Source organism: Ranitomeya variabilis, chromosome 8 (genome assembly GCF_051348905.1).
Source record: "Ranitomeya variabilis isolate aRanVar5 chromosome 8, aRanVar5.hap1, whole genome shotgun sequence".
Lineage (NCBI taxonomy): Eukaryota > Metazoa > Chordata > Amphibia > Anura > Dendrobatidae > Ranitomeya > Ranitomeya variabilis.
In genome coordinates this window covers 134,116,590-134,260,768 of record NC_135239.1, presented here as the reverse complement: position 1 = coordinate 134,260,768, position 144,179 = coordinate 134,116,590, and the positions used below count along the sequence as shown (strand labels likewise).

At 52.6% G+C, this 144,179-nt stretch overlaps 1 protein-coding gene across 1 annotated transcript; it reads left to right on the top strand.

Moving 5' to 3' along the window:
* Positions 1-37,175: 37,175 nt before the first annotated feature.
* LOC143788826 (uncharacterized) lies at positions 37,176-111,862 on the top strand. The gene is made up of 10 exons (XM_077278732.1): positions 37,176-37,230; positions 37,325-37,576; positions 37,700-37,846; positions 37,933-38,049; positions 38,235-38,771; positions 64,960-65,211; positions 65,335-65,481; positions 65,568-65,684; positions 65,870-66,425; positions 111,832-111,862. Exons 1-10 carry the CDS (start codon positions 37,176-37,178, stop codon positions 111,860-111,862), a joined length of 2,211 nt encoding a protein of 736 aa, XP_077134847.1.
* Positions 111,863-144,179: the final 32,317 nt, after the last annotated feature.

The window sequence follows — 144,179 nt, the reverse complement described above, 5'->3', positions numbered from 1 at the left end:
CCCCGCCCACCAAATCGGACCCAGAGTGACCCCGCCCACCAAATCAGACCCAGAGTGACCCCGCCCACCAAATCGGACCCTGAGGTGCCCCGCCCACCAAATCGGACCCCAATAGACCCCGCCCACCAAATCGGACCCCGAGTGACCCCGCCCACCAAATCGGGCCCCGAGTGACCCCATCCACCAAATCGGGCCCCGAGTGACCCCACCCACCAAATCGGACCCCGAGTGACCCCGCCCACCAAATAAGACCCAGAGTGACCCGGCCCACCAAATCGGACCCAGAGTGACCCGGCCCACCAAATCGGACCCAGAGTGACCCCGCCCACCAAATCGGACCCAGAGTGACCCGGAACACCAAATCGGACCCAGAGTGACCCGGCCCACCAAATCGGACCCTGAGTGACCCAACCCACCAAATCAGACCCCCGCCCACCAAATCGGACCCTAAGTGACCCCGCCCACCAAATCGGACCCAGAGATGCCCCGCCCACCAAATCGGTCCCCGATAGACCCCACCCACCAAATCGGACCCCGAGTGACCCCGCCCACCAAATCGGGCCCCGAGTGACCCCGCCCACCAAATCGGGCCCCGAGTGACCCCGCCCACCAAATCGGACCCCGAGTGACCCCGCCCACCAAATCGGACCCAGTGACCCGGCCAATTAAATCGAACCCAGAGTGACCCCGCCCACCAAATCGGTCCCTGAGGTGCCCCGCCCACCAAATCGGACCCAGAGTGACCCCGCCCACCAAATCGGACCCTGAGTGACCCCGCCCACCAAATCAGACCCAGAGTGACCCGGCCCACCAAATCGGACCCAGAGTGACCCGGCCCACCAAATCGGACCCTGAGTGACCCCGCCCACCAAATCGGACCCAGAGTGACCCGGAACACCAAATCAGGCCCAGAGTGACCCGGCCCACCAAATCGGACCCTGAGTGACCCCGCCCACCAAATCGGACCCTGAGTGACCCCGCACACCAAACCTGACCCAGAGTGACACCGCCCACCAAATCGGACCCTCAGGTGCCCCGCCCACCAAATCGGACATAGAGTGGCTCCGCCACCAAATCAGACCCAGAGTGACCCCACCCACCAAATCGGACCCTGAGGTGCCCCGCCCACCAAATCGGACCCTGAGGTGCCCCGCCCACCAAATCGGACCCTGAGGTGCCCCGCCCATCAAATCAGACCCTGAGGTGTCCCGCCCACCAAATCGGTCCCTGAGGTGTCCCGCCCACCAAATCGGACCCAGAGTGGCTCCACGCACCAAATTGGTCCCAGAGTGACCCTGCCCACCAAATCGGACCCTGAGTTGCCCCGCCCACAAAATCGGACCCAGAGTGACCCCGCCCACCAAATCGGACCCAGAGTGACCCCGCCCACCAAATCGGACCCAGAGTCACCTCGCCCATCAAATCGGTCCCAGAGTGACCCCGCCCACCAAATCGGACCCAGAGTGACCCCACCCACCAAATCGGACCGAGTGACCCCGCCCACCAAATCGGACCCAGAGTGACCCGGCCCACCAAATCGAACCCAGAAAGAACCCGCCCACCAAATCGGACCCAGAGTGACCCCGCCCACCAAATCGGACCCAGAGTGACCCCGCCCACCAAATCGGTTCCAGAGTGACCCCGCCCACCAAATCAGACCCCCGCCCACCAAATCGGACCCAGAGTGGCTCCGCCCACCAAATCGGGCCCAGAGTGACCCCGCCCACCAGATCGGACCCTGAGGTGCCCCACCCACCAAATCGGACCCAGAGTGGCTCCGCCCACCAAATCGGACCCAGAGTGACCCCGCCTACCTAATCGGTCCATGAAGTGCCCCGCCCACCAAATCAGACCCAGAGTGACTCCGCCCACCAAATCGGACCCAGAGTGACTCCGCCCACCAAATCGGACCCAGAGTGACCCCGCCCACCATATCGGACCCAAAGGTGCCCCGCCCAACAAATCGGACCCCGAGTGACCCACCCACCAAATCGGACCCCGAGTGACCCGCCCACCAAATCAGACCCCGAGTGACCCCGCCCACCAAATCGGACCCCATGTAACCCCGCCCACCAAATCGGACCCAGAGTGACCCGGCCCACCAAATCGGACCCAGAGTGACCCGGCCCACCAAATCGGACCCAGAGTGACCCGGAACACCAAATCAGGCCCAGAGTGACCCGGCCCACCAAATCGGACCCTGAGTGACCCCGCCCACCAAATCGGACCCTGAGTGACCCCGCACACAAACCTGAGCCAGAGTGACACCGCCCACCAAATCGGACCCTCAGGTGCCCCGCCCACCAAATCGGACATAGAGTGGCTCCGCCCACCAAATCAGACCCAGAGTGACCCCACCCACCAAATCGGACCCTGAGGTGCCCCGCCCACCAAATCGGACCCTGAGGTGCCCCGCCCACCAAATCGGACCCTGAGGTGCCCCGCCCATCAAATCAGACCCTGAGGTGCCCCGCCCACCAAATCGGACCCAGAGTGACCCCGCCCACCTAATCGTACCCTGAGGTGCCCCGCCCACCAAATCGGTCCCTGAGGTGTCCCGCCCACAAAATCGGACCCAGAGTGACCCCGCCCACCAAATCGGACCAGAGTGACCCCGCCCACCAAATCGGACCCAGAGTGACCCCACCCACCAAATCGGACCGAGTGACCCCGCCCACCAAATCGGACCCAGAGTGACCCGGCCCACCAAATCGAACCCAGAAAGAACCCGCCCACCAAATTGGACCCTCAGTGACCCCATCCACCAAATCGGACCCTGAGTGACCCCGCCTACCTAATCGGTCCCTGAGGTGCCCCGCCCACCAAATCAGACCCAGAGTGACTCCGCCCACCAAATCGGACCCCGAGTGACCCGCCCACCAAATCGGATCCCGAGTGACCCCGCCCACCAAATCGGACCCAGAGTGACCCGGCCCACCAAATCGAACCCAGAAAGAACCCGCCCACCAAATTGGACCCTGAGTGACCCCATCCACCAAATCAGACCCTGAGTGACCCCGCCTACCTAATCGGTCCCTGAGGTGCCCCGCCCACCAAATCAGACCCAGAGTGACTCCGCCCACCAAATCGGACCCCGAGTGACCCGCCCACCAAATCGGATCCCGAGTGACCCCGCCCACCAAATCGGACCCCGTGTGACCCCGCCCACCAAATCGGACCCCGAGTGACCCCGCCCACCAAATCGGACCCCGAGTGACCCCGCCCGCCAAATCGGACCCAGAGTGACCCTGCCCACCAAATCGGACCCAGAGTGACCCCGCCCACCAAATCGAACCCAGAGTGACCCCGCCCACCAAATCGGACCCTGAGTGACCCCGCCCACCAAATCGGACCCTGAGTGACCCCGCCCACCAAATCGGACCCTGAGTGACCCCGCCCACCAAATCGGTCCCAGAGTGACCCCGCCCACCAAATCGGACCCAGAGTGACCCCGACCACCAAATCGGACCCAGAGTGACCCCGCCCACCAAATCGGACCCAGAGTGACCCCGCCCACCAAATCGGACCCTGAGTGACCCCGCCCACCAAATCGGACCCTGAGTGACCCCGCCCACCAAATCGGTCCCAGAGTGACCCCGCCCACCAAATCGGACCCAGAGTGACCCCGCCCACCAAATCGGACCCAGAGTGACCCCGCCCACCAAATCAGACCCAGAGTGACCCCACCCACCAAATCGGACCCTGAGGTGCCCCGCCCACCAAATCGGACCCCAATAGACCCCGCCCACCAAATCGGACCCCGAGTGACCCCGCCCACCAAATCGGGCCCCGAGTGACCCCATCCACCAAATCGGGCCCCGAGTGACCCCACCCACCAAATCGGACCCCGAGTGACCCCGCCCACCAAATAAGACCCAGAGTGACCCGGCCCACCAAATCGGACCCAGAGTGACCCGGCCCACCAAATCGGACCCAGAGTGACCCGGCCCACCAAATCGGACCCAGAGTGACCCCGCCCACCAAATCGGACCCAGAGTGACCCGGAACACCAAATCGGACCCAGAGTGACCCGGCCCACCAAATCGGACCCTGAGTGACCCAACCCACCAAATCAGACCATGAGTGACCCCGCACACCAAATCTGACCCAGAGTGACCCCGCCCACCAAATCAGACCCCCGCCCACCAAATCGGACCCTAAGTGACCCCGCCCACCAAATCGGACCTAGAGTGGCTCCGCCCACCAAATCTGGCCCAGAGTGACCCCGCCCACAAAATCGGTCTTAGAGTGACCTCGCCCACCAAATCGGGCCCAGAGTGGCTCCGCCCACCAAATCGGACCCAGAGTGACCCCGCCTACCTAATCGGTCCCTGAGGTGCCCCGCCCACCAAATCAGACCCAGAGTGACTCCACCCACCAAATCGGACCCAGAGTGACTCCGCCCACCAAATCGGACCCAGAGTGACCCCGCCCACCAAATTGGACCCAAAGGTGCCCCGCCCACCAAATTGGACCTCGAGTGACCCACCCACCAAATTGGACCCCGAGTGACCCCGCCCACCAAATCGGACCCCGTGTGACCCCGCCCACCAAATCGGACCCCGAGTGACCTCGCCCACCAAATCGGACCCCGAGTGACCCCGCCCACCAAATCGGACCCCGAGTGACCCGGCCCACCAAATCGGACCCAGAGTGACCCGGCCCACCAAATCGGACCCTGAGGTGCCCCGCCCACCAAATCGGGCCCAGAGTCGCTCCGCCCACCAAATCGGACCCAGAGTAACCCCGCCCACCAAATCAGACCCTGAGTGACCCCACCCACCAAATCGGACCGAGAGACCCCGCCCACCAACTCGGACCCAGAGTGACCTCGCCCACCAAATCGGACCCCGAGTGACCCCGCCCACCAAATCGGACCCCGAGTGACCCCGCCCATCAAATCGGACCCCAAGTGACCCCGCCCACCAAATCGGACCCAGAGTGACCCCGCCCACCAAATCAGACCCAGAGTGACCCCGCCCACCAAATCGGACCCAGAGTGACCCCACCCATCAAATCGGACCCAGAGTGACCCCGCCCACCAAATCGGTTCCAGAGTGACCCCGCCCACCAAATCAGACCCCCGCCCACCAAATCGGACCCAGAGTGGCTCCGCCCACCAAATCGGGCCCAGAGTGACCCCGCCCATCAGATCGGACCCTGAGTGACCCCGCCCACCAAATCGGACCCAGAGTCACCTCGCCCATCAAATCGGTCCCAGAGTGACCCCGCCCACCAAATCGGACCCAGAGTGACCCCACCCACCAAATCGGACCGAGTGACCCCGCCCACCAAATCGGACCCAGAGTGACCCGGCCCACCAAATCGAACCCAGAAAGAACCCGCCCACCAAATTGGACCCTGAGTGACCCCATCCACCAAATCGGACCCTGAGTGACCCCGCCCACCAAATCGGTCCCTGAGGTGCCCCGCCCACCAAATCGGACCCATAGAGGCTCCACCCACCAAATCGGTCCCAGAGTGACCCCGCCCACCAAATCGGACCCTGAGTTGCCCCGCCCTCCAAATCGGACCCCGAGTGACCCCGTCCACCAAATCGGACCCAGAGTGACCCCGCCCACCAAATCGGACCCAGTGACCCCGCCCACCAAATCGGACCCAGAGTGACCCCGCCCACCAAATCGGACCCAGAGTGACCCCGCCCACCAAATCGGACCCAGAGTGACCCGGCCCACCTAATCGAGCCCAGAGTGACTCCGCCCACCAAATCGGACCCTGAGTGACCCCATCCACCAAATCGAACCCAGAGTGACCCCGCCCACCAAATCAGACCCAGAGTGACCCCGCCCACCAAATTGGTCTTAGAGTGACCCTGCCCACCAAATCGGACCCAGAGTGACCCCGCCCACCAAATCGGACCCAGAGTGACCCCGCCCACCAAATTGGACCCAAAGGTGCCCCGCCCACCAAATTGGACCTCGAGTGACCCACCCACCAAATTGGACCCCGAGTGACCCACCCACCAAATCGGACCCCGAGTGACCCCGCCCACCAAATCGGACCCCGTGTGACCCCGCCCACCAAATCGGACCCCGAGTGACCCCGCCCACCAAATCGGACCCCGAGTGACCCCGCCCACCAAATCGGACCCCGTGTGACCCCGCCCACCAAATCGGACCCCGAGTGACCTCGCCCGCCAAATCGGACCCCGAGTGACCCCGCCCACCAAATCGGACCCCGAGTGACCCCGCCCACCAAATCAGACCCAGAGTGACCCGGCCCACCTAATCGAGCCCAGAGTGACTCCGCCCACCAAATCGGACCCTGAGTGACCCCATCCACCAAATCGAACCCAGAGTGACCCCGCCCACCAAATCAGACCCAGAGTGACCCCGCCCACCAAATTGGTCTTAGAGTGACCCCGCCCACCAAATCGGACCCAGAGTGACCCCGCCCACCAAATCGGACCCAGAGTGACCCCGCCCACCAAATTGGACCCAAAGGTGCCCCGCCCACCAAATTGGACCTCGAGTGACCCACCCACCAAATTGGACCCCGAGTGACCCACCCACCAAATCGGACCCCGAGTGACCCCGCCAACAAATCGGACCCCGTGTGACCCCGCCCACCAAATCGGACCCCGAGTGACCTCGCCCACCAAATCGGACCCCGAGTGACCCCGCCCACCAAATCGGACCCCGAGTGACCCGGCCCACCAAATCGGACCCAGAGTGACCCGGCCCACCAAATCGGACCCTGAGGTGCCCCGCCCACCAAATCGGGCCCAGAGTCGCTCCGCCCACCAAATCGGACCCAGAGTAACCCCGCCCACCAAATCGGACCCTGAGTGACCCCACCCACCAAATCGGACCGAGAGACCCCGCCCACCAACTCGGACCCAGAGTGACCTCGCCCACCAAATCGGACCCCGAGTGACCCCGCCCACCAAATCGGACCCCGAGTGACCCCGCCCACCAAATCGGACACCGAGTGACCCCGCCCACCAAATCGGACTTAGAGTGACCCCGCCCACCAAATCAGACCCAGAGTGACCCCGCCCACCAAATCGGACCCAGAGTGACCCCGCCCATCAAATCGGACCCAGAGTGACCCCGCCCACCAAATCGGTTCCAGAGTGACCCCGCCCACCAAATTGGACCCAAAGGTGCCCCGCCCACCAAATTGGACCTCGAGTGACCCACCCTCCAAATTGGACCCCGAGTGACCCACCCACCAAATCGGACCCCGAGTGACCCCGCCCACCAAATCGGACCCCGTGTGACCCCGCCCACCAAATCGGACCCCGAGTGACCCCGCCCACCAAATCGGACACCGAGTGACCCCGCCCACCAAATCGGACTTAGAGTGACCCCGCCCACCAAATCAGACCCAGAGTGACCCCGCCCACCAAATCGGACCCAGAGTGACCCCGCCCACCAAATCGGACCCCGAGTGACCCCGCCCACCAAATCAGACCCAGAGTGACCCGGCCCACCTAATCGAGCCCAGAGTGACTCCGCCCACCAAATCGGACCCTGAGTGACCCCATCCACCAAATCGAACCCAGAGTGACCCCGCCCACCAAATCAGACCCAGAGTGACCCCGCCCACCAAATTGGTCTTAGAGTGACCCCGCCCACCAAATCGGACCCAGAGTGACCCCGCCCACCAAATCGGACCCAGAGTGACCCCGCCCACCAAATTGGACCCAAAGGTGCCCCGCCCACCAAATCGGACTTAGAGTGACCCCGCCCACCAAATCAGACCCAGAGTGACCCCGCCCACCAAATCGGACCCAGAGTGACCCCGCCCATCAAATCGGACCCAGAGTGACCCCGCCCACCAAATCGGTTCCAGAGTGACCCCGCCCACCAAATTGGACCCAAAGGTGCCCCGCCCACCAAATTGGACCTCGAGTGACCCACCCTCCAAATTGGACCCCGAGTGACCCACCCACCAAATCGGACCCCGAGTGACCCCGCCCACCAAATCGGACTTAGAGTGACCCCGCCCACCAAATCAGACCCAGAGTGACCCCGCCCACCAAATCGGACCCAGAGTGACCCCGCCCATCAAATCGGACCCAGAGTGACCCCGCCCACCAAATCGGTTCCAGAGTGACCCCGCCCACCAAATTGGACCCAAAGGTGCCCCGCCCACCAAATTGGACCTCGAGTGACCCACCCTCCAAATTGGACCCCGAGTGACCCACCCACCAAATCGGACCCCGAGTGACCCCGCCCACCAAATCGGACCCCGTGTGACCCCGCCCACCAAATCGGACCCCGAGTGACCCCGCCCACCAAATCGGACACCGAGTGACCCCGCCCACCAAATCGGACTTAGAGTGACCCCGCCCACCAAATCAGACCCAGAGTGACCCCGCCCACCAAATCGGACCCAGAGTGACCCCGCCCATCAAATCGGACCCAGAGTGACCCCGCCCACCAAATCGGACCCAGAGTGACCCCGCCCACCAAATCGGACCCAGAGTGGCTCCGCCCACCAAATCGGACCCAGAGTGACCCCGCCCACCAAATTGGACCCAAAGGTGTCCCGCCCACCAAATTGGACCCCGAGTGACCCACCCACCAAATCGGACCCCGAGTGACCCACCCACCAAATCGGACCCCGAGTGACCCACCCACCAAATTGGACCCCGAGTGACCCACCCACCAAATCGGACCCCGAGTGACCCCGCCCACCAAATCAGACCCCGTGTGACCCCGCCCACCAAATCGGACCCCGAGTGACCCCGCCCACCAAATCGGACCGAGTGACCCCGCCCACCAAATCGGACCCAGAGTGACCCGGCCCACCAAATCGAACCCAGAAAGAACCCGCCCACCAAATTGGACCCTGAGTGACCCCATCCACCAAATCGGACCCTGAGGTGCCCCGCCCACCAAATCGGACCCTGAGGTGCCCCGCCCACCAAATCGGACCCTGAGGTGCCCCGCCCATCAAATCAGACCCTGAGGTGCCCCGCCCACCAAATCGGACCCTGAGGTGCCCCGCCCATCAAATCAGACCCTGAGGTGCCCCGCCCACCAAATCGGACCCAGAGTGACCCCGCCCACCTAATCGTACCCTGAGGTGCCCCGCCCACCAAATCGGTCCCTGAGGTGTCCCGCCCACAAAATCGGACCCAGAGTGACCCCGCCCACCAAATCGGACCAGAGTGACCCCGCCCACCAAATCGGACCCAGAGTGACCCCACCCACCAAATCGGACCGAGTGACCCCGCCCACCAAATCGGACCCAGAGTGACCCGGCCCACCAAATCGAACCCAGAAAGAACCCGCCCACCAAATTGGACCCTGAGTGACCCCATCCACCAAATCGGACCCTGAGTGACCCCGCCTACCTAATCGGTCCCTGAGGTGCCCCGCCCACCAAATCAGACCCAGAGTGACTCCGCCCACCAAATCGGACCCCGAGTGACCCGCCCACCAAATCGGATCCCGAGTGACCCCGCCCACCAAATCGGACCCCGTGTGACCCCGCCCACCAAATCGGACCCCGAGTGACCCCGCCCACCAAATCGAACCCAGAGTGACCCCGCCCACCTAATCGGACCCTGAGTGACCCCGCCCACCAAATCGGACCCTGAGTGACCCCGCCCACCAAATCGGACCCTGAGTGACCCCGCCCACCAAATCGGACCCAGAGTGACCCCGCCCACCAAATCGGACCCAGAGTGACCCCGCCCACCAAATCGGACCCAGAGTGACCCCGCCCACCAAATCGGACCCAGAGTGACCCCGCCCACCAAATCGGACCCAGAGTGACCCCGCACACCAAATCAGACCCAGAGTGACCCCGCCCACCAAATCGGACCCTGAGGTGCCCCGCCCACCAAATCGGACCCTGAGGTGCCCCGCCCACCAAATCGGACCCCGAGTGACCCCGCCCACCAAATCGGACCCCGAGTGACCCCACCCACCAAATCGGGCCCCGAGTGACCCCACCCACCAAATCGGACCCCGAGTGACCCCGCCTACGAAATCGGACCCCGAGTGACCCCGCCCACCAAATCGGACCCAGAGTGACCCGGCCCACCAAATCGGACCCAGAGTGACCCGGCCCACCAAATCGGACCCAGAGTGACCCCGCCCACCAAATCGGACCCAGAGTGACCCGGAACACCAAATCGGACCCAGAGTGACCCGGCCCACCAAATCGGACCCTGAGTGACCCAACCCACCAAATCAGACCATGAGTGACCCCGCACACCAAATCTGACCCAGAGTGACCCCGCCCACCAAATCAGACCCCCGCCCACCAAATCGGACCCTAAGTGACCCCGCCCACCAAATCGGACCTAGAGTGGCTCCGCCCACCAAATCTGGCCCAGAGTGACCCCGCCCACAAAATCGGTCTTAGAGTGACCTCGCCCACCAAATCGGGCCCAGAGTGGCTCCGCCCACCAAATCGGACCCAGAGTGACCCCGCCTACCTAATCGGTCCCTGAGGTGCCCCGCCCACCAAATCAGACCCAGAGTGACTCCACCCACCAAATCGGACCCAGAGTGACTCCGCCCACCAAATCGGACCCAGAGTGACCCCGCCCACCAAATTGGACCCAAAGGTGCCCCGCCCACCAAATTGGACCTCGAGTGACCCACCCACCAAATTGGACCCCGAGTGACCCCGCCCACCAAATCGGACCCCGTGTGACCCCGCCCACCAAATCGGACCCCGAGTGACCTCGCCCACCAAATCGGACCCCGAGTGACCCCGCCCACCAAATCGGACCCCGAGTGACCCGGCCCACCAAATCGGACCCAGAGTGACCCGGCCCACCAAATCGGACCCTGAGGTGCCCCGCCCACCAAATCGGGCCCAGAGTCGCTCCGCCCACCAAATCGGACCCAGAGTAACCCCGCCCACCAAATCAGACCCTGAGTGACCCCACCCACCAAATCGGACCGAGAGACCCCGCCCACCAACTCGGACCCAGAGTGACCTCGCCCACCAAATCGGACCCCGAGTGACCCCGCCCACCAAATCGGACCCCGAGTGACCCCGCCCATCAAATCGGACCCCAAGTGACCCCGCCCACCAAATCGGACCCAGAGTGACCCCGCCCACCAAATCAGACCCAGAGTGACCCCGCCCACCAAATCGGACCCAGAGTGACCCCACCCATCAAATCGGACCCAGAGTGACCCCGCCCACCAAATCGGTTCCAGAGTGACCCCGCCCACCAAATCAGACCCCCGCCCACCAAATCGGACCCAGAGTGGCTCCGCCCACCAAATCGGGCCCAGAGTGACCCCGCCCATCAGATCGGACCCTGAGTGACCCCGCCCACCAAATCGGACCCAGAGTCACCTCGCCCATCAAATCGGTCCCAGAGTGACCCCGCCCACCAAATCGGACCCAGAGTGACCCCACCCACCAAATCGGACCGAGTGACCCCGCCCACCAAATCGGACCCAGAGTGACCCGGCCCACCAAATCGAACCCAGAAAGAACCCGCCCACCAAATTGGACCCTGAGTGACCCCATCCACCAAATCGGTCCCTGAGGTGCCCCGCCCACCAAATCGGACCCATAGAGGCTCCACCCACCAAATCGGTCCCAGAGTGACCCCGCCCACCAAATCGGACCCTGAGTTGCCCCGCCCTCCAAATCGGACCCCGAGTGACCCCGTCCACCAAATCGGACCCAGAGTGACCCCGCCCACCAAATCGGACCCAGTGACCCCGCCCACCAAATCGGACCCAGAGTGACCCCGCCCACCAAATCGGACCCAGAGTGACCCCGCCCACCAAATCGGACCCAGAGTGACCCGGCCCACCTAATCGAGCCCAGAGTGACTCCGCCCACCAAATCGGACCCTGAGTGACCCCATCCACCAAATCGAACCCAGAGTGACCCGCCCACCAAATCAGACCCAGAGTGACCCCGCCCACCAAATTGGTCTTAGAGTGACCCTGCCCACCAAATCGGACCCAGAGTGACCCCGCCCACCAAATCGGACCCAGAGTGACCCCGCCCACCAAATTGGACCCAAAGGTGCCCCGCCCACCAAATTGGACCTCGAGTGACCCACCCACCAAATTGGACCCCGATGACCCACCCACCAAATCGGACCCCGAGTGACCCCGCCCACCAAATCGGACCCCGTGTGACCCCGCCCACCCAAATCGGACCCCGAGTGACCCCGCCCACCAAATCGGACCCCGAGTGACCCCGCCCACCAAATCGGACCCCGTGTGACCCCGCCCACCAAATCGGACCCCGAGTGACCTCGCCCGCCAAATCGGACCCCGAGTGACCCCGCCCACCAAATCGGACCCCGAGTGACCCCGCCCACCAAATCAGACCCAGAGTGACCCGGCCCACCTAATCGAGCCCAGAGTGACTCCGCCCACCAAATCGGACCCTGAGTGACCCCATCCACCAAATCGAACCCAGAGTGACCCCGCCCACCAAATCAGACCCAGAGTGACCCCGCCCACCAAATTGGTCTTAGAGTGACCCCGCCCACCAAATCGGACCCAGAGTGACCCCGCCCACCAAATCGGACCCAGAGTGACCCCGCCCACCAAATTGGACCCAAAGGTGCCCCGCCCACCAAATTGGACCTCGAGTGACCCACCCACCAAATTGGACCCCGAGTGACCCACCCACCAAATCGGACCCCGAGTGACCCCGCCAACAAATCGGACCCCGTGTGACCCCGCCCACCAAATCGGACCCCGAGTGACCTCGCCCACCAAATCGGACCCCGAGTGACCCCGCCCACCAAATCGGACCCCGAGTGACCCGGCCCACCAAATCGGACCCAGAGTGACCCGGCCCACCAAATCGGACCCTGAGGTGCCCCGCCCACCAAATCGGGCCCAGAGTCGCTCCGCCCACCAAATCGGACCCAGAGTAACCCCGCCCACCAAATCGGACCCTGAGTGACCCCACCCACCAAATCGGACCGAGAGACCCCGCCCACCAACTCGGACCCAGAGTGACCTCGCCCACCAAATCGGACCCCGAGTGACCCCGCCCACCAAATCGGACCCCGAGTGACCCCGCCCACCAAATCGGACACCGAGTGACCCCGCCCACCAAATCAGACCCAGAGTGACCCCGCCCACCAAATCGGACCCAGAGTGACCCCGCCCATCAAATCGGACCCAGAGTGACCCCGCCCACCAAATCGGTTCCAGAGTGACCCCGCCCACCAAATTGGACCCAAAGGTGCCCCGCCCACCAAATTGGACCTCGAGTGACCCACCCTCCAAATTGGACCCCGAGTGACCCACCCACCAAATCGGACCCCGAGTGACCCCGCCCACCAAATCGGACCCCGTGTGACCCCGCCCACCAAATCGGACCCCGAGTGACCCCGCCCACCAAATCGGACACCGAGTGACCCCGCCCACCAAATCGGACTTAGAGTGACCCCGCCCACCAAATCAGACCCAGAGTGACCCCGCCCACCAAATCGGACCCAGAGTGACCCCGCCCATCAAATCGGACCCAGAGTGACCCCGCCCACCAAATCGGACCCAGAGTGACCCCGCCCACCAAATCGGACCCAGAGTGGCTCCGCCCACCAAATCGGACCCAGAGTGACCCCGCCCACCAAATTGGACCCAAAGGTGTCCCGCCCACCAAATTGGACCCCGAGTGACCCACCCACCAAATCGGACCCCGAGTGACCCACCCACCAAATCGGACCCCGAGTGACCCACCCACCAAATTGGACCCCGAGTGACCCACCCACCAAATCGGACCCCGAGTGACCCCGCCCACCAAATCAGACCCCGTGTGACCCCGCCCACCAAATCGGACCCCGAGTGACCCCGCCCACCAAATCGGACCGAGTGACCCCGCCCACCAAATCGGACCCAGAGTGACCCGGCCCACCAAATCGAACCCAGAAAGAACCCGCCCACCAAATTGGACCCTGAGTGACCCCATCCACCAAATCGGACCCTGAGGTGCCCCGCCCACCAAATCGGACCCTGAGGTGCCCCGCCCACCAAATCGGACCCTGAGGTGCCCCGCCCATCAAATCAGACCCTGAGGTGCCCCGCCCACCAAATCGGACCCTGAGGTGCCCCGCCCATCAAATCAGACCCTGAGGTGCCCCGCCCACCAAATCGGACCCAGAGTGACCCCGCCCACCAAATCGGACCAGAGTGACCCCACCCACCAAATCGGACCGAGTGACCCCGCCCACCAAATCGGACCCAGAGTGACCCGGCCCACCAAATCGAACCCAGAAAGAACCCGCCCACCAAATTGGACCCTGAGTGACCCCATCCACCAAATCGGACCCTGAGTGACCCCGCCTACCTAATCGGTCCCTGAGGTGCCCCGCCCACCAAATCAGACCCAGAGTGACTCCGCCCACCAAATCGGACCCCGAGTGACCCGCCCACCAAATCGGATCCCGAGTGACCCCGCCCACCAAATCGGACCCCGTGTGACCCCGCCCACCAAATCGGACCCCGAGTGACCCCGCCCACCAAATCGAACCCAGAGTGACCCCGCCCACCTAATCGGACCCTGAGTGACCCCGCCCACCAAATCGGACCCTGAGTGACCCCGCCCACCAAATCGGACCCTGAGTGACCCCGCCCACCAAATCGGACCCAGAGTGACCCCGCCCACCAAATCGGACCCAGAGTGACCCCGCCCACCAAATCGGACCCAGAGTGACCCCGCCCACCAAATCGGACCCAGAGTGACCCCGCCCACCAAATCGGACCCAGAGTGACCCCGCACACCAAATCAGACCCAGAGTGACCCCGCCCACCAAATCGGACCCTGAGGTGCCCCGCCCACCAAATCGGACCCTGAGGTGCCCCGCCCACCAAATCGGACCCCGAGTGACCCCGCCCACCAAATCGGACCCCGAGTGACCCCACCCACCAAATCGGGCCCCGAGTGACCCCACCCACCAAATCGGACCCCGAGTGACCCCGCCTACGAAATCAGACCCCGAGTGACCCCGCCCACAAAATCGGACATAGAGTGACCCCGCCCACCAAATCGGACCCAGTGACCCGGCCAATTAAATCGAACCCAGAGTGACCCCGCCCACCACATCGGACCCTGAGTGACCCCGCCCACCAAATCGGTCCCTGAGGTGCCCCGCCCACCAAATCGGACCCAGAGTGACCCCGCCCACCAAATCAGACCCTGAGTGACCCCGCCCACCAAATAAGACCCAGAGTGACCCGGCCCACCAAATCGGACCCAGAGTGACCCGGCCCACCAAATCGGACCCTGAGTGACCCCGCCCACCAAATCGGACCCAGAGTGACCCGGAACACCAAATCGGACCCAGAGTGACCCGGCCCACCAAATCGGACCCTGAGTGACCCAACCCACCAAATCGGACCATGAGTGACCCCGCACACCAAATCTGACCCAGAGTGACCCCGCCCACCAAATCAGACCCCCGCCCACCAAATCGGACCCTAAGTGACCCCGCCCACCAAATCGGACCTAGAGTGGCTCCGCCCACCAAATCGGGCCCAGAGTGACCCCGCCCACCAAATCGGTCTTAGAGTGACCCCGCCCACCAAATCGGACCCAGAGTGACCTCGCCCACCAAATTGGTCCCAGAGTGACCTCGCCCACCAAATTGGTCCCAGAGTGACCCCGCCCACCAGATCGGACCCTGAGGTGCCCCGCCCACCAAATCGGACCCAGAGTGGCTCCGCCCACCAAATCGGACCCAGAGTGACCCCGCCTACCTAATCGGTCCCTGAGGTGCCCCGCCCACTAAATCAGACCCAGAGTGACTCCACCCACCAAATCGGACCCAGAGTGACTCCGCCCACCAAATTGGACCTCGAGTGACCCACCCACCAAATCGGACCCCGAGTGACCCACCCACCAAATCGGACCCTGAGTGACCCCGCCCACCAAATCGGACCCCGTGTGACCCCGCCCACCAAATCGGACCCCGAGTGACCCCGCCCACCAAATCGGACCCCGAGTGACCCCGCCCACCAAATCGGACCCAGAGTGACCCTGCCCACCAAATCGGACCCAGAGTGACCCCGCCCACCAAATCGAACCCCGAGTGACCCCACCCACCAAATCGGGCCCCGAGTGACCCCACCCACCAAATCGGACCCCGAGTGACCCCGCCTACCAAATCAGACCCCGAGTGACCCCGCCCACAAAATCAGACAGAGTGACCCCGCCCACCAAATCGGACCCAGTGACCCGGCCCACCAAATCAAACCCAGAGTGACCCTTCCACCAAGTCGGTCCCAGAGCGACCCCGCCCACGAAATCGGACCCAGAGTGACCCCGCCCACCAAATCAGACCCAGAGTGACCCCGCCCACCAAATCGGACCCTGAGGTGACCCGCCCACCAAATCGGTACCCGATAGACCCCACCCACCAAATCGGACCCCGAGTAACCCCGTGCACCAAATCGGACCCCGAGTGACCCCACCCACCAAATCGGGCCCCGAGTGACCCCACCCACCAAATCGGACCCCGAGTGACCCCACCCACCAAATCGGACCGAGTGACCCCGCCCACCAAATCGGACCCAGAGTGACCCGGCCCACCAAATCGAACCCAGAAAGAACCCGCCCACCAAATTGGACCCCGAGTGACCCCATCCACCAAATCGGACCCTGAGTGACCCCGCCTACCTAATCGGTCCCTGAGGTGCCCCGCCCACCAAATCAGACCCAGAGTGACTCCGCCCACCAAATCGGACCCCGAGTGACCCGCCCACCAAATCGGATCCCGAGTGACCCCGCCCACCAAATCGGACCCCGTGTGACCCCGCCCACCAAATCGGACCCCAAGTGACCCCGCCCACCAAATCGGACCCCGAGTGACCCCGCCCACCAAATCGGACCCAGAGTGACCCTGCCCACCAAATCGGACCCAGAGTGACCCCGCCCACCAAATCGAACCCAGAGTGACCCCGCCCACCAAATCAGACCCAGAGTGACCCCGCCCACCAAATCGGACCCTGAGGTGCCCCGCCCACCAACTCGGACCCCAATAGACCCGCCCACCAAATCGGACCCCGAGTGACCCGCCCACCAATTCGGGCCCCGAGTGACCCCACCCACCAAATCGGGCCCCGAGTGACCCCACCCACCAAATCGGACCCCGAGTGACCCTGCCTACCAAATCAGACCCCGAGTGACCCCGCCCACAAAATCGGACAGAGTGACCCGCCCACCAAATCGGACCCAGTGACCCGGCCAATTAAATCAAACCCAGAGTGACCCCGCCCACCACATCGGACCCTGAGTGACCCCGCCCACCAAATCGGTCCCTGAGGTGCCCCGCCCACCAAATCGGACCCAGAGTGACCCCTCCAACCAAATCAGACCCTGAGTGACCCCGCCCACCAAATAAGACCCAGAGTGACCCGGCCCACCAAATCGGACCCAGAGTGACCCGGCCCACCAAATCGGACCCTGAGTGACCCCGCCCACCAAATCGGACCCAGAGTGACCCGGAACACCAAATCGGACCCAGAGTGACCCCGCCCACCAAATCGGACCCAGAGTGACCCCGCCCACCAAATCGGACCCAGAGTGACCCCGCCCATCAAATCGGACCCAGAGTGACCCCGCCCATCAAATCGGACCCAGAGTGACCCCGCCCAGCAAATCGGACCCAGAGTGACCCCGCCCACCAAATCGGACCCAGAGTGACCCCGCCCACTAAATCGGACCCAGAGTGACCCGGCCCACCTAATCGAGCCCAGAGTTACTCCGCCCACCAAATCGGACCCTGAGTGACCCCATCCACCAAATCGAACTTAGAGTGACCCCGCCCACCAAATCAGACCCAGAGTGACCCCGCCCACCAAATTGGTCTTAGAGTGACCCCGCCCACCAAATCGGACCCAGAATGACCCCGCCCACCAAATCGGACCCAGAGTGACCCCGCCCACCAAATTGGTCCCAGAGTGACCTCGCCCACCAAATCGGGCCCAGAGTGACCCCGCCCACCAGATCGGACCCTGAGGTGCCCCGCCCATCAAATCGGACCCAGAGTGGCTCCGCCCACCAAATCGGACCCAGAGTGACCCCGCCTACCTAATCGGTCCCTGAGGTGCCCCGCCCACCAAATCAGACCCAGAGTGACTCCGCCCACCAAATCGGACCCAGAGTGACTCCGCCCACCAAATCGGACCCAGAGTGACCCCGCCCACCAAATCGGACCCAAAGGTGCCCCGCCCAACAAATCGGACCCCGAGTGACCCACCCACCAAATCGGACCCCGAGTGACCCGCCCACCAAATCGGATCCCGAGTGACCCCGCCCACCAAATCGGACCCCGTGTGACCCCGCCCACCAAATCGGACCCCGAGTGACCCCACCCACCAAATCGGACCGAGTGACCCCGCCCACCAAATCGGACCCAGAGTGACCCGGCCCACCAAATCGAACCCAGAAAGAACCCGCCCACCAAATTGGACCCTGAGTGACCCCATCCACCAAATCAGACCCTGAGTGACCCCGCCTACCTAATCGGTCCCTGAGGTGCCCCGCCCACCAAATCAGACCCAGAGTGACTCCGCCCACCAAATCGGACCCCGAGTGACCCGCCCACCAAATCGGATCCCGAGTGACCCCGCCCACCAAATCGGACCCCGTGTGACCCCGCCCACCAAATCGGACCCCGAGTGACCCCGCCCACCAAATCGGACCCCGAGTGACCCCTCCCGCCAAATCGGACCCAGAGTGACCCCGCCCACCAAATCGGACCCAGAGTGACCCCGCCCACCAAATCGAACCCAGAGTGACCCCGCCCACCAAATCGGACCCTGAGTGACCCCGCCCACCAAATCGGACCCTGAGTGACCCCGCCCACCAAATCGGACCCTGAGTGACCCCGCCCACCAAATCGGTCCCAGAGTGACCCCGCCCACCAAATCGGACCCAGAGTGACCCCGACCACCAAATCGGACCCAGAGTGACCCCGCCCACCAAATCGGACCCAGAGTGACCCCGCCCACCAAATCGGACCCTGAGTGACCCCGCCCACCAAATCGGACCCTGAGTGACCCCGCCCACCAAATCGGTCCCAGAGTGACCCCGCCCACCAAATCGGACCCAGAGTGACCCCGCCCACCAAATCGGACCCAGAGTGACCCCGCCCACCAAATCGGACCCAGAGTGACCCCGCCCACCAAATCGGACCCAGAGTGACCCCGCCCACCAAATCGGACCCAGAGTGACCCCGCCCACCAAATCAGACCCAGAGTGACCCCGCCCACCAAATCGGACCCTGAGGTGCCCCGCCCACCAAATCGGACCCCAATAGACCCCGCCCACCAAATCGGACCCCGAGTGACCCCGCCCACCAAATCGGGCCCCGAGTGACCCCATCCACCAAATCGGGCCCCGAGTGACCCCACCCACCAAATCGGACCCCGAGTGACCCCGCCCACCAAATAAGACCCAGAGTGACCCGGCCCACCAAATCGGACCCAGAGTGACCCGGCCCACCAAATCGGACCCAGAGTGACCCCGCCCACCAAATCGGACCCAGAGTGACCCGGAACACCAAATCGGACCCAGAGTGACCCGGCCCACCAAATCGGACCCTGAGTGACCCAACCCACCAAATCAGACCCCCGCCCACCAAATCGGACCCTAAGTGACCCCGCCCACCAAATCGGACCCAGAGATGCCCCGCCCACCAAATCGGTCCCCGATAGACCCCACCCACCAAATCGGACCCCGAGTGACCCCGCCCACCAAATCGGGCCCCGAGTGACCCCGCCCACCAAATCGGGCCCCGAGTGACCCCGCCCACCAAATCGGACCCCGAGTGACCCCGCCCACCAAATCGGACCCAGTGACCCGGCCAATTAAATCGAACCCAGAGTGACCCCGCCCACCAAATCGGTCCCTGAGGTGCCCCGCCCACCAAATCGGTCCCAGAGTGACCCCGCCCACCAAATCGGACCCAGAGTGACCCCGACCACCAAATCGGACCCAGAGTGACCCCGCCCACCAAATCGGACCCAGAGTGACCCCGCCCACCAAATCGGACCCTGAGTGACCCCGCCCACCAAATCGGACCCTGAGTGACCCCGCCCACCAAATCGGTCCCAGAGTGACCCCGCCCACCAAATCGGACCCAGAGTGACCCCGCCCACCAAATCGGACCCAGAGTGACCCCGCCCACCAAATCGGACCCAGAGTGACCCCGCCCACCAAATCAGACCCAGAGTGACCCCGCCCACCAAATCGGACCCTGAGGTGCCCCGCCCACCAAATCGGACCCCAATAGACCCCGCCCACCAAATCGGACCCCGAGTGACCCCGCCCACCAAATCGGGCCCCGAGTGACCCCATCCACCAAATCGGGCCCCGAGTGACCCCACCCACCAAATCGGACCCCGAGTGACCCCGCCCACCAAATAAGACCCAGAGTGACCCGGCCCACCAAATCGGACCCAGAGTGACCCGGCCCACCAAATCGGACCCAGAGTGACCCGGCCCACCAAATCGGACCCAGAGTGACCCCGCCCACCAAATCGGACCCAGAGTGACCCGGAACACCAAATCGGACCCAGAGTGACCCGGCCCACCAAATCGGACCCTGAGTGACCCAACCCACCAAATCAGACCATGAGTGACCCCGCACACCAAATCTGACCCAGAGTGACCCCGCCCACCAAATCAGACCCCCGCCCACCAAATCGGACCCTAAGTGACCCCGCCCACCAAATCGGACCTAGAGTGGCTCCGCCCACCAAATCTGGCCCAGAGTGACCCCGCCCACAAAATCGGTCTTAGAGTGACCTCGCCCACCAAATCGGGCCCAGAGTGGCTCCGCCCACCAAATCGGACCCAGAGTGACCCCGCCTACCTAATCGGTCCCTGAGGTGCCCCGCCCACCAAATCAGACCCAGAGTGACTCCACCCACCAAATCGGACCCAGAGTGACTCCGCCCACCAAATCGGACCCAGAGTGACCCCGCCCACCAAATTGGACCCAAAGGTGCCCCGCCCACCAAATTGGACCTCGAGTGACCCACCCACCAAATTGGACCCCGAGTGACCCCGCCCACCAAATCGGACCCCGTGTGACCCCGCCCACCAAATCGGACCCCGAGTGACCTCGCCCACCAAATCAGACCCCGAGTGACCCCGCCCACCAAATCGGACCCCGAGTGACCCGGCCCACCAAATCGGACCCAGAGTGACCCGGCCCACCAAATCGGACCCTGAGGTGCCCCGCCCACCAAATCGGGCCCAGAGTCGCTCCGCCCACCAAATCGGACCCAGAGTAACCCCGCCCACCAAATCAGACCCTGAGTGACCCCACCCACCAAATCGGACCGAGAGACCCCGCCCACCAACTCGGACCCAGAGTGACTCCGCCCACCAAATCGGACCCTGAGTGACCCCATCCACCAAATCGAACCCAGAGTGACCCCGCCCACCAAATCAGACCCAGAGTGACCCCGCCCACCAAATTGGTCTTAGAGTGACCCTGCCCACCAAATCGGACCCAGAGTGACCCCGCCTACCAAATCGGACCCAGAGTGACCCCGCCCACCAAATTGGACCCAAAGGTGCCCCGCCCACCAAATTGGACCTCGAGTGACCCACCCACCAAATTGGACCCCGAGTGACCCACCCACCAAATCGGACCCCGAGTGACCCCGCCCACCAAATCGGACTCCGTGTGACCCCGCCCACCAAATCGGACCCCGAGTGACCCCGCCCACCAAATCGGACCCCGAGTGACCCCGCCCACCAAATCGGACCCCGTGTGACCCCGCCCACCAAATCGGACCCCGAGTGACCTCGCCCGCCAAATCGGACCCCGAGTGACCCCGCCCACCAAATCGGACCCCGAGTGACCCCGCCCACCAAATCGGACCCAGAGTGACCCCGCCCACCAAATTGGACCCAAAGGTACCCCGCCCACCAAATTGGACCTCGAGTGACCCACCCACCAAATTGGACCCCGAGTGACCCACCCACCAAATCGGACCCTGAGTGACCCCGCCCACCAAATCGGACCCCGTGTGACCCCGCCCACCAAATCGGACCCTGCGTGACCTCGCCCACCAAATCGGACCCCGAGTGACCCCGCCCACCAAATCGGACCCCGAGTGACCCGGCCCACCAAATCGGACCCAGAGTGACCCGGCCCACCAAATCGGACCCTGAGGTGCCCCGCCCACCAAATCGGGCCCAGAGTCGCTCCGCCCACCAAATCGGACCCAGAGTAACCCCGCCCACCAAATCGGACCCTGAGTGACCCCACCCACCAAATCGGACCGAGAGACCCCGCCCACCAACTCGGACCCAGAGTGACCTCGCCCACCAAATCGGACCCCGAGTGACCCCGCCCACCAAATCGGACCCCGAGTGACCCCGCCCACCAAATCGGACCCCGAGTGACCCCGCCCACCAAATCGGACCCTGAGGTGCCCCGCCCACCAAATCGGACCCTGAGGTGCCCCGCCCACCAAATCGGACCCTGAGGTGCCCCGCCCACCAAATCGGACCCTGAGGTGCCCCGCCCACCAAATCGGACCCTGAGGTGCCCCGCCCACCAAATCGGACCCAGAGTGGCTCCGCCCACCAAATTGGACCCAGAGTGACCCCGCCCACCTAATCGTACCCTGAGGTGACCAGCCCACCAAATCAGTCCCAGAGTGACCACGCCCACCAAATCGGTCCCAGAGTGAGCCCGCCCACCAAATCGGACCCAGAGTGACCCCGCCCACCAAATCGGACCCAGTGACCCGGCCCACCAAATCAAACCCAGAGTGACCCTTCCACCAAATCGGTCCCAGAGCGACCCCGCCCACGAAATCGGACCCAGAGTGACCCCGCCCACGAAATCGGACCCAGAGTGACCCCGCCCACCAAATCGGACCCTGAGTGACCCCGCCCACCAAATCGGACCCTGAGTGACCCCGCCCACCAAATCGGACCCTGAGGTGCCCCGCCCACCAAATCAGACCCAGAGTGGCTCCACACACCAAATTAGTCCCAGAGTGACCCTACCCACCAAATTGGACCCTGAGTTGCCCCGCCCACAAAATCGGACCCAGAGTGACCCCACCCACAAAATCGGACCCAGAGTGACCCCACCCACCAAATCGGACCCAGAGTCACCCGCCCACCAAATCGGACCCAGAGTGACCCCACCCACCAAATCGGACCGAGTGACCCCGCACACCAAATCGGACCCCGAGTGACCCCGCCCACAAAATCGGACCCAGTGACCCGGCCAATTAAATCGAACCCAGAGTGACCCCGCCCACCACATCGGACCCTGAGTGACCCCACCCACCAAATCGGTCCCTGAGGTGCCCCGCCCACCAAATCGGACCCAGAGTGACCCCGCCCACCAAATCGGACCCTGAGTGACCCCGCCCACCAAATAAGACCCAGAGTGACCCAGCCCACCAAATCGGACCCAGAGTGAACCGGCCCACCAAATCGGACCCTGAGTGACCCCGCCCACCAAGTCGGACCCAGAGTGACCCGGCCCACCAAATCGGAACCTGAGTGACCCAACCCACCAAATCGGACCATGAGTGACCCCGCACAACAAATCTGACCCAGAGTGACCCCGCCCACCAAATCAGACCCCCGCCCACCAAATCGGACCCTGAGTGACCCCGCCCACCAAATCGGACCTAGAGTGGCTCCGCCCACCAAATCGGGCCCAGAGTGACCCAGCCCACCAGATCGGACCCTGAGGTGCCCCGCCCACCAAATCGGACCCAGAGTGGCTCCGCCCACCAAATCAGACCCAGAGTGACCCCGCCTACCTAATCGATCCCTGAGGTGCCCCGCCCACCAAATCAGACCCAGAGTGACTCCGCCCACCAAATTGGACCCAGAGTGACTCCGCCCACCAAATCGGACCCAGAGTGACCCCGCCCACCAAATCGGACCCAAAGGTGCCACGGCCAACAAATCGGACATAGAGTGACCCACCCACCAAATCGGACCCCGAGTGACCCGCCCACCAAATCGGACCCCGAGTGACCCCGCCCACCAAATCGGACCTCATGTGACCCCGCCCACCAAATCGGACCCCGTGTGACCCCGCCCACCAAATCGGACCTCATGTGACCCCGCCCACCAAATCAGACCCCGTGTGACCCCGCCCACCAAATCGGACCCCGAGTGACCTCGCCCACCAAATCGGACCCAGAGTGACCACGCCCACCAGATCGGACCCTGAGGTGCCCCGCCCACCAAATCGGACCCAGAGTGGCTCCGCCCACCAAATCGGACCCAGAGTGACCCCGCCTACCTAATCGGTCCCTGAGGTGCCCCGCCCACCAAATCAGACCCAGAGTGACTCCGCCCACCAAATCGGACCCAGAGTGACTCCGCCCACCAAATCGGACCCAGAGTGACCCCGCCCACCAAATCGGACCCAAAGGTGCCCCGGCCAACAAATCGGACAGAGTGACCCACCCACCAAATCGGACCCCGAGTGACCCGCCCACCAAATCGGACCCCGAGTGACCCCGCCCACCAAATCGGACCTCATGTGACCCCGCCCACCAAATCGGACCTAGAGTGGCTCCGCCCACCAAATCGGGCCCAGAGTGACCCAGCCCACCAGATCGGACCCTGAGGTGCCCCGCCCACCAAATCGGACCCAGAGTGGCTCCGCCCACCAAATCAGACCCAGAGTGACCCCGCCTACCTAATCGATCCCTGAGGTGCCCCGCCCACCAAATCAGACCCAGAGTGACTCCGCCCACCAAATTGGACCCAGAGTGACTCCGCCCACCAAATCGGACCCAGAGTGACCCCGCCCACCAAATTGGACCCAAAGGTGCCCCGCCCACCAAATTGGACCCCGAGTGACCCACCCACCAAATCGGACCCCGAGTGACCCACCCACCAAATCGAACCCCGAGTGACCCCGCCCACCAAATCGGACCCCGTGTGACCCCGCCCACCAAATCGGACCCCGAGTGACCTCGCCCACCAAATCGGACCCAGAGTGACCCGGCCCACCAAATCGGACCCAGAGTGACCCGGCCCACCAAATCGGACCCTGAGGTGCCCCGCCCACCAAATCGGGCCCAGAGTGGCTCCGCCCACCAAATCAGACCCCCGCCCACCAAATCGGACCCAGAGTGGCTCCGCCCACCAAATCGGACCCAGAGTGACCCCGCCCACCAAATTGGACCCAAAGGTGCCCTGCCCACCAAATTGGACCCCGAGTGACCCACCCACCAAATCGGACCCCGAGTGACCCACCCACCAAATCGGACCCCGAGTGACCCCGCCCACCAAATCGGACCCCGTGTGACCCCGCCCACCAAATCGGACCCCGAGTGACCTTGCCAACCAAATCGGACCCAGAGTGACCCCGCCCACCAAATCGGACCCAGAGTGACTCCGCCCACCAAATCGGACCCAGAGTGACCCCGCCCACCAAATCGGACCCAAAGGTGCCCCGGCCAACAAATCGGACAGAGTGACCCACCCACCAAATCGGACCCCGAGTGACCCGCCCACCAAATCGGACCCCGAGTGACCCCGCCCACCAAATCGGACCTCATGTGACCCCGCCCACCAAATCGGACCTAGAGTGGCTCCGCCCACCAAATCGGGCCCAGAGTGACCCAGCCCACCAGATCGGACCCTGAGGTGCCCCGCCCACCAAATCGGACCCAGAGTGGCTCCGCCCACCAAATCAGACCCAGAGTGACCCCGCCTACCTAATCGATCCCTGAGGTGCCCCGCCCACCAAATCAGACCCAGAGTGACTCCGCCCACCAAATTGGACCCAGAGTGACTCCGCCCACCAAATCGGACCCAGAGTGACCCCGCCCACCAAATTGGACCCAAAGGTGCCCCGCCCACCAAATTGGACCCCGAGTGACCCACCCACCAAATCGGACCCCGAGTGACCCACCCACCAAATCGAACCCCGAGTGACCCCGCCCACCAAATCGGACCCCGTGTGACCCCGCCCACCAAATCGGACCCCGAGTGACCTCGCCCACCAAATCGGACCCAGAGTGACCCGGCCCACCAAATCGGACCCAGAGTGACCCGGCCCACCAAATCGGACCCTGAGGTGCCCCGCCCACCAAATCGGGCCCAGAGTGGCTCCGCCCACCAAATCAGACCCCCGCCCACCAAATCGGACCCAGAGTGGCTCCGCCCACCAAATCGGACCCAGAGTGACCCCGCCCACCAAATTGGACCCAAAGGTGCCCTGCCCACCAAATTGGACCCCGAGTGACCCACCCACCAAATCGGACCCCGAGTGACCCACCCACCAAATCGGACCCCGAGTGACCCCGCCCACCAAATCGGACCCCGTGTGACCCCGCCCACCAAATCGGACCCCGAGTGACCTTGCCAACCAAATCGGACCCAGAGTGACCCCGCCCACCAAATCGGACCCCGAGTGACCCGGCCCACCAAATCGGACCCAGAGTGACCCGGCCCACCAAATCGGACCCTGAGGTGCCCCGCCCACCAAATCGGGCCCAGAGTGGCTCCGCCCACCAAATCAGACCCCCGCCCACCAAATCGGACCCAGAGTGACCCCGCCCATCAAATCGGACCCAGAGTGACCCCGCCCACCAAATCGGACCCAGAGTGACCCCGCCGACCAAATCGGTTCCAGAGTGACCCCGCCCACCAAATCAGACCCCGCCCACCAAATCGGACCCAGAGTGGCTCCGCCCACCAAATCGGGCCCAGAGTGACCCCGCCCACCAGATCGGACCCTGAGGTGCCCCGCCCACCAAATCGGACCCAGAGTGGCTCCGCCCACCAAATCGGACCCAGAGTGACCCCGCCTACCTAATCGGTCCCTGAAGTGCCCCGCCCACCAAATCAGACCCAGAGTGACTCCGCCCACCAAATCGGACCCAGAGTGACCCCGCCCACCAAATAAGACCCTGAGTGACCCCGCCCACCAAATCGGACCTCATGTGACCCCGCCCACCAAATCGGACCCCGTGTGACCCCGCCCACCAAATCGGACCCCGAGTGACCTCGCCCACCAAATCGGACCCAGAGTGACCCCGCCCACCAAATCGGACCCCGAGTGACCCGGCCCACCAAATCGGATCCAGAGTGACCCGGCCCACCAAATCGGACCCTGAGGTGCCCCGCCCACCAAATCGGGCCCAGAGTGACCCACCCACCAAATCGGACCCCGAGTGACCCACCCACCAAATCGGACCCCGAGTGACCCCGCCCACCAAATCGGACCCCGTGTGACCCCGCCCACCAAATCGGACCCCGAGTGACCTCGCCAACCAAATGGGACCCAGAGTGACCCCGCCCACCAAATCGGACCCCGAGTGACCCGGCCCACCAAATCGGACCCTGAGATGCCCCGCCCACCAAATCGGACCCTGAGGTGCCCCGCCCACCAAATCGGACCCTGAGGTGCCCCGCCCATCAAATCAGACCCTGAGGTGCCCCGCCCACCAAATCGGACCCAGAGTGGCTCCGCCCACCAAATTGGACCCAGAGTGACCCCGCCCACCTAATCGTACCCTGAGGTGACCAGCCCACCAAATCAGTCCCAGAGTGACCACGCCCACCAAATCGGTCCCAGAGTGAGCCCGCCCACCAAATCGGACCCAGAGTGACCCCGCCCACCAAATCGGACCCAGTGACCCGGCCCACCAAATCAAACCCAGAGTGACCCTTCCACCAAATCGGTCCCAGAGCGACCCCGCCCACGAAATCGGACCCAGAGTGACCCCGCCCACGAAATCGGACCCAGAGTGACCCCGCCCACCAAATCGGACCCTGAGTGACCCCGCCCACCAAATCGGACCCTGAGTGACCCCGCCCACCAAATCGGACCCTGAGGTGCCCCGCCCACCAAATCGGACCCAGAGTGGCTCCACACACCAAATTAGTCCCAGAGTGACCCTACCCACCAAATCGGACCCTGAGTTGCCCCGCCCACAAAATCGGACCCAGAGTGACCCCACCCACAAAATCGGACCCAGAGTGACCCCACCCACCAAATCGGACCCAGAGTCACCCGCCCACCAAATCGGACCCAGAGTGACCCCACCCACCAAATCGGACCGAGTGACCCCGCACACCAAATCGGACCCCGAGTGACCCCGCCCACAAAATCGGACCCAGTGACCCGGCCAATTAAATCGAACCCAGAGTGACCCCGCCCACCACATCAGACCCTGAGTGACCCCACCCACCAAATCGGTCCCTGAGGTGCCCCGCCCACCAAATCGGACCCAGAGTGACCCCGCCCACCAAATCGGACCCTGAGTGACCCCGCCCACCAAATAAGACCCAGAGTGACCCAGCCCACCAAATCGGACCCAGAGTGAACCGGCCCACCAAATCGGACCCTGAGTGACCCCGCCCACCAAGTCGGACCCAGAGTGACCCGGCCCACCAAATCGGACCCTGAGTGACCCCGCCCACCAAATCGGACCTAGAGTGGCTCCGCCCACCAAATCGGGCCCAGAGTGACCCAGCCCACCAGATCGGACCCTGAGGTGCCCCGCCCACCAAATCGGACCCAGAGTGGCTCCGCCCACCAAATCAGACCCAGAGTGACCCCGCCTACCTAATCGATCCCTGAGGTGCCCCGCCCACCAAATCAGACCCAGAGTGACTCCGCCCACCAAATTGGACCCAGAGTGACTCCGCCCACCAAATCGGACCCAGAGTGACCCCGCCCACCAAATTGGACCCAAAGGTGCCCCGCCCACCAAATTGGACCCCGAGTGACCCACCCACCAAATCGGACCCCGAGTGACCCACCCACCAAATCGAACCCCGAGTGACCCCGCCCACCAAATCGGACCCCGTGTGACCCCGCCCACCAAATCGGATCCCGAGTGACCTCGCCCACCAAATCGGACCCCGAGTGACCCGGCCCACCAAATCGGACCCAGAGTGACCCGGCCCACCAAATCGGACCCTGAGGTGCCCCGCCTACCAAATCGGGCCCAGAGTGGCTCCGCCCACCAAATCAGACCCCCGCCCACCAAATCGGACCCAGAGTGGCTCCGCCCACCAAATCGGACCCAGAGTGACCCCGCCCACCAAATTGGACCCAAAGGTGCCCCGCCCACCAAATTGGACCCCGAGTGACCCACCCACCAAATCGGACCCCGAGTGACCCACCCACCAAATCGGACCCCGAGTGACCCCGCCCACCAAATCGGACCCCGTGTGACCCCGCCCACCAAATCGGACCCCGAGTGACCTTGCCAACCAAATCGGACCCAGAGTGACCCTGCCCACCAAATCGGACCCCGAGTGACCCGGCCCACCAAATCGGACCCAGAGTGACCCGGCCCACCAAATCGGACCCTGAGGTGCCCCGCCCACCAAATCGGGCCCAGAGTGGCTCCGCCCAACAAATCAGACCCCCGCCCACCAAATCGGACCCAGAGTGACCCCGCCCATCAAATCGGACCCAGAGTGACCCCGCCCACCAAATCGGACCCAGAGTGACCCCGCCGACCAAATCGGTTCCAGAGTGACCCCGCCCACCAAATCAGACCCCGCCCACCAAATCGGACCCAGAGTGGCTCCGCCCACCAAATCGGGCCCAGAGTGACCCCGCCCACCAGATCGGACCCTGAGGTGCCCCGTCCACCAAATCGGACCCAGAGTGGCTCCGCCCACCAAATCGGACCCAGAGTGACCCCGCCTACCTAATCGGTCCCTGAAGTGCCCCGCCCACCAAATCAGACCCAGAGTGACTCCGCCCACCAAATCGGACCCAGAGTGACTCCGCCCACCAAATCGGACCCAGAGTGACCCCGCCCACCAAATAAGACCCAGAGTGACCCAGCCCACCAAATCGGACCCAGAGTGAACCGGCCCACCAAATCGGACCCTGAGTGACCCCGCCCACCAAGTCGGACCCAGAGTGACCCGGCCCACCAAATCGGAACCTGAGTGACCCAACCCACCAAATCGGACCATGAGTGACCCCGCACAACAAATCTGACCCAGAGTGACCCCGCCCACCAAATCAGACCCCCGCCCACCAAATCGGACCCTGAGTGACCCCGCCCACCAAATCGGACCTAGAGTGGCTCCGCCCACCAAATCGGGCCCAGAGTGACCCAGCCCACCAGATCGGACCCTGAGGTGCCCCGCCCACCAAATCGGACCCAGAGTGGCTCCGCCCACCAAATCAGACCCAGAGTGACCCCGCCTACCTAATCGATCCCTGAGTGACTCCGCCCACCAAATCGGACCCAGAGTGACCCCGCCCACCAAATTGGACCCAAGGGTGCCCCGCCCACCAAATCGGACCCCGAGTGACCCACCCACCAAATCGGACCCCGAGTGACCCACCCACCAAATCGAACCCCGAGTGACCCCGCCCACCAAATCGGACCCCGTGTGACCCCGCCCACCAAATCGGACCCCGAGTGGCTCCGCCCACCAAATCGGACCCAGAGTGACCCCGCCCACCAAATTGGACCCCGAGTGACCCACCCACCAAATCGGACCCCGAGTGACCCACCCACCAAATCGGACCCCGAGTGACCCCGCCCACCAAATCGGACCCCGAGTGACCCGGCCCACCAAATCGGACCCAGAGTGACCCGGCCCACCAAATTGGACCCCGAGTGACCCGGCCCACCAAATCGGACCCAGAGTGACCCGGCCCACCAAATCAGACCCAGAGTGACCCGCCCACCAAATCAGACCCCCGCCCACCAAATCGGACCCAGAGTGGCTCCGCCCACCAAATCGGACCCAGAGAGTAGTGTAGGGTCGGGTGGTTTCATCAAACTCAATTTGACAGGTGGACACGCCCCTATCAAAGTGTATCAAAGTGTGTAACCCCTCCCCTCCCCCTTGTCTTCTAACAGCAGCTGTGTGGCAGCTCCCCCTCCCTTTTTATATAGTTTAATTTGTTAATACAGGGAATATTATGCCAGTAATTGTTTTATATTAGAGTTTTATATTTATAGGGGATTTATAATGCTCGCATTATGTATGCGGGCATGTTACAACATGAATGTTATCCCCGGGGCATGTTACAACATGAATGTTATCCCTGTAATTGTTTTATATTAGAGTTTTTATATTTATAGGTGATTTATAATGGGCGCATTATGTGTGCGCCCATATTACAACAAGCACAAGGTATGAATCGTGGGTGTTTTATACGTTTATAAAAAAGCAAAATACAGGGTATTGTAAAAGTAAAAGATATTTATTGTAAATAAACACATCTCAGTATAAAAGCACTCGCGTTAAATAGCACGTTTGGTTATACAGCAACAAACTCTTACCGAATAATGTGATTATTTATCCACTATAAGTTGTGATTCATTATCACTGAACACATTCTAACTGCAGAAACTCTGGCTGTCTAGTTAATGGCCAGGGCATTTAAGTAAGGAATACTGTCTCCTACTTAATTACCCTAACAGCTGCGATCACGGTGCTTGGAAAAAATGACTGCGTATGATTCAAACCATTGTTTGTGGGGCTCCCCACAGCTGTTTCTCCGGTACCCCAAATAACGGCGCAAGCAGAGTTTGGCTAAAAATAGTTTACTGTGTGAAGTAAGGTGTGCTAGAATTCTCACTAGCTGAGAAAACACAGAATTTGCTAGCAGCTGTCACACAAAGCAACTGTCACCTTGAACGTCCTCTAAGAATTTAAACAACTAGTTAGATCACCGAAGACAAGTGCAGTTTTGATTAAACTGATAATTGCAATTAGAACGAGTTAAGTTTGAAAATGTTGTCGAAATAAACGTTGTTACGATTCTTTCGTTTCTTCGTACGGCATTCGTGAAATGTTGTAATACATTCTTGAATGGTAATCCGCGCGCTAAATGATGTAAAACATATACGCAGTAATGGCCGCACGTTTGTGTATACAGGTCTTGGATTTGCGCGTTCTGGTAACAATAATCGTCACAATTCTTATTCAGGAAAGTCACAAATTCGCGTGGGAAGATAATATTTTCAGGGCTGAGACCGTAACTATCAAAAAACACACCCGTCTTATCATCGCAGAGTACGATTAATACCCAGTGTCGCCCGGGTTGATTCGCCGGGTCTGTATTCACGATATATGCCGCGGGTCTCTGAGTCACCCTTTCTTCCGGAAGCAAATCACACGGAAACACACCGACGAATATGCGGGCTGTAAAATTATTCGACTTCAGCATCGTTGTAAGCTGCAGACTGTCCATCGTTACTTAATTAAAATCGTACAAGATCTCTCGCCTATTATTAATTTCCAGAATGGTGTGATTGACCGCAAAAACAATCATATTTATCGTGTGGGGTGTTGCTAGCGCAAAGCGGACTTCAGCACGTAGGTTACCTGTTTTAACGAGCGAGAAATGTCCTCCAGGCTCTTGATCAGGCGATAAATCAAAAGCAAATAGAGTGAATCCATCCATAAATTCTTCACGGTCTATCGCCATGGCACAATCAGCTTTTTGCTTGCCGGATATATGGGCAAGCGCCATATACTCTCTGATGGCTAAACCATCATTAAAATTAGGGTTATAAGGCCTCGCGGGTATCTGCTGGCCGTCCAGATATAAAGCGGCGTGATTGATGTGATAGTGATGGAAGTTCATTGGATTTTTTGCATAAACGCCGCTGAACGATTCATTATCCACAAAAGCTAATATAACGGTCTTTGGTATCTGACCTAGGAAGAGGTTCTCGTGGTTCGTGATCCGTGTCCCCGCGGCGATGCTGTACACTTTCAGACATGTTCGGTCAATAGCGTACTTGGCGGTCGCGGATAGGAGGGCCTGGCTATGACCGATTCGGACAGCCGGAGACACCTGCACTCTTTTCACGTAGAGAGCCGCTTGCGAGATTTGCACCTTCAGCGGCTCGACTTCTGCGGACATGAGGCAGAAAGCATCCTTATTTCTTGTTAGCTTAACCTTAAGGTCAAGACCGTTCAATATTAGCTTTGGCTGATTAAATATATCCCCAAAGATGGGGCCCAAGAGGTCGATGGGCCTTGAGCGAGAAGCTGCATGGGCTCTTTTGATAAATCCCGCATTTGCGCCATCCAAGCGCCGATCATTATGATGGCCCGCAGTGTCTTTATAGAACAAACCGGCTGTAAATTGCGACGCCAGCGTCTGCGAGCTGTAATTTAAAAGGGTCTCTATGTACGCTCTATAGCTGTAGAGATTGTCCGATTGCGAGATAAGCCGGTCTCCCAGAGTAATATCGACCTGGTTAAAAAGGGTGGCTAGAGGATAATTTATGAGGGCAACACGGGCATCATCGGCGATAGCCGTATTATCTTGCTTCACGATGCGGCAGCTTACGTACAACAGAGTATTGTTCAGATCATAATAATAATCGCCGCTCCCGGATATGAAAAACTCCAACGGCGCATTGTCCGACAGAGCCGCAACCGGTTGTACTTCCACAAATAGAGATTTCTCTATACTTGTTTGTGTCGGGGGCACGTCAAAAATATCCAGCTCAGATTTTGCGCACTCTTCAGAAGCGTCATGCAGGAAAGCCATGATAACCGATTAGAAGATGTCGTCCGCAGAGCGCCTCACCCGTTTCTGGCGGCGACGTCTCTTGGCGGTAGTTTTATTCATGAGCATCGGCGGTAAAGGCGGGCAAGCGCGCCTCTTTCTTTTTTGCGCTTTTTTAGCGACATAAACTAATCCTGATCCGTCTTGCTGGGGTTGTGTATTTATCCGTTTCATAAGGGCCGATGAGGCGGTCGTGACGGCGTCCGTCGCTATGTTCCGGACAGCCGTCTTTATGTGCGGTTTTACTAATTCTAGGCCTCTTCTGAAAAGCGGCACGGCGCGACGAAATAAACCTTTAAATATTCCGGCCAGGCCGGAACCGTACATGTACTCACTCCCGCGGAATCCCTCTAGCCCGTGCCCCGACTGGGCAGTATAGTAGCGGGCATAAACAGCGGGGTCTCCATACACCCTTTGAGACACCATTTTATCGTGTCAATACTGCCGCGGTCTGAAATGTAATCGCACTATACACTTCCCGTATCTGAATTTAACAGGCGTAGCCTGGTCCGACATGACTGTAATGTTTATGGAGTCAAAGTGCTGTTTGCACAGCGGTATGTAATCGGGGCGCGTGTAGCGCACCGTGACAATATCATTATCATCGCCGCTAACCTCTACGGTTCGTAACAGCTGAACGTAACTGTCGCCTACAAGCTGGTGCTGAATTATATCGGTGTATACAAAAAGCGAATAAAAACCAGCCTTTGAATCGGGGTAAAAGCGCCGATTCCACGGCATTAAAGCAACGGGGGAGTCCTCGACGGTCTGTAGCCCGAAAATAAATTTTAGCTTAGTACCCAGAGCAAACTGTATAGGGGCCGGGTCGGGCAGGATCACCTCTCGGCGTAGCTCATCATACCGTATTCTGTAGGTCGGCGCGGATAAATTCAGACCTTCTATTCGGGTATTGACCGTGGCAACCAGCTTATGAATGTTCGAGTAAAACCCTGATTTTATGTGATAATGTTCTAACGGCTCGCCGTGTTTCGCGGCGTAGAAGTTCCCTTCAAAAGCCTCAAACGTGTTCCACGTATGAGGGTACTGTATTTCCGTTAACGCCACTTCATAAGCTTCTGAAAGATGAACGGCCCTCGCTAACTTGGTATTGTAATTCGATATGGTGTTATCGGGGTAGATATTAATTGAAGAATTACTGGGAAGAGTCACAAAAAAGGAGCGCGCTTCCATAGCTATATATCTGTCAACTCCGAAGCCGGGATCCAACTATTGAATTTTTCGGGGTACCCCAGCCATTTGACGAGACAGTGACTTACACCCCCGACACGTTTTTTTCTCAAAATCTTTTCCACTCTGTAGACGCGATTCTCATTCGCGGGTATTTTTTGCAATTCTTCCTTATAAAATGACCCCTCTACAGGGTCGCCGGCTAAATCAGCAATTTTATAAAGAGGTTTATGAAATTTATTGGAGACCCCGCTAATTAAAAAAATCTCTTCGCTGTACGTTTTCTCATACCCCTTACAGAACGTATTTTTATAGGCCGATATTCTCACATGATCACCGACCTTTAAAGACGGTTTAATCGGTTTATTAGCAATAGTAGAACTGTAAATATTGCGCCAGATTTGCATTGCGTTTTTCTCGGTCACTTCAGCGGGACTACAGCGTATGGTAGAATGATACGTGTGATTGTAGCTATGCACCAAATCCGGTAAAACATCAATATACCTAAAGGTATTATGCTTCGTGAGATAGCGCCACATACGAGTTTTTAATGTGCGATTAAAGCGCTCTACCATAGCAGCTTTCACGGCGTTGTTGGTAAAAAAGTGGTGAATATTGTGTAAATTACACAGCCGCTTGACTGACGAATTTATAAATTCTTTGCCGCGATCCGTCTGCAATTTCTTCGGTATGCGCTTATCATTTTGAAATATTAATTCGAACGACCTAGCCATGCTAGCCCCCGTTTTGGACGACAAAGCAACACACCACGCGTATCTCGATAGAGTATCAATCACCGTCAGGATGTATTTGACATTATCATTTTCTCTTGAATAGTCGATTAAACTTACGAGATCAGCCTGCCATTGCTCATCAACATTAGAAACATAAATTTTATTTGTAAGAAAATGCTTTCTGACGGGCTTGTGCAGGGAATACGCGGCTTGTCTGGTCAGCCACTCAGACACGTCAGATTTCTTTATTCCGCGGTCTCTCGTCGCTCTAAATAATTTGTCAATTCCGCCGAACGATCCCGAATTGTTCGGTGTAAAATACTGCTTTTCTAATATGCGATCCCGGGTGTTAGAATCCATGACCGAATAAATGCGTGTGTCTGATCAACAGACGCTTGCCTCTTCAGTTGTATAAAATTTCGTATCAAACGGTGTATTTACCCCCAAATACAGCAGTCCAAGATAACTCGCTTAGATTTTTTTTTTTTTTTTTCTTTTTTCTTTTTCTACACAGCAGGTGCGAGTCACTAGTGTAATCCGATACTGACTGCTTGAAAACAGCCTTTGTTTGTTTTTTCTTTAAATAGTGGTCACACTGAAGACAGCAGCGACACAGAACCCGGCTCTTCAACGCCTATGAATAGCTGATATTTTAAAAGGTAAGTGCCAACTGCTTTATTTGCGCTCCGGCATTATAATCCATGTACAGCATGTAATTGTTATATAGGCCCGCAGAAAGTAAGACCGCAAGGACGGGATCCCCTCTGTACCAGCCTGTCACTGTAAACTTGGTTACTGTAAACGATATTTATAACACCACGCATGCAACGACTTTCTCATGTACACCACCAAGGAATTAATGTTGATGTATAAATAATAATAGTTAAAAACTGAATCTTTCTAATTCATATATAGTATTATTTATACTACTGATTGGTTATTTTTAGTTATACCTGCGGTATCACATGGCCATCTAGTGGCCAGCTCTTTAACTTCAGTATTTTACTAGCCTTTGCAATGCAGCAATTATTATACCCGCATTTGTGTCATTATAGAATCTATTAACATCAATACCGAGGCCATTTTTGATGTGATGGCGCTGTCGTGTATATAGTTATACTTCTGACTAGCTATTTTAGTTACATCCTTCAATCAGATATAAGTCTGACACGGGGGCTTCTAAAGAGCCGTTGGCGGTCCTATTTTTCCAGCAGCCCGTCTTTTAAAGATATGTAATTTTTAAAATAATATGTCAATAAAGATATTTTTACTTTTATTTACTAGCGCAGCACCTCATACCGTGTATTTTTGTCGACAATAATTCATATATATATATATATATATATATATATATATATATACATATATATTTGTTATATAGTTAAAATCTGTATTTATCGTCGGTATAAAGACTTGTGATAGGGGCGTAACCGGGTTGTGTTTCTGGGCGTTAACACCCGCTCTGCTTTCTGACCAGCAGAATAAATACCGCTGTCTGTGTCTGTACACCCGCCAGAAGTCAGTCGCAGGCTAATCTCTGACCTATTCGGAAATGTAAGTATATAAGACAGATGTCTTATTATTCGCAGATGCTTAATTATGTTTTAGAGACGCATAGGTAAATATATTTATTATTATGACACGATTTGTGTAATGCAGTAGTTAATAGCCGTTAATACAGTCTAACTAGCGTATTCAGCGTGTAGTTATTACCTATCTTGTTTAGTATAAATAATATTTGCGTTGTGAAATTAATATAGACGATGCAAAAATTTACACGGGTAATTTATGTTTAGATGGATTCCCAAAATTTTTTGGATTTTCCCGATCAAGTTGAGGATTCGGTATTAGGTATGTTTCAAGCTTTATATAAATACAGCTGCTAGTGTACCATTCTATGTAAGCACTGTTATGTATATTATATTTATATTCTTTCTTGATTAAGATGAATTTATCAGGGGCCTTCCGGAGTCTGTTTTTAACACATGCAGCGCACCTACTGTGGACGGCGTACCGAGCCTGGGGTGCGATACAGCCGGAGCTGAGTTTAATATCGCCGATGAGACTGATGCCTGGGCGTTTAATATCGCTGATGAGGCTGGTGCCTGGGCGTTTAATACCGCTGATGAGGCTGGTGCCTGGGCGTTTAATATCGCTGATGAGGCTGATGCACGGGATTCTGCCCCGGACATCATAGGTGGGTTGTGTGCATATATCTTTTAAGTATTTAGCCGTGTAAATATATATTCATTCTCTACAGGTGGCGACATGAATCTCTTTCAAGTATTTAGTCGTGTAAATATATATTCATTCTCTACAGATGTCGACCTGATTCCAGAACCAGATACCCCGGAACACAATCAGATGCTCGTTGAAGACCCGACGTACCAGGCCCCTACACCGAGAAACAGCCCTGTTTCTAGAGCCCCTAAAAAGCCGCGAGGAGCTGCGAGCAAGAAAGGAAAAGGTAGCGATCGTATGAAACGTGTTTTTGCACAACCGCTCTGAGAAAAGCCCCCTCGACACTACTAAGGCCTATATCTTTGTTTATAGCTTGTAAACTGAAGCCTAGAAGGGTTTTCACAAAGGAGAATATACACCTGCTAGCGGAGAACCCCACAGAAGCTCCAGAAGCCGCCACGGCAGGCATCCACCCCATATCGCTAGACCGTAAGTGTATGCTTTGATATACGTGTACACTCTCTGTACAGTTAATGATGCCCATGCTTCTCCAATGAGATCCTGACCACACACACACATATCTGGCACATATCTGGCACATATCTGACACATATCTGACACATGTCTGACACATATCTGCCGCATATCTGACGCGTGTATAATCTTTCCTGCAGCTAAAAGCAAAGTCATGAGAAAAATACACCCAACACCTCTACAGCCGCTACAGCTCACCGAGAATGGCGCAGTACCAGTGTGGCCGTCAATACAACCATCGATCACCCGTGTGAATGACCCCACGCTACTATATCCAGAAGTGGTAGAGGTACCCCGAAAACATAACCGAAAAACAAAACATATTACAGATCCAGTAAACACAACAAGCGCCGCGGGTGCCGCAGCAACGCTGTCTCGTGAAGAACTTGATCGTGAGATTGATCAGCTCGCTGATGGTAAGCGATCAGCCGTGGAGCCGATCATTATACGTATGTCACACACTATGCATCCGCCAGCGGCATATCTAACTGCCCCTGCTAACACCTCTGGAGCTGTCCCCACAGGCGCCTCTAATTTGGGTAGTACATCTCATGCTTGTGTATCTAACTCTGTTAATGCTAAGAAGGGGTTAAAGAGGGCATTACCAGCAAGTGCTAAGTTGTGTAAAAAGACGAGGATTCAAGCGCCAGCTACAAATCTGCCGCATGAATCCAGCAGTTGGGGGCTCGCTGAAATGTCTGTGTTTCAGGAGCTGTTCACGCGCTACTTACGCTACAAACTCTGGGGTCCCAACATAATGTTTTTTTGTGATACTTTTGAAAAATTATTATCAACACAAACCCCAACACACGCTAATAAGATCGAACTATATGCACTCCGGAGTCTGCAGCTGGATGGCGAGACAGCAGCTGCCGCTACCCCATTATGCCTGAATATGGTCGGCAGCGGTATGCATAAGCCACCTAAATCGTTAACACCAGGCTATAATAGGGCTAGCGTTATAAAGAGGGCTCTAAAATTGTTGGTCAGCGCCAGACGCTCGCTATGCGCTAGGAGGCGGCGTGGCGGTATGTGTCCTGCAATACCTCTACAGACGGCACCGCTGCAACCACACGCGTCAGGCCCGCATTCACATAGCCGTGACCACTCTGCAGCTGCCATGCATGCAGCTACACAAAATTCACAAGCCTCAGACATTGACACAGCCGCTGGTGGTGATGTGCTGTACAACGATCATACAGTATTTTTACAACACATCTATCATCATCATAGGCCTCTCCGCAATTTCAACGGACATATACATACAAATCATTTTAGATTTGTAAATTTGGAGCGTGTACGATCATTTGTAGAGGGTGTGAATATTGTTCATGACGGCATTCAGGCATTACTGGATAGAATCATCAGGGACATTGAACCTGGTGACTTTGTACAGTTAAGGCTTGAAGGTGGCGATACTCTAGATCCTATTTTCGCTACAAAACAGACCAGGGAAGATTTTAATGCCGTATCTTTTTTAAACGCCGTTGCCCGTACACTTCAAAGTAACGCTGAATGCATAGCAACCAACTCGCTAAAGCTAGTCGTCACCATCATTAAAAACCGCCGCGGTGGTGTAAAACAAAAAAGGCGCTTGAAATCTATAGCGAGCAGTCAGATCATTAAACAAAAGAGGCAGTGGCTGTATGATTTTAACAATTACACGACAAATCTGTGTTTGGCTGCTAGTGTGTGCGCCCTGATGGCCGACACGGATCTCGCTGATGCCGATTTGTTGTGCCGCTCTAAAAACATACACACAGCCCTGGGCATCCCTGATGGTCAGTTAGTGAGCTTTAGCGACATCCCTGCATTTGAAAAATATTTGGGGGTCACCATTAAAGTGCTGTACTATAGTCAGGGTGACTGGCGCTACTTTCAGAGCGGCAATACAGCTAATGGTAAAACCATATTCATATTGTTCCATGATAATCACTACTACGGTATCAAAAATATGAAGGGTTTTATCGGTGCTGATTACTTTTGTGAGCTCTGCAATTCAGTGTTTCACCACAAGAACAAACATTCCTGTCAGTATTTTTGTAAAGCCTGTCAGAGAGATGGTTGTGTAGAAAGCAGTGCAGACCAACAGCCCAGGTGCCCTGTTTGTAGAGTTTATTGTCGCTCGAGCGAGTGCTTAGATTATCACAAGCAATTGGCTGTAGGCGACCCAGCATTCTGCAGGCTTAAAACATTTTGTGATAAATGCAACCATTTTGTTCTCAGAAATAGTGAAACCGAGCATAAATGTAATGGTTTGCGCTGTCCTGTATGTCGCAGACATATAAATAAATTCGATGCCCATCTTTGTTACATGCGGCGGTATGTAGCGCAGGATGAGTCAGATTGTTATATCTTTTATGATTTTGAATGTATGCAGGAGACAGGCACACACATACCGAATTACATTTATGCTACGACGCTGTGTGGTCACCCCTCCTGGGAGTTTGAGGGGGATACCTGTACACATGACTTTGTACAGTTCTTTACAAGCGGCAAATTTTCAGATCACACATTTATTGCCCACAATGGTGGAAGATACGATTCATACTTTATTGTTAAGGAACTGATTTCTGAAAAACTAGATGTACAGTTGATAACCCAAGGTGGCCGTCTCTTGTGTGTGACGCTGCCCGATCTGTCTATAAGGTTCATAGACTCTCTAAATTTTATCCCCATGAAACTCAGTAAATTACCACAGGCCATGGGCTTTTCAGGAGGCAAGGGCCATTTTCCACACTTTTTTAATACCAGAGAAAATCAAAATTATGTAGGCCCCATACCCGATGTAAAATATTATGGGCCGGAGTACATGTCAGCTGAGGAGAAGTCAGAGTTCCTGGGGTGGTATGAGACACAGGTAAATACAACTTTTGACTTCAAGGCCGAGCTAAAATCTTATTGCAAACAAGATGTTGCAATTTTGAGACACGCCTGCGAGATCTATAGAGAGCGTATTATGCAAATGACACAGAAAAATGTCAAAAAATACTGTAAGCGTCAAAAGCAAACGATTGTAGTGAGCAGATGTGTTGATCCTTTTCAGCTCATCACCCTGGCCTCGGTGTGTATGGCAATGTACAGGTTTAAATTTCTTCCAAAAAAGACAATTGCCATTTTACCTGGTGATAATTATCACAAGGCAAAAAAGCGCTACTCGACACCCGCTATACAGTGGCTCATGTATGTAGCCCACTCCGAGAACATCGACATCCAGCACGCTTTGAGAGGTGGTGAAAAACAAGTCGGGAAATATTTTCTAGATGGCTACGCCTATGTTAACGGCCAACACATAGCCTTTGAATTTCAGGGGTGTTTTTATCACGGTTGTCCCGTGTGCTATAATGAAAATGACAAGAATATGGTCACAAACACGTCCTACGGCCAGTTATATTACACCTTTTTAGCTAAAAAGCGCTACTTGCAGGCCTGCGGCTACACAATAAGAATGATGTGGGAGCATGAGTGGAATGAAATGGTTGAAAATGATTCTAGCCTTCAATCATTTCTCCGCCAGATGGAATTCCCCGTTCCTTTAGACCCCCGTGATGCGCTTTATGGCGGGCGAACCAACGCCATTAAGCTCTATCACCATCTGGAAGAAGGGGAGACGTTACATTACTATGATTTCACCAGTCTATACCCCTTTGTAAACAAAACTAAAACATACCCTGTAGGTCATCCAGACATCATCTATGACAATTTTGGGTTCATTAAAAAATACTTTGGCATTGCTAAAGTCAAGGTCTACCCGCCGAGAGATTTATTTTTTCCAGTTCTGCCGGTAAAACTCAACAAAAAATTAATGTTTCCCCTTTGCTACACTTGCGCTGTAAATTCCCAGACAGATGTTTGTGCTCATAGTGATGAGGAACGTGCCCTGACAGGTACCTGGTGCACTATAGAGCTTGAGATGGCGATAGAAAAAGGGTATCGGATCGCCCACATCTATGAAATATGGCATTTTCCTAAAACCACTGACGAACTGTTTGCTCCGTACATTAAATTACACCTTAGGGATAAGCAGGAAGCCTCTGGTTACCCTAGCTGGTGCACTGATGACGCCAAGAAAAGGCAGTACATTGACTCCTTTCTTGAAAAAGAAGGTGTGCAATTACGACCTGAAAATATAGCGGTCAACCCTGCTAAGAGACAGATCTCCAAGCTTTTCTTAAATTCTTTATGGGGGAAGTTTGCTCAGAGATCTAATCTATCATGTACCAGCATTGTTAGGGATCCTGATGAGCTTTTTAAGTATTTGTTCCTGCCTTACTATGACATCTCGATGTTACACTTCCTTGATGATGACACCGCAACCATTAACTGGAAATACGCAAAAGGTCACCACACCGTCAACAAAAGCACAAACATTTTTATAGCGTGTTTTACAACAGCGTATGCCCGGCTAGAGCTCTATTCGCTGCTGGACCGGCTGCAGGAGAGGTGCCTTTATCACGACACAGATTCTGTTATTTTTGTACAGAGAGACGGTGAGTGGCAACCGCCTTTAGGCGATTATCTGGGGGACCTGACCAGTGAAATACCCGATGGTACACACATCACAGAATTTGTATCCGCGGGCCCCAAAACTTACGGGTACAAACTCAACACGGGTAAAACTGTCTTAAAAGTTAAGGGTATAACACTAAATGTTGGTAACTCTCAATCTATTAATTTCAACAGTCTAAAAGATCTAGTTCTGGACTACCCGACCAATTCTGACACAGATACGCAGAAACGTATTGTCGTACAACAGCCGGCCATTGTAAGAAATAAAAAGTACTGGGAGATTGAGACGAGGCCGTTACGCAAAACACAAAAGTGCGTTTATACAAAGCGGCGACTAATTGACGATTTCACAACCCTGCCTTTTGGGTATTAGCAGAGTGTTGTGCTGATGGATACACGCCTGCAACACCCATTCTCATGCATTCTAGCGGGACCGTCTAATTCTGGAAAGAGCTATTTTGTAAAACAACTGCTGTATAATATTGAAACTAATTTTTCTCAGAAACCTGATAATATTGTTTGGTTTTATTCGTGTTGGCAAAAACTATATGATGAAATCTCTCTCTCTTTTCCCCACGCCAGATTTGTGGAGGGTCTGCCGAATACATTCGTAGATGATGAATTATTCCCGCCGGAGAAGGTGAATTTGGCTATTGTTGATGACATCATGGAGAGTGCTAGTGAAAATTGTGAGATAGAAAAAGCCTTTACCAAGTATGTGCACCACAGAAATCTCAGCATTTTCTACCTGGTACAAAATATATTTTGCCAGGGAAAGAAAAGCCGTACGATAAATTTAAACACAAAATACATGGTGCTTTTTAATAACCCCCGAGATAAATTACAAATTTTAACTCTAGCCCGCCAGATGTATCCCGGAAAAACGCGTTTTTTCCTAGAAGCTTTTGAGGATGCCACGCGGGAGCCTTATGGGTATTTGCTTGTAGATTTGAGAGCTAATACCCCTGAGGAACACCGCTTAAGGACCGGCTTGTTTCCACCAGCGTTGCCCGCTGTTTATGTTCAAAAGAAAAACACTTCTAAAAAGTGAATTTTACCCGGGTATCAGACATTCCACGCTGTGTGCGTTGTGCTGTAAAGATGTCTGAGAGACTCCGGCGTAACTGGGCTCTCTTAAAAACTCTGGTGAAGGCAACCCCGGCTGTCCGAAAGTCTATTTTGCGCAATGCGAGCAGTGATTTAATTACAGCCATAGGCGAGATTGCTTTAAACATCTTAAAAGGCAGGATTCCGCTGAAAGAGCGCCAAAAAGGCATATTAAAGAAGTGGCGTAAAGCTATAAGAACCCTGAGCGACAGATCGCAGCCCATAAAGAAAAAGAAGCGGCTACTAAAGCAGGCCGGCGGGTTTATCGGCCCTCTTTTAGCTTTTGCAATCCCTATAATAACAAGCCTGCTCGCGGGAAGATAATGGAGCATACAGAGAAAATGTATCTAGTCCCCAAACAGGAGCTAGACAAACTAAGACCCGGCGCTACAGTCAACATACGCGACAGCGTTATTCAACGCCTTGATGGCGAAATTAGCGACATTTTACAACGTCGTGACATTCCCGATGATGTGAAAATTAAAATGTATAGCGCGGCGCTACAAAGATACTTGGTGCATACGCGCCACAGCTCAAAAGAAGTAACGGCTTTAAATCTCGTTAGCACTCCTGATCCTGGTCAGCAACAATTGTCAAATACCGACTCTGATAAAAATCGAGAGATCGCTGAAATTGTCAGCCACATAAACCAGAGATATAAAAAGAATGCTGAATTTTTACTAAACAGGTTACTACAGAATAAAAATGTTACAGACTGGAATAATAAAGCTGAATTTATTTTCAAAGGATCTGTAATGCCTGGGTCTAACTTACTGGATTTGGTACGTAGTACTACGCAGAGTCATGCGCTGTCCGGTAGAAATTTACCGCCGGGTTGGGAAGCATTTATGCAGGCTATGGCCGAGCTAAATATACCGTCTACAGTTGTTGGTAATCCCACTACTAGGAAGCTTTTAGATGAACTAAAAATTTCCAGCACCGAGCCACACGCTGTATCTACGCCGCAGAAACTCGCTCCGACGCCGCGTACAATCCAATCTTTACATTCCCCGTCATTAGGTACCACACGTGGAACTCTGCTACCTAAAAGAAGGCCTCTACCGATGCTACAAACCATGTGGCTCACGATGTAAAGAATGTATTTGATAAATATGTCGTACATGACTTGTAACACCGTATTATTTTGTAAGAAACGTAATGGTGTATATACAAACGATACTATTTATTTTTTGTAAGAAGTTTGTTGTTGTATAACCAACGTGCTATTTAATGCGACTGCTTTTATACTCTGCAAGAATCGTTGAAATGTCTCTGAGTTGTGTTTATTTACAATAAATATCTTTTACTCTTACAATACCCTGTCTTTTGCTTTTTATAAACGTATAAAACACCACGATTCATACCTGCGCTTGTTGTAATATGGTCGCACACATAATGCGGCCATTATAAATCACATATAAATATAAAACTCTAATATAAAACAATTACGGGGATAACATTCGTGTTGTAACATGCCCCGGGGACATGTTGTAACATGCCCCGGGGATAACATTCATGTTGTAACATGCCCACATACATAATGTGCGCATTTATAAATCACCTATAAATATAAAACTCTAATATAAAACAATTACGGGGATAACATTCACTGTATCAAATACAGCGATAATAATATTAAACTATATAGTAGCATGCCCACATACATAATGGGGGCAATATAAATCCCCTATAAATATAAAACTCTAATATAAAACAATTACGGGGATAATATTCACCGTATCAAATACAGTGAAAATAATATTAAACTATATAAAAAGGGAGGGGGAGCTGCCACACAGCTGCTGTTAGAAGACAAGGGGGAGGGGAGGGGTTACACACTTTGATACACTTTGATAGGGGCGTGTCCACCTGTCAAATTGAGTTTGACGAAACCACCCGACCCTACACTACTCCAGAGTGACCCCGCCCACCAAATTGGACCCCGAGTGACCCACCCACCAAATCGGACCCCGAGTGACCCACCCACCAAATCGGACCCCGAGTGACCCCGCCCACCAAATCGGACCCCGTGTGACCCCGCCCACCAAATCGGACCCCGAGTGACCCCACCCACCAAATTGGACCCCGAGTGACCCGGCCCACCAAATCGGACCCAGAGTGACCCGGCCCACCAAATCGGACCCTGAGGTGCCCCGCCCACCAAATCGGGCCCAGAGTGGCTCCGCCCACCAAATCAGACCCCCGCCCACCAAATCGGACCCAGAGTGACCCCGCCCATCAAATCGGACCCAGAGTGACCCCGCCCACCAAATCGGACCCAGAGTGACCCCGCCGACCAAATCGGTTCCAGAGTGACCCCGCCCACCAAATCAGACCCCGCCCACCAAATCGGACCCAGAGTGGCTCCGCCCACCAAATCGGGCCCAGAGTGACCCCGCCCACGAAATCGGACCCAGAGTGACCCCGCCCACCAAATCGGACCCTGAGTGACCCCGCCCACCAAATCGGACCCTGAGTGACCCCGCCCACCAAATCGGACCCTGAGGTGCCCCGCCCACCAAATCGGACCCAGTGGCTCCACGCACCAAATTAGTCCCAGAGTGACCCTACCCACCAAATCGGACCCTGAGTTGCCCCGCCCACAAAATCGGACCCAGAGTGACCCCACCCACAAAATCGGACCCAGAGTGACCCCACCCACCAAATCGGACCCAGAGTCACCCGCCCATCAAATCGGTCCCAGAGTGACCCCGCCCACCAAATCGGACCGAGTGACCCCGCACACCAAATCGGACCCCGAGTGACCCTGCCCACAAAATCGGACCCAGTGACCCGGCCAATTAAATCGAACCCAGAGTGACCCCGCCCACCACATCGGACCCTGAGTGACCCCACCCACCAAATCGGTCCCTGAGGTGCCCCGCCCACCAAATCGGACCCAGAGTGACCCCGCCCACCAAATCGGACCCTGAGTGACCCCGCCCACCAAATAAGACCCAGAGTGACCCAGCCCACCAAATCGGACCCAGAGTGAACCGGCCCACCAAATCGGACCCTGAGTGACCCCGCCCACCAAGTCGGACCCAGAGTGACCCGGCCCACCAAATCGGAACCTGAGTGACCCAACCCACCAAATCGGACCATGAGTGACCCCGCACAACAAATCTGACCCAGAGTGACCCCGCCCACCAAATCAGACCCCCGCCCACCAAATCGGACCCTGAGTGACCCCGCCCACCAAATCGGACCTAGAGTGGCTCCGCCCACCAAATCGGGCCCAGAGTGACCCAGCCCACCAGATCGGACCCTGAGGTGCCCCGCCCACCAAATCGGACCCAGAGTGGCTCCGCCCACCAAATCAGACCCAGAGTGACCCCGCCTACCTAATCGATCCCTGAGGTGCCCCGCCCACCAAATCAGACCCAGAGTGATTCCGCCCACCAAATTGGACCCAGAGTGACTCCGCCCACCAAATCGGACCCAGAGTGACCCCGCCCACCAAATTGGACCCAAAGGTGCCCCGCCCACCAAATTGGACCCCGAGTGACTCACCCACCAAATCGGACCCCGAGTGACCCACCCACCAAATCGAACCCCGAGTGACCCCGCCCACCAAATCGGACCCCGTGTGACCCCGCCCACCAAATCGGATCCCGAGTGACCTCGCCCACCAAATCGGACCCCGAGTGACCCGGCCCACCAAATCGGACCCAGAGTGACCCGGCCCACCAAATCGGACCCTGAGGTGCCCCGCCTACCAAATCGGGCCCAGAGTGGCTCCGCCCACCAAATCAGACCCCCGCCCACCAAATCGGACCCAGAGTGGCTCCGCCCACCAAATCGGACCCAGAGTGACCCCGCCCACCAAATTGGACCCAAAGGTGCCCCGCCCACCAAATTGGACCCCGAGTGACCCACCCACCAAATCGGACCCCGAGTGACCCACCCACCAAATCGGACCCCGAGTGACCCCGCCCACCAAATCGGACCCCGTGTGACCCCGCCCACCAAATCGGACCCCGAGTGACCTTGCCAACCAAATCGGACCCAGAGTGACCCTGCCCACCAAATCGGACCCCGAGTGACCCGGCCCACCAAATCGGACCCAGAGTGACCCGGCCCACCAAATCGGACCCTGAGGTGCCCCGCCCACCAAATCGGGCCCAGAGTGGCTCCGCCCAACAAATCAGACCCCCGCCCACCAAATCGGACCCAGAGTGACCCCGCCCACCAAATCGGACCCCGTGTGACCCCGCCCACCAAATCGGACCCCGAGTGACCTCGCCAACCAAATCGGACCCAGAGTGACCCCACCCACCAAATTGGACCCCGAGTGACCCGGCCCACCAAATCGGACCCAGAGTGACCCGGCCCACCAAATCGGACCCTGAGGTGCCCCGCCCACCAAATCGGGCCCAGAGTGGCTCCGCCCACCAAATCAGACCCCCGCCCACCAAATCGGACCCAGAGTGACCCCGCCCATCAAATCGGACCCAGAGTGACCCCGCCCACCAAATCGCACCCAGAGTGACCCCGCCGACCAAATCGGTTCCAGAGTGACCCCGCCCACCAAATCAGACCCCGCCCACCAAATCGGACCCAGAGTGGCTCCGCCCACCAAATCGGGCCCAGAGTGACCCAGCCCACCAGATCGGACCCCGAGTGACCCCGTCCACCAAATCGAACCCAGAGTGACCCCGCCCACCAAATCTGACCCAGAGTGACCCCGCCCACCAAATCGGACCCAGAGTGACCCCGCCCACCAAATCGGACCCAGAGTGACCCCGCCCACCAAATCAGACCCAGAGTGACCCGGCCCAGCTAATCGAGCCCAGAGTGACTCCGCCCACCAAATCGGACCCTGAGTGACACCATCCACCAAATCGGACCCAGAGCGACCCCGCCCACCAAATCAGACCCAGAGTGACCCCGCCCACCAAATCGGACCCAGAGTGACCCCGCCCACCAAATCGGTCTTAGTGACCCCGCCCACCAAATTGGTCCCAGAGTGACCCCGCCCACCAAATCGGACCCAGAGTGACCACGCCCACCAGATCGGACCCTGAGGTGCCCCGCCCACCAAATCGGACCCAGAGTGACCCCGCCTACCTAATCGGTCCCTGAGGTGCCCCGCCCACCAAATCAGACCCAGAGTGACTCCGCCCACCAAATCGGACCCAGAGTGACTCCGCCCACCAAATCGGACCCAGAGTGACCCCGCCCACCAAATCGGACCCAGAGTGGCTCCACGCACCAAATTAGTCCCAGAGTGACCCACCCACCAAATCAGACCCCGAGTGACCCGCCCACCAAATCGGACCCCGAGTGACCCCGCCCACCAAATCGGACCTCATGTGACCCCGCCCACCAAATCGGACGTAGAGTGGCTCCGCCCACCAAATCGGGCCCAGAGTGACCCAGCCCACCAGATCGGACCCTGAGGTGCCCCGCCCACCAAATCGGACCCAGAGTGGCTCCGCCCACCAAATCAGACCCAGAGTGACCCCGCCTACCTAATCGGTCCCTGAAGTGCCCCGCCCACCAAATCAGACCCAGAGTGACTCCGCCCACCAAATCGGACCCAGAGTGACGCCGCCCACCAAATCGGACCCAGAGTGACCCCGCCCACCAAATCGGACCCAAAGGTGCCCCGCCCAACAAATCGGACCCCGAGTGACCCACCCACCAAATCAGACCCTGAGTGACCCGCCCACCAAATCAGACCCCGAGTGACCCCGCCCACCAAATCGGACACCGTGTGACCCCGCCCACCAAATCGGACCCCGTGTGACCCCGTCCACCAAATCGGACCCAGAGTGACCCCACCCACCAAATCGGACCCTGAGGTGCCCCACCCACCAAATCGGACCCTGAGGTGCCCCGCCCACCAAATCGGACCCTGAGGTGCCCCACCCACCAAATCGGACCCTGAGGTGCCCCGCCCATCAAATTAGACCCTGAGGTGCCCCGCCCACCAAATCGGACCCAGAGTGGCTCCGCCCACCAAATTGGACCCAGAGTGACCCTGCCCACCTAATCGTACCCTGAGGTGACCAGCCCACCAAATCAGTCCCAGAGTGACCACGCCCACCAAATCGGTCCCAGAGTGAGCCCGCCCACCAAATCGGACCCAGAGTGACCCCGCCCACCAAATCGGACCCAGTGACCCGGCCCACCAAATCAAACCCAGAGTGACCCTTCCACCAAATCGGTCCCAGAGCGACCCCGCCCACGAAATCGGACCCAGAGTGACCCCGCCCACGAAATCGGACCCAGAGTGACCCCGCCCACCAAATCGGACCCTGAGTGACCCCGCCCAACAAATCGGACCCTGAGTGACCCCGCCCACCAAATCGGACCCTGAGGTGCCCCGCCCACCAAATCGGACCCATAGTGGCTCCACGCACCAAATTAGTCCCAGAGTGACCCTACCCACCAAATCGGACCCTGAGTTGCCCCGCCCACAAAATCGGACCCAGAGTGACCCCACCCACAAAATCGGACCCAGAGTGACCCCGCCCACCAAATCGGACCCAGAGTCACCCGCCCATCAAATCGGTCCCAGAGTGACCCCGCCCACCAAATCGGACCCAGAGTGACCCCACCCACCAAATCGGACCGAGTGACCCCGCCCACCAAATCGGACCCAGAGTGACCCGGCCCACCAAATCGAACCCAGAAAGAATCCGCCCACCAAATTGGACCCTGAGTGACCCCATCCACCAAATCGGACCCTGAGTGACCCTGCCCACCAAATCGGTCCCTGAGGTGCCCCGCCCACCAAATCGGACCCATAGAGGCTCCACCCACAAAATCGGTCCCAGAGTAACCCCGCCCTCCAAATCGGACCCCGAGTGACCCCGTCCACCAAATCGAACCCAGAGTGACCCCGCCCACCAAATCTGACCCAGAGTGACCCCGCCCACCAAATCGGACCCAGAGTGACCCCGCCCACCAAATCGGACCCAGAGTGACCCCGCCCACCAAATCAGACCCAGAGTGACCCGGCCCAGCTAATCGAGCCCAGAGTGACTCCGCCCACCAAATCGGACCGAGTGACACCATCCACCAAATCGGACCCAGAGCGACCCCGCCCACCAAATCAGACCCAGAGTGACCCCGCCCACCAAATCGGACCCAGAGTGACCCCGCCCACCAAATCGGTCTTAGTGACCCCGCCCACCAAATTGGTCCCAGAGTGACCCCGCCCACCAAATCGGACCCAGAGTGACCACGCCCACCAGATCGGACCCTGAGGTGCCCCGCCCACCAAATCGGACCCAGAGTGACCCCGCCTACCTAATCGGTCCCTGAGGTGCCCCGCCCACCAAATCAGACCCAGAGTGACTCCGCCCACCAAATCGGACCCAGAGTGACTCCGCCCACCAAATCGGACCCAGAGTGACCCCGCCCACCAAATCGGACCCAGAGTGGCTCCACGCACCAAATTAGTCCCAGAGTGACCCACCCACCAAATCAGACCCCGAGTGACCCGCCCACCAAATCGGACCCCGAGTGACCCCGCCCACCAAATCGGACCTCATGTGACCCCGCCCACCAAATCGGACGTAGAGTGGCTCCGCCCACCAAATCGGGCCCAGAGTGACCCAGCCCACCAGATCGGACCCTGAGGTGCCCCGCCCACCAAATCGGACCCAGAGTGGCTCCGCCCACCAAATCAGACCCAGAGTGACCCCGCCTACCTAATCGATCCCTGAGGTGCCCCGCCCACCAAATCAGACCCAGAGTGACTCCGCCCACCAAATTGGACCCAGAGTGACTCCGCCCACCAAATCGGACCCAGAGTGACCCCGCCCACCAAATTGGACCCAAAGGTGCCCCGCCCACCAAATTGGACCCCGAGTGACCCACCCACCAAATCGGACCCCGAGTGACCCACCCACCAAATCGAACCCCGAGTGACCCCGCCCACCAAATCGGACCCCGTGTGACCCCGCCCACCAAATCGGACCCCAAGTGACCTCGCCCACCAAATCGGACCCAGAGTGACCCGGCCCACCAAATCGGACCCTGAGGTGCCCCGCCCACCAAATCGGGCCCAGAGTGGCTCCGCCCACCAAATCAGACCCCCGCCCACCAAATCGGACCCACAGTGGCTCCGCCCACCAAATCGGACCCAGAGTGACCCCGCCCACCAAATTGGACCCAAAGGTGCCCTGCCCACCAAATTGGACCCCGAGTGACCCACCCACCAAATCGGACCCCGAGTGACCCACCCACCAAATCGGACCCCGAGTGACCCCGCCCACCAAATCGGACCCTGTGTGACCCCGCCCACCAAATCGGACCCCGAGTGACCTTGCCAACCAAATCGGACCCAGAGTGACCCCGCCCACCAAATCGGACCCCGAGTGACCCGGCCCACCAAATCGGACCCAGAGTGACCCGGCCCACCAAATCGGACCCTGAGGTGCCCCGCCCACCAAATCGGGCCCAGAGTGGCTCCGCCCACCAAATCAGACCCCCGCCCACCAAATCGGACCCAGAGTGACCCCGCCCATCAAATCGGACCCAGAGTGACCCCGCCCACCAAATCGGACCCAGAGTGACCCCGCCGACCAAATCGGTTCCAGAGTGACCCCGCCCACTAAATCAGACCCCGCCCACCAAATCGGACCCAGAGTGGCTCCGCCCACCAAATCGGGCCCAGAGTGACCCCGCCCACCAGATCGGACCCTGAGGTGCCCCGCCTACCAAATCGGACCCAGAGTGGCTCCGCCCACCAAATCGGACCCAGAGTGACCCCGCCTACCTAATCGGTCCCTGAAGTGCCCCGCCCACCAAATCAGACCCAGAGTGACTCCGCCCACCAAATCGGACCCAGAGTGACCCCGCCCACCAAATAAGACCCTGAGTGACCCCGCCCACCAAATAAGACCCAGAGTGACCCAGCCCACCAAATCGGACCCAGAGTGAACCGGCCCACCAAATCGGACCCTGAGTGACCCCGCCCACCAAGTCGGACCCAGAGTGACCCGGCCCACCAAATCGGAACCTGAGTGACCCAACCCACCAAATCGGACCATGAGTGACCCCGCACAACAAATCTGACCCTGAGTGACCCCGCCCACCAAATCAGACCCCCGCCCACCAAATCGGACCCTGAGTGACCCCGCCCACCAAATCGGACCTAGAGTGGCTCCGCCCACCAAATCGGGCCCAGAGTGACCCAGCCCACCAGATCGGACCCTGAGGTGCCCCGCCCACCAAATCGGACCCAGAGTGGCTCCGCCCACCAAATCAGACCCAGAGTGACCCCGCCTACCTAATCGATCCCTGAGGTGCCCCGCCCACCAAATCAGACCCAGAGTGACTCCGCCCATCAAATTGGACCCAGAGTGACTCCGCCCACCAAATCGGACCCAGAGTGACCCCGCCCACCAAATTGGACCCAAAGGTGCCCCGCCCACCAAATTGGACCCCGAGTGACCCACCCACCAAATCGGACCCCGAGTGACCCACCCACCAAATCGAACCCCGAGTGACCTCGCCCACCAAATCGGACCCCGTGTGACCCCGCCCACCAAATCGGACCCCGAGTGACCTCGCCCACCAAATCGGACCCAGAGTGACCCCGCCCACCAAATCGGACCCCGAGTGACCCGGCCCACCAAATCGGACCCAGAGTGACCCGGCCCACCAAATCGGACCCTGAGGTGCCCCGCCCACCAAATCGGGCCCAGAGTGGCTCCGCCCACCAAATCAGACCCCCGCCCACCAAATCGGACCCAGAGTGGCTCCGCCCACCAAATCGGACCCAGAGTGACCCCGCCCATCAAATCGGACCCAGAGTGACCCCGCCCACCAAATCGGACCCAGAGTGACCCCGCCGACCAAATCGGTTCCAGAGTGACCCCGCCCACCAAATCAGACCCCGCCCACCAAATCGGACCCAGAGTGGCTCCGCCCACCAAATCGGGCCCAGAGTGACCCCGCCCACCAGATCGGACCCTGAGGTGCCCCGCCCACCAAATCGGACCCAGAGTGGCTCCGCCCACCAAATCGGACCCAGAGTGACCCCGCCTACCTAATCGGTCCCTGAAGTGCCCCGCCCACCAAATCAGACCCAGAGTGACTCCGCCCACCAAATCGGACCCAGAGTGACTCCGCCCACCAAATCGGACCCAGAGTGACCCCGCCCACCAAATCGGACCCAAAGGTGCCCCGCCCAACAAATCGGACCCCGAGTGACCCACCCACCAAATCAGACCCTGAGTGACCCGCCCACCAAATCAGACCCCGAGTGACCCCGCCCACCAAATCGGACCCCGTGTGACCCCGCCCACCAAATCGGACCCCGTGTGACCCCGTCCACCAAATCGGACCGAGAGTGACCCCACCCACCAAATCGGACCTTGAGGTGCCCCACCCACCAAATCGGACCCTGAGGTGCCCCGCCCACCAAATCGGACCCTGAGGTGCCCCGCCCACCAAATCAGACCCAGAGTGACCACGCCCACCAAATCGGTCCCAGAGTGAGCCCGCCCACCAAATCGGACCCAGAGTGACCCCGCCCACCAAATCGGACCCAGTGACCCGGCCCACCAAATCGGACCCCGAGTGACCCCACCCACCAAATTGGGCCCCGAGTGACCCCACCCACCAAATCGGACCCCGAGTGACCCCGCCCACCAAATCGGACCCAGAGTGACCCGGCCCACCAAATCGGACCCTGAGGTGCCCCGCCCACCAAATCGGACCCAGAGTGACCCCGCCCATCAAATCGGACCCAGAGTGACCCCGCCCACCAAAGCGGACCCAGAGTGACCCCGCCGACCAAATCGGTTCCAGAGTGACCCCGCCCACCAAATCAGACCCCGCCCACCAAATCGGACCCAGAGTGGCTCCGCCCACCAAATCGGGCCCAGAGTGACTCCGCCCACCAGATCGGACCCTGAGGTGCCCCGCCCACCAAATCGGACCCAGAGTGGCTCCGCCCACCAAATCGGACCCAGAGTGACCCCGCCTACCTAATCGGTCCCTGAAGTGCCCCGCCCACCAAATCAGACCCAGAGTGACTCCGCCCACCAAATCGGACCCAGAGTGACTCCGCCCACCAAATCGGACCCAGAGTGACCCCGCCCACCAAATCGGACCCAAAGGTGCCCCGCCCAACAAATCGGACCCCGAGTGACCCACCCACCAAATCAGACCCTGAGTGACCCGCCCACCAAATCAGACCCCGAGTGACCCCGCCCACCAAATCGGACCCCGTGTGACCCCGTCCACCAAATCGGACCGAGAGTGACCCCACCCACCAAATCGGACCCTGAGGTGCCCCACCCACCAAATCGGACCCTGAGGTGCCCCGCCCACCAAATCGGACCCTGAGGTGCCCCGCCCACCAAATCAGACCCAGAGTGACCACGCCCACCAAATCGGTCCCAGAGTGAGCCCGCCCACCAAATCGGACCCAGAGTGACCCCGCCCACCAAATCGGACCCAGTGACCCGGCCCACCAAATCAAACCCAGAGTGACCCTTCCACCAAATCGGTCCCAGAGCGACCCCGCCCACGAAATCGGACCCAGAGTGACCCCGCCCACGAAATCGGACCCAGAGTGACCCCGCCCACCAAATCGGACCCTGAGTGACCCCGCCCACCAAATCGGACCCTGAGTGACCCTGCCCACCAAATCGGACCCTGAGGTGCCCCGCCCACCAAATCGGACCCATAGTGGCTCCACGCACCAAATTAGTCCCAGAGTGACCCTGCCCACCAAATCGGACCCTGAGTTGCCCCGCCCACAAAATCGGACCCAGAGTGACCCCACCCACAAAATCGGACCCAGAGTGACCCCGCCCACCAAATCGGACCCAGAGTCACCCGCCCATCAAATCGGTCCCAGAGTGACCCCGCCCACCAAATCGGACCCAGAGTGACCCCACCCACCAAATCGGACCGAGTGACCCCGCCCACCAAATCGGACCCAGAGTGACCCGGCCCACCAAATCGAACCCAGAAAGAATCCGCCCACCAAATTGGACCCTGAGTGACCCCATCCACCAAATCGGACCCTGAGTGACCCCACCCACCAAATCGGTCCCAGAGTAACCCCGCCCTCCAAATCGGACCCCGAGTGACCCCGTCCACCAAATCGAACCCAGAGTGACCCCGCCCACCAAATCTGACCCAGAGTGACCCCGCCCACCAAATCGGACCCTGAGTGACCCCATCCACCAAATCGGACCCAGAGTGACCCCGCCCACCAAATCAGACCCAGAGTGACCCCGCCCACCAAATCGGACCCAGAGTGACCCCGCCCACCAAATCGGACCCAGAGTGACCCCACCCACCAAATTGGTCCCAGAGTGACATCGCCCACCAAATCGGGCCCAGAGTGACCCCGCCCACCAGATCGGACCCTGAGGTGCCCCGCCCACCAAATCGGACCCAGAGTGGCTCCGCCCACCAAATCGGACCCAGAGTGACCCCGCCTACCTAATCGGTCCCTGAGGTGCCCCGCCCACCAAATCAGACCCAGAGTGACTCCGCCCACCAAATCGGACCCAGAGTGACTCCGCCCACCAAATCGGACCCAGAGTGACCCCGCCCACCAAATCGGACCCAAAGGTGCCACGGCCAACAAATCGGACATAGAGTGACCCACCCACCAAATCGGACCCCGAGTGACCCGCCCACCAAATCGGACCCCGAGTGACCCCGCCCACCAAATCGGACCTCATGTGACCCCGCCCACCAAATCGGACCCCGTGTGACCCCGCCCACCAAATCGGACCCCGAGTGACCTCGCCCACCAAATCGGACCCAGAGTGACCCCGCCCACCAAATCGGACCCCGAGTGACCCGGCCCACCAAATCGGACCCAGAGTGACCCGGCCCACCAAATCGGACCCTGAGGTGCCCCGCCCACCAAATCGGGCCCAGAGTGACCCACCCACCAAATCGGACCCCGAGTGACCCACCCACCAAATCGGACCCCGAGTGACCCCGCCCACCAAATCGGACCCCGAGTGACCTCGCCAACCAAATCGGACCCAGAGTGACCCCGCCCACCAAATCGGACCCCGAGTGACCCGGCCCACCAAATCGGACCCAGAGTGACCCGGCCCACCAAATCGGACCCTGAGGTGCCCCGCCCACCAAATCGGGCCCAGAGTGACCCACCCACCAAATCGGACCCCGAGTGACCCACCCACCAAATCGGACCCCGAGTGACCCCGCCCACCAAATCGGACCCCGAGTGACCTCGCCAACCAAATCGGACCCAGAGTGACCCCGCCCACCAAATCGGACCCCGAGTGACCCGGCCCACCAAATCGGACCCAGAGTGACCCGGCCCACCAAATCGGACCCTGAGGTGCCCCGCCCACCAAATCGGGCCCAGAGTGGCTCCGCCCACCAAATCAGACCCCCGCCCACCAAATCGGACCCAGAGTGACCCCGCCCATCAAATCGGACCCAGAGTGACCCCGCCCACCAAATCGGACCCAGAGTGACCCCGCCGACCAAATCGGTTCCAGAGTGACCCCGCCCACCAAATCAGACCCCGCCCACCAAATCGGACCCAGAGTGGCTCCGCCCACCAAATCAGGCCCAGAGTTACCCCGCCCACCAGATCGGACCCTGAGGTGCCCCGCCCACCAAATCGGACCCAGAGTGGCTCCGCCCACCAAATCGGACCCAGAGTGACCCCGCCTACCTAATCGGTCCCTGAAGTGCCCCGCCCACCAAATCGGACCCAGAGTGACTCCGCCCACCAAATCGGACCCAGAGTGACCCCGCCCACCAAATCGGACCCAAAGGTGCCCCGCCCAACAAATCGGACCCCGAGTGACCCACCCACCAAATCAGACCCTGAGTGACCCGCCCACCAAATCAGACCCCGAGTGACCCCGCCCACCAAATCGGACCCCGTGTGACCCCGCCCACCAAATCGGACCCAGAGTGGCTCCGCCCACCAAATCGGACCTAGAGTGGCTCCGCCCACCAAATCGGGCCCAGAGTGACCCAGCCCACCAGATCGGACCCTGAGGTGCCCCGCCCACCAAATCGGACCCAGAGTGGCTCCGCCCACCAAATCAGACCCAGAGTGACCCCGCCTACCTAATCGATCCCTGAGTGACTCCGCCCACCAAATCGGACCCAGAGTGACCCCGCCCACCAAATTGGACCCAAGGGTGCCCCGCCCACCAAATCGGACCCCGAGTGACCCACCCACCAAATCGGACCCCGAGTGACCCACCCACCAAATCGAACCCCGAGTGACCCCGCCCACCAAATCGGACCCCGTGTGACCCCGCCCACCAAATCGGACCCCGAGTGGCTCCGCCCACCAAATCGGACCCAGAGTGACCCCGCCCACCAAATTGGACCCCGAGTGACCCACCCACCAAATCGGACCCCGAGTGACCCACCCACCAAATCGGACCCCGAGTGACCCCGCCCACCAAATCGGACCCCGAGTGACCCGGCCCACCAAATCGGACCCAGAGTGACCCGGCCCACCAAATTGGACCCCGAGTGACCCGGCCCACCAAATCGGACCCAGAGTGACCCGGCCCACCAAATCAGACCCAGAGTGACCCGCCCACCAAATCAGACCCCCGCCCACCAAATCGGACCCAGAGTGGCTCCGCCCACCAAATCGGACCCAGAGAGTAGTGTAGGGTCGGGTGGTTTCATCAAACTCAATTTGACAGGTGGACACGCCCCTATCAAAGTGTATCAAAGTGTGTAACCCCTCCCCTCCCCCTTGTCTTCTAACAGCAGCTGTGTGGCAGCTCCCCCTCCCTTTTTATATAGTTTAATTTGTTAATACAGGGAATATTATGCCAGTAATTGTTTTATATTAGAGTTTTATATTTATAGGGGATTTATAATGCTCGCATTATGTATGCGGGCATGTTACAACATGAATGTTATCCCCGGGGCATGTTACAACATGAATGTTATCCCTGTAATTGTTTTATATTAGAGTTTTTATATTTATAGGTGATTTATAATGGGCGCATTATGTGTGCGCCCATATTACAACAAGCACAAGGTATGAATCGTGGGTGTTTTATACGTTTATAAAAAAGCAAAATACAGGGTATTGTAAAAGTAAAAGATATTTATTGTAAATAAACACATCTCAGTATAAAAGCACTCGCGTTAAATAGCACGTTTGGTTATACAGCAACAAACTCTTACCGAATAATGTGATTATTTATCCACTATAAGTTGTGATTCATTATCACTGAACACATTCTAACTGCAGAAACTCTGGCTGTCTAGTTAATGGCCAGGGCATTTAAGTAAGGAATACTGTCTCCTACTTAATTACCCTAACAGCTGCGATCACGGTGCTTGGAAAAAATGACTGCGTATGATTCAAACCATTGTTTGTGGGGCTCCCCACAGCTGTTTCTCCGGTACCCCAAATAACGGCGCAAGCAGAGTTTGGCTAAAAATAGTTTACTGTGTGAAGTAAGGTGTGCTAGAATTCTCACTAGCTGAGAAAACACAGAATTTGCTAGCAGCTGTCACACAAAGCAACTGTCACCTTGAACGTCCTCTAAGAATTTAAACAACTAGTTAGATCACCGAAGACAAGTGCAGTTTTGATTAAACTGATAATTGCAATTAGAACGAGTTAAGTTTGAAAATGTTGTCGAAATAAACGTTGTTACGATTCTTTCGTTTCTTCGTACGGCATTCGTGAAATGTTGTAATACATTCTTGAATGGTAATCCGCGCGCTAAATGATGTAAAACATATACGCAGTAATGGCCGCACGTTTGTGTATACAGGTCTTGGATTTGCGCGTTCTGGTAACAATAATCGTCACAATTCTTATTCAGGAAAGTCACAAATTCGCGTGGGAAGATAATATTTTCAGGGCTGAGACCGTAACTATCAAAAAACACACCCGTCTTATCATCGCAGAGTACGATTAATACCCAGTGTCGCCCGGGTTGATTCGCCGGGTCTGTATTCACGATATATGCCGCGGGTCTCTGAGTCACCCTTTCTTCCGGAAGCAAATCACACGGAAACACACCGACGAATATGCGGGCTGTAAAATTATTCGACTTCAGCATCGTTGTAAGCTGCAGACTGTCCATCGTTACTTAATTAAAATCGTACAAGATCTCTCGCCTATTATTAATTTCCAGAATGGTGTGATTGACCGCAAAAACAATCATATTTATCGTGTGGGGTGTCGCTAGCGCAAAGCGGACTTCAGCACGTAGGTTACCTGTTTTAACGAGCGAGAAATGTCCTCCAGGCTCTTGATCAGGCGATAAATCAAAAGCAAATAGAGTGAATCCATCCATAAATTCTTCACGGTCTATCGCCATGGCACAATCAGCTTTTTGCTTGCCGGATATATGGGCAAGCGCCATATACTCTCTGATGGCTAAACCATCATTAAAATTAGGGTTATAAGGCCTCGCGGGTATCTGCTGGCCGTCCAGATATAAAGCGGCGTGATTGATGTGATAGTGATGGAAGTTCATTGGATTTTTTGCATAAACGCCGCTGAACGATTCATTATCCACAAAAGCTAATATAACGGTCTTTGGTATCTGACCTAGGAAGAGGTTCTCGTGGTTCGTGATCCGTGTCCCCGCGGCGATGCTGTACACTTTCAGACATGTTCGGTCAATAGCGTACTTGGCGGTCGCGGATAGGAGGGCCTGGCTATGACCGATTCGGACAGCCGGAGACACCTGCACTCTTTTCACGTAGAGAGCCGCTTGCGAGATTTGCACCTTCAGCGGCTCGACTTCTGCGGACATGAGGCAGAAAGCATCCTTATTTCTTGTTAGCTTAACCTTAAGGTCAAGACCGTTCAATATTAGCTTTGGCTGATTAAATATATCCCCAAAGATGGGGCCCAAGAGGTCGATGGGCCTTGAGCGAGAAGCTGCATGGGCTCTTTTGATAAATCCCGCATTTGCGCCATCCAAGCGCCGATCATTATGATGGCCCGCAGTGTCTTTATAGAACAAACCGGCTGTAAATTGCGACGCCAGCGTCTGCGAGCTGTAATTTAAAAGGGTCTCTATGTACGCTCTATAGCTGTAGAGATTGTCCGATTGCGAGATAAGCCGGTCTCCCAGAGTAATATCGACCTGGTTAAAAAGGGTGGCTAGAGGATAATTTATGAGGGCAACACGGGCATCATCGGCGATAGCCGTATTATCTTGCTTCACGATGCGGCAGCTTACGTACAACAGAGTATTGTTCAGATCATAATAATAATCGCCGCTCCCGGATATGAAAAACTCCAACGGCGCATTGTCCGACAGAGCCGCAACCGGTTGTACTTCCACAAATAGAGATTTCTCTATACTTGTTTGTGTCGGGGGCACGTCAAAAATATCCAGCTCAGATTTTGCGCACTCTTCAGAAGCGTCATGCAGGAAAGCCATGATAACCGATTAGAAGATGTCGTCCGCAGAGCGCCTCACCCGTTTCTGGCGGCGACGTCTCTTGGCGGTAGTTTTATTCATGAGCATCGGCGGTAAAGGCGGGCAAGCGCGCCTCTTTCTTTTTTGCGCTTTTTTAGCGACATAAACTAATCCTGATCCGTCTTGCTGGGGTTGTGTATTTATCCGTTTCATAAGGGCCGATGAGGCGGTCGTGACGGCGTCCGTCGCTATGTTCCGGACAGCCGTCTTTATGTGCGGTTTTACTAATTCTAGGCCTCTTCTGAAAAGCGGCACGGCGCGACGAAATAAACCTTTAAATATTCCGGCCAGGCCGGAACCGTACATGTACTCACTCCCGCGGAATCCCTCTAGCCCGTGCCCCGACTGGGCAGTATAGTAGCGGGCATAAACAGCGGGGTCTCCATACACCCTTTGAGACACCATTTTATCGTGTCAATACTGCCGCGGTCTGAAATGTAATCGCACTATACACTTCCCGTATCTGAATTTAACAGGCGTAGCCTGGTCCGACATGACTGTAATGTTTATGGAGTCAAAGTGCTGTTTGCACAGCGGTATGTAATCGGGGCGCGTGTAGCGCACCGTGACAATATCATTATCATCGCCGCTAACCTCTACGGTTCGTAACAGCTGAACGTAACTGTCGCCTACAAGCTGGTGCTGAATTATATCGGTGTATACAAAAAGCGAATAAAAACCAGCCTTTGAATCGGGGTAAAAGCGCCGATTCCACGGCATTAAAGCAACGGGGGAGTCCTCGACGGTCTGTAGCCCGAAAATAAATTTTAGCTTAGTACCCAGAGCAAACTGTATAGGGGCCGGGTCGGGCAGGATCACCTCTCGGCGTAGCTCATCATACCGTATTCTGTAGGTCGGCGCGGATAAATTCAGACCTTCTATTCGGGTATTGACCGTGGCAACCAGCTTATGAATGTTCGAGTAAAACCCTGATTTTATGTGATAATGTTCTAACGGCTCGCCGTGTTTCGCGGCGTAGAAGTTCCCTTCAAAAGCCTCAAACGTGTTCCACGTATGAGGGTACTGTATTTCCGTTAACGCCACTTCATAAGCTTCTGAAAGATGAACGGCCCTCGCTAACTTGGTATTGTAATTCGATATGGTGTTATCGGGGTAGATATTAATTGAAGAATTACTGGGAAGAGTCACAAAAAAGGAGCGCGCTTCCATAGCTATATATCTGTCAACTCCGAAGCCGGGATCCAACTATTGAATTTTTCGGGGTACCCCAGCCATTTGACGAGACAGTGACTTACACCCCCGACACGTTTTTTTCTCAAAATCTTTTCCACTCTGTAGACGCGATTCTCATTCGCGGGTATTTTTTGCAATTCTTCCTTATAAAATGACCCCTCTACAGGGTCGCCGGCTAAATCAGCAATTTTATAAAGAGGTTTATGAAATTTATTGGAGACCCCGCTAATTAAAAAAATCTCTTCGCTGTACGTTTTCTCATACCCCTTACAGAACGTATTTTTATAGGCCGATATTCTCACATGATCACCGACCTTTAAAGACGGTTTAATCGGTTTATTAGCAATAGTAGAACTGTAAATATTGCGCCAGATTTGCATTGCGTTTTTCTCGGTCACTTCAGCGGGACTACAGCGTATGGTAGAATGATACGTGTGATTGTAGCTATGCACCAAATCCGGTAAAACATCAATATACCTAAAGGTATTATGCTTCGTGAGATAGCGCCACATACGAGTTTTTAATGTGCGATTAAAGCGCTCTACCATAGCAGCTTTCACGGCGTTGTTGGTAAAAAAGTGGTGAATATTGTGTAAATTACACAGCCGCTTGACTGACGAATTTATAAATTCTTTGCCGCGATCCGTCTGCAATTTCTTCGGTATGCGCTTATCATTTTGAAATATTAATTCGAACGACCTAGCCATGCTAGCCCCCGTTTTGGACGACAAAGCAACACACCACGCGTATCTCGATAGAGTATCAATCACCGTCAGGATGTATTTGACATTATCATTTTCTCTTGAATAGTCGATTAAACTTACGAGATCAGCCTGCCATTGCTCATCAACATTAGAAACATAAATTTTATTTGTAAGAAAATGCTTTCTGACGGGCTTGTGCAGGGAATACGCGGCTTGTCTGGTCAGCCACTCAGACACGTCAGATTTCTTTATTCCGCGGTCTCTCGTCGCTCTAAATAATTTGTCAATTCCGCCGAACGATCCCGAATTGTTCGGTGTAAAATACTGCTTTTCTAATATGCGATCCCGGGTGTTAGAATCCATGACCGAATAAATGCGTGTGTCTGATCAACAGACGCTTGCCTCTTCAGTTGTATAAAATTTCGTATCAAACGGTGTATTTACCCCCAAATACAGCAGTCCAAGATAACTCGCTTAGATTTTTTTTTTTTTTTTTCTTTTTTCTTTTTCTACACAGCAGGTGCGAGTCACTAGTGTAATCCGATACTGACTGCTTGAAAACAGCCTTTGTTTGTTTTTTCTTTAAATAGTGGTCACACTGAAGACAGCAGCGACACAGAACCCGGCTCTTCAACGCCTATGAATAGCTGATATTTTAAAAGGTAAGTGCCAACTGCTTTATTTGCGCTCCGGCATTATAATCCATGTACAGCATGTAATTGTTATATAGGCCCGCAGAAAGTAAGACCGCAAGGACGGGATCCCCTCTGTACCAGCCTGTCACTGTAAACTTGGTTACTGTAAACGATATTTATAACACCACGCATGCAACGACTTTCTCATGTACACCACCAAGGAATTAATGTTGATGTATAAATAATAATAGTTAAAAACTGAATCTTTCTAATTCATATATAGTATTATTTATACTACTGATTGGTTATTTTTAGTTATACCTGCGGTATCACATGGCCATCTAGTGGCCAGCTCTTTAACTTCAGTATTTTACTAGCCTTTGCAATGCAGCAATTATTATACCCGCATTTGTGTCATTATAGAATCTATTAACATCAATACCGAGGCCATTTTTGATGTGATGGCGCTGTCGTGTATATAGTTATACTTCTGACTAGCTATTTTAGTTACATCCTTCAATCAGATATAAGTCTGACACGGGGGCTTCTAAAGAGCCGTTGGCGGTCCTATTTTTCCAGCAGCCCGTCTTTTAAAGATATGTAATTTTTAAAATAATATGTCAATAAAGATATTTTTACTTTTATTTACTAGCGCAGCACCTCATACCGTGTATTTTTGTCGACAATAATTCATATATATATATATATATATATATATATATATATACATATATATTTGTTATATAGTTAAAATCTGTATTTATCGTCGGTATAAAGACTTGTGATAGGGGCGTAACCGGGTTGTGTTTCTGGGCGTTAACACCCGCTCTGCTTTCTGACCAGCAGAATAAATACCGCTGTCTGTGTCTGTACACCCGCCAGAAGTCAGTCGCAGGCTAATCTCTGACCTATTCGGAAATGTAAGTATATAAGACAGATGTCTTATTATTCGCAGATGCTTAATTATGTTTTAGAGACGCATAGGTAAATATATTTATTATTATGACACGATTTGTGTAATGCAGTAGTTAATAGCCGTTAATACAGTCTAACTAGCGTATTCAGCGTGTAGTTATTACCTATCTTGTTTAGTATAAATAATATTTGCGTTGTGAAATTAATATAGACGATGCAAAAATTTACACGGGTAATTTATGTTTAGATGGATTCCCAAAATTTTTTGGATTTTCCCGATCAAGTTGAGGATTCGGTATTAGGTATGTTTCAAGCTTTATATAAATACAGCTGCTAGTGTACCATTCTATGTAAGCACTGTTATGTATATTATATTTATATTCTTTCTTGATTAAGATGAATTTATCAGGGGCCTTCCGGAGTCTGTTTTTAACACATGCAGCGCACCTACTGTGGACGGCGTACCGAGCCTGGGGTGCGATACAGCCGGAGCTGAGTTTAATATCGCCGATGAGACTGATGCCTGGGCGTTTAATATCGCTGATGAGGCTGGTGCCTGGGCGTTTAATACCGCTGATGAGGCTGGTGCCTGGGCGTTTAATATCGCTGATGAGGCTGATGCACGGGATTCTGCCCCGGACATCATAGGTGGGTTGTGTGCATATATCTTTTAAGTATTTAGCCGTGTAAATATATATTCATTCTCTACAGGTGGCGACATGAATCTCTTTCAAGTATTTAGTCGTGTAAATATATATTCATTCTCTACAGATGTCGACCTGATTCCAGAACCAGATACCCCGGAACACAATCAGATGCTCGTTGAAGACCCGACGTACCAGGCCCCTACACCGAGAAACAGCCCTGTTTCTAGAGCCCCTAAAAAGCCGCGAGGAGCTGCGAGCAAGAAAGGAAAAGGTAGCGATCGTATGAAACGTGTTTTTGCACAACCGCTCTGAGAAAAGCCCCCTCGACACTACTAAGGCCTATATCTTTGTTTATAGCTTGTAAACTGAAGCCTAGAAGGGTTTTCACAAAGGAGAATATACACCTGCTAGCGGAGAACCCCACAGAAGCTCCAGAAGCCGCCACGGCAGGCATCCACCCCATATCGCTAGACCGTAAGTGTATGCTTTGATATACGTGTACACTCTCTGTACAGTTAATGATGCCCATGCTTCTCCAATGAGATCCTGACCACACACACACATATCTGGCACATATCTGGCACATATCTGACACATATCTGACACATGTCTGACACATATCTGCCGCATATCTGACGCGTGTATAATCTTTCCTGCAGCTAAAAGCAAAGTCATGAGAAAAATACACCCAACACCTCTACAGCCGCTACAGCTCACCGAGAATGGCGCAGTACCAGTGTGGCCGTCAATACAACCATCGATCACCCGTGTGAATGACCCCACGCTACTATATCCAGAAGTGGTAGAGGTACCCCGAAAACATAACCGAAAAACAAAACATATTACAGATCCAGTAAACACAACAAGCGCCGCGGGTGCCGCAGCAACGCTGTCTCGTGAAGAACTTGATCGTGAGATTGATCAGCTCGCTGATGGTAAGCGATCAGCCGTGGAGCCGATCATTATACGTATGTCACACACTATGCATCCGCCAGCGGCATATCTAACTGCCCCTGCTAACACCTCTGGAGCTGTCCCCACAGGCGCCTCTAATTTGGGTAGTACATCTCATGCTTGTGTATCTAACTCTGTTAATGCTAAGAAGGGGTTAAAGAGGGCATTACCAGCAAGTGCTAAGTTGTGTAAAAAGACGAGGATTCAAGCGCCAGCTACAAATCTGCCGCATGAATCCAGCAGTTGGGGGCTCGCTGAAATGTCTGTGTTTCAGGAGCTGTTCACGCGCTACTTACGCTACAAACTCTGGGGTCCCAACATAATGTTTTTTTGTGATACTTTTGAAAAATTATTATCAACACAAACCCCAACACACGCTAATAAGATCGAACTATATGCACTCCGGAGTCTGCAGCTGGATGGCGAGACAGCAGCTGCCGCTACCCCATTATGCCTGAATATGGTCGGCAGCGGTATGCATAAGCCACCTAAATCGTTAACACCAGGCTATAATAGGGCTAGCGTTATAAAGAGGGCTCTAAAATTGTTGGTCAGCGCCAGACGCTCGCTATGCGCTAGGAGGCGGCGTGGCGGTATGTGTCCTGCAATACCTCTACAGACGGCACCGCTGCAACCACACGCGTCAGGCCCGCATTCACATAGCCGTGACCACTCTGCAGCTGCCATGCATGCAGCTACACAAAATTCACAAGCCTCAGACATTGACACAGCCGCTGGTGGTGATGTGCTGTACAACGATCATACAGTATTTTTACAACACATCTATCATCATCATAGGCCTCTCCGCAATTTCAACGGACATATACATACAAATCATTTTAGATTTGTAAATTTGGAGCGTGTACGATCATTTGTAGAGGGTGTGAATATTGTTCATGACGGCATTCAGGCATTACTGGATAGAATCATCAGGGACATTGAACCTGGTGACTTTGTACAGTTAAGGCTTGAAGGTGGCGATACTCTAGATCCTATTTTCGCTACAAAACAGACCAGGGAAGATTTTAATGCCGTATCTTTTTTAAACGCCGTTGCCCGTACACTTCAAAGTAACGCTGAATGCATAGCAACCAACTCGCTAAAGCTAGTCGTCACCATCATTAAAAACCGCCGCGGTGGTGTAAAACAAAAAAGGCGCTTGAAATCTATAGCGAGCAGTCAGATCATTAAACAAAAGAGGCAGTGGCTGTATGATTTTAACAATTACACGACAAATCTGTGTTTGGCTGCTAGTGTGTGCGCCCTGATGGCCGACACGGATCTCGCTGATGCCGATTTGTTGTGCCGCTCTAAAAACATACACACAGCCCTGGGCATCCCTGATGGTCAGTTAGTGAGCTTTAGCGACATCCCTGCATTTGAAAAATATTTGGGGGTCACCATTAAAGTGCTGTACTATAGTCAGGGTGACTGGCGCTACTTTCAGAGCGGCAATACAGCTAATGGTAAAACCATATTCATATTGTTCCATGATAATCACTACTACGGTATCAAAAATATGAAGGGTTTTATCGGTGCTGATTACTTTTGTGAGCTCTGCAATTCAGTGTTTCACCACAAGAACAAACATTCCTGTCAGTATTTTTGTAAAGCCTGTCAGAGAGATGGTTGTGTAGAAAGCAGTGCAGACCAACAGCCCAGGTGCCCTGTTTGTAGAGTTTATTGTCGCTCGAGCGAGTGCTTAGATTATCACAAGCAATTGGCTGTAGGCGACCCAGCATTCTGCAGGCTTAAAACATTTTGTGATAAATGCAACCATTTTGTTCTCAGAAATAGTGAAACCGAGCATAAATGTAATGGTTTGCGCTGTCCTGTATGTCGCAGACATATAAATAAATTCGATGCCCATCTTTGTTACATGCGGCGGTATGTAGCGCAGGATGAGTCAGATTGTTATATCTTTTATGATTTTGAATGTATGCAGGAGACAGGCACACACATACCGAATTACATTTATGCTACGACGCTGTGTGGTCACCCCTCCTGGGAGTTTGAGGGGGATACCTGTACACATGACTTTGTACAGTTCTTTACAAGCGGCAAATTTTCAGATCACACATTTATTGCCCACAATGGTGGAAGATACGATTCATACTTTATTGTTAAGGAACTGATTTCTGAAAAACTAGATGTACAGTTGATAACCCAAGGTGGCCGTCTCTTGTGTGTGACGCTGCCCGATCTGTCTATAAGGTTCATAGACTCTCTAAATTTTATCCCCATGAAACTCAGTAAATTACCACAGGCCATGGGCTTTTCAGGAGGCAAGGGCCATTTTCCACACTTTTTTAATACCAGAGAAAATCAAAATTATGTAGGCCCCATACCCGATGTAAAATATTATGGGCCGGAGTACATGTCAGCTGAGGAGAAGTCAGAGTTCCTGGGGTGGTATGAGACACAGGTAAATACAACTTTTGACTTCAAGGCCGAGCTAAAATCTTATTGCAAACAAGATGTTGCAATTTTGAGACACGCCTGCGAGATCTATAGAGAGCGTATTATGCAAATGACACAGAAAAATGTCAAAAAATACTGTAAGCGTCAAAAGCAAACGATTGTAGTGAGCAGATGTGTTGATCCTTTTCAGCTCATCACCCTGGCCTCGGTGTGTATGGCAATGTACAGGTTTAAATTTCTTCCAAAAAAGACAATTGCCATTTTACCTGGTGATAATTATCACAAGGCAAAAAAGCGCTACTCGACACCCGCTATACAGTGGCTCATGTATGTAGCCCACTCCGAGAACATCGACATCCAGCACGCTTTGAGAGGTGGTGAAAAACAAGTCGGGAAATATTTTCTAGATGGCTACGCCTATGTTAACGGCCAACACATAGCCTTTGAATTTCAGGGGTGTTTTTATCACGGTTGTCCCGTGTGCTATAATGAAAATGACAAGAATATGGTCACAAACACGTCCTACGGCCAGTTATATTACACCTTTTTAGCTAAAAAGCGCTACTTGCAGGCCTGCGGCTACACAATAAGAATGATGTGGGAGCATGAGTGGAATGAAATGGTTGAAAATGATTCTAGCCTTCAATCATTTCTCCGCCAGATGGAATTCCCCGTTCCTTTAGACCCCCGTGATGCGCTTTATGGCGGGCGAACCAACGCCATTAAGCTCTATCACCATCTGGAAGAAGGGGAGACGTTACATTACTATGATTTCACCAGTCTATACCCCTTTGTAAACAAAACTAAAACATACCCTGTAGGTCATCCAGACATCATCTATGACAATTTTGGGTTCATTAAAAAATACTTTGGCATTGCTAAAGTCAAGGTCTACCCGCCGAGAGATTTATTTTTTCCAGTTCTGCCGGTAAAACTCAACAAAAAATTAATGTTTCCCCTTTGCTACACTTGCGCTGTAAATTCCCAGACAGATGTTTGTGCTCATAGTGATGAGGAACGTGCCCTGACAGGTACCTGGTGCACTATAGAGCTTGAGATGGCGATAGAAAAAGGGTATCGGATCGCCCACATCTATGAAATATGGCATTTTCCTAAAACCACTGACGAACTGTTTGCTCCGTACATTAAATTACACCTTAGGGATAAGCAGGAAGCCTCTGGTTACCCTAGCTGGTGCACTGATGACGCCAAGAAAAGGCAGTACATTGACTCCTTTCTTGAAAAAGAAGGTGTGCAATTACGACCTGAAAATATAGCGGTCAACCCTGCTAAGAGACAGATCTCCAAGCTTTTCTTAAATTCTTTATGGGGGAAGTTTGCTCAGAGATCTAATCTATCATGTACCAGCATTGTTAGGGATCCTGATGAGCTTTTTAAGTATTTGTTCCTGCCTTACTATGACATCTCGATGTTACACTTCCTTGATGATGACACCGCAACCATTAACTGGAAATACGCAAAAGGTCACCACACCGTCAACAAAAGCACAAACATTTTTATAGCGTGTTTTACAACAGCGTATGCCCGGCTAGAGCTCTATTCGCTGCTGGACCGGCTGCAGGAGAGGTGCCTTTATCACGACACAGATTCTGTTATTTTTGTACAGAGAGACGGTGAGTGGCAACCGCCTTTAGGCGATTATCTGGGGGACCTGACCAGTGAAATACCCGATGGTACACACATCACAGAATTTGTATCCGCGGGCCCCAAAACTTACGGGTACAAACTCAACACGGGTAAAACTGTCTTAAAAGTTAAGGGTATAACACTAAATGTTGGTAACTCTCAATCTATTAATTTCAACAGTCTAAAAGATCTAGTTCTGGACTACCCGACCAATTCTGACACAGATACGCAGAAACGTATTGTCGTACAACAGCCGGCCATTGTAAGAAATAAAAAGTACTGGGAGATTGAGACGAGGCCGTTACGCAAAACACAAAAGTGCGTTTATACAAAGCGGCGACTAATTGACGATTTCACAACCCTGCCTTTTGGGTATTAGCAGAGTGTTGTGCTGATGGATACACGCCTGCAACACCCATTCTCATGCATTCTAGCGGGACCGTCTAATTCTGGAAAGAGCTATTTTGTAAAACAACTGCTGTATAATATTGAAACTAATTTTTCTCAGAAACCTGATAATATTGTTTGGTTTTATTCGTGTTGGCAAAAACTATATGATGAAATCTCTCTCTCTTTTCCCCACGCCAGATTTGTGGAGGGTCTGCCGAATACATTCGTAGATGATGAATTATTCCCGCCGGAGAAGGTGAATTTGGCTATTGTTGATGACATCATGGAGAGTGCTAGTGAAAATTGTGAGATAGAAAAAGCCTTTACCAAGTATGTGCACCACAGAAATCTCAGCATTTTCTACCTGGTACAAAATATATTTTGCCAGGGAAAGAAAAGCCGTACGATAAATTTAAACACAAAATACATGGTGCTTTTTAATAACCCCCGAGATAAATTACAAATTTTAACTCTAGCCCGCCAGATGTATCCCGGAAAAACGCGTTTTTTCCTAGAAGCTTTTGAGGATGCCACGCGGGAGCCTTATGGGTATTTGCTTGTAGATTTGAGAGCTAATACCCCTGAGGAACACCGCTTAAGGACCGGCTTGTTTCCACCAGCGTTGCCCGCTGTTTATGTTCAAAAGAAAAACACTTCTAAAAAGTGAATTTTACCCGGGTATCAGACATTCCACGCTGTGTGCGTTGTGCTGTAAAGATGTCTGAGAGACTCCGGCGTAACTGGGCTCTCTTAAAAACTCTGGTGAAGGCAACCCCGGCTGTCCGAAAGTCTATTTTGCGCAATGCGAGCAGTGATTTAATTACAGCCATAGGCGAGATTGCTTTAAACATCTTAAAAGGCAGGATTCCGCTGAAAGAGCGCCAAAAAGGCATATTAAAGAAGTGGCGTAAAGCTATAAGAACCCTGAGCGACAGATCGCAGCCCATAAAGAAAAAGAAGCGGCTACTAAAGCAGGCCGGCGGGTTTATCGGCCCTCTTTTAGCTTTTGCAATCCCTATAATAACAAGCCTGCTCGCGGGAAGATAATGGAGCATACAGAGAAAATGTATCTAGTCCCCAAACAGGAGCTAGACAAACTAAGACCCGGCGCTACAGTCAACATACGCGACAGCGTTATTCAACGCCTTGATGGCGAAATTAGCGACATTTTACAACGTCGTGACATTCCCGATGATGTGAAAATTAAAATGTATAGCGCGGCGCTACAAAGATACTTGGTGCATACGCGCCACAGCTCAAAAGAAGTAACGGCTTTAAATCTCGTTAGCACTCCTGATCCTGGTCAGCAACAATTGTCAAATACCGACTCTGATAAAAATCGAGAGATCGCTGAAATTGTCAGCCACATAAACCAGAGATATAAAAAGAATGCTGAATTTTTACTAAACAGGTTACTACAGAATAAAAATGTTACAGACTGGAATAATAAAGCTGAATTTATTTTCAAAGGATCTGTAATGCCTGGGTCTAACTTACTGGATTTGGTACGTAGTACTACGCAGAGTCATGCGCTGTCCGGTAGAAATTTACCGCCGGGTTGGGAAGCATTTATGCAGGCTATGGCCGAGCTAAATATACCGTCTACAGTTGTTGGTAATCCCACTACTAGGAAGCTTTTAGATGAACTAAAAATTTCCAGCACCGAGCCACACGCTGTATCTACGCCGCAGAAACTCGCTCCGACGCCGCGTACAATCCAATCTTTACATTCCCCGTCATTAGGTACCACACGTGGAACTCTGCTACCTAAAAGAAGGCCTCTACCGATGCTACAAACCATGTGGCTCACGATGTAAAGAATGTATTTGATAAATATGTCGTACATGACTTGTAACACCGTATTATTTTGTAAGAAACGTAATGGTGTATATACAAACGATACTATTTATTTTTTGTAAGAAGTTTGTTGTTGTATAACCAACGTGCTATTTAATGCGACTGCTTTTATACTCTGCAAGAATCGTTGAAATGTCTCTGAGTTGTGTTTATTTACAATAAATATCTTTTACTCTTACAATACCCTGTCTTTTGCTTTTTATAAACGTATAAAACACCACGATTCATACCTGCGCTTGTTGTAATATGGTCGCACACATAATGCGGCCATTATAAATCACATATAAATATAAAACTCTAATATAAAACAATTACGGGGATAACATTCGTGTTGTAACATGCCCCGGGGACATGTTGTAACATGCCCCGGGGATAACATTCATGTTGTAACATGCCCACATACATAATGTGCGCATTTATAAATCACCTATAAATATAAAACTCTAATATAAAACAATTACGGGGATAACATTCACTGTATCAAATACAGCGATAATAATATTAAACTATATAGTAGCATGCCCACATACATAATGGGGGCAATATAAATCCCCTATAAATATAAAACTCTAATATAAAACAATTACGGGGATAATATTCACCGTATCAAATACAGTGAAAATAATATTAAACTATATAAAAAGGGAGGGGGAGCTGCCACACAGCTGCTGTTAGAAGACAAGGGGGAGGGGAGGGGTTACACACTTTGATACACTTTGATAGGGGCGTGTCCACCTGTCAAATTGAGTTTGACGAAACCACCCGACCCTACACTACTCCAGAGTGACCCCGCCCACCAAATTGGACCCCGAGTGACCCACCCACCAAATCGGACCCCGAGTGACCCACCCACCAAATCGGACCCCGAGTGACCCCGCCCACCAAATCGGACCCCGTGTGACCCCGCCCACCAAATCGGACCCCGAGTGACCCCACCCACCAAATTGGACCCCGAGTGACCCGGCCCACCAAATCGGACCCAGAGTGACCCGGCCCACCAAATCGGACCCTGAGGTGCCCCGCCCACCAAATCGGGCCCAGAGTGGCTCCGCCCACCAAATCAGACCCCCGCCCACCAAATCGGACCCAGAGTGACCCCGCCCATCAAATCGGACCCAGAGTGACCCCGCCCACCAAATCGGACCCAGAGTGACCCCGCCGACCAAATCGGTTCCAGAGTGACCCCGCCCACCAAATCAGACCCCGCCCACCAAATCGGACCCAGAGTGGCTCCGCCCACCAAATCGGGCCCAGAGTGACCCCGCCCACGAAATCGGACCCAGAGTGACCCCGCCCACCAAATCGGACCCTGAGTGACCCCGCCCACCAAATCGGACCCTGAGTGACCCCGCCCACCAAATCGGACCCTGAGGTGCCCCGCCCACCAAATCGGACCCAGTGGCTCCACGCACCAAATTAGTCCCAGAGTGACCCTACCCACCAAATCGGACCCTGAGTTGCCCCGCCCACAAAATCGGACCCAGAGTGACCCCACCCACAAAATCGGACCCAGAGTGACCCCACCCACCAAATCGGACCCAGAGTCACCCGCCCATCAAATCGGTCCCAGAGTGACCCCGCCCACCAAATCGGACCGAGTGACCCCGCACACCAAATCGGACCCCGAGTGACCCTGCCCACAAAATCGGACCCAGTGACCCGGCCAATTAAATCGAACCCAGAGTGACCCCGCCCACCACATCGGACCCTGAGTGACCCCACCCACCAAATCGGTCCCTGAGGTGCCCCGCCCACCAAATCGGACCCAGAGTGACCCCGCCCACCAAATCGGACCCTGAGTGACCCCGCCCACCAAATAAGACCCAGAGTGACCCAGCCCACCAAATCGGACCCAGAGTGAACCGGCCCACCAAATCGGACCCTGAGTGACCCCGCCCACCAAGTCGGACCCAGAGTGACCCGGCCCACCAAATCGGAACCTGAGTGACCCAACCCACCAAATCGGACCATGAGTGACCCCGCACAACAAATCTGACCCAGAGTGACCCCGCCCACCAAATCAGACCCCCGCCCACCAAATCGGACCCTGAGTGACCCCGCCCACCAAATCGGACCTAGAGTGGCTCCGCCCACCAAATCGGGCCCAGAGTGACCCAGCCCACCAGATCGGACCCTGAGGTGCCCCGCCCACCAAATCGGACCCAGAGTGGCTCCGCCCACCAAATCAGACCCAGAGTGACCCCGCCTACCTAATCGATCCCTGAGGTGCCCCGCCCACCAAATCAGACCCAGAGTGATTCCGCCCACCAAATTGGACCCAGAGTGACTCCGCCCACCAAATCGGACCCAGAGTGACCCCGCCCACCAAATTGGACCCAAAGGTGCCCCGCCCACCAAATTGGACCCCGAGTGACTCACCCACCAAATCGGACCCCGAGTGACCCACCCACCAAATCGAACCCCGAGTGACCCCGCCCACCAAATCGGACCCCGTGTGACCCCGCCCACCAAATCGGATCCCGAGTGACCTCGCCCACCAAATCGGACCCCGAGTGACCCGGCCCACCAAATCGGACCCAGAGTGACCCGGCCCACCAAATCGGACCCTGAGGTGCCCCGCCTACCAAATCGGGCCCAGAGTGGCTCCGCCCACCAAATCAGACCCCCGCCCACCAAATCGGACCCAGAGTGGCTCCGCCCACCAAATCGGACCCAGAGTGACCCCGCCCACCAAATTGGACCCAAAGGTGCCCCGCCCACCAAATTGGACCCCGAGTGACCCACCCACCAAATCGGACCCCGAGTGACCCACCCACCAAATCGGACCCCGAGTGACCCCGCCCACCAAATCGGACCCCGTGTGACCCCGCCCACCAAATCGGACCCCGAGTGACCTTGCCAACCAAATCGGACCCAGAGTGACCCTGCCCACCAAATCGGACCCCGAGTGACCCGGCCCACCAAATCGGACCCAGAGTGACCCGGCCCACCAAATCGGACCCTGAGGTGCCCCGCCCACCAAATCGGGCCCAGAGTGGCTCCGCCCAACAAATCAGACCCCCGCCCACCAAATCGGACCCAGAGTGACCCCGCCCATCAAATCGGACCCAGAGTGACCCCGCCCACCAAATCGGACCCAGAGTGACCCCGCCGACCAAATCGGTTCCAGAGTGACCCCGCCCACCAAATCAGACCCCGCCCACCAAATCGGACCCAGAGTGGCTCCGCCCACCAAATCGGGCCCAGAGTGACCCCGCCCACCAGATCGGACCCTGAGGTGCCCCGCCCACCAAATCGGACCCAGAGTGGCTCCGCCCACCAAATCGGACCCAGAGTGACCCCGCCTACCTAATCGGTCCCTGAAGTGCCCCGCCCACCAAATCAGACCCAGAGTGACTCCGCCCACCAAATCGGACCCAGAGTGACTCCGCCCACCAAATCGGACCCAGAGTGACCCCGCCCACCAAATAAGACCCTGAGTGACCCCGCCCACCAAATAAGACCCAGAGTGACCCAGCCCACCAAATCGGACCCAGAGTGAACCGGCCCACCAAATCGGACCCTGAGTGACCCCGCCCACCAAGTCGGACCCAGAGTGACCCGGCCCACCAAATCGGAACCTGAGTGACCCAACCCACCAAATCGGACCATGAGTGACCCCGCACAACAAATCTGACCCAGAGTGACCCCGCCCACCAAATCAGACCCCCGCCCACCAAATCGGACCCTGAGTGACCCCGCCCACCAAATCGGACCTAGAGTGGCTCCGCCCACCAAATCGGGCCCAGAGTGACCCAGCCCACCAGATCGGACCCTGAGGTGCCCCGCCCACCAAATCGGACCCAGAGTGGCTCCGCCCACCAAATCAGACCCAGAGTGACCCCGCCTACCTAATCGATCCCTGAGTGACTCCGCCCACCAAATCGGACCCAGAGTGACCCCGCCCACCAAATTGGACCCAAGGGTGCCCCGCCCACCAAATCGGACCCCGAGTGACCCACCCACCAAATCGGACCCCGAGTGACCCACCCACCAAATCGAACCCCGAGTGACCAAGCCCACCAAATCGGACCCCGTGTGACCCCGCCCACCAAATCGGACCCCGAGTGGCTCCGCCCACCAAATCGGACCCAGAGTGACCCCGCCCACCAAATTGGACCCCGAGTGACCCACCCACCAAATCGGACCCCGAGTGACCCACCCACCAAATCGGACCCCGAGTGACCCCGCCCACCAAATCGGACCCCGAGTGACCTCGCCAACCAAATCGGACCCAGAGTGACCCCACCCACCAAATTGGACCCCGAGTGACCCGGCCCACCAAATCGGACCCAGAGTGACCCGGCCCACCAAATTGGACCCCGAGTGACCCGGCCCACCAAATCGGACCCAGAGTGACCCGGCCCACCAAATCGGACCCAGAGTGACCCGCCCACCAAATCAGACCCCCGCCCACCAAATCGGACCCAGAGTGGCTCCGCCCACCAAATCGGACCCAGAGTGACCCCGCCCACCAAATTGGACCCCGAGTGACCCACCCACCAAATCGGACCCCGAGTGACCCACCCACCAAATCGGACCCCGAGTGACCCCGCCCACCAAATCGGACCCCGTGTGACCCCGCCCACCAAATCGGACCCCGAGTGACCTCGCCAACCAAATCGGACCCAGAGTGACCCCACCCACCAAATTGGACCCCGAGTGACCCGGCCCACCAAATCGGACCCAGAGTGACCCGGCCCACCAAATCGGACCCTGAGGTGCCCCGCCCACCAAATCGGGCCCAGAGTGGCTCCGCCCACCAAATCAGACCCCCGCCCACCAAATCGGACCCAGAGTGACCCCGCCCATCAAATCGGACCCAGAGTGACCCCGCCCACCAAATCGCACCCAGAGTGACCCCGCCGACCAAATCGGTTCCAGAGTGACCCCGCCCACCAAATCAGACCCCGCCCACCAAATCGGACCCAGAGTGGCTCCGCCCACCAAATCGGGCCCAGAGTGACCCAGCCCACCAGATCGGACCCCGAGTGACCCCGTCCACCAAATCGAACCCAGAGTGACCCCGCCCACCAAATCTGACCCAGAGTGACCCCGCCCACCAAATCGGACCCAGAGTGACCCCGCCCACCAAATCGGACCCAGAGTGACCCCGCCCACCAAATCAGACCCAGAGTGACCCGGCCCAGCTAATCGAGCCCAGAGTGACTCCGCCCACCAAATCGGACCCTGAGTGACACCATCCACCAAATCGGACCCAGAGCGACCCCGCCCACCAAATCAGACCCAGAGTGACCCCGCCCACCAAATCGGACCCAGAGTGACCCCGCCCACCAAATCGGTCTTAGTGACCCCGCCCACCAAATTGGTCCCAGAGTGACCCCGCCCACCAAATCGGACCCAGAGTGACCACGCCCACCAGATCGGACCCTGAGGTGCCCCGCCCACCAAATCGGACCCAGAGTGACCCCGCCTACCTAATCGGTCCCTGAGGTGCCCCGCCCACCAAATCAGACCCAGAGTGACTCCGCCCACCAAATCGGACCCAGAGTGACTCCGCCCACCAAATCGGACCCAGAGTGACCCCGCCCACCAAATCGGACCCAGAGTGGCTCCACGCACCAAATTAGTCCCAGAGTGACCCACCCACCAAATCAGACCCCGAGTGACCCGCCCACCAAATCGGACCCCGAGTGACCCCGCCCACCAAATCGGACCTCATGTGACCCCGCCCACCAAATCGGACGTAGAGTGGCTCCGCCCACCAAATCGGGCCCAGAGTGACCCAGCCCACCAGATCGGACCCTGAGGTGCCCCGCCCACCAAATCGGACCCAGAGTGGCTCCGCCCACCAAATCAGACCCAGAGTGACCCCGCCTACCTAATCGGTCCCTGAAGTGCCCCGCCCACCAAATCAGACCCAGAGTGACTCCGCCCACCAAATCGGACCCAGAGTGACGCCGCCCACCAAATCGGACCCAGAGTGACCCCGCCCACCAAATCGGACCCAAAGGTGCCCCGCCCAACAAATCGGACCCCGAGTGACCCACCCACCAAATCAGACCCTGAGTGACCCGCCCACCAAATCAGACCCCGAGTGACCCCGCCCACCAAATCGGACACCGTGTGACCCCGCCCACCAAATCGGACCCCGTGTGACCCCGTCCACCAAATCGGACCCAGAGTGACCCCACCCACCAAATCGGACCCTGAGGTGCCCCACCCACCAAATCGGACCCTGAGGTGCCCCGCCCACCAAATCGGACCCTGAGGTGCCCCACCCACCAAATCGGACCCTGAGGTGCCCCGCCCATCAAATTAGACCCTGAGGTGCCCCGCCCACCAAATCGGACCCAGAGTGGCTCCGCCCACCAAATTGGACCCAGAGTGACCCTGCCCACCTAATCGTACCCTGAGGTGACCAGCCCACCAAATCAGTCCCAGAGTGACCACGCCCACCAAATCGGTCCCAGAGTGAGCCCGCCCACCAAATCGGACCCAGAGTGACCCCGCCCACCAAATCGGACCCAGTGACCCGGCCCACCAAATCAAACCCAGAGTGACCCTTCCACCAAATCGGTCCCAGAGCGACCCCGCCCACGAAATCGGACCCAGAGTGACCCCGCCCACGAAATCGGACCCAGAGTGACCCCGCCCACCAAATCGGACCCTGAGTGACCCCGCCCAACAAATCGGACCCTGAGTGACCCCGCCCACCAAATCGGACCCTGAGGTGCCCCGCCCACCAAATCGGACCCATAGTGGCTCCACGCACCAAATTAGTCCCAGAGTGACCCTACCCACCAAATCGGACCCTGAGTTGCCCCGCCCACAAAATCGGACCCAGAGTGACCCCACCCACAAAATCGGACCCAGAGTGACCCCGCCCACCAAATCGGACCCAGAGTCACCCGCCCATCAAATCGGTCCCAGAGTGACCCCGCCCACCAAATCGGACCCAGAGTGACCCCACCCACCAAATCGGACCGAGTGACCCCGCCCACCAAATCGGACCCAGAGTGACCCGGCCCACCAAATCGAACCCAGAAAGAATCCGCCCACCAAATTGGACCCTGAGTGACCCCATCCACCAAATCGGACCCTGAGTGACCCTGCCCACCAAATCGGTCCCTGAGGTGCCCCGCCCACCAAATCGGACCCATAGAGGCTCCACCCACAAAATCGGTCCCAGAGTAACCCCGCCCTCCAAATCGGACCCCGAGTGACCCCGTCCACCAAATCGAACCCAGAGTGACCCCGCCCACCAAATCTGACCCAGAGTGACCCCGCCCACCAAATCGGACCCAGAGTGACCCCGCCCACCAAATCGGACCCAGAGTGACCCCGCCCACCAAATCAGACCCAGAGTGACCCGGCCCAGCTAATCGAGCCCAGAGTGACTCCGCCCACCAAATCGGACCGAGTGACACCATCCACCAAATCGGACCCAGAGCGACCCCGCCCACCAAATCAGACCCAGAGTGACCCCGCCCACCAAATCGGACCCAGAGTGACCCCGCCCACCAAATCGGTCTTAGTGACCCCGCCCACCAAATTGGTCCCAGAGTGACCCCGCCCACCAAATCGGACCCAGAGTGACCACGCCCACCAGATCGGACCCTGAGGTGCCCCGCCCACCAAATCAGACCCAGAGTGACCCCGCCTACCTAATCGGTCCCTGAGGTGCCCCGCCCACCAAATCAGACCCAGAGTGACTCCGCCCACCAAATCGGACCCAGAGTGACTCCGCCCACCAAATCGGACCCAGAGTGACCCCGCCCACCAAATCGGACCCAGAGTGGCTCCACGCACCAAATTAGTCCCAGAGTGACCCACCCACCAAATCAGACCCCGAGTGACCCGCCCACCAAATCGGACCCCGAGTGACCCCGCCCACCAAATCGGACCTCATGTGACCCCGCCCACCAAATCGGACGTAGAGTGGCTCCGCCCACCAAATCGGGCCCAGAGTGACCCAGCCCACCAGATCGGACCCTGAGGTGCCCCGCCCACCAAATCGGACCCAGAGTGGCTCCGCCCACCAAATCAGACCCAGAGTGACCCCGCCTACCTAATCGATCCCTGAGGTGCCCCGCCCACCAAATCAGACCCAGAGTGACTCCGCCCACCAAATTGGACCCAGAGTGACTCCGCCCACCAAATCGGACCCAGAGTGACCCCGCCCACCAAATTGGACCCAAAGGTGCCCCGCCCACCAAATTGGACCCCGAGTGACCCACCCACCAAATCGGACCCCGAGTGACCCACCCACCAAATCGAACCCCGAGTGACCCCGCCCACCAAATCGGACCCCGTGTGACCCCGCCCACCAAATCGGACCCCAAGTGACCTCGCCCACCAAATCGGACCCAGAGTGACCCGGCCCACCAAATCGGACCCTGAGGTGCCCCGCCCACCAAATCGGGCCCAGAGTGGCTCCGCCCACCAAATCAGACCCCCGCCCACCAAATCGGACCCACAGTGGCTCCGCCCACCAAATCGGACCCAGAGTGACCCCGCCCACCAAATTGGACCCAAAGGTGCCCTGCCCACCAAATTGGACCCCGAGTGACCCACCCACCAAATCGGACCCCGAGTGACCCACCCACCAAATCGGACCCCGAGTGACCCCGCCCACCAAATCGGACCCTGTGTGACCCCGCCCACCAAATCGGACCCCGAGTGACCTTGCCAACCAAATCGGACCCAGAGTGACCCCGCCCACCAAATCGGACCCCGAGTGACCCGGCCCACCAAATCGGACCCAGAGTGACCCGGCCCACCAAATCGGACCCTGAGGTGCCCCGCCCACCAAATCGGGCCCAGAGTGGCTCCGCCCACCAAATCAGACCCCCGCCCACCAAATCGGACCCAGAGTGACCCCGCCCATCAAATCGGACCCAGAGTGACCCCGCCCACCAAATCGGACCCAGAGTGACCCCGCCGACCAAATCGGTTCCAGAGTGACCCCGCCCACTAAATCAGACCCCGCCCACCAAATCGGACCCAGAGTGGCTCCGCCCACCAAATCGGGCCCAGAGTGACCCCGCCCACCAGATCGGACCCTGAGGTGCCCCGCCTACCAAATCGGACCCAGAGTGGCTCCGCCCACCAAATCGGACCCAGAGTGACCCCGCCTACCTAATCGGTCCCTGAAGTGCCCCGCCCACCAAATCAGACCCAGAGTGACTCCGCCCACCAAATCGGACCCAGAGTGACCCCGCCCACCAAATAAGACCCTGAGTGACCCCGCCCACCAAATAAGACCCAGAGTGACCCAGCCCACCAAATCGGACCCAGAGTGAACCGGCCCACCAAATCGGACCCTGAGTGACCCCGCCCACCAAGTCGGACCCAGAGTGACCCGGCCCACCAAATCGGAACCTGAGTGACCCAACCCACCAAATCGGACCATGAGTGACCCCGCACAACAAATCTGACCCTGAGTGACCCCGCCCACCAAATCAGACCCCCGCCCACCAAATCGGACCCTGAGTGACCCCGCCCACCAAATCGGACCTAGAGTGGCTCCGCCCACCAAATCGGGCCCAGAGTGACCCAGCCCACCAGATCGGACCCTGAGGTGCCCCGCCCACCAAATCGGACCCAGAGTGGCTCCGCCCACCAAATCAGACCCAGAGTGACCCCGCCTACCTAATCGATCCCTGAGGTGCCCCGCTCACCAAATCAGACCCAGAGTGACTCCGCCCATCAAATTGGACCCAGAGTGACTCCGCCCACCAAATCGGACCCAGAGTGACCCCGCCCACCAAATTGGACCCAAAGGTGCCCCGCCCACCAAATTGGACCCCGAGTGACCCACCCACCAAATCGGACCCCGAGTGACCCACCCACCAAATCGAACCCCGAGTGACCTCGCCCACCAAATCGGACCCCGTGTGACCCCGCCCACCAAATCGGACCCCGAGTGACCTCGCCCACCAAATCGGACCCAGAGTGACCCCGCCCACCAAATCGGACCCCGAGTGACCCGGCCCACCAAATCGGACCCAGAGTGACCCGGCCCACCAAATCGGACCCTGAGGTGCCCCGCCCACCAAATCGGGCCCAGAGTGGCTCCGCCCACCAAATCAGACCCCCGCCCACCAAATCGGACCCAGAGTGGCTCCGCCCACCAAATCGGACCCAGAGTGACCCCGCCCATCAAATCGGACCCAGAGTGACCCCGCCCACCAAATCGGACCCAGAGTGACCCCGCCGACCAAATCGGTTCCAGAGTGACCCCGCCCACCAAATCAGACCCCGCCCACCAAATCGGACCCAGAGTGGCTCCGCCCACCAAATCGGGCCCAGAGTGACCCCGCCCACCAGATCGGACCCTGAGGTGCCCCGCCCACCAAATCGGACCCAGAGTGGCTCCGCCCACCAAATCGGACCCAGAGTGACCCCGCCTACCTAATCGGTCCCTGAAGTGCCCCGCCCACCAAATCAGACCCAGAGTGACTCCGCCCACCAAATCGGACCCAGAGTGACTCCGCCCACCAAATCGGACCCAGAGTGACCCCGCCCACCAAATCGGACCCAAAGGTGCCCCGCCCAACAAATCGGACCCCGAGTGACCCACCCACCAAATCAGACCCTGAGTGACCCGCCCACCAAATCAGACCCCGAGTGACCCCGCCCACCAAATCGGACCCCGTGTGACCCCGCCCACCAAATCGGACCCCGTGTGACCCCGTCCACCAAATCGGACCGAGAGTGACCCCACCCACCAAATCGGACCTTGAGGTGCCCCACCCACCAAATCGGACCCTGAGGTGCCCCGCCCACCAAATCGGACCCTGAGGTGCCCCGCCCACCAAATCAGACCCAGAGTGACCACGCCCACCAAATCGGTCCCAGAGTGAGCCCGCCCACCAAATCGGACCCAGAGTGACCCCGCCCACCAAATCGGACCCAGTGACCCGGCCCACCAAATCGGACCCCGAGTGACCCCACCCACCAAATTGGGCCCCGAGTGACCCCACCCACCAAATCGGACCCCGAGTGACCCCGCCCACCAAATCGGACCCAGAGTGACCCGGCCCACCAAATCGGACCCTGAGGTGCCCCGCCCACCAAATCGGACCCAGAGTGACCCCGCCCATCAAATCGGACCCAGAGTGACCCCGCCCACCAAAGCGGACCCAGAGTGACCCCGCCGACCAAATCGGTTCCAGAGTGACCCCGCCCACCAAATCAGACCCCGCCCACCAAATCGGACCCAGAGTGGCTCCGCCCACCAAATCGGGCCCAGAGTGACTCCGCCCACCAGATCGGACCCTGAGGTGCCCCGCCCACCAAATCGGACCCAGAGTGGCTCCGCCCACCAAATCGGACCCAGAGTGACCCCGCCTACCTAATCGGTCCCTGAAGTGCCCCGCCCACCAAATCAGACCCAGAGTGACTCCGCCCACCAAATCGGACCCAGAGTGACTCCGCCCACCAAATCGGACCCAGAGTGACCCCGCCCACCAAATCGGACCCAAAGGTGCCCCGCCCAACAAATCGGACCCCGAGTGACCCACCCACCAAATCAGACCCTGAGTGACCCGCCCACCAAATCAGACCCCGAGTGACCCCGCCCACCAAATCGGACCCCGTGTGACCCCGTCCACCAAATCGGACCGAGAGTGACCCCACCCACCAAATCGGACCCTGAGGTGCCCCACCCACCAAATCGGACCCTGAGGTGCCCCGCCCACCAAATCGGACCCTGAGGTGCCCCGCCCACCAAATCAGACCCAGAGTGACCACGCCCACCAAATCGGTCCCAGAGTGAGCCCGCCCACCAAATCGGACCCAGAGTGACCCCGCCCACCAAATCGGACCCAGTGACCCGGCCCACCAAATCAAACCCAGAGTGACCCTTCCACCAAATCGGTCCCAGAGCGACCCCGCCCACGAAATCGGACCCAGAGTGACCCCGCCCACGAAATCGGACCCAGAGTGACCCCGCCCACCAAATCGGACCCTGAGTGACCCCGCCCACCAAATCGGACCCTGAGTGACCCTGCCCACCAAATCGGACCCTGAGGTGCCCCGCCCACCAAATCGGACCCATAGTGGCTCCACGCACCAAATTAGTCCCAGAGTGACCCTGCCCACCAAATCGGACCCTGAGTTGCCCCGCCCACAAAATCGGACCCAGAGTGACCCCACCCACAAAATCGGACCCAGAGTGACCCCGCCCACCAAATCGGACCCAGAGTCACCCGCCCATCAAATCGGTCCCAGAGTGACCCCGCCCACCAAATCGGACCCAGAGTGACCCCACCCACCAAATCGGACCGAGTGACCCCGCCCACCAAATCGGACCCAGAGTGACCCGGCCCACCAAATCGAACCCAGAAAGAATCCGCCCACCAAATTGGACCCTGAGTGACCCCATCCACCAAATCGGACCCTGAGTGACCCCACCCACCAAATCGGTCCCAGAGTAACCCCGCCCTCCAAATCGGACCCCGAGTGACCCCGTCCACCAAATCGAACCCAGAGTGACCCCGCCCACCAAATCTGACCCAGAGTGACCCCGCCCACCAAATCGGACCCTGAGTGACCCCATCCACCAAATCGGACCCAGAGTGACCCCGCCCACCAAATCAGACCCAGAGTGACCCCGCCCACCAAATCGGACCCAGAGTGACCCCGCCCACCAAATCGGACCCAGAGTGACCCCACCCACCAAATTGGTCCCAGAGTGACATCGCCCACCAAATCGGGCCCAGAGTGACCCCGCCCACCAGATCGGACCCTGAGGTGCCCCGCCCACCAAATCGGACCCAGAGTGGCTCCGCCCACCAAATCGGACCCAGAGTGACCCCGCCTACCTAATCGGTCCCTGAGGTGCCCCGCCCACCAAATCAGACCCAGAGTGACTCCGCCCACCAAATCGGACCCAGAGTGACTCCGCCCACCAAATCGGACCCAGAGTGACCCCGCCCACCAAATCGGACCCAAAGGTGCCACGGCCAACAAATCGGACATAGAGTGACCCACCCACCAAATCGGACCCCGAGTGACCCGCCCACCAAATCGGACCCCGAGTGACCCCGCCCACCAAATCGGACCTCATGTGACCCCGCCCACCAAATCGGACCCCGTGTGACCCCGCCCACCAAATCGGACCCCGAGTGACCTCGCCCACCAAATCGGACCCAGAGTGACCCCGCCCACCAAATCGGACCCCGAGTGACCCGGCCCACCAAATCGGACCCAGAGTGACCCGGCCCACCAAATCGGACCCTGAGGTGCCCCGCCCACCAAATCGGGCCCAGAGTGACCCACCCACCAAATCGGACCCCGAGTGACCCACCCACCAAATCGGACCCCGAGTGACCCCGCCCACCAAATCGGACCCCGAGTGACCTCGCCAACCAAATCGGACCCAGAGTGACCCCGCCCACCAAATCGGACCCCGAGTGACCCGGCCCACCAAATCGGACCCAGAGTGACCCGGCCCACCAAATCGGACCCTGAGGTGCCCCGCCCACCAAATCGGGCCCAGAGTGACCCACCCACCAAATCGGACCCCGAGTGACCCACCCACCAAATCGGACCCCGAGTGACCCCGCCCACCAAATCGGACCCCGAGTGACCTCGCCAACCAAATCGGACCCAGAGTGACCCCGCCCACCAAATCGGACCCCGAGTGACCCGGCCCACCAAATCGGACCCAGAGTGACCCGGCCCACCAAATCGGACCCTGAGGTGCCCCGCCCACCAAATCGGGCCCAGAGTGGCTCCGCCCACCAAATCAGACCCCCGCCCACCAAATCGGACCCAGAGTGACCCCGCCCATCAAATCGGACCCAGAGTGACCCCGCCCACCAAATCGGACCCAGAGTGACCCCGCCGACCAAATCGGTTCCAGAGTGACCCCGCCCACCAAATCAGACCCCGCCCACCAAATCGGACCCAGAGTGGCTCCGCCCACCAAATCAGGCCCAGAGTTACCCCGCCCACCAGATCGGACCCTGAGGTGCCCCGCCCACCAAATCGGACCCAGAGTGGCTCCGCCCACCAAATCGGACCCAGAGTGACCCCGCCTACCTAATCGGTCCCTGAAGTGCCCCGCCCACCAAATCGGACCCAGAGTGACTCCGCCCACCAAATCGGACCCAGAGTGACCCCGCCCACCAAATCGGACCCAAAGGTGCCCCGCCCAACAAATCGGACCCCGAGTGACCCACCCACCAAATCAGACCCTGAGTGACCCGCCCACCAAATCAGACCCCGAGTGACCCCGCCCACCAAATCGGACCCCGTGTGACCCCGCCCACCAAATCGGTCCCAGTGACCCCGCCCACCAAATCGGACCCTGAGTGACCCTGCCCACCAAATCGAACCCTGAGTGACCCCGCCCACCAAATCGGACCCTGAGTGACCCCGCCCACCAAATTGGACCCAGAGTGACCCGGAACACCAAATCGGACCCTGAGTGACCCGGCCCACCAAATCAGACCATGAGTGACCCCGCACACCAAATCTGACCCAGAGTGACACCGCCCACCAAATCGGACCCTGAGGTGCCCCGCCCATCAAATCAGACCCTGATGTGCCCCGCCCACCAAATCGGACCCAGAGTGGCTCCGCCCACCAAATCGGATCCAGAGTGACCCCGCCCACCTAGTCGGACCCTGAGGTACCCAGCCCACCAAATCGGTCCCAGAGTGACCACGCCCACCAAATCAGTCCCAGAGAGCCCGCCCACCAAATCGGACCCAGAGTGACCCCACCCACCAAATCGGACTCTGAGTGACCCCGCCCACGAAATCGGACCCAGAGTGACCCCGCCCACGAAATCGGACCCAGAGTGACCCTGCCCACCAAATCGGACCCAGAGTGACCCCGCCCACCAAATCGGACCCTGAGTGACCCCGCCCACCAAATCGGACCCTGAGTGACCCCGCCCACCAAATCGGACCCTGAGTGACCCCGCCCAACAAATCGGACCCCGAGTGACCCACCCACCAAATCGGACCCCGAGTGACCCGCCCACCAAATCGGGCCCTGAGTGACCCCGCCTACCAAATCGGACCCCGAGTGACCCCGCCCACCAAATCGGACCCAGTGACCCGGCCAATTAAATCGAACCCAGAGTGACCCCGCCAACCAAATCGTTCCCTGAGGTGCCCCGCCCACCAAATGGGACCCAGAGTGACCCCGCCCACCAAATCAGACCCTAAGTGACCCCGCCCACCAAATCAGACCCAGAGTGACCCGGCCCACCAAATCAGACCCAGAGTGACCCGGCCCACCAAATCGGACCCTGAGTGACCCCGCCCACCAAATCGGACCCAGAGTGACCCGGAACACCAAATCGGACCCAGTGACCCGGCCCACCAAATCAAACCCTGAGTGACCCCGCCCACCAAATCGGACCCTGAGTGACCCCGCACACCAAATCTGACCCAGAGTGACACCGCCCACCAAATCGAACCCTCAGGTGCCCCGCCCACCAAATCGGACCCAGAGTGGCTCCGCCCACCAAATCGGACCCAGAGTGACCCCGCCCACCTAATCGTACCCTGTGGTGCCCAGCCCACCAAATCGGTCCCAGAGTGACCACGCCCACCAAATCGGTCCCAGAGTGAGCCCGCCCACCAAATCGGACCCAGAGTGACCCCGCCCACCAAACCAAACCCAGAGTGACCCTTCCACCAAATCGGTCCCAGAGCGACCCCGCCCACGAAATCGGACCCAGAGTGACCCCGCCCACGAAATCGGACCCAGAGTGACCCCGCCCACCAAATCGGACCCTGAGTGACCCCGCCCACCAAATCGGACCCTGAGTGACCCCGCCCACCAAATCGGTCCCTGAGGTGCCCCGCCCACCAAATCGGACCCAGAGTGGCTCCACGCACCAAATTGGTCCCAGAGTGACCCTGCCCACCAAATCGGACCCCGAGTTGCCCCGCCCACAAAATCGGACCCAGAGTGACCCCGCCCACCAAATCGGACCCAGAGTGACCCCGCCCACCAAATTCGGACCCAAAGGTGCCCCGCCCAACAAATCGGACCCCGAGTGACCCACCCACCAAATCGGACCCGAGTGACCCGCCCACCAAATCAGACCCCGAGTGACCCCGCCCACCAAATCGGGCCCCGAGTGACCCCGCCTACCAAATCGGACCCCGAGTGACCCCGCCCACCAAATCGGACCCAGTGACCCAGCCAATTAAATCGAACCCAGAGTGACCCCGCCCACCAAATCGGTCCCTGAGGTGCCCCGCCCACCAAATCGAACCCAGAGTGACCCCGCCCACCAAATCGGACCCTAAGTGACCCCGCCCACCAAATCAGACCCAGAGTGACCCGGCCCACCAAATCAGACCCAGAGTGACCCGGCCCATCAAATTGGTCCCAGAGTGACCCCGCCCACCAAATCGGACCCAGAGTGACCCCACCCACCAAATCGGACCGAGTGACCCCGCCCACCAAATCGGACCCAGAGTGACCCGGCCCACCAAATCGAACCCAGAAAGAACCCGCCCACCAAATTGGACCCTGAGTGACCCCATCCACCAAATCGGACCCTGAGTGACCCCGCCCACCAAATCGGTCCCTGAGGTGCCCCGCCCACCAAATCGGACCCATAGAGGCTCCGCCCACCAAATCGGTCCCAGAGTGACCCCGCCCACCAAATCGGACCCAGTGACTCCGCCCATCAAATCGGACCCAGAGTGACCCCGCCCACCAAATCGGACCCAAAGGTGCCCCGCCCACCAAATCGGACCCCGTGTGACCCCGCCCACCAAATCGGACCCTGATGTGCCCCGCCCACCAAATCGGTCCCCGATAGACCCCGCCCACCAAATCGGACCCCGAGTGACCCCACCCACAAAATCGGACATAGAGTGACCCCACCCACCAAATCGGACCAGTGACCCGGCCAATTAAATCGAACCCAGAGTGACCCCGCCCACCACATCGGACCCTGAGTGACCCCGCCCACCAAATCAGACCCAGAGTGACCCCGCCCACCAAATCGGACCCTGAGTGACCCCGCCCACCAAATAAGACCCAGAATGACCCGGCCCACCAAATCGGACCCAGAGTGACCCGGAACACCAAATCGGACCCAGAGTGACCCGGCCCACCAAATCGGACCCTGAGTGACCCGGCCCACCAAATCGGACCCTGAGTGACCCGGCCCACCAAATCTGACCCAGAGTGACACCGCCCACCAAATCTGACCCTCAGGTGCCCCGCCCACCAAATCGGACAGAGTGGCTCCGCCCACCAAATCAGACCCAGAGTGACCCCGCCCACCAAATCGGACCCTGAGGTGCCCCGCACACCAAATCGGACCCTGAGGTGCCCCACCCACCAAATCGGACCCTGAGGTGCCCCGCCCATAAAATCAGACCCTGAGGTGCCCCGCCCACCAAATCGGACCCAGAGTGGCTCCGCCCACCAAATCAGACCCAGAGTGACCCGCCCACCTAATTGGACCTTGAGGTGCCCAGCCCACCAAATCGGTCCCAGAGTGACCACGCCCACCAAATCGGTCCCAGAGTGAGCCCGCCCACCAAATCAAACCCAGAGTGACCCCGTCCACCAAATCGGTCCCAGAGTCACCCCGCCCACGAAATCGGACCCAGAGTGACCCCGCCCACCAAATCGGACCCAGAGTGACCCCGCCCACCAAATCGGACCCTGAGTGACCCCATCCACCAAATCGGACCCTGAGTGACCCAGCCCACCAAATCGGTCCCTGAGGTGCCCCGCCCACCAAATCAGACCCAGAGTGGCTCCACCCACCAAATTGGTCCCAGAGTCACCCTGCCCACCAAATCGGACTGTGAGTTGCCCCGCCCACAAAATCGGACCCAGAGTGACCCCACCCACAAAATCGGACCCAGAGTGACCCAGCCCACCAAATTGGACCCAGAGTGACCCCGCCCATCAAATCGGTCCCAGAGTGACCCCGCCCACCAAATCAGTCCCAGAGTGACCCCACCCACCAAATCGGACCCAGAGTGACCCGGCCCACCAAATCGAACCCAGAAAGAACCCGCCCACCAAATCGGACACTGAGTGACCCCGCCCACTAAATCGGGCCCTGAGTGACCCCGCCCACCAAATCGGTCCCTGAGGTGCCCCGCCCACCAAATCGGACCCATAGTGGCTCCACCCTCCAAATCGGTCCCAGAGTGACCCCGCCCACCAAATCGGACCCTGAGTTGCCCCGCCCTCCAAATCGAACCCAGAGTGACCCCGTCCACCAAATCGAACCCAGAGTGACCCCGATCACCAAATCGGACCCAGAGTGATCCTGCCCACCAAATCGGACCCTCACTTGCCCCGCCCACCAAATCGGACATAGAGTGGCTCCGCCCACCAAATCAGACCCAGAGTGACCCCGCCCACCAAATCGGACCCTGAGGTGCCCCACCCACCAAATCAGACCCTGAGGTGCCCCGCCCACCAAATCGGACCCTGAGGTGCCCCGCCCACCAAATCAGACCCTGAGGTGCCCCGCCCACCAAATCGGACCATGAGTGACCCCGCACACCAAATCTGACCCAGAGTGACACCGCCCACCAAATCAGACCCTCAGGTGCCCCGCCCACCAAATCGGACATAGAGTGGCTCCGCCCACCAAATCAGACCCAGAGTGACCCCGCCCACCAAATCGGACCCTGAGGTGCCCCGCCCACCAAATCGGACCCTGAGGTGCCCCGCCCACCAAATCGGACCGAGGTGCCCCGCCCACCAAATCGGACCCTGAGGTGCCCCGCCCATCAAATCAGACCCTGAGGTGCCCCGCCCACCAAATCGGACCCAGAGTGCCTCCGCCCACCAAATCGGACCCAGAGTGACCCCGCCCACCTAATCGGACCCTGAGGGGCCCAGCCCACCAAATCGGTCCCAGAGTGACCACGCCCACCAAATCGGTCCCAGAGTGAGCCCGCCCACCAAATCGGACCCAGAGTGACCCCACCCACCAAATCGGATCCAGTGACCCAGCCCACCAAATCAAACCCAGAGTGACCCCGTCCACCAAATCGGTCCCAGAGTGACCCCGCCCACGAAATCGGACCCAGAGTGACCCCGCCCACCAAATCGGACCCAGAGTGACCCCGCCCACCAAATCGGACCCAGAGTGACCCCGCCCACCAAATCAGACCCTGAGTGACCCCGCCCACGAAATCGGACCCTGAGTGACCCCACCCACCAAATCGGACCCTGAGTGACCCCACCCACCAAATCGGACCCTGAGTGACCCCGTCCACCAAATCGGACCCAGAGTGACCCGACCCACGAAATTGGACCCAGAGTGACCCGACCCACGAAATTGGACCCAGAGTGACCCGGCCCACGAAATTGGACCCAGAGTGACCCGGCCCACGAAATTGGACCCAGAGTGACCCGGCCCACCAAATCGGACCCAGAGTGGCCCGGCCCACCAAATCGGACCCTGAGTTGCCCCGCCCACAAAATCGGACCCAGAGTGACCCAGCCCACCAAATCGGACCCAGAGTGGCCCGGCCCACCAAATCGGACTTAGAGTGACCCGACCCACGAAATTGGACCCAGAGTGACCCGGCCCACGAAATTGGACCCAGAGTGACCCGGCCCACGAAATTGGACCCAGAGTGACCCGGCCCACGAAATTGGACCCAGAGTGACCCGGCCCACCAAATCGGACCCAGAGTGGCCCGGCCCACCAAATCGGACCCAGAGTGGCCCGGCCCACCAAATCGGACCCAGAGTGGCCCGGCCCACCAAATCGGACCCAGAGTGGCCCGGCCCACCAAATCGGACCCAGAGTGGCCCGGCCCACCAAATCGGACCCAGAGTGGCCCGGCCCACCAAATCGGACCCAGAGTGGCCCGGCCCACCAAATCGGACCCAGAGTGGCCCGGCCCACCAAATCGGACCCAGAGTGGCCCGGCCCACCAAATCGGACCCAGAGTGGCCCGGCCCACCAAATCGGACCCAGAGTGGCCCGGCCCACCAAATCGGACCCAGAGTGGCCCGGCCCACCAAATCGGTCCCTGAGGTACCCCGCCCACCAAATCGGACCCAGAGTGGCCCGGCCCACCAAATCGGACCCAGAGTGGCCCGGCCCACCAAATCGGACCCAGAGTGACCCGGCCCACCAAATCGGACCAAGAGTGACCCGGCCCACCAAATCGGACCAAGAGTGACCCGGCCCACCAAATCGGACCCAGAGTGACCCCGCCCACCAAATCGGTCCCTGAGGGACCCAGCCCACCAAATCGGCCCCTGTGGGGCCCCGCCCACCAAATCGGCCCCTGAGGGGCCCCGCCCACCTAATCGGACCCAGAGTGGCCCCGCCCACCAAATCGGCCCCTGAGGGGCCCCGCCCACCAAATCGGCCCCTGAGGGGCCCCGCCCACCAAATCCTCAACCCTGAGGGGCACCCAAGTGTGAAAGTCTTGCAGGGGCAGCCTGGGCACCATTCCAAAGTACTATCTGTAGTTCCTTCAGGAAATACCCATCTAGTTCTTATTATAGTGCTTTGGAACAAAGCACTATACTGTTATTCCATCGTGGAAAACTTCTTATTATAGTGCTTTGGAACAAAGCACTATACTGTTATTCCATCGTGGTAAACTTCTTATTATTATTATTATTAGGCTTTTTTCCGCAATTAATGCAGCCCGAACCGTGGCATGCACAGACTCCAGTGAGGCGTCATTTCGAAGCCAGCGTCCACGAGAGGTGTGCTAAGTATTTTTCGTGTTGATCGGATTTGTAGTTTTGGCGCAATTTGCATTTGAAAATTGTTTTCCCCTCATTGGAAAGCATTGGATCAATGTGTTTCAATAGGGAAATTTTCCAATAAGGTTGTAATGGGGCTGATTTCTGAGGCAATTTGAAATGTAATTGCCAACTGCCACCTGGCTGATTAGCTCATTGATCAGACTCAGTTACTATGCCAACGCCTACGAACTCCACATGACCCCACCCAGAGTTGCCCCACCCACCAAATTGGCACCTGAGTGATGCAAACACCTCAGAATATCTCATATCCTGAGGTAACATTCTGAGTGATGCGAACACCTCAGAATATCTCATGCCCTGAGTAGTCTACTCTGTCGGATTTTTGAGAATCTTGAAGTAAACCTCTGCATACCTCCCAACCGTCCCGGATCCCGCGGGACTGTCCTGATTTTGACAGTCAGCCCCAGGATCCCGGGCGGGACACTAATGTCCCACACTACGTGCCTAGGGCGGGGACAATGCAGGGGGCGGCACCTGAGTAGCTTAGGTTTGTGGCTGTTTTTTTTTTCTTATACATGCTGGGTCTCCTCCCGACCGATCCCGCCCCCCCCGCCCCCTGTGTGTGCGGCGCTGCCACGCTGAGGCAGAGAGCCAGCAGCGATCAAGATGAGAGGTCAGCGACTCACTTCCTCCTGTGTGTGCACGGAGCTCCGGCTTCTCCTGCTCTTAGCTGCTATCCCGGCAGAGGAGAGACGGGGGAGGTGCCGGGACAGTGCAGAGCTGTGAGCAGCCGGAGAAACTGAAGAGCTGCACATGGACAGATCAGCCGCCCCTGCACCACAGAGGAGATTGTGTGTGTGTGATGTGTGTGTGTGATGTGTGTGTGTGAGATGTGTGTGTGTGTCTGATGCTGCATGTGTGTCATTGTGTGTGTGTGATGCTGCATTTGTGTGTGTGTCATGTGTGTATGAGGTATCTGGTGTGTGTGATGGCTGGGTGTGTGTGATGGCTGGGTGTGTGTGTGTGATGGCTGGGTGTGTGTGTGTGTGTGATGGCTGTGTGTGTGTGATGGCTGTGTGTGTGATGGCTGTGTGTGTGTGTGATGGCTGTGTGTGTGTGATGGCTGTGTGTGTGATGGCTGCGTGTGTGTGTGTGATGGCTGCGTGTGTGTGTGTGATGGCTGCGTGTGTGTGTGTGTGATGGCTGCGTGTGTGTGTGTGATGGCTGCGTGTGTGTGTGTGTGATGGCTGCGTGTGTGTGATGGCTGCGTGTGTGTGATGGCTGCGTATGTGTGTGTGATGGCTGCGTGTGTGTGATGACTGCGTGTGTGTGTGATGGCTGCGTGTGTGATGCATTTGTGTCAAAGCTGCATGTGTTTGTGAGCTGCATTTGTGATGCTGCGTGTGTATGTGTGATACTGTGTGTGTGATGCTGCATGTGTGTGAGCTGCGTGCGTGTGTGAGCTGTGTGTGTGCTGCGTGTGTGTGAGCGTGTGTGAGCTGCGTGCCTGTATGTCATTATACAGTATGGAGAACTGTGGCCATTATACAGTATGGAGCATCATGTGCGGTCATTATACAGTATGCAGCATCATGTGCAGCCAGCATACAGTATGGAGCATCATGTGCGGTCATTATACAGTATGCAGCATCATGTGCAGCCAGCATACAGTATGGAGCATCATGTGCGGTCATTATACAGTATGAAGCATCATGTGCGGTCATTATACAGTATGGAGCATCATGTGCGGTCATTATACAGTATGGAGCATCATGTGCGGCCATTATACAGTATGGAGCATCATGTGCGTTCATTATACAGTATGGAGCATCATGTGCGGTCATTATACAGTATGGAGCATCATGTGCAGTCATTATACAGTATGAAGCATCATGTGCAGTCATTATACAGTATGAAGCATCATGTGCAGCCAGCATACAGTATGGAGCATTATGTGTGGTCATTATACAGTATGGAGCATTATGTGTGGTCATTATACAGTATGGAGCATCATGTGCGGCCATTATACAGTATGGAGCATCATGTGCGTTCATTATACAGTATGGAGCATCATGTGCGGCCATTATACAGTATGGAGCATCATGTGCGGTCATTATACAGTATGCATGCGGTCATTATACAGTATGGAGCATCATGTGCGGTCATTATACAGTATGGAGCATCATGTGCGGCCATTATACAGTATGCATGCGGTCATTATACAGTATGGAGCGTCATGTGTGTTCATTATACAGTATGGAGCGTCATGTGCGGTCATTATACAGTATGGAGCATCATGTGCGGCCATTATACAGTATGGAGCATCATGTGCGGTCATTATACAGTATGGAGCGTTATGTGCGGCCATTATACAGTATGGAGCATCATGTGCGGTCATTATACAATATGGAGCATCATGTGCGGCCATTATACAGTATGGAGCATCATGTGCAGTCATTATACAGTATGGAGCATCATGTGCGGCCATTATACAGTATGGAGCATCATGTGTGGCCATTATACAGTATGGGGCATCATGTGTGGTCATTATACAGTATGGAGCACTGTGTGGCCATATTTTTTTGTTTATAACTATTGTATATGAAACAGTGTGATCGGCAGTGCTAAATGGGTGTGGTTGGGACGTGGATATGGGTGTGACTAATTATGAATGGGTGTGGTCAGAGGCGTGGCCTAAAAATTGCCGCGGCGCGCTAAGCGCGCCACAAACTTTGTCCCTCTTTCCCATCTTCAAAAGTTGGGAGGTATGCCTCTGGGACAGGTGAGCACCTCATAACTGGTTATGTTGCGATGTACAGTAGATCTTTGGATGAGGCAAATGCCTCAGAGTGGGCCATATTGTGAGGTAACGCTCTGGGAGAGGAAAACGCCTCAGAGCTGCTAGTACCGTGAGGTAATTGTCTAGTTATTATAGTGCTTTGAAAAAGCACTATCTTGTAATCTGAACACTGCTAATTATAGTGCTTTGGAACAAAGCACTATACTGTTATTTATTATAGTGCTTTGAAAAAAACACTTTTGATAATTCCTTGCTCTCAGTTCTACTGTATCTAATTGAGGGGGAAAAGCCTACTGTGTATGTTTTGGCTTTCTAATAGTTATGGATTCGAGCTGAAGGCACATCTTCATACAGAAAACTTAAATTACACACAAAACATTGATAGGATGCTTATTTTTTTGTCAATCAGCTGTGTGGTCAGCTGAAGTTGATTGATGTGATGCAACCTAGGATTTATACTTTCACTTTACCTCAGCCTGTGTGAGGGAGCACTTCAACATCTATTCAATTGACATATTACACTGAACAGGTTAGAAAAATTATATGTATTTAATATATTAGTGATCATACATTTACTTATTGGCTCTTGTTATTGTCTGGTGTATTTTTTTTACATTTGTTGGTAACTTATGGTGACAGACACATTTTGGAGTCGCCAGTTGTTTCATGACAGGATTTTTACATTACTCTGTTATTTGGTAGGATTGTTCTGAGAGGATTTTTCTATTTTGCTATATTCCCACTACTGTTATAGGTTTCCTATCACAGAAAAAGCTGAACGGGAGCATTTTTACCTTCAACTTTGCTACAGCCTGTGTAACCGAACACATCATCATCAATTCAATTAGCATATTACAGTGAACAGGTTAGAAAAATTATATGTAATTAATATATTAGAGATGATACATTTACTTATTGGCTTTTGTTATTGTCTGGTGCATTCTTTTTTTGTTTTTTTTTCTGTTAACCTATGGTGACAGACCCATTTCTGACCCACCATCTTTTTTATAGAATTTTTAGATTAGGCCTTATTCACACAGGCAATTATTGCTAAGCATAATTGCTTTGAACAGAGGTGAATTTTTTTTTCTATGGGCTTCTATGGTAGAATAATTGCTAGCAATTTAAAATGTAAAAATTTAGGGCAGTGCTTTCCTGTCATAGGACACCATAGTGAAAAAATCGTCTCTGTTCAAAGTGATTTTCACTAGAAAAATCGCTAGCAATAATTGCTAGGGAAAATCGCCTGGGTGAATAAGGTCTTAGGCTTCATGCACATGGCCACTTTTGCTCAGTGCTGCTGGTAATTATCATTTTGATTTTCTCCACCATTACCATTATAGGTCAGTGACCTACTGTATAATCAGCGATTACCACCAGTCTTTTTGCTGGCCCCATTGAAATAATTAGGGCGCAGTCCTACTATGAATTTTCAGTGGTGATAATCGCAGCCAGAAAAAGCACTTGTGTGAATAGGCTCTTAAGGCCCCATCACACAGTACGAGATTTGTCATAACGAGTCGATAATCTGTGATGTAGCAGGCTTGTAACTCTGACTTCATACTGTGTGAAATACTGTACACGGTTGGGCCCCTGCTCTTCTTTGTATAAGGTGAAAGTTCAGCCCTTTCTTTGCTCCTAGGAATCCTGCTGTGACCGCGCTATCGCTACATGTGACAGCGGGATATGACATTATATACATATGTCGTAGCATCACAATTGCAGAGGTTATCTGCCAGTGTGACAGGGCCCTTACTCTGTTATTTTAGAGGATTTTTCTATTAAGCTACATTTTCAGTATTGTTACAGGTTTTTGGTCACCTGCTTCTTTCATAGAAACAACTGAACAAAAGGCAAGAGGAGAAAAATCTATTAATTTTTGTTCTTTTTGATAGTGGGAATGGAATGGATTCATTTGGCCTCTGTGGTATGCTTTCCGTTTTTAAAAATACAAAAGCAAAGGTTGCAACCCTTTTGTTTCTGTTTAAAAAAAACTGAAAAGAATACAAATGAATATAAAATGAAGGTCTTCCCTGACGAAGCCTGCTTGTCAGGCGATACGCGTGGGCATCGCCCTACAATATCAGGTTGTATTTTGATGGAGGGTCTCCTCCTTATTTATCTATTGAGATCTAGCTTTATACTTTTTTCCATGGGCTACTATTAACCCTTTCTCTCTCCCCCTCTCTTCCCCGCTCTGGCGTGTTTTTCATACATGATCCTTGTGCAGCAACTTCTTATATGCCTCACATGGTTGTGTGGTCACTAAGTGTACTACATGCTGCCTGATCTTGGTGTATTTTTATTTCCCCATGAGCCATTAGGTTGGAGGTTGGTGTTTTTTGGGGGGAGTTTCACTGTATTCTGCTTTTTGATCTCTATGGCCTGTTTATTTTGGATGGTGTACATTTTTTAACTATGTTTTTATTGTCTGTGATGTGTTTGTATTGTTTAATAAAATCAGCTTTGTATTTTTATACTCCATGTAGTATTATTGGTGTGCGAGCTTTGGCAGTAATGCTTTTTCTCTTTGGTTCTCATGTAATTATTGATTACTGACCTTGCACCCATTAATTATTTCATTTCCATATGGTGGTGCGCCCAATATTTTGTTCTATTTACGTGAGTGCCGTGTTCAGGCCGGGCTGTGCTCTGGGGCTCACCTGAGCTCCAGAGTTCAGGTTTTGCAGACCAGGCATCCAGGGTGGATATTCCTGTCCAAATTTGGACAGGAATATTCACCCATGTGTCTTTGCCCTTACTTTGACAGGATTTTTCAGACATAATTTATCTATTAGGTTGTGTTCACACATTCATTTTTTTCAGTTATGCTGATCAGTTTTTTTTTTCATTTGGCTGCACCAAAAAAACATCTGTTTGCTTCAGATCCATTTTTATTTGAGTTTTTGAGTAACACAACAGCATAGGCTGTAGCAGAGATGTTTAAGTTTATAAAGCTAAAGCAAAATGGATCTAAAGCAAACTGAAGCCATTCTGTTTTTTCAAGCTTCATTGAAATCAATAGCAGAAAAATGGTTTTGTTAAATGCTAAAACATATGTACGAGCATAATTATTGCGTGACTATATAGTGTGGCATCACACAACCCTGTCGCACAAAAATGCTATTTATATTTGCTATTCTGAGGTGATTCTTACTGTTGAAAACAATGTGTTCAGATTTTTGCCATGATTCTCTGGTGCAAGATTTCTGGCAAACACTTGCCCGTGTTTTTTAGCCGCTATACATCTGTCTTTTTTAGTTTAGTTGCTCCAAAAAAACAGATCAGTATGAGAACCCCTTTACACTCTTCAATCATTGTTCATCAATTGTTCGGCAGATCTGTGGTTGTAGTGAAATTGTGGACAATCAATGCCAGATTTGTGGCCATGTGCAAATGGAATATGCCCCAATTTAATAGCAAGCACTGATCTGATGAACCATCAATAAACAATCATTGAAGTGTATAAATGGGTCCTCAGGGTTCATTCACAACTACATTTTGACAGATCCACCCTACTCTGCTTTTCAGCAGCAGGATGAATTGGTAACACATAGAAACTATCACTAAAGGGGGTCACATACTGTGATGTTGCTATAAGCGATTGTTGACAAGCATCGCTCATGGCTATATGCTGGTATGTTGGTCGCTTTGGTTAGACCCAGCGATACTCACTAGTAATCATAGCAACTTATTGAACAATTAGCCATGGTTGCAATTCTTTTAAAATGTGGCAATATAAATACATTGCTGTGGTTTTAGCAGTATTGCTAGAATTGCATTTAAATGCAGTATTTGCCTGTTGCTAGTGACAGGTGAATGACTTGCCATCTCCCAGGCATAAGCAATTAAGTATGATTTATTGCTCAGTACCCAGTTTGTGGCTGCATTCAAAGCTAGTAATATTGCTTGTTAGATGGCTGATGCCAGCTAATATCATTGATACTGATGTTCATGTGTGTAAACCTCCCCTAACACTGACAAGAGGATACCATGTACTAAAATTGCGTTAATTTGCTTGTGCTTTTTATAAGTGGAAAGACAACTCATGTATGCAGTATTTTTATCCTCGTTTATAAAAAGTACTAGCAGATTAACATTATTTTAGTCTATGGTTCCTCTTGTTAGTGTTATGGGGGGTTTACACACATGAACATCAGTATCAATGATATTGGCTGGCACCAGCGATCTAACGAACAATATCAATATGTTAGAAGTGGGCTGCAATTCTGGCACCCAGTTATGGATTAATTGCTTGATGTGTAGCAGATTGTGGTCCATTCTGATGTTCACTATAGCTAGTTGATAGTGCCATTTGAAAGCAACTCTAGTAATATCACTAGACCTGAGCAATGTATTTTTATTACCGTGGGTGTAGTGGAATCACAAACCATGGCTTCTCTCTCTGATTAGCAGCCTTGATTATTGTTGTGGCTGCCAGGGATCATTCACAGTGATATTCTCATGTGTAAACCTCCACTTAGTGCACGATGTTACAATGCGTTTTACTGAACTATGCAATAATGTAGATGTAAATGTAGCCATAGGACTAAAACACAAGGGCAAGACTTTCGCATAACTGTTGTGTGATAAAATCTTCCTAGCAGTTGCAGCTCATAGTTTTTAATGGGCTTAAACAGATGGATGTTTTTCTTGCCACAATGGCGGCAAGTCAAAAAAGTGCTAATGTGTTATTCTGCTGTGAGTATCGCAGCACAGTAGAACAATGTAATCTAATAGTCAAGCGACAAGGTCGTGTGATGTTACAACAGTGCCGCATGACTATCACACAAGCCCATGGGGTTCACTCTTAGGGGAGCTTTACACACTATAATATATTTGGTAGTGATTGCAAGTAATGGTTGCTAGTGTGATTGCATGACCCAACGTTTGTTGCATTCAATCTTAGAGATGATCACTAGCGTTAAAAACAGCTTGTCTGGTTGGTCGTTTCAACTGCTGCAATGCAAAATCAATTCTATTACATTCCAATACAATTCACTCCATTTGAGATAATGAAAGTTACTGCAATCTAAAATCTGCTGAGCATCTGCAATCAATTAGTGATGGATTGCTGTGTCAGGTTTGTGGCTGCATTCAAATGGAAAAATATCGGCCACATACAGCTGGCACTAGCGATCACCTGCACAATATCATGAGCAATACATTGTGTAAAGCTCTCCTTTGGGTGTGTTTACACGATACAATCATTGTATGTCTGGTTGTTAACGGCAGCGAATTTGTGCAGATATAATATCTTTCCTTTTGTACACAGCCACATATCTGGCAGTGAGCAATTAATTGCTCAAAAGTCGTAGGTCATTTGCAGTCTGCTTTTCAGTGATATTTGCACAACTGTTGCAATGAATTTGTAGTGTAGCCAATGAGGCAAACATATTTTCACTGACGCAAATGTTTTAGTGAACGTCTATTAGAAGTAGGATACACTGTCCTATTTGAGATCGGACATCCAATGTCAGATCCTATTGAGCTCTATGGGTCCATTGCTTACTAAATTAGCATCCAATTCAACCATCTGACAGTCTGATCTGATTTGTAAAGATCAGACCTGTCGGACTTTAATGTCAGATTGAATGTTAATCCATAGGAATCGATGGCTCCAACATCAAAATTGGATAGGGCACAATTAGATGCCATCAGTAGCATCTGACATTGGATCTGACTTTGGATGTTGGATCTCATGTCAGACAGTGTGTGCTAGGTCTTATTTGGCCATGTTCACACTTGTCGGATTACAGACTGATTCTTCTGTCAGAATTTTCAGTAGGATTTTTCAGTTCCGTAGGCTTAATCCGAATTAAACCATAGGCAGCAATGTAAAACAGTCAAATCCGTGTGCACACTTGCTAGTGGAATTTTCTGACCAGAATCGTCCGTTTGGACGGATTTTTCACTCCGCTGCATGTTGTTGTTCTCATCGGATCCATGTCGGAGCTCCGATGAGGGCAATGTATTGTAAAAAAAAACCCGCTCCTAAATTCCGCCGGTAAATCCGATGCCAAAAGCAGTGCATCGGATTTATCGGCAGAATTTCAGCACCCAATCCGACGGAAGAATCAGTCTGTAATCCGACAAGTGTGAACATAGCCTAATATCATAGTGTCTAAACCCACCTGTAGGCTGGGCTTACATGCCTAAATAATTGTGCTATCATCATTATAATGATTAAATAATTATTAATTCAGAGCTATGATTGCAGTGAAATCTTGTACATATTGTTCCATTTGTACATGGCCTTACAAATCTGGCACTGAATTATTTTTCAATGAAAATCGTGTGTTGTTCTGCAGTCTATGCATGACTAACAACTTTTGGAGATAAATCGTTCAGTGCCAGGTTTGTGGCCATGTACAAATGGAACAATATGTCCCCGATCTAATGAACAATGATTGCACAATCATTGAAGAGTGTAAACCTAATGTCTGTTATTTGACAGCATTTTGTTTCTGAAAACATGTTGCTAAAGGGATGCATTATCATTATTACTGTACAGAATGCCACGCAAAGGGAAACGATCTGAAGCTCAAAAAAAACGCTTGCAAAGAATCAATATTTCTGCTTGTGAAAAGACTGGTAAGCTGCCACTTGGTCATAGCATAGAAGAGAAGAAGCAGTTAGAAATTGTGTGTGATGCTGCTGAATTACAAAAAGAACAGGTCAAAAGCGTTACTTCTGTACAAGCGTCTCATAGTCAGGGCGATTACAGGTATACAGAATTTTCCAGAAACAAACAGTGCACATGTAATTCCCTAATTTTTCTCATTGCCCTTAATGAGAACTGTCATGGTTCCCAATGGCAAGGGAACGTCAGAGAACTTAAACAACAGACTAGCTCTTGGGTGATGGAATCTCGAGCTGACCGTGAGCTAAACCTACCACACAACTAGCAGTGGCCGGGTGGCGTACCTACGTTTTATCCCTAGACGCCTAGCGCCAGCCGGAGGACTAACTAACCCTAATAGAGGAAAAGACAGACCTGGCTTACCTCTAGGGAAATTCCCCCAAAAAGGAGACAGAAGCCCCCCACATATATTGACGGTGAGTTCAGAGGAAAAGACATACGCAGTATGAAGGTAGGTTCAGCAAAGCGAGGTCCGCTTACTAGATAGCAAGAAGATACAATAGGGAACTTCACGGTCAGCTGAAAACCCTATTAAAATACCATCCCGAAATTACTTTAAGACTCATGTGTCAACTCATGACACCGGAGTGGCAATTTCGGCCCACAAGAGCTTCCAGCTACAGAAAAATAACATAACTGTGAACTGGAACAAAAATGCAAAACAAACTTAGGACTAAGAGTCCAACTTAGCTGATAGTAGTCTAGGAGCAGGAACATGCAACAGAAAGGCTCTGGTTACATTGATGGCCGGCACCAGAATAACTGAGCAGCAAGGCTAAATAGGATACACCCATATCCTGATGGAAACAGGTGAACAGAGAAAGTGAAGCACACAAGTCCAGTACCACCAGTGACCACCGGGGATGCCCAAAAACCAAATTCACAACAGAGAACTCAAAGTTATCAAGTAATGATCTTGATTATATTTTGAAAGAGGGTGACTTGTTGTATACAAGCACAAAGCACAAGCTAATTACTGATGGCAAGTTTGTGCATGACTTTTTAGCTCATGATGAGCTTCCAGACACTGTTGTTTACAATATGCATACATACAGTGTTATTAAATTTCCCTCACAGTATGGATATTTAAGGAAGCGGGGACCTGATGGTGCGCCAGACTTTTTGGAACTTTCTGAAAGATTACAGTGTCTGTCTTCAGATATAAAATATGCACTACTCACAATGAGCAGTCTGACTATTGCTGTGTTCTGCAATAGTTTAGGCCACTTTGGTTTTTTCGATCCTCACTGTAGGTCTCCTGAAGGATTGTTCTCTGACACAGGTACTGCTGTAATGGTGACTTTTGAATATCTGAATGACATGATTGAAAGACTGCTTTTATTTCATGCATTGCTACAAACACCTGATGAGTCCATTTATGAGTGTATGCCAGTTATGTTTATTTGTACAATGGACCGTCAGCAGGCAAACAGTTCTTCTAATATACAATCTGCAGTGAGCAAAAAGAATGCACCAGTCGACGAATGTGGTACTTCAAATTTAAACACATTAAACATGCTAAAGCGTAACAAAAATAGAAGATGCAGAATAGTAATAGCAAATAAACAAAAGAAAATGTGCCATAAAGAGGGCATCAAATTGAGAAAACATATTTATTATGAAAAAAATAAGACAAACATCTTAAAGAACCAAAAAGACAAGTATTTAAATTATTCTCATTTTAGAATGAAACAAAAAGCATTTATTACAGATCGATATTCCCGTGATGCGCACTACAGGATGAGGCAACAATTATATGTCAAGTTGCATTATTCTAGGGATGCAGAGTACAGACTGAGGCAAAAATCATATGTAAATGTACGTTATGCCCATGATCCAGAGTACAGACTGAGGCAAAAATCATATGTAAATGTACATTATGCCCATGATCCAGAGTACAGACTGAGGCAAAAATCATATGTAAATGTACATTATGCCCATGATCCAGAGTACAGACTGAGGCAAAAATCATATGTAAATGTACGTTATGCCTGTGATGCAGACTACAGATTTAAACGGATAGCATACATGAAGAAATGTTATCTCAATAACCCTGATTTTCAAACAAAACGGAAAAACTACATGCAACAGTATGCATCAGACCTTCAAAACAAACAGAATAGGAAGAAACGTTTTGTAGAAAAATACAAAAATGAAACTTATTTCAGAATGTTTCATAAAATGTTATGTGCTTTCAGGATACAACAAAAATATAAGCAGTCTAAACTTCAACTAATTCGACAACAAATCAAAGCAGTTAAATCAAATTCTGATGACAGAGTTAGTGCTATAATGCAACAAGCCATTGACGCCTTTCATATGGAAATACAGAGTGGACCAACTCACATCTGCACAAGCTGTCACAGAGCCCTGTTCCCCAAACAGGTGAAAGTGTGTAAACGTGAGAAATATAAAAAAAACACAGCCATGGTATCACATTGTCTTACAGGGAAATATGTTCATGTTTGTAGTGATGGCTGTCAACATGTAGAACTATGTGCAGTACCTGAAAGGATGACAGAGTGGATTTGCCACAGCTGCCACGAAAACCTAATGACAGGAAATGTTCCTCCAATTGCGGTTTTTAATAAGTTAGAACTGGCGCCAATTCCAGCTGAACTTGCTGACTTAAACATACTCGAAAGACACATAATAGCACTATATATACCATTTGCAAAAATAATCACTCTCCCTAAAGGGCAACAGAGAGCGATCCATGGTTCTGTTGTGTGTGTTCCATCAGAAGTGGAGACAACAGTCAATGCATTACCGAGACCCATTAGTCAGTCTCAGTTGTTAAAAGTAAAGCTAAAAAGACGACTTAATTACAAAGGACACTACCAATTCCAAATGTTAAATATGTGCAAAATACTAACTGCACTGCTTAAACTGAAAGAAGTACATTCTGAATACAAAAATATAGATATCATTCGTGATAGCTGTCACTTTGATCAGCTATGTCATGACTTAACAAATTAAGATGATATAATAGAAAACATATCTGAAATTAGAGATGATATTCAACAAGCAATTGATTTAATGGAAACAGACAATTGGGATGACATTACAGTAAATGAAGAAGCAAGACCCAATAACCAACTCCCAGAACCCTCAGAAGAAAACATTGATCAGGAGGACTTGCATGCTTCGGGTCAAGAAACTAATGAACAGAATGGCGCTTGCTACTTTGATAGTTGTTTACAGCCATCTGATATTGCCCAAGAGCTTATAGCATTTGGAGAGGGTATCTTTTGTGTTGCACCATCGGAAGGAAAAAAGCCAGTGAGTTTTTTTTAGAGTACCAAAACTAGAGGCTATGGCTTTTCCAGTTCAGTTCCCGACTGGTATTAACACCTTAGATCAAATGAACAGAATTAGGAATTTGACTCCGAGCAGGTACTTTAATGCACGTCTCCTTTCTGTTGACAATCGTTTTGCTATCGATTAAAATTATATTTTCTTTGCACAGTTTGTCACTGAAATGCATTTAGCAACATCCAGTATGTCCATTCAGCTCCGCAAAGGAAAACCTTTGACCAGAGATGGATGTAAAATCACAGTTCAAATGCTGAAAGATAAGAACGAAGTTGAAAGACTAGTAAGGAATAAAGATGCAACTAGATTTATGCAGCCATTGAGAGGCACTCCAGCTTATTGGGAGAAAACCTTGAGAGATCTTTTTGCTATGCTTCGTCAGTTGGGCACTCCAACTTTCTTCTGCACATTTAGTGCTGCAGAAATGAGATGGCCAGAAGTCATTCAAATAATAAAGGCGCAGCAAAATGAGCAAGTTAATTTTTCTGAGATGGACTGGGCCTCAAAATGTGAAGTTTTATGTAGTAACCCTGTAACAACTATGCGTATTTTTGAAAAAAGAGTAGAAGCACTACTAAGACATCTACTCTTGACACCCGCACAGCCTATTGGAGAGGTCATTGACTACTTTTATCGAGTGGAATACCAAGCTAGAGGATCTCCACATATACATCTTTTGGCTTGGTGTAAAGATGCACCTGAATTTGAGAAAGATCCCGATAAAAAAGTGTGTGAGTTTGTGGATAGATACATAACATGTCAGCTACCGGATCCTAATGCAGACCCAGATCTTTACAAAATTGTAACTGAAGTACAAACTCATAGCAAAACACATTCAAAGTCATGTAAGAAAGGCAAAAAACATTGTAGATTCGGATTTCCAAAGCCACCAGTAGAACATACTTATATAACGAGACCTGTTCCAGCACAGACCAGTGAAGAACAAGCAGCTGATTCAGACAGTGATCCATCTGTCATGTCCCTTGAGAAAGCAAAAAGGAGACTTAAACCCCTTTAGGATTTACTGCATAAACCTGAGGCTTCATCTGCAAGCATATCCCAACTACTTGCACAATGCAAATTAAGTCATGAGGAATACAAGTGTTGTATAAGTTTCCTAAACAGTTCTAGTGCGCTAATGATGAAACGACAGCCAAAGGATGCCTGGGTAAATAATTATAACAAGCATTTGTTAAGAGCATGGAATGCAAATATCGATATTCAGTATATATTAAATCCACACTCTTGTATAATTTATGTTTTATCGTACATTTCAAAAGGTGAACATGAGATGAGTGATTACCTTAAAAGAATTGTTGCCGACACAAGACAAGCTAACATATCTGATCGAGATGAAATGAAACAGATTATGCAGGCCTATTCTAAAAATCGAGAGGTCAGTATTCAAGAAGCCGTTGCCCGTGTATGCAGTCTGAAACTTAAATCCTGTTCTCGTCTTGTTGTATTCATACCCACTGATGATAATGCCTTAAAAATGAGTTTGCCTTTGAGGTCCTTAAATGATAAAAGTCCAGAATCAGAAAATGTTTGGATGTCCGGAATAACAGAAAAATATCAAAACAGGCCAGACACACCAGAGTTTGAAAACATGTGCATGGCAGAATTCGCTTCCACTTATAGAGTAGTCTATGGTAGGCAGAGAAAAAGCAGAAATGTCCTGTCCCTTCTAAATGGTATTGGATCCATTCAAAAACGAACACAAGGAAAACCTGCTGTCATTAGATATGCTCGATTTTCCCAGAAAAATTCTCCTGAGAAATTCTATGCCACAGTACTAAAACTATACCTACCCTACCGCTCACCTACACAGCTCAAACCAAAAGATTTCCCATCATACGGATCTTTCTTAGCTTGTGGAACTGTACAGCTTCCTGGCAGTAACTGTGTTCAGAGCGTGTCTTCAATTGTCAAAAAAAATAGGGCACCGTACGAAAAATACAGTAAAACCGTCGAAAAGGCCATTGAAGAGCTTGAAAAAAATGGACCGATCGAGGATGCATGGGTGACACTTGCTCCAGAGTCTGAACTTATTAGACTGGAGTGTATTTCAGAGCGTGAGGAGATAAACCCAGAGGAACTGAACGAATTAGATGATGTTCCTGAATACAGTAAAAGTCCCAAAAAGAAATGTACCACAGCAGCAACATTTGAAGGACCTGTTGCAAACCCTGCTGTGATGAGACAGATGTATCAGAATCTGAATCAAAGTCAGGCATCCATTTTCTATACAATACGTAAATGGTGCGTAAGACGTGTGTGCGGAGAAAATCCAGAACAGTTTTTTCTATTTGTGACTGGTGGAGCTGGTACTGGTAAATCACACCTCATTAAATGTATCTATTTAGAGGCATCAAAGATACTTCAGAGGCTTCCCAGGATTTCTGAGGAAACTGATATTTCTATGCCTACTGTCCTACTCTCAGCCTTCACTGGCACAGCAGCCTTTAACATTTCAGGGAAAACTTTACATTCCATTTTCAAATTACCAAGAAGTCTTAAACCACCATACCAGGGGCTGGGAAATTGTCTTGATGAACTGAGAGTAGCGCTGTCAAATGCTGAAATTATTATTATTGATGAGGTGTCCATGGTCTCCAAACCACTGTTTGCTTACATCAATTGGAGGCTACAAGACATTAAAGGTATCAAAAAACCTTTTGGAGGCATGTCTGTTCTAGCAGTGGGAGACTTCTACCAGTTGCCACCTCCAGGTAAAGCGAAACCTCTCTGTGTTTTTGAAGACCACGTGCTTGATTTCTGGCAGGACCTCTTTCAGGTAGTTATCCTCACGGAAATAATGTGCCAAAAGGAGGATGTAGCATTTGCCGAACTATTAAACAGAATTAGATTAAAAGGCAAGGGAGAGGCAATATCTGAAGTAGATAGAGCCTTACTTTCTCAGCAGTTTGTGACTCAAATTGAAGATTGTCCAAAGGACGTCCTTCATGTGTTTGCCAGAAATAAAGATGTAGATGAGCATAACGCAGACATTATATCTGCTTTGCATTCTGTAGTGATAAACATCGATGCACATGACTATAAAAAAGATCTTAAAACAGGGCGGATAGAAAAGCAGAAAATACCTTTTGCAAGTCAAAAAGGGGATCTGCCAGACAGGCTGCAAGTTGCTGAGGGTGCACGTGTGATGCTGATTAGAAACATAGATGTGGAGGATGGACTAGTAAATGGTTCATTTGGAAAAATTGCTGCTATTGTTTCCCAATTAGAAGATGATAAATTAGTTGTAATGAAGCTTGGTGTTGAATTAGATAATCCAAATGCCGGACAGAAGAATCACAACAGGACATATACACCAACAGGTAACTTGGTGTATATAGAGAGAATAGAAGAGCCCCTGAGCAAAAAAGGAGTTGTTCGTCACCAGTTTCCTATTAAACTTGCTTTTGCCTGCACAGTACATAAGGTGCAAGGCATGACTACAACTTCTGCAGTAGTTTCATTAAAGCATATTTTTGAACCAGGCATGGCATATGTTGCTCTCAGTAGAACAACTTCCCTTTCTGGACTACACATTTTTGACTTCAATGAAAATCAAATCTATGCTGATCCACAAATCACAAGATCTTTGGAAAACATGAAAATAGCAACAGTCAATAATGCTATGCCTTTACTCAATAGTCTTCCATGGCCAAGTTCTCCTTTTCTAACATTTATTCACCACAACGTAGAAGGACTGTCAGTCCACATTGATGATGTGAGGAGTCATCATGAAATGTGTCGTGCAGACATTTTATGTTTCACCGAAACTCATCTTTCAGGCCAATTTGTCAGTAATGACATACAATTACAAAACTATCAAATGTTTAAAAGAAACAGGCAGGTTTCATATTCAACCTATTCTAATCTGTCTAATAAGAATGGAGGTGGAGTAGCCATCTATGTGAAACATGACATTCAAGCAAGTCCAATGCAATATATGCAGAGCGTGACTGACCTTGAGTTCCTGGTTTTGAGAGTTGAGGCACCAATTCCATCTCTAATTTCAGTAATTTACAGGCCTCCAGATTACAGCACTAATCTGTTTTTGCCACAACTCTCTAACTTGTTGAATTCGTTAGAAATTATTGAACATGGTCCACTAATTATTTGTGGTGACTTCAATGAGGATCTATTGTCAGATAGAAAGAAGCCCATATTTGAAATGCTGCAGTCCAGAGGCTACAAACAGCTAATTACAGCAGCTACTACAGAGAAGAATACACTTCTAGATCATTTGTATATTTTCAGCCAGGAGTTTTGTGCCGAATCTGGTGTACTCCAGACATATTACAGTTATCATAATCCTGTTTATTGTATTTTAACCTAATTTGAACTCCTGTAATCAATTGATCTCCTGCAGTACTGCTAGACATGTGGTTCTCCTCCCACTCCTTTCCCTGTGGAGGGTTAAATGGCAGGAGCTAAACTCAGGGCAGGATGCAGGCAAGCACCTGATGTGCTGTGGATCTTTTCTCTTTTATGAGGGAAGAGCAGAGACTGAGAGTAAAAGTATGATTACAGTTTACTAACTAGTTGGCTGGGTTTTGGCTTAATCTCCTCTCTATTCCACATGCCCTCTAGCAATCTTATCTTTACTGAACTCAGGGCCAGGATGCTGACAAACACCTGTGCTGTGGATCTTTTCTCTTTTATGAGGGAAGAGCAGAGACTGGGAGTACAAGTATGATTACAGTTTACTAACTAGTTGGCTGGGTTTTTGCTTAACCTCCTCTCTATTCTACATGCCCTCTAGCAATCTTATCTTTACTGAACTCTGGGCCAGGATGCAAACACCTGTGTTGTGGATCTTTTCTCTTTTATGAGGGAAGAGCAGAGACTGGGAGTACAAGTATGATTACAGTTTACTAACTAGTTGGCTGGGTTTTGGCTTAATCTCCTCTATTCCACATGCCCTCTAGCAATCTTATCTTTACTGAACTCAGGGCCAGGATACAGACAAACACCTGTGTTGTGGATCTTTTCTCTTTTATGAGGGAAGCGCAGAGACTGGGAGTAAAGGTACCTTCACACGAAGCGACGCTGCAGCGATAGCGACAACGATGCCGATCGCTGCAGCGTCGCTGTTTGATCGCTGGGGAGCTGTCACACAGACCGCTCTCCAGCGACCAACGATGCCGAGGCCCCCGGGTAACCAGGGTAAACATCGGGTTGCTAAGCGCAGGGCCGCGCTTAGTAACCCGATGTTTACCCTGGTTACCAGCGTAAAAGTAAAAAAAACAAACAGTACATGCTCACCTGCGCGTCCCCCAGCGTCCACTTCCTGACACTGACTGAGCTCCGGCCCTAACAGCACAGCGGTGACGTCACCGCTGTGCTTTCACTTTCACTTTAGGGCCGGAGCTCAGTCAGTGTCAGGAAGCAGACGCTGGGGGACGCGCAGGTGAGTATGTACTGTTTGTTTTTTTTACTTTTACGCTGGTAACCAGGGTAAACATCGGGTTACTAAGCGCGGCCCTGCACTTAGTAACCCGATGTTTACCCTGGTTACCAGTGTAAAACATCGCTGGTATCGTTGCTTTTGCTTTCAAACACAACGATACACAGCGATCGGACGACCAAATAAAGTTCTGGACTTTATTCAGCGACCAGCGACATCACAGCAGGATCCTGATCGCTGCTGCGTGTCAAACGAAACGATATCACTAGCGAGGACGCTGCAACGTCACGGATCGCTAGCGATGTCGTTTCGTGTGAAGGTACCTTTAAGCCCCCATCACACATAACGAGATCGTTAGCGAGATCGCTGCTAAGTCACCAGTTTTGTGATGCTACAGCGACCTCGGCAGGGATCTTGCTGTGTTTGACACCTAGTAGCGACCAGACCCACGCTGTGAGATCGCTGAACGTGACGTAACGGCCTGGAACATTTTCTGATTGTTCCTCTCCCGCAGGGCGGCATGCATCAGCGTGTTTGACGCCTAAGCAATGACCTCCACATAGATTTCCTGGTGCCTGGCTCGTCTAACAGGTCGGCGTATGGGTTGTTACAGCGACCCATATCGTTGCTGTGTCGCTGTGGACGTCGTTGTTTTTGACATCTCACCAGCGATCCCAACGATCATTTTGCGACGTTCCAGTGATCCTGGCCAGGTCGGATCGTTGTCGGGATCGCTGGAGAGTCGCTTAGTGTGACGGGACCTTTAAAGTATGATTACAGCTTACTAACTAGTTGGCTGGGTTTTGGCTTAATCTCCTCTCTATTCCACATGCCCTCTAGCAGTCTTATCTTTGCTGAACTCAGGGCCAGGATGTAGACAAACACCTGATGTGTTGTGATCCATGTCATGTCAGATCCATCACGGATCACCTTCTGATGGAGAGGGGCGCAAGTGGAAACGAAGCCTAACCCTGTACTGCTGAGTGGGGTATCTTGCTTCAGCAGTCCTTTTAAGTTTACTTATACTGCTGTAGTTTATTTTGTCTTTACTAGTTCTCTATTTACCTGAGACTATATCAGGTATACAGCAGTCCTTTTAAGTTTACTTATACTGCTGTAGTTTATTTTGTCTTTACTAGTTCTCTATTTACCTGAGACTATATCAGGTATACAGCAGTCCTTTTAAGTTTACTTATACTGCTGTAGTTTATTTTGTCTTTACTAGTTCTTTATTTACCTGAGACTATATCAGGTATACAGCAGTCCTTTTAAGTTTACTTATACTGCTGTAGTTTATTTTGTCTTTACTAGTTCTCTATTTACCTGAGACTATAGGTACCTTCACACGAAGCGACGCTGCAGCGATAGCGACAACGATGTCGATCGCTGCAGCGTCGCTGTTTGGTCGCTGGAGAGCTGTCACACAGACCGCTCTCCAGCGATCAACTATGCCGAGGTCCCCTGGTAACCAGGGTAAACATCGGGTAACTAAGCGCAGGGCCGCGCTTAGTAACCCGATGTTTACCCTGGTTACCAGCGTAAAATCTAAAAAAAACAAACAGCACATACTTACATTCACGTCCCCCTGCGTCCACTTCCTGACTGACTGAGCGCCGTACAGTGAGAGCAGAGCGGTGACGTCACCGCTGTGCTGCTTTCACTTTCACTTTGCGGCGCTGAGTCAGAGGAGGAAGCAGACTGCAGGGGACGCAATGTGAGTATGTGCTGTTTGTTTTTTTTACATTTTACGCTAGTAACCAGGGTAAACATCGGGTAACTAAGCGCGGCCCTGCGCTTAGTAACCCGATGTTTACCCTGGTTACCAGTGTAAAATATCGCTGGTATCGTTGCTTTTGCTTTCAAACACAACGATACACAGCGATCGGACGACCAAATAAAGTTCTGGACTTTATTCAGCGACCAGCGACATCACAGCAGGATCCTGATCGCTGCTGCGTGTCAAACGAAACGATATCGCTAGCGAGGACGCTGCAACGTCACGGATCGCTAGCGATATCGTTATAATGTCGTTTCGTGTGAAGGTACCTTATATCAGGTATACGGAGGAGGTTATTTGGCGTGCACTCGGCCTAATATGACGAGGTGCTGGTGTAATGGACCTAGTGGCCCTGAATAAACAATTAATCAAATTCACCGCACTCTCTATGGATAAGTGTCAAAATTATAACAGTTTATTCCACCTGGATTGAGTTGGGAGCACAACAGAATATTACAGCATATGCGATTAACAACGTTTCGGCTCGACCTGAGCCTTTATCACGTTATCGCTGTGAAGAAAATATACAAACAAAAATAAAGTGAATAACATAAATAAGACGGTATAATATCCATAAATAAAGAATCCTAAGTGAGGGATAAGAAGGCAACATAAGACTGAACAAAATCGTGTCCGCCGATAGGGACATTGGAGGGTGTCCGAGAAGGTGAGGAATCAGGGATTGAGAATCTGAGTAGGGTAGAGAGGGTCTCGTGTATCCTGTAAGTAGGGATGGTAGAGTGAGTACCAAAATAATCAATTGAGAGACATTGTTTAGAAACACTAATCAGCATGTAAGATCATAGTATCGTACTAGTACATAGTGGCATTGTAGAGCACAACATGATAAGTCAAGATGGTAGAGTGCACAGAAGGATGAATCCAGGTACATTTTAAGCACATTTTGAGTAACATGCATCATCATTGTGTAGCATTAGTATGGCATGGCATAATAAAACATAACATTATGAAGCAATGGCACAGAGAGTTTACCTTATTCCAAAGAGGATAGTATGTGAAGAGGGATAAGTCCCAGTGGTGCAGCAGATTCTGCAGAAAATAGTGAATAAGGGTTAGCCAGTGCAAATTGCCAGAATAGTGCCCAGTAATGTTATATGGTTACCTTATAAGTAATGTACTGGTGTGCTGCTAAGTAGGTATGAACAGAGGTTCCCTTATGGGGGTATGGACCTATGGGAAGTAAATGATATCTGTTCATATGGGTGCCCACGATAAGTCATAATGGAAGAAGCCCACTGTACTGGCGTTTACCTTGAGAGTCAGGATGGCGAGCGGCGCTCCCGCGCTGTGCTCAGTGTCAGCGTGTGTCAGGTATAATGCTGGGACAGTGTGCGCTTGTTAAATCACCGCCGGACCGGAAGTGGACGGCGCAAACCGGAAGTGACATAGCGCTACTGTGTGGGGCCTCAGTGCGCATGTCAGGGGCTTGTTATGGCAACCTTGTTACTATGCCCTGTTGGTAGCTAGGATCAGAGCGCTGTGTGAGGCCTATATTGATCTAGGCATAAGGCAGAGGCCGTGCACAATGGGTGTAGGTACTGGTAATAATGTCTAAGTGTATTATAATGTACTCGGACCATATATGCAGGATAACAGGGGGAGGATAAAGAAAAATAATGAAAATACAATAAAAATAAAAATAAAAATAAAAAGATAATGGCGCTGGGGGCAGAATAGGACATATCTGGGGCCTGGGGGCAACTCACCCATATTTGAGTTACGGGTCCTATGGGGTAGTTTTTTAGCGAGTCTGTGAAAAGAGAATATAGTTAATAGGTTGTTTAAACAGTGCTTATATTAACCAATCAATTTCCCTATTAAGCCCTCTAGGGGTCAGGGTGTCCAGTTTGTATATCCAGAAGGTTTCACGTGCTCTGAGAAGTTTAACATGGTCACCTCCTCTCCTGGGGCGGGGGACCTTTTCAATTACCTGGAATTTTAGCTGAGCCACTGTGTGTTTAAATTTGGTAAAATGATCCGGTAGAGGCAACCAGTTTTTACCGCACCTGATGGTCGATTTATGACTAGAGATTCTGTCTTTTATGTGTTGGGTGGTCTCCCCTACATAGAGGAGACCACATGGACATTTGATTAAATATATGACAAAATTAGAGTCACAGGTGTGGAAGCCACGTATTGGATAAGATTTGCCAGTTCTAGGGTGGGTTACGGTGCTGGACTTAATGACATTCGAACAGGCTGCACAATTGAGGCACGGAAAGGTGCCATTGCGCTGAGTGCTCAGTAGTCTCTGTGTGGTGACAGGTCGCTTGCTACCAATGTCCGCTCTCACAAGTTGGTCCTTAATATTGGGTGGTCTTTTATTGCACATCAGGGCTGGTTCTTTGAAAGAAGGTACATCCGGATAAGCCTTAGCAAGAAGTGGCCAGTGTCTCTTGATGATTGAATGGATTTTGGGAACCAACGGATGGAACACATGTACAAATGGAACCCTCTCAATTGTATTTCTCGGAGGCCGAGGAGGTGGAGGTGATAAAATGCGTGCTTTCTCATCGGCGAGAAGTTTAGAGGGATAGCACCGTGCTTGAAACTTGGATGACATAGTGTCCAGTCTATCGTTAAGTTTGGCAGGATCGGAGACAATGCGGGCTACTCTATTAAGTTGGGAGCGTGGCAAGCTGTTTTTCAATGACCGCGGGTGGCAGCTAGTGTAGTGCAAAAGGCTGTTGCAGTCGGTGGGCTTACAATACATGTCTGTGGAGAGACCTCCATTGGTATCCTTCATGACTGTAGTGTCTAGAAAGGGTACTGAGTCAGCGTTATAATGGATGGTAAATTGGAGCTCTGGAAGGATGGAATTCAGGTAAGAATGAAAAGACAATAATGTATCAGGGGAGCCTGTCCAGATAAGAAAAATGTCATCAATGTAGCGGTGATAACATAGCGTGTGTTTTGAAAAGAGTTCGTTGGTAAATACATGGGTTGTCTCAAAATGGTTCATGAATGCATTTGCGTAAGCTGGCGCAACATTCGAACCCATCGCGGTCCCGCACTTCTGGATATAGAAGGTGTCCTCGAACAAAAAATAGTTCTCATACAACACTAAGGTGAGTAGGTCTAGACAGAATTGAATGGCATCTTCTGGAATTGTGGATTGGTGTAACAGTTGTTTAGTGGCCTCAATGCCTTTTGTGTGTTGAATTGCCGTATAAAGGCTATTGACATCAAGCGTAACTAGGGTACTGTCGGGTGGTACTGTGCCTAGTTCTTTGATAATGTTTAGGAAATGACCGGTGTCGAGGAGAAAAGATTGGGTGGTTTTAACCATGGGTGTCAAGATTCTCTCCAGAAAGATAGATAAAGGGGACAGGACAGAGTCTGTGGAAGCCACAATGGGGCGACCTGGGGGATTTAGTAGGGATTTGTGGATCTTGGGTAAGACGTAAAATACAGGTGTTATCGGATGGGGATTAACCAGAAAAGTCGCTGTTTTCTGATCAATAGTGTGTTTGATCAGATACGTGTCAATCACATTTTGTATTTTGCGACTAATGGCTGTCACCGGATCCCTGGGTATGATACCGTAGGTGTTGGTATCTGCTAGTTGGCGATTAATTTCGCCAATGTATTGTGTACGATTCATAACCACAATCGCTCCCCCCTTATCGGCTGGCTTCACTACAATTGAGTTATTAGTGTGAAGAGAGGACAGAGCCTGTTTCTCAGTGGTAGAGAGGTTAGAGTGCAGAGGAAAAAGACCAAGGCGTTGTTGGTGAATAAGGGAATCAATTTCTTCTCTAGTAATTAATATTTCAGACCATCTTCTTTCCCCCACAGAATTCGCAGTACTTCAGAAGGGGCTTTCGTTTTGCCCCACACCTAACTGGGACGCTTTGCAATTGAAAAAAGACTTGGAAAATTTCTACCGGACGATCAGACTAAAAACTCATTTTTGCCTTAATACGGACAATTTACGTACCCCGATACCTACAAGGGGAGATGACACACCACCGGCGTTGTCAATCACCACCCTTGGACTACGTAATCGAAGTAACTTTTGCCCTCCGAGGACCTACCACGCGGCTGAAACATTTATCTCTTTAGTGGATAAAGAAATTGATTCCCTTATTCACCAACAACGCCTTGGTCTTTTTCCTCTGCACTCTAACCTCTCTACCACTGAGAAACAGGCTCTGTCCTCTCTTCACACTAATAACTCAATTGTAGTGAAGCCAGCCGATAAGGGGGGAGCGATTGTGGTTATGAATCGTACACAATACATTGGCGAAATTAATCGCCAACTAGCAGATACCAACACCTACGGTATCATACCCAGGGATCCGGTGACAGCCATTAGTCGCAAAATACAAAATGTGATTGACACGTATCTGATCAAACACACTATTGATCAGAAAACAGCGACTTTTCTGGTTAATCCCCATCCGATAACACCTGTATTTTACGTCTTACCCAAGATCCACAAATCCCTACTAAATCCCCCAGGTCGCCCCATTGTGGCTTCCACAGACTCTGTCCTGTCCCCTTTATCTATCTTTCTGGAGAGAATCTTGACACCCATGGTTAAAACCACCCAATCTTTTCTCCTCGACACCGGTCATTTCCTAAACATTATCAAAGAACTAGGCACAGTACCACCCGACAGTACCCTAGTTACGCTTGATGTCAATAGCCTTTATACGGCAATTCAACACACAAAAGGCATTGAGGCCACTAAACAACTGTTACACCAATCCACAATTCCAGAAGATGCCATTCAATTCTGTCTAGACCTACTCACCTTAGTGTTGTATGAGAACTATTTTTTGTTCGAGGACACCTTCTATATCCAGAAGTGTGGGACCGCGATGGGTTCGAATGTTGCGCCAGCTTACGCAAATGCATTCATGAACCATTTTGAGACAACCCATGTATTTACCAACGAACTCTTTTCAAAACACACGCTATGTTATCACCGCTACATTGATGACATTTTTCTTATCTGGACAGGCTCCCCTGATACATTATTGTCTTTTCATTCTTACCTGAATTCCATCCTTCCAGAGCTCCAATTTACCATCCATTATAACGCTGACTCAGTACCCTTTCTAGACACTACAGTCATGAAGGATACCAATGGAGGTCTCTCCACAGACATGTATTGTAAGCCCACCGACTGCAACAGCCTTTTGCACTACACTAGCTGCCACCCGCGGTCATTGAAAAACAGCTTGCCACGCTCCCAACTTAATAGAGTAGCCCGCATTGTCTCCGATCCTGCCAAACTTAACGATAGACTGGACACTATGTCATCCAAGTTTCAAGCACGGTGCTATCCCTCTAAACTTCTCGCCGATGAGAAAGCACGCATTTTATCACCTCCACCTCCTCGGCCTCCGAGAAATACAATTGAGAGGGTTCCATTTGTACATGTGTTCCATCCGTTGGTTCCCAAAATCCATTCAATCATCAAGAGACACTGGCCACTTCTTGCTAAGGCTTATCCGGATGTACCTTCTTTCAAAGAACCAGCCCTGATGTGCAATAAAAGACCACCCAATATTAAGGACCAACTTGTGAGAGCGGACATTGGTAGCAAGCGACCTGTCACCACACAGAGACTACTGAGCACTCAGCGCAATGGCACCTTTCCGTGCCTCAATTGTGCAGCCTGTTCGAATGTCATTAAGTCCAGCACCGTAACCCACCCTAGAACTGGCAAATCTTATCCAATACGTGGCTTCCACACCTGTGACTCTAATTTTGTCATATATTTAATCAAATGTCCATGTGGTCTCCTCTATGTAGGGGAGACCACCCAACACATAAAAGACAGAATCTCTAGTCATAAATCGACCATCAGGTGCGGTAAAAACTGGTTGCCTCTACCGGATCATTTTACCAAATTTAAACACACAGTGGCTCAGCTAAAATTCCAGGTAATTGAAAAGGTCCCCCGCCCCAGGAGAGGAGGTGACCATGTTAAACTTCTCAGAGCACGTGAAACCTTCTGGATATACAAACTGGACACCCTGACCCCTAGAGGGCTTAATAGGGAAATTGATTGGTTAATATAAGCACTGTTTAAACAACCTATTAACTATATTCTCTTTTCACAGACTCGCTAAAAAACTACCCCATAGGACCCGTAACTCAAATATGGGTGAGTTGCCCCCAGGCCCCAGATATGTCCTATTCTGCCCCCAGCGCCATTATCTTTTTATTTTTATTTTTATTTTTATTGTATTTTCATTATTTTTCTTTATCCTCCCCCTGTTATCCTGCATATATGGTCCGAGTACATTATAATACACTTAGACATTATTACCAGTACCTACACCCATTGTGCACGGCCTCTGCCTTATGCCTAGATCAATATAGGCCTCACACAGCGCTCTGATCCTAGCTACCAACAGGGCATAGTAACAAGGTTGCCATAACAAGCCCCTGACATGCGCACTGAGGCCCCACACAGTAGCGCTATGTCACTTCCGGTTTGCGCCGTCCACTTCCGGTCCGGCGGTGATTTAACAAGCGCACACTGTCCCAGCATTATACCTGACACACGCTGACACTGAGCACAGCGCGGGAGCGCCGCTCGCCATCCTGACTCTCAAGGTAAACGCCAGTACAGTGGGCTTCTTCCATTATGACTTATCGTGGGCACCCATATGAACAGATATCATTTACTTCCCATAGGTCCATACCCCCATAAGGGAACCTCTGTTCATACCTACTTAGCAGCACACCAGTACATTACTTATAAGGTAACCATATAACATTACTGGGCACTATTCTGGCAATTTGCACTGGCTAACCCTTATTCACTATTTTCTGCAGAATCTGCTGCACCACTGGGACTTATCCCTCTTCACATACTATCCTCTTTGGAATAAGGTAAACTCTCTGTGCCATTGCTTCATAATGTTATGTTTTATTATGCCATGCCATACTAATGCTACACAATGATGATGCATGTTACTCAAAATGTGCTTAAAATGTACCTGGATTCATCCTTCTGTGCACTCTACCATCTTGACTTATCATGTTGTGCTCTACAATGCCACTATGTACTAGTACGATACTATGATCTTACATGCTGATTAGTGTTTCTAAACAATGTCTCTCAATTGATTATTTTGGTACTCACTCTACCATCCCTACTTACAGGATACACGAGACCCTCTCTACCCTACTCAGATTCTCAATCCCTGATTCCTCACCTTCTCGGACACCCTCCAATGTCCCTATCGGCGGACACGATTTTGTTCAGTCTTATGTTGCCTTCTTATCCCTCACTTAGGATTCTTTATTTATGGATATTATACCGTCTTATTTATGTTATTCACTTTATTTTTGTTTGTATATTTTCTTCACAGCGATAACGTGATAAAGGCTCAGGTCGAGCCGAAACGTTGTTAATCGCATATGCTGTAATATTCTGTTGTGCTCCCAACTCAATCCAGGTGGAATAAACTGTTATAATTTTGACACTTATCCATAGAGAGTGCGGTGAATTTGATTAATTGTTTATATCAGGTATACAGCAGTCCTTTTTTCGTGTATTTGACTAAGGACCCAGTGGATTACAGGTTTTATTATTATTTTTTTAGTTTTACAAGTAAGGTATGGATGCTTTTCTGTGAGTAACAATATTATGTTATAAATAACTAGATTTTACAGAAAAGTTGTTGATCCAGGGATTTAATCTGACTGCCATATTTGGAGTCGGGAAGGAATTTTTTCCCTATGTGGAAAATTGGCTGCTTCCTCATGGGGTTTTTTGCCTTCCTTTGGATCAACACTGCAGGATAGGTACACTAAAATAGGCTGAACTGGATGGACACAGGGTGTTCTTCAGCATAATGGGTCAAAATAAGAGTGTGCAAATTTGTAGGTAAAAATTGAATGCAGGGAGGCGATCTGTGGGGACCTAGCCAAGATTGGGAGAAGATTTATCCCCGGTATGTGACATCTAGGGAGACGCGGTATCCCTGGTATGGAACATATAATATACATATGTATGAAGCTGAGTTACGGCTCCTACGCACGTGTTTTATTAGTGCGAATTTGCACTAAAAAAACGCACCCCATTGATTTCAATGGGTTTACACTGTAAGGTTTCTCTTACTGAGAGTGTTGGGGGACACTCACTTGGCGGCGATATTCAAGCACACGGGCACGGGTTTATAAAACAAAGCAGTCCATGCGGTTTATTAAGCCTCATAAACCGGGTTACGCACAGATCATAACATGAAACACAACAGGCACCAACTGGTGATATTTACTTGCAGCTTCTAACACTTCAGTGTACGGCTTTGCCTCACGGACACTAACACGCTGGTCCTCCCTTAACCAGTTCCCAAGGGAGACCACACAGTTCATAGAACTTCACAAGCACTACCGGCCTGTACGATACCTGACGGGAGCTCCGGCTCCACCTGCTGACTCCTTGCCAGTCCACACCTCCGGGTAAGCTGCCTTACAGGGATCACCAACTTGCCTGGCCGGCACACACTAGTTAGTCCAGACCTCACCGAAGGACTCCAGCTTCCCCACACTCCGTTAACACTCTTCTGGGTAAGCTGCCTAACAGGGATCCCCAACTTGCCTGTCCAGCATACAGTAGTCAGTCCAGACCTCACTGAAGGACTCCAGCTTCCCCAGTTCCACTGTGCACTGCTCCGGGATCCGGTCCTCCTACTAGGACCTCCCACGCCAGCAGGTGCTTTCCAGGAAGCCTCCTCTCAGGCTTCCAACACAGGAACACACCGAGCCCTCAGGAACTCCCTCAGGGATTTTGCACTTGGACCCTTCAGGTCCAAACACTGGAACCACACAGGACATGTGACCCACACTCTGGTCACATTATGTACCTGTAACCACACCCACAGTAATGGATCACATGGACTGGTCACGTGATCCTGACATCACTGCAGGTCAATTCTCACGGCCTCAATACAACTCCGTGCAGATCCCGGGGAGACCACGCAGCGCCCCCTACCTGTTACAGGGGTCACTGCATCACATATATCACATATCCTCCCCCTCTGTTCACACCTGTAGGGTTGGACACCTGTCATACACGTGGGATCACGGGATATGTCATGCACGTTGCCTTGCCCTACCTGTCGAGAGAACCGTCTCAGTCGGTTTTGAGCATCACACAGACCCATCCAGTTGTTGAGTTTACCCCGCCCCCAGCGGTCAACATGTAGGCCTTGAGGTTTGGCCCTTAAGTTAAGGCCCCGTCTCACTAAGCGATTTACCAACGATCACGACCAGCGATACGACCTGGCCGTGATCGTTGGTAAGTCGCTGTGTGGTCGCTGGGGAGCTGTCACACAGACCGCTCTCCCCAGCGACCAACGATCAGGGGAACGACTTCGGCATCGTTGAAACTGTCTTCAACGATGCCGAAGTCCCCCTGCAGCACCCGGGTAACCAGGGTAAACATCGGGTTACTAAGCGCAGGGCCGCGCTTAGTAACCCGATGTTTACCCTGGTTACCAAAAAAAACAAACAGTACATACTCGCCTTTCGGTGTCCAGGTCCCTGGCCGTCTGCTTCCTGCTCTGAGATGAGTGCCGCCGTACACTGAGAGCAGAGCGCAGCGGTGACGTCACTGCTGTGCTCTCACTTCTCACTGTACGGCCGGGAGTCAGTGAGAGCAGGAAGCAGACGGCAAGGGACACCGAAAGGCGAGTATGTATTGTTTGTTTTTTTTGGTAACCAGGGTAAACATCGGGTTACTAAGCGCGGCCCTGCGCTTAGTAACCCGATGTTTACCCTGGTTACCAGTGAAGACATCGCTGGATCGGTGTCACACACACCGATTCAGCGATGTCAGCGGGGCCTCAACGACCAAAAAAAGGTCCAGGCCATTCTGACACGACCAGCGATCTCGCAGCAGGGGCCTGATCGCTGGTACGTGTCACACATAGCGAGATCGCTACTGAGGTCGCTGTTGCGTCACAAAACTTGTGACTCAGCAGCGATCTCGCTAGCGATCTCGCTATGTGAGACGGGGCCTTTACAGTCTGTCCGTGACACCAAACCTTTAGTCAAGTTTGTCTTTTTACTCGACCTTTCTCTCCAGGGTCGCCCCCCACGGTTGGTACGGACATTAGTCCCACTTACAGTCGAGACTAGCAACTGATCAGAGTCTGACCCTCCATCACTACTACTGTACGTGTCCTTTTTGTTTCCTTTTCGTTGGGAAGAAGGCGGCTGCCACCTTGTGTTCTGCAGCTGTTTATTGACCTGCCGTCTGTACAGTCTCAGCTGCTCTATTTCTCTCAGGTAGGCCACGCGATACTTCAGGAGCATCCGGATATTCGCTAGACTCTCCATGGACCCGACAACCAGGAATGACACCATTCCATCTTCACCCACCTGGGCCTTGTCTTCAGCCGGAATCCTCAGTCTCTTCACACCGGACACATCCACCATCTCCTGCATCGCTTTTCCAAATCGGCCAGTGAGCTTCGCTACCAGAGCTCTGGGCACTTGGACTGTGTCCTCCACCAAACCCAGACGACTTTGAGCTTTCCTGGCTTGCTCCAAACAACGAGTGGCCTCACCATTCCCCAACAGGACCCTCTGTTTCGTGCAGAGGCACCGTAGGTGCATGTCCCTCAGGACAGCCACCCTCTTCACTGTGACTTCCTTAGTAGACAGTACCACCAACTGTTTCGTCTCCAGCGCCCAGTGCACACTACACGCTTCCACTGCCTTTTTAAAGGCCTCATGCACACCCTCGCGGGTACATGCATCTTGCGCCTCTACGGGTACATCTATCACGCACTTGAAGAGCGGAGTCTCACTTCCTTCAAGAACAGATGGCTCCTGCCTTGCCATGGACCTTTCCATCAAGACACCTGTCACAACCGGGTGACCATCTTGTTCTGCTTTTAGCGCCAACTCCTCTTCAGCTTTACTCTCATTACCACTCTGGTACTGGCACGAGAAGTCTGCGACCACCACCTCTTTTCCTTGTAGAGGGCCTTTTAGTGCTTCTCTAAGCACTACAATGTCTTCCTTTAGGGTCTGATACACACTTTGCCATCTGAACAGGTGGCCTCTGAGCTCAGAGACTTCCTTCTCCAGCTCATCCACTCTGCGCTCAGCCGCTTGTCTCAGGACCCTTTCTCGTTCGACATGGTCGTTCACCGTCTCTATAACCAATTCCATCTCGCTTCTCCCATCCTCCGGACTGGTGAAACATCCATCACTTGAGGAGGTATTCACTTCCGGCACCATCTCCTTGGTGGCCTCCTCCACTTCCGCACCCTCCGACTCTGCACTGTCAGGGTCGGCCCTCTCTTGGGTCTCAGCGGTGACGTCATTAGGTTCATCCCTTTTCCCTGGGACTTCAGAGTACTTCCTACACCCCAGGTCCTCAGCAACTTCCGTCAATTCCTCACACGGAGCAACGGGTTCAGCCCCTTTGGCTCTTTTACGTCTCCGGCGACGGGAGGAAGAATTGCCTGAGTCAACCTTATTACACTCTTTTCCACTGGCGTCACCGTCTGAATGGGAGTCGCCACCAATCGTCACCACAGGTCCTGGACCCCGTCCTCCACCCGTCAGCACAGGTCCTGGACCCCGTCCTCCACCTGTCACCATAGGTCCTGGACCCCGTCCTCCACCCGTCAGCACAGGTCCTGGACCCCATCCTCCACCTGTCACCATAGGTCCTGGACCCCGTCCTCCACCCGTCAGCACAGGTCCTGGACCCCGTCCTCCACCCGTCAGCACAGGTCCTGGACCCCGTCCTCCACCTGTCACCACAGGTCCTGGACCCCGTCCTCCACCCGTTACCACAGGTCCTGGACCCCGTCCTCCACCCATTACCACAGGTCCTGGACCCCGTCCTCCACCTGTCACCAGGGCATATGCGCTTGTTACTGGCCATGATTTGTCACAGTCACCCCCAGAATCTGTGTCACACCCCACAGTCTGATGACCCTGCAAGTCACTCTCTGTCTGGGTGTCAGCTCCACGTGTTTTATCCAGCAGACCACTATCAGTCGTATTGTGGCACACTTCAGGTGATGTCAGGTCAGTTAGTTGGACAGTCGCACCTTTCCCTCTGGTCAGGCCTGCCTTCTCAACATTACTAACTGACATCCACATTATATCCACAAACACTTCAGCCTTTTCCCACAGTGCTACCAAATCTTGTCCTATTACCATAGGATACGGCAAGATCGGGTCTACAACCACCTCATGGTATGTGGAAACCTCCGCTGCGACAATGTAGATAGTGGCTACCTGGAGATATTCAGTGTCGCCAGGTGACACAGAATCTCCTGGATGGGTTCTCAGCACAGACGCTTCTCTCCCCGGGTCTATCAACCCTTGCACACACTTTCCATCCAGCCAAAAAGGACACAGTCGTGACACCTCACCGATTGCCGCCCCTTTTTTTGGCTCCGCCCCCTTTCTGGGCAAGTGCTCCGCTTTTTGATACCACCCCGGTTCGAGATTCAGCCCCCCTTCGGGATTCCACCCCTTTTTGGGCCATTACCCCTATTCGGGTTACCGCCCCTTTTTGGGTCTCCGCCCCCTTTTGGGCAACCATCCCCGATTGGGCCACCGCTCACTATTAGGGATAATCCCCTCCCTGGGATACACCCCGTGGACTCCCCCACGGTACTCAGGCCCCAGTTCACACAGTACACCCCAATGTCTCTGGGCTTGTACTGGCCCTTTAACCCCTTCACCCCCGGAGCTTTTTCCGTTTTTCCGTTTTCGTTTTTCGCTCCCCTCCTTCCCAGAGCCATAACTTTTTTATTTTTCCGTCAATTTGGCCATGTGAGGGCTTATTTTTTGCGGGACGAGTTGTACTTTTGAACGACATCATTGGTTTTACCATGTCGTGTACTAGAAAACGGGAAAAAAATTCCAAGTGCAGTGAAATTGCAAAAAAAGTGCAATCCCACACTTGTTTTTTGCTTGCCTATTTTGCTAGGTTTACTAAATGCTAAAACTGACCTGCCATTATGATTCTCCAGGTCAGTACGAGTTCATAGACACCTAACATGACTAGGTTATTTTTCACCTAAGTGGTGAAAAAAAATTCCAAACTTTGCAAAAAACAAAACAAAATTGCGCCATTTTCCGATACTCGTAGCGTCTCCATTTTTCGTGATCTGGGGTCAGGTGAGGGCTTATTTTTTGCATGCCGAGCTGGCATTTTTAATGATAGCATTTTGGTGCAGATACGTTCTTTTGATCGCCCGTTATTGCATTTTAATGCAATGTCGTGGCGACCAAAAAAACGTAAATCTGGCGTTTCGATTTTTTTTCTCATTACGCCGTTTAGCGATCAGGTTAATGCTTTTTTTTATTGATAGATCGGGCGATTCTGAACGCGGCGATACCAAATATGTGTAGGTTGGGGTTTTTTTTATTGATTTATTTTGATTGGGGCGAAAGGGGGGTGATTTAAACTTTTATATTTTTTTTATTTTTTTTTCACATTTTTTTTTACTTTTTTTTTTAACTTTTACCATGCTTCTATAGCCTCCATGGGAGGCTAGAAGCAGGCACAGCCCGATCGGCTCTGCTACATAGCAGCGATCATCAGATCGCTGTTATGTAGCTAAAATGCAGGTGTGCTGTGAGCGCCGACCACAGGGTGGTGCTCACAGCCACCGGCGATCAGTAACCATAGAGGTCTCCAGGACCTCTATGGTTACAATGTACAAGCATCGCCGACCCCCGATCATGTGATGGGGGTCGGCGATGCGCTCATATCCGGCCGCACGGCCGGATGCGGTAGTTAAATGCCGCTGTCTGCGTTTGACAGCGGCATTTAACTAGTTAATAGCGGCGGGTGATCGCGATTTCACCCGCCGCTATTGCGCGCACATGTCAGCTGTAAAAACAGCTGACATGTCGCGACTTTGATGTGCGCTCACCGCCGGAGTGCACATCAAAGCGGGGGTCCCGACATGTGACGTACTATACCGTCACATGTCGGGAAGGGGTTAAGAGTCTGCACAAAAAGAGAAATTTTTTTTTTTTTTTCTCTATGTCACTTCACCAGCTCCTGCTGGTACCGCCACAGCTCCCGCTGCAGTCACACACAACCGGCACCTCCATGTGCTGCCAACCACAAGTCACAGTAGCTCCGCCTGCTGTGGAACCTCTCGCTGCAACCACGGCTACTCTCCACACGGCTCTGCACGGGTCCACCGCTGCCGCTTGTCACCTTCGTGACCCCGCCGAGTCACAGCAGACGCTTGTCACTTTCGTAACCCCGCCGAGTTACCGCTAGACGCTTGTCACCTTCGTGGCTCTGCCACAGCAATTAACTCCACGTGTGCTAGCGGGATTGTTGCCAAAATTCTCCACCAATTGTAAGGTTTCTCTTACTGAGAGTGTTGGGGGACACTCACTTGGCCGCGATATTCAAGCACACGGGCACGGGTTTATAAAACAAAGCAGTCCATGCGGTTTATTAAGCCTCATAAACCGGGTTACGCACAGTTCATAACATGAAACACAACAGGCACCAACTGGTGATATTTACTTGCAGCTTCTAACACTTCAGTGTACGGCTTTGCCTCACGGACACTAACACGCTGGTCTTCCCTTAACCAGTTCCCAAGGGAGACCACACAGTTCATAGAACTTCACAAGCACTACCGGCCTGTACGATACCTGACGGGAGCTCCGGCTCCACCTGCTGACTCCTTGCCAGTCCACACCTCCGGGTAAGCTGCCTTACAGGGATCACCAACTTGCCTGGCCGGCACACACTAGTTAGTCCAGACCTCACCGAAGGACTCCAGCTTCCCCACACTCCGTTAACACTCTTCTGGGTAAGCTGCCTAACAGGGATCCCCAACTTGCCTGTCCAGCATACAGTAGTCAGTCCAGACCTCACCGAAGGACTCCAGCTTCCCCAGTTCCACTGTGCACTGCTCCGGGATCCGGTCCTCCTACTAGGACCTCCCACTCCAGCAGGTGCTTTCCAGGAAGCCTCCTCTCAGGCTTCCAACACAGGAACACACCGAGCCCTCAGGAACTCCCTCAGGGATTTTGCACTTGGACCCTTCAGGTCCAAACACTGGTACCACACAGGACATGTGACCCACACTCTGGTCACGTTATGTACCTGTAACCACACCCACAGTAATGGATCACATGGACTGGTCACGTGATCCTGACATCACTGCAGGTCAATTCTCACGGCCTCAATACAACTCCGTGCAGATCCCGGGGAGACCACGCAGCGCCCCCTACCTGTTACAGGGGTCACTGCATCACATATATCACAACACACTCTAGAGATGGGGGGGGCTAGAGAGGAAACAGAGCAGACATATTTTGGTCAGTCAAGTGGGGAACATGTTAACAATCTTTCACCCATCTCTATTACACGTCTATCACCCACATTTATTATACATGTCATTGCCCACCTGTCACACATATCAATCAAGTCTTCTCGTGTCAATTGTCTGCATGCCTGAAGAAATGCTTCACCCTTCTATCAGACACATATCGCAAGCACGCATCGCAGGCGTGCATCACAAGCATGCACACGATATATGCAGCGCAAGCATGCTCAGGATATATGCAGAGCAAACATGTACTGAAGGCATGGGGTGCAAGTGTTTGGACAGAAGGCAGGAAAGTGCGAGTTGCGTGCACCCCATACACCTTATGTGTGAAGCACAAATATGCACTTGCATGCAAGCACAAGCATGTATCTAATGCATGTAATCGCGGCACCTATATCGTACATATATCACACTGTACTTCTATGATGTAGTGTAGGCATTTACTGAAGGCATGCATGCCACTAGCATGAGATAGTTTTATTGCAAGTGGATGGCTTGCATCCCCACTAGTTGGGTTCTCTGGCTAGCATGGGGAACTGACTCTTCTTTCAAAGAACCTGCACCTATCATCACCACACTTGGGGAAGCGGTTATAATGGATTTGCTTTGCAGGATCATGTGTGGCATATGTGGGCATGCATCACCACTAGTCATGTTCTCTGGCTAGCATGGGCTACTACTGACGCTTCTTTCATAAAGTTTTCGATTCTCTCGGCTCCATTTCGGGGTCCGTCTCTTTGCTGTTTTCTGTATAGAAGACGGACACCCAAGAGGACAACCGAGATGGCGCCTACACATGGCAGAAGACAAAACGTGTAAGAACCTGAACTGATCATCACTTTAGATTGTAAGCTTTTAAGAGCGGGGTTAGCGCTAGGTAGGAGGATAGATATGATGCAGGGTGATGAAGGCTCCCTTATGTTTCGTTTTTCTGTTACCTTCGTCTCAATGTTCGCCTCTTTGTAGTTTCCTGTAGCTGGACACCCACAGGGCAGAAAAACGAAACATGACAGACCCTGAACCGACCGCCATATTTGGGGTCAGGAAGGAATTTTCTTTCCCCCCTGAGACTCAGATCTCCGGGGGTTTTCTTCGCATTTCTCTGTATCATCGAGTTGTGTCTCTTCTGTCTTACAATAGGAGGACAATTTGTCTCCCGGAGCTCAGGGATACTAGAGACGCAGCTCCTGTCCTATAATACACGCCGTTATTAATGGCTCCTCTGCTAAACGCAAATAAAAGGAGTAAAGTGTAAAAAAAAAAAAGAGAATTTTTTGCAATCAAACTTTTTTTTTTTTATTCGCAAAGCCAAATGTACATTGGCTACTCTAAATTTTGACCACCCTAGCTTAGATAGTCTCCCCTTTTATTTTTTTTAGTTAGTTAGGACTCGCAAGAAGATGAGGAGCATTGACGTGGCTTGCGAGCTTACGTATTGCTGCACAAATTTTCAGCTACTTTTTTTTTAAGAGTTGCATTTTGCATAAATTATGTTTTTAAAAACTGAAATTTGGGCAGAATACTAACCAAGACCTCATATACAATCATTATGGTACAAAAAAGTAGACAAACAAATGAATGTGAAAATTTTGCATGGTGGGCTTTACACAATACAATATTGGTTGCAATATCATCTGCTAGCAGATAGAGATGAGCAAATGATTGCTCGGTGCCCGGTTTTCGACCAAATTTAAGATTAGAGAAATCTGATTGCTAGATCTTTGGTAGCCGCTTTTGGCAGACGATATTGCTAGTGATCTTGACTAGGGATGAGCCGAACCCGTCTTTTGCCGTTAGTTTGAACCATTTCCGAATACTAACTTTTTTTATACGAATCTGAATGCTAATACACACGAATACGAACATACGCAATAGGGGAAAAAGTGCGTATTCGCTAATATGCGTACACATATTCTCTCATATACGTACGCATATTCTCTTATGTGTACGCATATGCATAGCGGCATAGGCGGTGGAGTCAATGGGTTACGAGCAAGGACTCCAGAGCTCCGGAGGAGTCCCTGCTCTTAACCCATCGACTCCACTGATGCCGGGACCTGCTGTTTCGCTGTCATCTCACATGCTGCTGATGCCGGGACCTGCTTCTCTGATGCTGTGGGACCTGCCGATGGTGCTGATGCCGGGACCTGCCGATGGGGCTGATGCCGGGAGCTGTCGATGATGCTGATGCCGGGACCTGCTGATGGTGCTGATGCCGGGACCTACTGATGGTGCTGATGCTGGGATCTGCCGATGGTGATGATGCCGGGACCTGCCGATGGTGATGATGCCGGGACCTGCCGATGGTGCTGATGCTGGAAACCTGCTCCGCTGACCCCACGCCGCCGACAGGTAAGATGACAGCAAAAAAAAAAAAAAATTTTTGGGAACGAACTTTCAGCGTGTGTTCATACGCACCTAAAGTGAATACAAACACACAAGATTCGTTACTAATAAGGAACCTCAGTGAACGGTTCAGCTCAACCCTAATCTTGACACATTTAACCCCTTAGTGACGGAGCCAAATTTTTGAAATCTGACCAGTGTCACTTTATGTGGTAATAACTCTGCAACACTTCAACAAATCACAGTGATTTTGAGACTGTTTTTTCATGACACATTATACTTTATGATAATGGTAAATTTAGGTCAATATGTTTTGTGTTTATGTAGAAAAAATATCAAAAATTTGAGAAAAATGTAAAAAAATTAGCAATTTTCAAAATTTGAATGATTATGATCTTAAAGGGATCATAATCCAGATGGTCATACCACAGCAAACCATTAATAAATAACATTTCCCACATGTCACCTTTACATCAGCACCATTTGAAAACTGTTATTTTATTTTGTTAGCATTTTAGGAGGTTTAAAAATGTAGCAGTAATTTTTCATTTTTTCAAGGAAATTTACAATTTTTTTTTTTTTAAGGACTTATCCATGTTTGAAGTGACTTTAGGGGTCTCATATGTTGGGAAACCCCCAAACGTGATACCATGTTAAAAACAGCACCCCCCTGACATATCGAAAACTGCTGTCAGGTAGTATATTAACCCTTCAGGTGCTTTACAGGAATTAATGCAAAGTGGTATGACAGAAATCAAAATGTGTATTTTTACCACCTAAAAATAACTTCTGAACAGATTACTACAGCCGGCAGACTCTAAGGCCGATATTTGGTTGTGAATATTTGGTTGTGAATTGCCATGGCAAACATCAGGGCCACACAATCATGATCTGAGGGCATCAATTGGGATAAAGAGGAAGCCCCTACACTCTGTTAACCATATATAATGATGTAGTCACTACTTACAGCAGCATCTAAGGGGTTAAACAGATTTGGATGGTGACAACACTGATCGTGGCTGATACAGAAAGTTGTCAGCTATAGTGTACAGCCGACAGCTGCTGGATTGTCACCTGTATGGGGAGGCTATTCTCTTATATATCGGGACAGTTAAAAGACGTATTGGCTGTCATTAAGGGGTTAAACTTCACCTTATATTTTCTGGGGATCTTCCACATGTTGGCCGGTGTCAGATCTGCAATTTCCACTTTTAATTTGCTCTTACATTTTCTGAAGATCAAAATAAAATGGGCCCTAGGAGGCGCAAGTGGCCTCAGGAGATCCCCAGGGGTTAAGCTCAACACTGAGGGGCTACAACTACCAAACCAGCACCTGAGGGGCACCCAAGTGTGAAAGTCTTGCAAGGGCAGCCCGGGCACCATTCCAAAGCACTATCTGTAGTTCCTTCAGGAAATACCCATCTAGTTATAGTGCTTTGGAACAAAGCACTATACTGTTATTCCACCGTGGTAAACTTCTTATTATAGTGCTTTGGAACAAAGCACTATACTGTTATTCCACCGTGGTAAACTTCTTCTTATTCTTATTATAGTGCTTTGGAACAAAGCACTATACTGTTATTCCATCGTGGATAACTTCTTCTTATTCTTATTATAGTGCTTTGGAACAAAGCACTATACTGTTATTCCATCGTGGTAAACTTCTTATTATTATTATAGTGCTTTGGAACAAAGCACTATACTGTTATTCCATCGTGGATAACTTATTATAGTGCTTTGGAACAAAGCACTATATTGTAATCCGAACGTGGATAACTTATTATGGTGCTTGAACCTCCTAGGTTCAAGCAACATATTGTAATCCGATTTCTTATATTTTATTATGGTGCTTGAACCTCCTAGGTTCAAGCAACATATTGTAATCCGATTTCTTATATTTATGGTGCTTGAACCTCCTAGGTTCAAGCAACATATTGTAATCCGATTTCTTATATTTATGGTGCTTGAACCTCCTAGGTTCAAGCAACATATTGTAATCCGATTTCTTATTATTATAGTGCTTTGGAACAAAGCACTATACTGTTATTCCATCGTGGATAACTTCTTCTTATTATTATTATAGTGCTTTGGAACAAAGCACTATACTGTTATTCCACCGTGGTAAACTTCTTCTTATTATTATAGTGCTTTGGAACAAAGCACTATATTGTAATCCGAACGTGGATAACTTCTTCTTATTATGGTGCTTGAACCTCCTAGGTTCAAGCAACATATTGTAATCCGATTTCTTATATTTTATTATTCTTCTTCTTCTCCGCGTTTTCCGCAATTAATGCGGCCCGAACCGCTCGGCGCAGAGACCCCGTTCAGGCGGCGTTTCGAAGGCCTCGGTGGGGACAGGTGTGCTATGACTTTTATAGTCGATCCGATATGTAGATTTTATTTAAATCACATTTAAAAAAAAAAAATTCCCATAGGAAATAATGGCGAACTTTCCATTACCCCCAACTTGACCTTCCAAAGATGGCAGCTATGCAAATGTACGGTGTCCATTTTAGGACATGATCATTTATCAAAGTCAAACATCAGAATAAAGTGACTATGACACCCTCTCGTCCCGTGTGTGAAAAGTAAGTGCCCCCCGGCCCAGTGTGTGATAAGTGCCCCCCGGCCCCGTGTGTGAAAAGTAAGTGCCCCCCGGCCCCATGTGTGAAAAGTAAGTGCCCCCCGGCCCCGTGTGTGAAAAGTAAGTGCCCCCCTTCCCCGTGTGTCAAAAGTAAGGGCCCCCCGGCCCCGTGTGTCAAAAGTAAGTGCCCCCCCGACCCCGTGTGTGAAAAGTAAGTGCCCCCCCGGCCCCTTGTGTGAAAAGTAAATGCCCCCCCGGCCCCGTGTGTGAAAAGTAAGTGCGCCCCCGGCCCCGTGTGCAAAAGTAAGTGCGCCCCCGGCCCCGTGTGCAAAAGTAAGTGCGCCCCCGGCCCCGTGTGCAAAAGTAAGTGCGCCCCCGGCCCCGTGTGCAAAAGTAAGTGCGCCCCCGGCCCCGTGTGCAAAAGTAAGTGCGCCCCCGGCCCCGTGTGCAAAAGTAAGTGCGCCCCCGGCCCCGTGTGCAAAAGTAAGTGCGCCCCCGGCCCCGTGTGCAAAAGTAAGTGCGCCCCTGGCCCCGTGTGCAAAAGTAAGTGCGCCCCCGGCCCCGTGTGCAAAAGTAAGTGCGCCCCCGGCCCCGTGTGCAAAAGTAAGTGCGCCCCCGGCCCCGTGTGCAAAAGTAAGTGCGACCCCGGCCCCATGTGCAAAAGTAAGTGCGCCCCTGGCCCCGTGTGCAAAAGTAAGTGCGCCCCCGGCCCCGTGTGTGAAAAGTAAGTGCCCCCCGGCCCCGTGTGTAAAAAGTAAGTGCCTCCCCGGCCCAATGTGTGAAAAGTAAGTGCCCCCCTGGCCACGTGTGTGAAAAGTAAGTGCCCCCCGGCCCTGTGTGTGAAAAGTAAGTGCCCCCCGGCCCCGTGTGTGAAAAGTAAGTGCCCCCCCCGGCCCCGTATGTGAAAAGTAAGTGCCCCCCGGCCCCGTGTGTGAAAAGTAAGTGCCCCCCGGCCCCGTGTGTGAAAAGTAAGTGCCCCCCGGCCCCGTGTGTGAAAAGTAAGTGCCCCCCCGGCCCCGTGTGTGAAAAGTAAGTGCCCCCCGGCCCCATGTGTGAAAAGTAAGTGCCCCCCCGGCCCCATGTGGGAAAAGTAAGTTCCGCCCCGTGTGTGAAAAGTAAGTGCCCCCCGACCCCGTGTGTGAAAAGTAAGTGCCCCCCCGGCCCCGTGTGTGAAAAGTAAGTGACCCACAACTCTGACCTGTATATAGGAGTCTGTTATAGGGGGATGTCTGTATATAGGAGTGGTGTCTGTATTTAGAGGAATGTCTGTATATAGGAGTGGTGTCTGTATATAGGGGGATGTCGGTATATAGGAGTGGTGTCTGTATATAGGGGATTGTCTGTATATTGGAGTGGTGTCTGTATATAGAGGGATGTCTGTATATAGGAGTGGTGTCTGTATATAGAGGGATGTCTATATATAGGAGTGATGTCTGTATATAGGGGGATGTCTGTATATAGGAGTGGTGTCTGTATATAGAGGGATGTCTGTATATAGGAGTGGTGTCTGTATATAGAGGGATGTCTGTATATAGGAGTGGTGCCTGTATACAGAGGGATGTCTGTATATAAGAGTGGTGTCTGAATATAGAGGGATGTATGTATATAGGAGTGGTGTCTGTATATAGAGGGATGTCTGTATATAGGAGTGGTGTCTGTATACAGAGGGATGTCTGTATATAGGAGTGGTGTCTGTATACAGGGGGATGTCTGTATATAGGAGTGGTGTCTGTATATAGAGGGATGTCTGTATATAGGAGTGGTGTCTGTATATAGAGGGATGTCTGTATATAGGAGTGGTGTCTGTATATAGAGGGATGTCTGTATATAGGAGTGGTGTCTGTATATAGGGGGATGTCAGCATATAGGAGTAGTGTCTGTATATAGAGGGATGTCTGTATATAGGAGTGGTGTCTATATAGAGGGATGTCTGCATATAGGAGTGGTGTCTGTATACAGAGGGATGTCTGTATATAGATGTGGTGTCTGTATGTAGAGGGATGTCTGTATATAGGAGTGGTGTCTGTATACAGAGGGATGTCTGTATATAGGAGTGGTGTCTGTATATAGAGGGATGTATGTATATAGGAGTGGTGTCTGTATATAGAGGGATGTCTGTATATAGGAGTGGTGTCTGTATATAGAGGGATGTCTGTATATAGGAGTGGTGTCTGTATATAGAGGGATGTCTGTATATAGGAGTGGTGTCTGTATACAGAGGGATGTCTGTATATAGGAGTGGTGTCTGTATACAGGGGGATGTCTGTATATAGGAGTGGTGTCTGTATATAGAGGGATGTCTGTATATAGGAGTGGTGTCTGTATATAGGGGGATGTCTGTATATAGGAGTGGTGTCTGTATATAGGGGGATGTCTGTATATAGGAGTGGTGTCTGTATATAGGGGGATGTCTGTATATAGGAGTGGTGTTTGTATATAGAGGGATGTCTGTATATAAGAGTGGTGTCTGTATATAGGGGGATGTCTGTATATAGGAGTGGTGTCTGTATATAGAGGGATATCTGTATAAAGGAGAGATGTCTGTATATAGAGGGATGTCTGTATATAGGAGTGGTGTCTGTATATAGAGGGATGTCTGTATATAGGAGAGATGTCTGTATATAGAGGGATGTCTGTATATAGGAGTGGTGTCTGTACATAGAGGGATGTCTTTATATAGGAGTGGTGTCTGTATATAGAGGGATGTCTGCATATAGTAGTGGTGTCTGTATACAGAGGGATGTCTGTATATAGGAGTGGTGTCTGTATATAGAGGGATGTCTGTATATAAGAGTGGTATCTGTATATAGGGGATGTCTGTATATAGGAGTGGTGTCTGTATATAGAGGGATGTCTGTATATAGGAGTTATGTATGTATATAGAGGGATGTCTGTATATAGGAGTGGTGTCTGTATACAGAGGGATGTCTGTATATAGGAGTGGTGTCTGTATATAGGGGGATGTCTGTATATAGGAGTGTTGTCTGTATATAGGGGGATGTCTGTATATAGGAGTGGTGTCTGTATATAGAGGGATGTCTGTATATAGGAGAGATGTCTGTATATACAGGGATGTCTGTATATAGGAGTGGTGTCTGTATATAGAGGGATGTCTGTATATAGTAGTGGTGTCTGTATATAGACGGATGTCTGTATATAGGAGTGGTGTCTCTATATATAGAGGGATGTCTGTATATAGGAGTGGTGTCTGTATACAGAGGGATGCCTGTATATAGGAGTGGTGTCTGTATATAGAGGGATGTCTGTATGTAGGAGTGGTGTCTGTATATAGAGAGATGTCTGTATATAGGAGTGGTGTCTGTATATAGGGGATTGTCTGTATATAGGAGTGGTGTCTGTATATAGAGGGATGTCTGTATATAGGAGTGGTGTCTGTATATAGAGGGATGTCTGTATATAGGAGTGGTGTCTGTCATGATCTCAATGGCAAGAGATCATAGCATAAGCATATATAGGAACTAGCTCTTGGAAGATGGGAACTGAGCTGACCATGAACTAAACCTAACACACAACTAGCAGTGGCCGGGTAGCATGCCTACGTTGATTCCAGACGCCCAGCACCAGCCGGAGGACTAAATAATGCTAGCAGAGGAAAATATTAGTCCTAGCTCACCTCTAGAGAAATACCCCAAAAGGAGACAGAGGCCCCCCACATGTATTGGCGGCGAATTAAGATGAAATAACAAACGTAGTATGAAAATAGGTTTAGCAAATTTGAGGTCCACTTACTACATAGCAGAAGACAGAAAGGACACTTTCATGGTCAGCTGAAAACCCTAATCAAAAACACCATCCAGAAATTACTTTAAAACTCTGGCATTAACTCATAACACCAGAGTGGCAATTCCTGTTCACAAGAGCTTTCCAGACACAGTAACGAAACTACAGCTGTGAACTGGAACCAAAATGCAAAAACAAACATGGACAAGAGTCCAACTTATCTAGTAGTTGTCTAGGAGCAGGAACAAGCACAGAGAGGCTTCTGATAACATTGTTGACCGGCAAGCAACTAACAGAGCAGCAAGGTTATATAGCGACTCCCACATCTTGATGGGAACAGGTGAACAGAGAAGATGAAGACACCAGTTCAATTCCACCAGTAGCCACCGGGGGAGCCCAGAATCCAAATTCACAACAGTACCCCCCCCTCAAGGAGGGGGCACCGAACCCTCACCAGAATCACCAGGGCGATCAGGATGGGCCCTATGAAAGGCACGAACCAGATCAGAGGCATGAACATCAGATGCATTCACCCAAGAATTATCCTCCTGGCCGTATCCCTTCCACTTGACCAGATACTGGAGTCTCCGTCTGGAAACACGAGAGTCTAAGATTTTCTCCACAACGTACTCCAACTCACCCTCAACCAACACCGGAGCAGGAGGCTCAACGGAAGGCACAACCGGTACCTCATACCTGCGCAATAATGACCGATGAAAAACGTTATGAATAGAAAAGGATGCAGGGAGGTCCAAACGGAAGGAAACAGGGTTAAGAATCTCCAATATCTTATACGGACCAATAAACCGAGGCTTAAACTTAGGAGAAGAGACCCTCATAGGGACAAAACGAGAAGACAACCACACCAAATCCCCAACACAAAGCCGAGGACCAACACGACGGTGGCGGTTGGCAAAAAGCTGAGTCTTCTCCTGGGACAACCTCAAATTGTCCACCACCTGCCCCCAGATCTGATGCAATCTCTCCACCACAGCATCCACTCCAGGACAATCCGAAGATTCCACCTGACCAGAGGAAAATCGAGGATGAAACCCCGAATTACAGAAAAACGGGGACACCAAAGTGGCAGAGCTGGCCCGATTATTGAGAGCGAACTCCGCCAATGGCAAAAAAGCAACCCAATCATCCTGGTCAGCAGACACAAAACACCTCAGATATGTCTCCAGGGTCTGATTAATCCGCTCGGTCTGGCCATTCGTCTGAGGATGGAAAGCGGACGAAAAAGATAAATCTATGCCCATCCTAGCACAGAATGCCCGCCAAAATCTAGACACGAATTGGGTCCCTCTGTCAGAAACGATATTCTCAGGAATACCATGCAAACGAACAACATTTTGAAAAAACAGAGGAACCAACTCGGAAGAAGAAGGCAACTTAGGCAAGGGAACCAGATGGACCATCTTAGAGAAACGGTCACACACCACCCAGATGACAGACATCTTCTGAGAAACAGGCAGATCTGAAATAAAATCCATCGAGATGTGCGTCCAAGGCCTCTTAGGAATAGGCAAGGGCAACAACAATCCACTAGCCCGAGAACAACAAGGCTTGGCCCGAGCACAAACGTCACAAGACTGCACAAAGCCTCGCACATCTCGTGACAGGGAAGGCCACCAGAAGGACCTTGCCACCAAATCCCTGGTACCAAAAATGCCAGGATGACCTGCCAACGCAGAAGAATGAACCTCAGAGATGACTCTACTGGTCCAATCATCAGGAACAAACAGTTTATCAGGTGGGCAACGATCAGGTCTATCCGCCTGAAACTCCTGCAAGGCCCGCCGCAGGTCTGGAGAAACGGCTGACAATACCACTCCATCCTTAAGGATACCTGTGGGCTCAGAGTTACCAGGTGAGTCAGGCTCAAAACTCCTAGAAAGGGCATCCGCCTTAACATTCTTAGAACCCGGTAGGTATGACACCACAAAATTAAACCGAGAGAAAAATAATGACCAGCGCGCCTGTCTAGGATTCAGGCGCCTGGCGGTCTCAAGATAAATCAAATTTTTGTGGTCAGTCAATACCACCACCTGATGTCTGGCCCCCTCAAGCCAATGGCGCCACTCCTCAAAAGCCCACTTCATGGCCAAAAGCTCCCGATTCCCAACATCATAATTCCGCTCAGCGGGCGAAAATTTACGGGAAAAGAAGGCACAAGGCCTCATAACGGAGCAGTCAGAACTTTTCTGCGACAACACTGCCCCAGCTCCGATCTCAGAAGCGTCGACCTCAACCTGAAAAGGTAGAGCAACATCAGGCTGACGCAACACAGGGGCAGAGGAAAAACGGCGCTTAAGCTCCCGAAAGGCCTCCACAGCATCAGGGGACCAATCAGCAACATCAGCACCCTTCTTAGTCAAATCGGTCAATGGCTTAGCAATATCCGAAAAACCAGCAATAAATCGACGATAAAAGTTAGCAAAGCCCAAAAATTTCTGAAGACTCTTAAGAGAAGAGGGCTGCGTCCAATCACAAATAGCTTGAACCTTGACAGGATCCATTTCAATGGAAGAGGGGGAAAAAATATATCCCAAAAAGGAAATCCTCTGTACCCCAAAAACACACTTAGAACCCTTCACACACAAAGAATTAGACCGCAAAACCTGAAAAACCCTCCTGACTTGTTGGACATGAGAGTCCCAGTCATCCGAAAAAATCAGAATATCATCCAGATACACAATCATAAATTTATCCAAATAATCGCGGAAAATGTCATGCATAAAGGACTGGAAGACTGAAGGGGCATTTGAAAGACCAAAAGGCATCACTAAATACTCAAAGTGGCCCTCGGGCGTATTAAATGCGGTTTTCCACTCATCCCCCTGCCTGATTCGCACCAAATTATACGCCCCACGAAGGTCAATCTTAGAGAACCACTTGGCCCCCTTTATGCGAGCAAACAAATCAGTCAGCAACGGCAATGGGTATTGATATTTAACAGTGATTTTATTCAAAAGCCGATAATCAATACATGGTCTCAAAGAGCCGTCTTTTTTTGACACAAAGAAAAAACCGGCTCCTAAGGGAGATGACGATGGACGAATATGTCCCTTTTCCAAGGACTCCTTTATATATTCTCGCATAGCAGCATGTTCAGGCACAGACAGATTAAATAAACGACCCTTTGGGTATTTACTACCCGGGATTAAATCTATGGCACAATCGCACTCTCGGTGCGGAGGTAACGAACCAAGCTTGGATTCTTCAAAGACGTCACGATAGTCAGACAGGAACTCAGGAATTTCAGAGGGAATAGATGATGAAATGGAAACCACAGGTACATCCCCATGAGCCCCCTTACATCCCCAGCTCAACACAGACATAGCTCTCCAGTCGAGGACTGGGTTGTGAGATTGCAGCCAAGGCAATCCTAGCACCAAATCATCATGTAGATTATACAGCACCAGAAAGCGAATAATCTCCTGGTGACCCGGATTAATACGCATAGTTACTTGTGTCCAGTATTGTGGTTTATTATTAGCCAATGGGGTGGAGTCAATCCCCTTCAGAGGAATAGGAGTCTCCAAAGGCTCTAAATCATACCCACAGCGTTTGGCAAAGGACCAATCCATAAGACTCAAAGCGGCGCCAGAGTCGACATAGGCGTCCGTGGTAATAGATGACAAAGAGCAAATCAGGGTCACAGATAGAATAAACTTAGACGGTAAGGTGCAAATGGAAACAGATTTACCAAGTTTTTTAGTGCGCTTAGAGCATGCTGATATAACATGAGTAGAATCACCACAATAGAAACACAACCCATTTTTCCGTCTAAAATTCTGCCGCTCGCTTCGGGACAGAATTCTATCACACTGCATACTCTCTGGCGATTTCTCAGTGGACACCGCCAGATGGTGCACTGGTTTGCGCTCCCGCAAACGCCTATCGATCTGAATAGCCATTGTCATGGACTCATTCAGACCCGCAGGCACAGGGAACCCCACCATAACATCCTTAATGGCATCAGAGAGACCCTCTCTGAAAGTCGCCGCCAGGGCGCACTCATTCCACTGAGTAAGCACAGACCATTTACGGAATCTTTGGCAGTAAATTTCCGCTTCATCTTGCCCCTGAGATAGGGACATCAAAGTTTTTTCTGCCTGAAGCTCCAAATGAGGTTCGTCATAAAGCAACCCCAAGGCCAGAAAAAACGCATCCACATTGAGCAACGCAGGATCCCCTGGTGTCAATGAAAAAGCCCAGTCTTGAGGGTCGCCCCGGAGCAAGGAAATCACAATCCTGACCTGCTGTGCAGGGTCTCCGGCAGAGCGAGATTTCAGGGACAAAAATAATTTGCAATTATTTCGAAAATTCTGAAACCCAGATCTATTCCCCGAGAAAAATTCCGGCAAAGGAATTCTCGGCTCAGATACAGGTGCATGACAAACAAAATCTTGCAAATTTTGTACCTTCGTGGCGAGATTATTCAAACCTGCAGTTACACTCTGAAGATCCATTACAAACAGGTGGACACAGAGCCATTCAAAGGAGAGAAAAAAAAAAAAAAAAAAAATTTCAGCAGACTACTATTTTCTCTCCTTTCTCAGCCAAGGATTTTAACCCTTTAGTGGGCCGGTCAAACTGTCATGATCTCAATGGCAAGAGATCATAGCATAAGCATATATAGGAACTAGCTCTTGGAAGATGGGAACTGAGCTGACCATGAACTAAACCTAACACACAACTAGCAGTGGCCGGGTAGCATGCCTACGTTGATTCCAGACGCCCAGCACCAGCCGGAGGACTAAATAATGCTAGCAGAGGAAAATATTAGTCCTAGCTCACCTCTAGAGAAATACCCCAAAAGGAGACAGAGGCCCCCCACATGTATTGGCGGCGAATTAAGATGAAATAACAAACGTAGTATGAAAATAGGTTTAGCAAATTTGAGGTCCACTTACTACATAGCAGAAGACAGAAAGGACACTTTCATGGTCAGCTGAAAACCCTAATCAAAAACACCATCCAGAAATTACTTTAAAACTCTGGCATTAACTCATAACACCAGAGTGGCAATTCCTGTTCACAAGAGCTTTCCAGACACAGTAACGAAACTACAGCTGTGAACTGGAACCAAAATGCAAAAACAAACATGGACAAGAGTCCAACTTATCTAGTAGTTGTCTAGGAGCAGGAACAAGCACAGAGAGGCTTCTGATAACATTGTTGACCGGCAAGCAACTAACAGAGCAGCAAGGTTATATAGCGACTCCCACATCTTGATGGGAACAGGTGAACAGAGAAGATGAAGACACCAGTTCAATTCCACCAGTAGCCACCGGGGGAGCCCAGAATCCAAATTCACAACAGGTGTCTGTATATAGGGGGATGTCTGCATATAGGAGTAGTGTCTGTATATAGAGGGATGTCTGTATATAGGAGTGGTGTCTATATAGAGGGATGTCTGCATATAGGAGTGGTGTCTGTATACAGAGGGATGTCTGTATATAGATGTGGTGTCTGTATGTAGAGGGATGTCTGTATATAGGAGTGGTGTCTGTATACAGAGGGATGTCTGTATATAGGAGTGGTGTCTGTATATAGAGGGATGTATGTATATAGGAGTGGTGTCTGTATATAGAGGGATGTCTGTATATAGGAGTGGTGTCTGTATATAGAGGGATGTCTGTATATAGGAGAGATGTCTGTATATAGAGGGATGTCTGTATATAGGAGTGGTGTCTGTACATAGAGGGATGTCTTTATATAGGAGTGGTGTCTGTATATAGAGGGATGTCTGCATATAGTAGTGGTGTCTGTATACAGAGGGATGTCTGTATATAGGAGTGGTGTCTGTATATAGAGGGATGTCTGTATATAAGAGTGGTGTCTGTATATAGGGGGATGTCTGTATATAGGAGTGGTGTCTGTATATAGAGGGATGTCTGTATATAGGAGTTATGTCTGTATATAGAGGGATGTCTGTATATAGGAGTGGTGTCTGTATACAGAGGGATGTCTGTATATAGGAGTGGTGTCTGTATATAGGGGGATGTCTGTATATAGGAGTGTTGTCTGTATATAGGGGGATGTCTGTATATAGGAGTGGTGTCTGTATATAGAGGGATGTCTGTATATAGGAGAGATGTCTGTATATACAGGGATGTCTGTATATAGGAGTGGTGTCTGTATATAGAGGGATGTCTGTATATAGTAGTGGTGTCTGTATATAGAGGGATGTCTGTATATAGGAGTGGTGTCTCTATATATAGAGGGATGTCTGTATATAGGAGTGGTGTCTGTATATAGGAGTGGTGTCTGTATATAGAGGGATGTCTGTATGTAGGAGTGGTGTCTGTATATAGAGAGATGTCTGTATATAGGAGTGGTGTCTGTATATAGAGGGATGTCTGTATATAGGAGTGGTGTCTGTATATAGGGGGATGTCTGCATATAGGAGTAGTGTCTGTATATAGAGGGATGTCTGTATATAGGAGTGGTGTCTATATAGAGGGATGTCTGTATATAAGAGTGGTGTCTGTATATAGGGGGATGTCTGTATGTAGGAGTGGTGTCTGTATATAGAGGGATGTCTGTATATAGGAGTTATGTCTGTATATAGAGGGATGTCTGCATATAGGAGTAGTGTCTGTATATAGAGGGATGTCTGTATATAGGAGTGGTGTCTATATAGAGGGATGTCTGCATATAGGAGTGGTGTCTGTATACAGAGGGATGTCTGTATATAGATGTGGTGTCTGTATGTAGAGGGATGTCTGTATATAGGAGTGGTGTCTGTATACAGAGGGATGTCTGTATATAGGAGTGGTGTCTGTATATAGAGGGATGTATGTATATAGGAGTGGTGTCTGTATATAGAGGGATGTCTGTATATAGGAGTGGTGTCTGTATATAGAGGGATGTCTGTATATAGGAGTGGTGTCTGTATATAGAGGGATGTCTGTATATAGGAGTGGTGTCTGTACACAGAGGGATGTCTGTATATAGGAGTGGTGTCTGTATATAGGGGGATGTCTGTATATAGTAGTGGTGTCTGTATATAGAGGGATGTCTGTATATAGGATTGTTGTCTGTATATAGAGGGATGTCTGTAT

What these genes read in the sequence shown, in the direction of transcription:
- LOC143788826 (XM_077278732.1), top strand. Translation starts at nt 37,176, where the DNA reads ATGGATTCCCAAAATTTTTTGGATTTTCCCGATCAAGTTGAGGATTCG. An exon ending in CCACCCCATATCGCTAGACC is followed by an intron (nt 38,050 to 38,234) that starts GTAAGTGTATGC and finishes TCTTTCCTGCAG; the next exon opens with CTAAAAGCAAAGTCATGAGA. An exon ending in TGCGAGCAAGAAAGGAAAAG is followed by an intron (nt 65,482 to 65,567) that starts GTAGCGATCGTA and finishes CTTTGTTTATAG; the next exon opens with CTTGTAAACTGAAGCCTAGA.